This window comes from Pygocentrus nattereri, chromosome 25 (genome assembly GCF_015220715.1).
Source record: "Pygocentrus nattereri isolate fPygNat1 chromosome 25, fPygNat1.pri, whole genome shotgun sequence".
Taxonomy (NCBI): Eukaryota; Metazoa; Chordata; class Actinopteri; order Characiformes; family Serrasalmidae; genus Pygocentrus; species Pygocentrus nattereri.
This window is the reverse complement of record NC_051235.1, coordinates 9886003-10030181: the sequence shown is the minus strand read 5'-3', so window position 1 is coordinate 10030181 and position 144179 is coordinate 9886003. Positions and strand designations below refer to the sequence as shown.

General features: G+C 38.7%; 7 protein-coding genes across 8 annotated transcripts; 4 read left to right on the top strand and 3 right to left on the bottom strand.

Moving 5' to 3' along the window:
- The first annotated feature begins 43491 nt into the window (after positions 1–43491).
- gucy1b2 (guanylate cyclase 1, soluble, beta 2) lies at positions 43492–66925 on the top strand. Its single transcript, XM_017694592.2, has 14 exons — positions 43492–43774; positions 49463–49536; positions 49626–49720; positions 53744–53904; positions 55358–55457; positions 55640–55846; positions 56217–56320; positions 56835–57051; positions 57866–58186; positions 59873–60021; positions 60334–60480; positions 62277–62431; positions 63726–63910; positions 65641–66925. Exons 1-14 carry the CDS (start codon positions 43622–43624, stop codon positions 65880–65882), a joined length of 2310 nt encoding a protein of 769 aa, XP_017550081.2. The 5' UTR covers positions 43492–43621; the 3' UTR covers positions 65883–66925.
- A 1242-nt stretch (positions 66926–68167) lies between these two features.
- plekha3 (pleckstrin homology domain containing, family A (phosphoinositide binding specific) member 3) lies at positions 68168–75060 on the bottom strand. Of its 2 annotated transcripts, none has more exons than XM_017694668.2 (8): positions 74740–75060; positions 74051–74167; positions 73714–73869; positions 73412–73536; positions 71550–71714; positions 71291–71334; positions 71028–71137; positions 68168–68910 (listed from the first exon to the last, which is right to left on the bottom strand). In XM_017694668.2, exons 1-8 carry the CDS (start codon positions 74894–74896, stop codon positions 68786–68788), a joined length of 999 nt encoding a protein of 332 aa, XP_017550157.1. In that variant the 5' UTR covers positions 74897–75060; the 3' UTR covers positions 68168–68785. The 2 variants fall into 2 exon arrangements, with proteins under 2 accessions (XP_017550157.1, XP_017550156.1); XM_017694667.2 differs by having other exon boundaries at positions 71544–71714; positions 74740–75058.
- Positions 75061–75072: 12 nt separating this feature from the next.
- On the top strand, positions 75073–89384 carry LOC108425698 (calponin homology domain-containing protein DDB_G0272472-like). The gene is made up of 14 exons (XM_037534296.1): positions 75073–75188; positions 77475–77600; positions 77721–77813; positions 78297–78359; positions 78534–78692; positions 79683–79832; positions 81757–81915; positions 82097–82252; positions 83656–83780; positions 83874–84065; positions 84364–84544; positions 84681–84790; positions 84988–85047; positions 85628–89384. Exons 1-14 carry the CDS (start codon positions 75158–75160, stop codon positions 88784–88786), a joined length of 4764 nt encoding a protein of 1587 aa, XP_037390193.1. The 5' UTR covers positions 75073–75157; the 3' UTR covers positions 88787–89384.
- A 169-nt stretch (positions 89385–89553) lies between these two features.
- On the top strand, positions 89554–93916 carry LOC108425754 (leiomodin-3-like). Its single transcript, XM_017694669.2, has 5 exons — positions 89554–89721; positions 90059–90253; positions 91587–91635; positions 91836–91942; positions 92276–93916. The coding sequence occupies exons 1-5, from the start codon at positions 89698–89700 to the stop codon at positions 92483–92485; spliced, it is 585 nt and encodes a 194-aa protein (XP_017550158.2). The 5' UTR covers positions 89554–89697; the 3' UTR covers positions 92486–93916.
- Positions 93917–93995: 79 nt separating this feature from the next.
- dynlt3 (dynein light chain Tctex-type 3) lies at positions 93996–98836 on the top strand. The gene is made up of 5 exons (XM_017694666.2): positions 93996–94160; positions 94781–94822; positions 95616–95739; positions 95851–95928; positions 98018–98836. The coding sequence occupies exons 1-5, from the start codon at positions 94134–94136 to the stop codon at positions 98092–98094; spliced, it is 348 nt and encodes a 115-aa protein (XP_017550155.1). The 5' UTR covers positions 93996–94133; the 3' UTR covers positions 98095–98836.
- On the bottom strand, positions 98698–114205 carry LOC108425751 (cytochrome b-245 heavy chain). Its single transcript, XM_017694664.2, has 13 exons — positions 114034–114205; positions 113574–113666; positions 110767–110877; positions 110167–110251; positions 109806–109954; positions 107410–107591; positions 105926–106055; positions 105097–105189; positions 104568–104821; positions 101889–102051; positions 100351–100497; positions 99926–100050; positions 98698–99543 (listed from the first exon to the last, which is right to left on the bottom strand). The coding sequence occupies exons 1-13, from the start codon at positions 114175–114177 to the stop codon at positions 99426–99428; spliced, it is 1794 nt and encodes a 597-aa protein (XP_017550153.1). The 5' UTR covers positions 114178–114205; the 3' UTR covers positions 98698–99425.
- A 900-nt stretch (positions 114206–115105) lies between these two features.
- Positions 115106–137248, bottom strand: xk (X-linked Kx blood group (McLeod syndrome)). Its single transcript, XM_017694663.2, has 3 exons — positions 136902–137248; positions 132347–132609; positions 115106–119271 (listed from the first exon to the last, which is right to left on the bottom strand). The coding sequence occupies exons 1-3, from the start codon at positions 137144–137146 to the stop codon at positions 118475–118477; spliced, it is 1305 nt and encodes a 434-aa protein (XP_017550152.2). The 5' UTR covers positions 137147–137248; the 3' UTR covers positions 115106–118474.
- Positions 137249–144179: the final 6931 nt, after the last annotated feature.

Here is a 144179-nt window from a genome sequence, read left to right as displayed (position 1 = left end):
TTAAATGGCACACCAGGTGTTATAAAAACTGCTGCACCATTTAAAGTGGAACAGTAAAATTGAAATAATAAATTTAAGGTGGCATCTCAGTATTGCACAGGCTGGAAATTGGCTCACATCAACCCGACCTTACTTGTATGAACATGAAGAAGAAGATTCTGATCAAGAACCTAGGCCTCAATCTGAAAATTGCAGCCTTATTTCAAGTTCTCTGTGGCACTGTTTATGGGCATGATGATGTATTTCTGTCATCATTTTGTAGTTGATTTCATGCTCTTATACCTATATTGAATTAAACTCTGGGTCTAAGCTTGATTTCTCTGTGGCCAGCATGAACAGGGTTTCCAAAAATCACCTCTATCCCACACTGTGGTAGATTAAAATATTCAGAACTGATGAGCAATGGATGAGAACCCTATGAGCAACGTTCTCTCGAATATCATTGGATCCTCAGAATTACAAGGTAATTAAAGAGTTGAAATATGAATATTGCTACATGTACGATAATGCTACTGAGCACTGAATTGGCACCAGTAGAAGGCAGCCTCCTTAAGCACACTTTGTAAGTGTGGTAATGTATTTCCATGTACAGACTGAGAGCAGATGAAAAGAAATCAGAGCAAACAAAGCAGCTTATCTTGCAGTTAATTGTTCTTCATTTGATATTCACTGAAACATGATAGATCTTTCCATTCTATACACAGCTTTATCTGAAAAGCTCTGCAAACTGGCCTGCACTCAGGCTAATTCAGTACAGACAGCTTAATATTACTGCTCACCCCCTTATCAACTGATTTAAGCCATCAAAATATTCTACTTATTATTTTAATGCTGGTAATATTTTCTGAGGATGTTTGCCAGCATCTTGTTTGGATTTTCCCGTTCCTCCTTAAATGATGAAGCAGTCGCATTCTGAACTGCCATTTAAGGTGGAACAGGAAAATTCAAACAAGCAGCTATCTATTTCTGCTTGACAGCTGAGTACCATTTTGTCATTTTGTCGTTTTTCTGTTTCACAGAACCAACAGGTCAGTATTGTTTTGTTCCTGTTTGCTAGTGTTTGTGATGGCTAATTACAACCCCTGCACCATTTAAGGTGGAAAGGGAACATTCAAACAAGAACATGGAGAAAAAGAAGCTAAAGTCAGCCTGGTAGTATTTTTAGATATAGAGTTTTAGCCTTTTAAAATATAATATAATATAATATATTATATAGAGGTTTTATTTATGGGTATACCTGTAAATATGCGCTTTGGTAAAACATGTTGATAAGGTAGCACAACTCATCATAATGCTGCCACACACAGCGGCCTTACTTTCATGTAGTGTAGTGACATCAAACTGATGCACAGTTAGAATTAACTTGCATGAAGCAATGTTAGTATTAACAGTCTTTAATGATCTCATAATCCAGACAATCCAGTGACATTCTGGAGAAAAACGTACACAGTATCAGGTTCTGAACATTTTTATTTAACACAGGGTGTGATAGAGGTGATTTTTTGAAAACACCATTCATTCTGGCCATGGAGAAATCAAGCTTAGACCTGGAGTTCCTAATATGGGCATAATGCAAACTACAGAGTGATACATGAATGCAGTGGTCTATAGTAAAAGGTGACAGAGAGAAAAAAGAAGTATAAAACACTCCTTTTAATGTGGTTTTGGGAGAAAAAAAAGGTAGAAGAAGGAAACTGAAATACATAAGATATATAATAATGCATCAGTTACATTGTTGCAACTGTACAGGCAAACCTTAGCTTCGTCGGCTACCATAGTCACTTCAAACAAAGGAATCCGATATCTTACATCGATTCAAAGTACAACACTGCCAGAAAATAAAGGCTTAAAAAAGAAACAAAAAATGAAAAAAGCCAGCAGCTGACGGATTATTTATGTTGCCATGGTCTGATTACACTCACTTGCACACAGTCCTGATCAGGTAGGGAAGTGAAGTTTTACACCTTTTAGCTCCATTTGAATATTTTTCAAATGTGACTTTGGTTAATCATCAAGTCATCTATATTTAGGATCATTGAGATTTACAGTTGAGTTACTGATATTACTACTAAAAAAAAGTGGGCCCAAGAAAAAATGTCCTTTTGAGACACCTTGGCCCCAGGCCTTTGCCAGAGTCTGTGCATGCCACTAAATCTACACCAGTGAAGGTTTTGTCTTAGAACCATACAGACCTATGCAAAGCTACCGCATTTTGTTTTCCATTTCAATAAATGAACTTGGAAGGTGCAGTCATCAACAAAAAGGCAGCTTTAATATTTGTGTTGGCAAATGCTAAATCTCATTAAACTGAGGAACCACTTAAAAAAAAAAAACAATTATTTCCCAAATGCACATACCATCATACCATCAGAAAGCACAGTAAGTTAATGCATGATACAAGCTTTATTTGTTGCATTTCTATTATCCTCACAGTTTTCATCACAAGGTCAAGGTACTTCTTGTTTATTTTATCTTTTCATGTGTGCATGTAAGAAGGAGAAAGAGGGGGATGTATACAACCCACAGTAAATTTAAAAGTCTACAAAAGCTTTTCAGAGGCTTTGATGAGCCTTGAGCAGTTTAAGCTGGTGAATGAAATTTACAATATTTTCTCAAAAAATCTTTTCTCTAGCCTGGATATTGCAGAAACTGAACAAAGTGATGCATTGAATTTACCTGACTTGCCCGTATACATAATTTCCACAGACAAAACATATTAAATATCATAGTTATTACAAAAAGTAAATCAAAAAGTAAAATGAGACACAATATAATGTTGATATAATATATTTCATTCATGTGGAAATGATAACCACACAAAGCGCATTACTGTTTTTAGAGTACCATATTTTCATCTTCAGAATTTCTGAAGCTGAGAGAAAACATTATTTTGTTTGTGTGCAAGCAATGAAATGATTGTGCAGCTCAGGATTTGAATAGGTTTGGGTACATTAAAGTTCCTGTCTTTTCTTCTTTTTTCCCCACTTTTTTAATTAACTCTTTTTTAATTTTAATTTAACTCTTAGCTCCTTTTCACTATAGTCATAAAATACAGTTTCCATCTGTTTTAGAGGTCCTTCAGTTAAACTACACATTGTTTTGTTCAGTAATATTGATGGAGTAAGTTTTAATAGAAACCTGCATGAAAGCTATTTTTATCTTTACTGGTGAGCAAGCAAGTCAATGTTCATGAAATTGTTTTTTATTGTGTGTAAATGCTGTTTTTATTGTGGCAGTTGAAAGCTATAGTTGTCCTGTCAGCTTTATTTTGGCACAGCGGTTTTTATTAAGAGATGTGAATTGTTTTCACAGTAGGGGTTCTCATGTTCTCCTTTTTCTTCTCTCAGTGCTTGCTAGCAGCTCAACACAGAGTCAAAATATTTCACACACAGAAAATCAACAGAGCCAGCTGAATTATGCAATTCTTCAAAATATTTTATTTTTATATGATTACATTAGATATATTACTCTATCCTGCCAGACTAATTGCTTCTTGCCTGCAGAAAAAGTTTAGTCAAGCTGTCAAATAGTCTTATCCTATTTTCCTGTCAATTTTCCAGCACTCTGATTAAACATTTAGATAAAAAAATCATCACATTTTCCCATATCGTTCCAAAGACATTAAAACATTTTATTCCAGGACATACAATGCATTAATTTTCTCTTCATTGGCATTGTTTCAATTCAATGGGGTCATAGATGTCTACATCCCCACTTGAACAAAAAGTAGTTTACTGTGTTCTCATATGTTGTGAGTCACTATTTTAACACTACTACTTCCCATTGAGCTGCATTTTCTGCTAAATGCTTTTTCTCTTGAATAACTTAATATGCCAACGTGCTGTTGAAGGCACTGCCGAAGGACTATAAAAGAGAGGAAGCAAACAATAACCCAAATGAAAACCTTTCAGTCAGGTTGCCTTGCTAGATCTGCCCCAGTAAACTGTCAGTGCTGTTATTGTAGCAACAAAGCAGCAGATCACACAAACTCTCAGAGTGGGGCAGCTGATTGCTGAAGCATAAAAATAGACTTACAAACTGCCTCTGGAAACAAATAGAGCTCAAGAACTCTGTATCATGAGCTTCAGAAAATGAGTTTTCATGGCCAAGCAGATGCAAACCAACCTAAGATCACTATGCAAATGCCAAGCGTCTGTTTTAGTGGTGTAAAGCACGCTGCCACTGCACTCAGCAGCAATGAAAATGTGTTCTGCAGAATGATGAATCAAGCTTCACTACCTGGATGTATCATGGACAAATCTGGGTTTGGTGAATTCCACAAGAACAATTGTTCTTGCATAGTGCCAACAGTAAAAGTGTGATGGAGGAGAGATAATGGCCTGAGGCTGTTTTTTAGGGTTTGGGCCCCTTAGTTTCAGTGAAGGGTGAAGTCAATGCTACAGCATACAGACCCATTTCAGACAATTGTATGCTTCCAATTTTATGGTCCATGGCTATGCCGCTGTGCTCAAAGTGAGATCCATGAAGACATGATTTAACATGTTAGGTGTAGAGAACTTCCAATGGCCTGCACAGAACCTTGACCACAACTACACTGAACACTTTTGGATTTAACTGAAATGTCGATTGTAAGTCAAACTTTCTTGTCTAACATCAATACCAGACCTCACAAATGCTCTTTTGACTGCATGGACACAAATCCCCAAAGACACACTAAAAAATCTTGTTGAAAGCCTTCCCAGAAGAGTGGAGGCTGTTGTAGGCACAAAAGGCAGGGGGGGTCAAGAACATATATTTCCAGTAGTATTCACTCGCTTTCCACAAGGTTTAGGAATGTTTTTATGGTGATTTTTGACCTTTCTTCCAGAAGCGCATTTGTGAGGTCAGACCCAGATGTTGGACGAGAAGGCCTGGCTCGCAGTCTCTGCTCTAATTCATTCCAGAGGTGTTGTATAGGGTTGAGATCAAGACTTTGTGCAGGCTACTCAAGTTCTTCCACACCAAACTTGCTCATCCATGCCTTTATGGGCCTTGCTTTGTGCACCGATGTGCAGTCATGTTGGAACAGAAAGGGGCCATCCTCAAACTGTTCCCAAAAAATTGAGAGCATGAAATTGTTAAAAATCTATTGGTCTGCTGAATCATTAAAAGTTCTTTTCACTGGAATTAAGGGGCCGAGCCCAACTCCTGAAAAACAACCCCATACCGTAATCCCCCTTCCACCAAACTTTACATTTGGTACAATGTAGCCAGACAAGTTCCGTTCTCCTGGCAACCGCCAAACCCAGACTCAACCATCAGATTGCCAGATAGAGAAGCATGATTCGTCACTCCAGAGAACACGTCTCCACTGCTCTAGAGTCCAGTGGCAACTTTACACCACTGCATTCGATGCTTTGCATTGCTTTGGTGATGTAAGGCTTGGGTGCAGCTGCTCAGCCTTGGAAACCCATTCCGTGAAGCTCTCTACGCTGTTCTTGAGTTAATCTGAAGGCCACATGAAGTTTGGAGGTCTGTAACGATTGACACTGCAGAAAGTTGGTGACCTCTGCACATTGTGCATCTCAGCATCTGCTGACCCTGCTCTGTCATTTCACCTGGCCTACCACTTTGTAGCTGAGTTGCTGTCGTTCCCAATCACTTCCACTTTGTTATAATACCACTGACAGTTGACTGCGGAATATTTAGTAATGAGGAAATTTCATGACTGGACTTGTTGAATAAGTGGCATCCTATCATGGTACCACACTTGAATTCCCTGAGCTCCTGAGAGCGACCCATTCTTTCACTAATGTTTTTAGAAGCAGTCTGCAGGCCTAGGTGCTTGGTTTTATACACCTGTGGCCATGGAAGTGATTGGAACACCTGAATTCAATTATCTGGACGGGTGAGTGAATACTTGGCAATATAGTGTATAAATTGGAATGGAACAAGTTCATAGAAGTGTGTTGGTCAGGTGGCCACATACTTTTGGCCATATAGTGTATGAACTAAATTTAGCCAATATTAGAAAAATATGACTCCAACCACTACTGTGGCAAGTTCTGTGTTCCTGGTTAATAAGGCTGTCAGTTCTGTTTCGTGTGAGTTTGAAGGGGATGGTCAAGTGGATGGACTAATCAGGTCATGCCACAAAGGTGATTCTCCTCTTTCTGTTTGACACAGGACCAATGACACTATCTCCCTTTAAACTCTAAGGACCCATATTTGAGCCTCCGCTTCAATTCCTCACTCTCATATCTACTATATTTTCATGTCACTTACATAGCAGTTAGCTAATATTAAGGTAAATGTCTGAATAATAAACTTAGGGTCAAAGGGGGTTAAGCCCAAGTCAACAGCAGTTGCTACATCTGCATTTCACCTTGAACAATAGGTCCCAAATGCTTTTAACATTAAGAACTTTTTGCGAGAAGATGCAGACCTTATTCTTTTCTGTTTTCCCTAGCGCCACAGTAAATAAGTCTGGTCTTGAATAACTCATACTATTATGCATAACTTCGTCTGTGCCCTCGATAACCTTCAAAGCATGAGCACAGCTTTCAAGCTGCTTTCATTGTAGTTATGTGAAGGACTTCTTGAGGACATTTTCAGTGACAAATAATATTCTCTAGCAATTTCACTTATATTGCAGATATATCTGCACTGACCTGCTGTCTTATCCTCCAGCTGTTTCCAGGTATTATCAAGGAAAACATTCAGACAGTTTTTTTTACATGAACTAGATGCACCCTTTGCATACTTAGAAACTTATAAAGGATGGGTTGATCAATGAACATACATTCATAGACATAAAACTGCAAAACCTAAATAAATGATTAGCTACATTTGCATATCATTGTTGCTGTGACAACTTTACAGGTAAAGGAAAAGTCATCTTTAACTTCAGTGTATGTTAATGGACAGGATTTTATTTACATATTAAGAAATACATTATTATTGCTGTTGGTCCATTCATCTTGAATTCTTCAGACAATGTAAACAGCATTTTTATTTTATTTTATTAATCATTGTTTTATGCCTCTCAAATCAGTTTAAATTCTGTTTATTTGCTTAATGCTTCTTACAGTAGACAACCCATATCAGCTGTACAGAAATCTAGATGCTGAAACTAATAAGCAACCCAGGACAACAGTGGCAGGAATAATGTTCTGAGATGGAACCATTTTGTAAAATATATATGTGATCCTGCCATGTAGAGATCAGCACAAGCAATTATCATTTAGAAGGAAGGATGGTTAATATGCATGAGACACCAATGACATTAGACATCAGAGTTGCTCCATTTGCTTAGCTACTGACTTCCAAAACCCAAACCTGGATGACTGTAGCTCACATACCATAACACAACACCCATCTGAACTGCCCTGGATTTCACCCAACCTTTACGCATTAATGCCACATACTTAAAAATGACACCAAAAAAACTTATACTAAATACAGCCCAGCATAAGCAAAGCATCATGGGAGCTAAAGCGTGGTCTGACGCCATAGTATGTAGCACTTTGCAAAAGTCTTGAATGAATTGGCAGCAATGAATATTGTTCAAAACCTTTTTATTTTGGCTGTATGTACAAATAAATACTTACTACCCCACAGGTGTACATTTCCTTCCACAACACCTTTCCTCCATAAGAATTTCCCCTACCAGTCACAGTCTCTTGTCCTGCTCACACTAGCAAGTCAGTCTGTAGACCCTGTGCACAGACACATGCAAAATGCAGTCTGTATTCAGTACATTCAGCATTTTTCATGTTCCTCTACTGTAGCAGACTGAGCCAACCCCAATTTTCTAATATCCGAGACTATCAATGGTGTTTAAAAATGAGGTAAACTAAGCAATCAACTTGTAATATTGTAAGAAACTCCAGCTTGTCACCTAATGCAGGCTCTTGCCTGGATTAAAGACAAAGATGTAACCTAGTTTGTAAACAATAGCGGAGTATTCAGGAAATTTATTTACAAGGTTAAACTAGAGAAATAAGCACTTCTGCATCGGTGCACTTATGTGTCTGCATGATGCCTATGAGTGTCTATGTTAAATGTTTGGTTTTAGATCAAAGAGTCTGGTTTTGTCTGGTTGGGTCTCACTCTAAAGGCAGTTGATTTGTTGAAGCAGATAAGGTGCTGTTCTACCTTTGTCATTGCGCTTCTCTCTCCCAGCCCTCTGTGTAATGGCTACACTAATCTGTGTTAGAGAGATCAGGGTTCCTTACGTGGAAACGCTAATGAAGGAAAGGGACTCTCTTTTTTTGAGCGTGGCAGAGTCAAACCATGAATGTGAGAAGGGCATTTAACATGCAACATTATATCACCATCTTAAACGGAAGAGTTTATACTCTCTTTACAAGTCAAGATAAATGTAACGCTAAGATGCTTTTGGGAAAGTGGGCCCTGATACTTTACTGTTATTGATCTTCATAGACTTAGCTCTTTTGTGGTGTTGGTGTTTTCATTACTCAGAGGGTCTAACGAACCCACCGCATTATTGTTTTTTTAACAATACAGCCATAGCAATTTATATGCTTTATATGCTTTATAAATACAATGACATTGCAGTGCATGTAGTGATACCCACATTTCTGTTACTGAGGTTAATGAGCAATTTTTTGTTAAAAAACTAATGTTAATAATGTTAACATCAGCATGTTTCTTTAAATATAATAATTGAATTCTTGAAGATAAGAATGTTTTGCATATTGAATAACCACTTAAGCATATTTTTTAGCATAACATGTCTTTAATTCAAATAAGTAGCATAAACAATCTTACAGTGGGTCAGGTGGCTTAAGCTGTGCATCTGACCCAACCACAAAGGTGAAATAATTTACAGTACAAGCTTTTTTTCATATGCATAAAAACTTTACACAGTACTATAGTTTAAAGTATGTTGCTCTCCAAGAATAAAGGATCAATTTCGCAACTTGATAAGGGTTGTCAGTAAGAAATCTGGGTAAAATATCTTTATTTATCAAGCTGATAGTAGATGAAAACATGAGCAAAATCTAAATATAGAGCTAAAACTATTCAAAGAGAAATATCTGCATTTAAAAATGAATCTTTTTAATAGACATTAGCACCTAATTTTCTCTTAAGCCCTATTTGAGCCCTGTTTTTTCTATGCAAGGAATTTTTCTTCTTTTTCAGCATAGACTGCACTCAGGACTTGATTCTTGAATCAAGAATCTTTAATCTTGAATTATATAACAGCAGCTCAATATATAAAATACTTTGTTTTATGCAAGTTCTGTATCCCCAGCTTTAACTATGAAAATAGACTGATATGGATATTATTTAGTGTCTGTTGTGTAGTCACTCCAGCAGAAGAGCCGTTCTTGAAAAAGTGCTGTCTCCTTGTTTGGCTCAAATAAAACAGAGCCATCCAGCCAGGTTGTCATGACCCCATGAGAATAAGAAACTGGCACAAATGCACAGCAGCAACCTTGAGGAGGTTTTAAAAATGTAGCCTTGCTTTTAGTTCACACACATAAAAAGAACCACCCTGAAAGTTAAAACAAAGAATTTCCCCAAAGTTTCCTGTATGAGAGAGCTTCTTATTGCCTTGTTGTGTTATGAGAAGTTCAGACTGTTACTATAGTAACTAGCTCGATTTTCTCCCTGCCTGCTTCTGTGACTTTACCCATAAAGTGAGGTGGCCTTGTGGCTAAGAGACTTACAAATTGAATACTCCTCTTTTCAAGGGCTTCTGTCATTCTGTCTGTAGCTTAAAGAGCTATGGGAAAGGAAATTCATTTGACACGCTGGGGTATATGTGTGTGTGTGTGCATGTGCGTATGGGTTCTTGTGAGTATCTATGTGTCAGAAAAGGGGCAAGAACAACAGTTAAGACGAACTGTAGTACAGTGTTGCGAGGAGTCTCATTGTGTCTGTGATTGATCTGTGGGCATCATAAGTTCTGCCCTGTCTTGAGGATTCATCGCCAGGACACAGACAGGGCAGGAATAAGTCCTTCAGTTTTGAAGAAAAGTGAGCAAATATAAGAATAAGTCATTCTCAGTTGGCCATATTGCTGAGTTAAACCTTCATCTGTCAAGTATGGTGTGCACAACCAGTCAACCTTGCTCCACTGAACCCCACAATGAAACCATAGCTGATGCAGATGTCCTTACATTAAGAGAGACTTAAGACTATCATCTAGCTGTTCCTAAAAAACTTTTTTTTTTTTTTGTATTTATTTATTATTTATTTTTGGGAGGGGCGGTGCGTTTGCAGTGGAATCTGGTTATGTTATAATTACCAAGGCTTGGTCTTCTCTACAACATAGCAGAGGGTTCTGTAAAATCCTATTCCTTATGCACAATATAACTTTTTGAAGGTATTGTTGGCCTGCCAAGGGTACAATGGAAGGAACCTATATAAGCACTCCATCAAACTTTCATGTACCATGAAGTATATGAGTCAGCAGTGTTTTCTGACAGAGACAATTCACCGTTTCCCAGCATGTAAAAGAAAATATAAGATTTTAGTGACTGTGCTTTGCTTGAAAATACCTCCAAGAATTTGAAACTTAAAGGGCCTTCCATCCATCCATCCATCCATCCATTTTCTAAGCCGCTCCTCCGTCAGGGTCGCCAGGGGATGCTGGAGCCTATACCAGCAGCCTTCGGGCGGAAGGCAGGATACACCCTGGACAGGTTGCCAGTCCATCGCAGGGCAGACAGACACAGACAGTCACTCACACCTAGGGGCAATTTAGCATGTGCAATTGGCCTGTGGGAAGAAACCGGAGAACCCGGAAGAAACCCACGCAGACACGGGGAGAACATGCAAACTCCACACAGAGAGGACCCTGGCCACCCGGCCGGGGAATCGAACCCAGGCCCTCCTCACTGTGAGGCGACAGCGCTACCCACCGTGCCGCCCTTAAAGGGCCTTATCAATTTTAAGACTTATCGCTGCTGTTGGAAGAAACCTTACATCTCCATTTTTGTCATTTTTCAGTTTTTGACATAATCTGACAATGCTTTTGATCTTTACATTGTGTATAAATTTCATGATGAACGGACCACAAGAAATGGCCCAAAATGACTTGGAAAAAATTCTGGTTCCATTGATTTTTTCCTTCTCCTATAAAGTTACCATTTTGGAGATACAAGGTTTTGTTCCGACAGCAGCGTTATATTTTTAGTTATTGGATCCTGCCTAGTATCATACCAAATAAAGAACAACACTTTGACTGAGATTTTTGCCGTTTTCTATTTCCTTGGATGGATTTGAGTTGGGCGAGACAATTTTGGAAGACGCTGATGTCAGGGTCTGATGCCAGGCAGAATTAAGATTTTTGTCAGCAGCTCGGCCAGCACAAGGTAAAGTCTCTTTACTGCCTGACAAACTTTTAAGTTTACTAGCATTTTAATATCACTCCTTAACCATGATCAAATCACTTCATGATTATATTTATAAAGAAAAGTGTCTGCAGTGCCACATCAGTTCCACAATTTCACACAAACTGTAGATAGAGCTGATCCTTCACTCCTTTTCATCCTCTTCTGCTTTTGGATGTCTGACGCATACCAGGGCAGAATGAAGGTAATACAATTTCTGCATAATTTGTGTACTTAGTAGACAATTCCTCATGCTGCTTGCTGTCATGCTACCCAACTAGTGTTAGCCACTAATACTTGTAACCACAATTATCATTGTCATTCCTAGTTGGATGCTGTGCAGTGTGAGATGTCCCCTTATTCATGAACAGGCAAAGAAGTTGAGTTTTGGCCAATTTGGTGGTGAAGGAACTTATGTCCGGCCGTGGAACAATGGATCAGCTTTTCACCCTCTCACAGATTGTTGAGGGGGCATGGGAGTTGCCAACCCAGTCTACATGTGTTTTGTGGACTTGGAGAAGGCTTATGACTGTGTTCCTTGAGATATCTTGTGGGAGGTTCTCCGGGAGTATGGGGTGCCGGGGCTACTACTCCGGGCTATCCAATATCTGTACTCCCAGAGTGAGAGTTGTGTCCGTATACTCGGCATTAAGTCAGACTCTTTCAGTGTTAGCGTTGAACTCCGCCAGGGTTGTGCTCTGTCTCCACTCTTGTTCGTGAAATTCATGGACAGAGTGTCATGGGTGTAGCCGGGGTCAGGAGGGCATTATGTGTGGAGGCTGGAGAGTGGCTATATCTATCTCTGCTATTTGCAGATGATGTTATTCTTTTGGCGGAATCACATGGATGCCTCCAGCGCTCGCTGGAGCGGTTTTGCAGCTGAGTGTGAAGCGGTTGGTATGCGGATCAGCACCTCCAAGTCTGAGTCCAAGGTCTTTGCCCGGAAAACAATGGCATGCCCACTCCAGGTAAGGGGAAAAAACCTGCCCCAGGTGGAGGAGTTTAAGTATCTTGGGGTCTTGTTCACGAGTGACGGGAAGAGGGATCGTGAGATCGGCCGTAGGCTGGGACAGGCGGCAGCAGTAATGCGGTCACTGTACCGGACTGTAGTGGTGAAGAGGCAGCTAAGCCAAAAGACGAAGCTCCCTGTTTATTGGTCGATCTACATCCCAAGCCTCACCTATGTTCATGAGCTGTGGGTAATGACCAAAAGAACGAGATCGCGAATACAATCGGCAGAAATGAGCTTTCTTCGTGGGGTGGCGGGCTACACGCTATGCGATAGAGTGAGGAGCTTGGTCATCCGGGAGGAGCTCAGAATAGAACCGCTACTCCTCCGCATTGAGAGGAGCCAGCTGAGGTGGTTCGGGCATCTGATTCGGATGCCCCCTGGACGCCTCCTGTTGGGGGTGTTCCAGGCACAGCCTACCAGGACAAGACCCCGGGGTCGTCCTAGGACCCGCTGGAGGGATTATGTCTCCAAGTTGGCCTGGGAGCAGCTTGGGGTCCCCGGGAATGAGCTGGAGGAAGTTGCGGGGGACAGGATCATCTGGGATTCTCTGCTCTCCCAACTGCTACCGCGACCCTGTCTGGACTAGCTGTCAACGATGATGGATGGATGGATGGATGGAGGAACTTTAGTGGTTCCTTTCATGTTTCCCTCACCTATATCACAGATCATTTTTAAAAGTCATTTTGTGATGGACTTTCTTGCTGGACTTTCCTGCAGGCAAAAGAAAAAGTTTACTTTACTTTATGGAATGAATGGAATGAATCATATTCATCTTAGAGAACAAGCCATTCACATTAACAGGCACATACGGTTTGGAAATAAACACATAAAGCCATACGTATATGTGAAACTACAATTTGCATGTCATTCTCAGGTTTTTATGTTTCCTGAGTAAAAATAAGGGTGAAAATATATATGTCATATGATTAATGACTGAAATTTCAGATGTCAACTTTCAACAAATTTCATTTTCCATTTAAGTTTACATTTACTCTGTACAGAAGTGGTACCTAATTTATGATGTTTACACAGCTACCTAGTATCCTAGTACAGCCACTTAAACCAACACATATCAGTCAGTTTGGAGGCTTTGTGCTGAGGATCAAAAATCAAACAAAAAAAAAGTGTTTGTGTTATGAATGTGCTGTAATCACTTTAAATTTTCTTACTATTTAATCCTAGTTTTTACGAGCTTCTCCCTGCAGGATGAAGAGTAGAGGCACTGGTGAGCAGGCTCATAGAAACACTCACTGTAAGCCCTGGGATAGTGGCCATGATGTTGAAAACCAGTAGCGCTGCTCCTGTCCCTGCCCCTTGCTGATAAGAGCCCCATTACCAAATGTGAAGTGAGCAATGACATTAGTGGTTAGATAGGCCAAGTGAAAGCAACACCCCTCGCAGCCAGATAATATTCTGCAGATGAGTTTATGATTAGCAAGTTTGCAAGCGAGGCCATGCGCACAAGGGCATTGCTGTCTCACGATTACTTGTGTAAAGACTAATAAGAATGTCCTCAAGCAACTGAAACCACCGGCAAGGTAATCTATTTGTATGAAATTATAAATTATGGACAGGTATGCCTATCAATAACAGTTTCTGCAAGAGGATACAGTACTAATCTTAGATTTGCATTTGTATGAGGATACAGATCCATAATCTTTGGTTATGACATCTTTACCATTTCACTCTCATCTTCCTTTGGAAGCCATAAAGTAGGCTATGCTTTTGAAAACTGCTCTGTACTTTCTTTGAGTGGTTGTTTTTCCTGGACACACTCTCTGTTCACACACACACACACACACACACACACACACACACACACACACACACACACACACACACACACACACACACACACACACACACACACTTTTCATGGCCATGCAGCAGCAGTGGTTGTCTGCCGTTTCAGCCCTGCTCAAGGCCAACACACAGGCACACAAACACAAGGTCAGCCTGTTCACAGCACATAAAGGAGCAGATGCCAAATACACAGCTCGTGCCCCCACCCCAGCCCCCCAACCACACACACACACACACACACACACACACACACACACACACACTGCACTACTGCTTCTGCTTAAGTACAAATAAGAGTTCTTGATGGGTTTGTGCAGTACTGGGTGCAAATGTCTGAACATAAAAATATTCTCACCTCCTGAGTTATCATTAAACGTTCTTTTCGGTATGAAGAGCCATAGTCTAACACGGCAGTAATGTTGTGAGATCAGTGCCTACAATGTTCCCTCTAAAACTCTGAACAGTTTATAGTTTTTGACCCTGTAACGCAAGTGTTTCACACTGTAATTATGGTGAACTAATTCTCATATAACTGAAGAAAGGTCAACATTCTTTTTGAAGGAAGTACAGAGCTCACTGACTGAGACTTGAGATCATCATATCAAGAGCTCTGCACACAACTGGCCTGTATGGGAGGACGGCTAGAAAGAAAGTATTGCTGAAAAAACAAAACACATGAAAGAACCCCTGGAATTTGAAAATGTGAGATAAGGTTTTGTGGTCAGATGAGACAAAAAATGGGGCTTTTTAGCCAAAATTCTAAATGCTGTTTGTAGCACAAACTTATCAGTGCCCATTCCTCAACAAACACCATCTCAAAATCCCATCTTGTTAAATTTGAAGGACAGATGCTTGGGGCAAAATACAGTCTGCTAAAAAGCTTGGGAGAAACGTCACCTTTCAGCAATGCAATGATCCCAAGCACAAGGACACTGCAACACAGGAGTGGTTGAAAAACAAAAAGGTCAATGTTTTACAGTGGGCAAATCAAAGTCCAGATCTCAATCCAATCAAGAATCTGTGGCACTATTTGAAAACTGCGGACCACAAGAGTCATTTTCATTTTTCTGTATATCAGCTGACTTCTACTTTAACAGCATATTGGCTTGCGTTAAAAATACTGACTGGAACAATCTGTGTGTAATTTGTAATCCAGACAAATATGATGACTTTTAGGGCGTTTAGATACTTTTGTGAGGCACTGTATATGTGCTCTGTCACAACCCGTTTTTTAGGCTACCATGTGAAACTCACATGCAACTACTTTCATGTGATGAGTTGCTTACAACATATGGTATTTTGAAAAGCAAAGTTATAATTTAATACATTTACTTACTCCACTAGTTAACCAAACTAGCAGCTTGTATTTTTATACTCCATTCTTACTGAAATCATCCGCAAAATGTCATTTACTGAGTTTTTAATCATCTTTGTTTTTTCTAACTTGAAACTTTTTCCTTTTATCTATCTGTCTTTTTTATCTATGGTTCTTTAATATTGGTGTTTATATCTGTTGTTTGTATGTCAACAATGTGTTTGTGTTTAACCTAATGTGTTATAGCCTAATTGATTTCTCGCCCATCCTCTCTAAGAAGAAAACAATCAATTCAATTGCAGACCTGGTAATTATTTTCATCGTTTGGAACCCAAGTAAATCTGAGTAAAATTAGGGGCAAAAGCAGTCGTTTAAACAGCTGTTAGCATTAGCTGGCTATTTAGCTTCAAGAAATGTGAGTTCAAAAAAACTCATGGTGTCACTGACGAAATGAAAAACTACCAACCTTGAATCACTCAGAGGTCTTCTTTTTACAAAAGCCCAATAAACTATCTTCTGTTTTGCTGTCTTGTCCACTGAACCAGTGATGGCAATTGTTTGAAAGTATGTCGTTTACTGTGATTACATGATGTGCTCTCACAGTTTTGATTGGTTGTTTAATCAAACAAAGTTTTATACAAAGTTGAGATGCTTATCCCAGTGTCGAGTTTCAAATGAGTTAAAGTATGCTTTCCATTCCATATATCAAATACAAGTCTAGCCCATGACACAAGCCTATCAGGCTAACAAAAGTATTTTAATTTTCCTTAAAGCCTGTTTCACAATGAGCTGCTCTACAAACCCCAGCATGTACTGCAACATAATGTGCGCTCCCACCTCGGTGCTCAACAAGCAAAGTTCAAGATTACCTCTTGGAGGCATTTTAACAGGTTTAACATTTATCTGCAGATAAAGCAGCCTGGTGAAGCGCAGCACTGACAAGCATGCCAGCATCCCTTCAATGTCACTGCAGCACTAAGAATTACCCAGCATCCAAATATTACCTGCTCTAGGGTGGTCCTGTGTGGGTCCTGTCCATTGAAGAAAACAGTAAAAGGCCTAAGAAAGTATGTAGAGAAACAAATGGACTACAGTCTGTAATTGTAGAACTTCAAAGTGCTCCTATATGGTCAATGGACAATGAGTGTAGATACAAGGAGGCATATATATATATATATATATATATATATATATATATATATATATATACATATATGTGTGTGTGTGTGTGTGTGTGTGTGTGTGTGTGTGTGTGTGTGTGTAATGCCTCGGTACTTTTGGAACAAAATCTCAAATCTCAGTTTTTAACAGTACCTGTTGCCCTTTGCATTGTGTGTAAATTTCATGGTGAATAGACCAAAGGAAATGGCCTACTAAAAAAGGAAAAATACTTGGACAAATTCTGATTATGACTTACATTAAAATGAATGTTATACTGTTTGGTAACTTGGGCGGCATGGTGGTGCGGTGGGTAGCACTGTCGCCTCACAGCGAGAGGGGGCCTGGGTTTGATTCCCCGGCTGGGCGACTGGGGTCCTCTCTGTGTGGAGAACCTCCAGGTTCTCTGGTTTCCTGCCACAGTCCAAAGACATGCAGTTAGGCCAATTAGACATGCTACATTGCACCTAGGTGTGAGTGTGTGTGATTGTGTATGTGTATCTGTCTGCCCTGCGATGGACTGGCAAGCTGTCCAGGGTATATCCTGCTGTCTGCCCAATGACTGCTGGGATAGGCTCCAGCACGCCCCTGCGACTTAGTAGCGGCTTAGAAAATGTGTGTTTGTTAACTTGGCAAAAGGGTTAATCAGGGTTATATAATTACAATGAACCTTCAAAAGTAAGTGTACATGAGTAAGTACACCCTGCCTGTTAGTTTCTTGCCTGTAATGGGTTATCAGGGATCAGAGTTCATACGTATCAATACGTATGAGGTGTGTGTGTGTGTGTGTATGCATGAGAAAGCTTGTTTGTGCATTATGGCATGAGGTAGTTGAAGTTGAACAAATGGAGCTCTTTATTTTTCATGGAACAATTTTGAAGCTTGGTTGTGCTTACAAGGCCTTGCACCTTCTCCGCCTTTTGTGTAATTCTTTGAACAACCAGCCTGTGAAGACTCTCTCCATCTCTGCTCTGACTCATGGATGAACTCTGAATGTGTGGCCTTGGCTCTGTCCTTCGAGGTGCAGTGATGAAAAGATAATTCATTAGATGAGCAGAGCACAGGAAAGCTAGTTTATAGACATCTCCACACTCTCAACCAATTGCAGACAAACAGCACTTAGACTTATAAGTTATTTGCACTTTCTGCACGTTGTCCAGATCTCTCTAAATGAGAAGCAGGAAAGTGGATCATAAAGCTTCAGAAAAACAGTATTGTTTGTGCCAGGTTTGTTACTTCAAGCAGTGGTATACCTTGGTTTGTCTTTGTATGGATTTTTTTTCTGTTTTGAGCCCCTCCATCCCCCCTACACACACACACACACACACACACACTCATACACACACACACACAACAAAATAATTGTATCACTACCTAAAAAATTCAACATAGTTCAGTCCAGCACAATATCTTGAAAGTTAGGTGATCAATACAAAATACATGGGTCTCAAATTGGGGCAAGCTTATGTCTGTGCTTGTATGGAGGATGAGGATGGAGATGGTCAACCAGGACATGGCAACCCCCATCAATTTTACATGGCATGCAGAAATCATAGCCAAACAACTGTGTAGTGCTTTGTCCCATTTGTTTATTTATTTATTTTTGCCCATGACTTCCATCATGACTACGTTACACAAGTGTTGAACAAAATATTTCAAACCAAACACACTTGTGCTAGGCCGGCCATGCAAACTTTTCAATGTAAAATGTGGTGGAGAACTTTGAACATAATGTACAAAACATTAGTAAATAATTGCTTTGTCTGGCTATAAACTTGTGCTCCTCTTTTTCTTGTTGTTAGCAGTGTAGCAATGTTGCATTTAGCATGCTAACTAGCCAGTTAAATGAGCAAGTTGATGAAGTTATATCAGCGGTCATGCATAAGAGAAGGAGCAATTTGCAACTTAAAGCCCAGTAAATTTAAATCTTATTTTAAGATTTTAATGGTAAGCATTGTTTTGGTTTGAAAGGGAAATGAGTCAGGTTGCAGTGATTTCCAGGCAAGCTTTGATGCCAAAGTTGACAATTATATTCACTTGATTCTTCACCTCATGAGGGCTCATTTAACACCCTTCACTTGAGCTAATAAAGTAGTGGAATGGCCCCTAAGATGGTCCTGAGGATTCTCTAAAGATGAATGATAAGTCCAAGTGGTCCATGTGTTTGTGTTGTGTTTTGGTCTAGTCCAGGTGTTTTCTTTGTTTTGGTTTTTAGTCCAGCCCCCTTGTTTAGTGACTCTGCCCCTGATAGTTCCCACCTGTTTTCTGCCTGTCCCTTGTTATCCTTGTTTGTATTTAAGCCCTGTGTTTGCCCCTTGTGTTTGCTGGTCTTTGTTTGAATTGTTGTTTGTTTATAAGTCTGTTTTGATGTGCTGTTTGTATAGTTTGGATTTGTTTGTTTGGTAGTATTTTGTCATGTCTGTCCCTCATTCTATCCGTGTTGGATCTTTGAACTTGGACTATCATGAGTACGACCCTGGATTTGACCTCAATAAAAGTTGCTTATCTCTGCGTATGTGTCCACCTTATCGCTCCACGTTACACCAAGTGAATGAAAAAACAGTATTAAAATGGGCAGCTTGTGGGGTCTGAAGATATAGGCTGCCCTCTTGGTGGCTCTGGTGCATAGGATTGGTGAGCTTTGAGGTCATGTAATTTCTGTCTGCTTTGACGACAGTTTGTTCTCTAGTAATGTTGATGTTACTAGGTGCAGCAGATCCTCTGTTGTCAGTGCACTGAGAAATGCCAGTTAATGCTGTACCTTTTCAAGAAAGTGGGCATAGGCCTGCCTTACCAGAACTTCATGGGCTGGGAAACCATATGGGAACCCACCATAGAGCTGTCTTGTATGCTGTTAGCAGTGAGTGTTTTAGCTTAGTGATTTTGAGCAGTATTGGCAATACTTTACCCTCCAATGCCAGGCTTAACTACATCACTATCATCTCAGCTGTCCACCCATAATGTCTTGCAGCCATGTTCAGCTGAGCCCAGGGACTTCATTATAATCACTGCCAGTGAAGTCAATACACTCTACTCTTTGTCCACTCTCTAGAGGCCTCTTGTCACTGCTTGCTGCCAGGCCAGTTCTGAGTACTTGCTGCTAGGCTGGCTTGCTTTCTGCTGCTTGCTCAGTTCTCCCCTTTTCACACCTCCCCAGCCCCAGCCAGAACTCTGTCATAACATCATTGCTGCTGGCACCTCCTTAGTTGACTCTGTCTGTGCTTCTACTCACTCTGATTGCCACTGTCATGATTGGCTCCTCCCACTCCATGTGCCTTTTTGTTTTGGTTTGTCCATGTGCGTCTGTTTTGGTTTTGTAACTCCGCCCTGATTGTTTTCACCTGACCCTCGTTATCCCTGTGTATTTAAGCCCTGTGTTTGCCTCTTGTGTTTGCTGGTCTTTGTCCTTGCTTTGCTTCATGTCTTGGTCTCTGTTTGCCGTGTTTGTATTCTGATTTTGTCATGTCTGACCCTTGATCTATCCGTGTTGGCTCTATGACCCTGGACTGCCTTGACTATGACCCTGGATTTGCCCTTAATAAAAGTCGCTTACCTCCGCACATGTGTCCGCCTCCTCGCTCCGTGTTACAGCCATAGACTGGTTCATTTTCTGCCATAGCTGCTACACCACAAGCAAGCTCAAGCCATCCTACTTCTGATACCAGTGTGATGTTAGAAAAGAAGAGGCTGGAACAGGAAACATCTTGGAATGGAAATACTCTTTTATGAACGTGCTCACACTCAAATCTTAAAGCTTAAATTCTTGGTGTTAGATGGAAAACTAAAGGTTTGGGGAAAACAGTGTTCTGTTCACAAAGCTATAAACATTACTCAGCATAATACTGTAAACATTACCCAACCCAAAGCTTCCAATGCCATTCAACATGTACCTACAGAAAGAAAAAGAAAAGCACATGCATAGCAAATAACAGACACTACTGTTTGTTGATCTCAACTTGGGAAGACGTTTTTGTGCAGCAGCTGAGCAAAGTGAAAAAGGACAGGTACAGTAAAATGTAGAATTAGGCTCAGAAGCAGGGGTGTAAAGAGTATTGAAAATCCTTACTTAAGTACTGTCACTGCAGTGATGATTTACTATAAGTACAGTTACAAGGAAAAGTATTAGTAAATAAAATTATTCAAGTAATAGTAAATAAGTAATTACTTAAAAAAAACGAGTTACATTCTGGGTTACTTTATTGTATTTTTTAAAATTGTTTTACTTTTTTGTATTTCCACTGTCACAACCTGAACACATTTCTGAGCTGACTCTGCACAGAAAAACACTAAAGCTAAAGTTCTGAGAGCTGAGACTGATCACAGTACATTCTGCTTGTGCATATTTACACACGTTTCTGTGAACTGTGTAAGGAACAAGGTTTAATATGCATGTTAGATGTTTCATGGTTAGATGATTAGACCTCCTAGTTTATCAGTTTCCAAGTATTTTAGAATCCCTAAAAGACATTGTTACAGTTCATTTAAGAGAAAAAAAGAGTCAAAATTAGTATTATTAAATTTTAGTGCTGCTCATCAGCTCCCTGGACTCACAGCTTACATTAATAGGTGCGAACCTCTACAGACAGTAAAAACATTCACAGCCTTCAAACTGTATATTCTCACTGATAACTGGTCAGAACAAAACACTAAGGCGGCAGGGGGGGCAGAGAGAAAGAGAGAGACAGACAAAGAGAGAGCACGCGAGAGAAAGGTGGGGGGGGGGGGGGAGCGGGGGTGGCAGGTAAGGAGGGATCAGATCAGGCCAGTCAACATCAGCATGACAGAATCACCATTTATCTCCAAAACAGCAGCTAAGCTAGGCTGTATTTTAAACAGTAAACTGTAGGCTGTGGGCAGCACCTGTTACCTAAAGTTGCTAACAGACACTTGTAATAAAATATATGCAACAGATTTCAAGTTTAATGAACAGAAGCATTACAAAAGAAAGAAGAAAACCATACACATGTTACCTGTTTAGCTCAGATCAGGCTAATGCTGCATCAGGCTGGAATTGAATTCTGATAGCAGAGCTCTCGGCAGGTTTCATGTTTTCTTTAGTTCATGTGAAAATGAATACAGATGACTGTTTGGATGCGGTCTGTTTTGTGTGTGCTGGTTTAGTTCTTCTGTCCTTCGCTAAACTGGACATCTCTGTAGTGTTTTTCCTGTCAAAGCTGCTATTTTTCATTCTTGTTGGTTTCTGAGCTGATACGCTCATGATTTAATTCTACTCCAAAAAATACCATTACAGGGATACTGTACTCAATTACAGTAACGAGAATAAATGTAATTCTCTACTTACACCTCTGCTTATAAGCATGTTATTATCACAGTTTATTTAGGATAATGCTCATAGACCAAGGCTCAAAGACCTTTGCGCCTCCATGTATAAAAATATGATTCAAAAACAAAAGCAATTTGCATGACATGAAGGCTGAAATGTTTAAAATCACTGTTTAATTTGTTTTTTGGTGTACACAAAGGGAATACCTCTGACATCATGTATTCAATATGGGAAAAGGTTCTGCATTAAACAATTTCTAAATCTCTAAAACAATAGTAATTATTTTTCCAAGAAGATCTTCCAAAAATGTAATCCGCTAAACTAAATAAATAATAGTTTCAGTGAACATGTAGCACTGCAATTCATGGATATTAATTAATATCAACCTACCACATCTCTAATGAACAAAGATTTTAAAAACTTCTCTGTGAAATGTGATATTGAAGCCCTAGTAAAAAAGTCCTTGTATACATATCTTATTGTGTTTCTCTGTCTCAGATCAACGCTAATTGGAAAAAGTTGGAAAAGACAAACTAGCAGGCAGCATTATCAAGGTCCCTGTGAATAATTCAACACTCTCCATACTTCTAAAAACCCAATTCAGTTCTGTATTTGAATAGGCCTACAGTTTTCCAAGATATATTTCATTATACTCTTTGTTCATAATTGAGCTGCTGAGGAGATATACGCAATATCATGCTAGTGAAGCTACATCTTCAAACCTATTAGGCTTTCTCTAACCCTTCATTGGTGGTCAGTTTCTGGTGGTCAGTTTCTTTGCTGGACATTTTTTTGATGGTGGACCCCACTTTGCATTGATATTAATATGCGTAAAAGCCACAGCAATGCTGTGCTCAACATCTAATCTTTTTTCTAGGCTTTTGGTCACCTTTGGAGGCTGCTTTTGCATCAGTCAAACATTAGGCTTACCAAAATCACTTTATTAAGAAAGAGAGAACTGGTGAGTGCAGTAACCGTAAAGAGTTGGCCAAGGAAGACGTCCACAGCTGATAACAGAAGAATTCTCACCATAATGAATAAAAATCTCTGTGCACCTGTCTGACAGATCAGAAACATTCTTCAGGAGGCATTAGTATATTTGTCAGTCAGTACTGTCTGCAGAAAACTTCATGAACAGAAATACAGAGGCAACACTGCAAGATGCAAACAACTTGTTAGCCACAAAAACAGAAACACCTCAAGTTCAGGGAAAAGCCTTACAAACTCACTCGATGTTGCTTCATCGACAGTGATCCCAAACACGCTGCCAAACTAACAAAAAGCCCAGGTAAGCAGACCTCATAAAGTGACTGGTGAATAGAAATACATGGCAATTGTTTCTCACAGACTAGTTTTTTTTTTTTTTCAAAGCTGCTTGCTAACTTACAGCTGACAGAGTTGAAAGTTGAGAAGAAATGGAATGTCCACCTTCTATTTACATGAGTGAACATAAGCTAGATGAGGAGTTCATCATCTCCTTAACCCTAAAGTCAGCCTGAATTCAGAAACAACCTTTATGTCATGTTAGGGTGTGTTCAGATGGCTGTGTTTTTTCTGAAAAAAATGAAACAAAACAACTAAATTGCAAGGAATCAACCTGTGACAAGTTTTGAGAAACAGTGAAGGAGCGCAGCAAATCTTTATGGGTGGCATTATGAGTGGAAAGTCAACCATCACTAAATGGATAGTCTAGTTCAATTCTTCCTACTTAGTCCATGCGAATATTAGCAGTATTAGGTGCCTTGAACACAAAACCAGCTAAGATACACAACATTAAAGTAAATTACTCACCAAGCTACAGCACTGTCGAGTACTCTATGTCCATTTAAACTTTGGTAATAGCAATGTAGAGGATGGTACATATGGTTTAAGTTCATTCTCCAGTTTGGTTTTACCTGCCCTCCTTTTTGATTGGTTACCTCAGGAAAAGTGACACATGATGAGCAGATCTTTTCAGCCAGAGTTAAACATTTTTCAACTCGATCCACGAGGATCAATGTGGAAAAAACGTTCTCCGTGGCAAAAAGAGTGACATTCATTCTTTTTCCCTCAGACTGTACAAGTACTCTAAAATAAATATTAATTGTGTCTCAGCTCAGACTCACCCTGGAAATAAAGCTCATTGGCCGGCTTGAGTTACGCAAGCTTTATCTAAAGCTTCACCTCCTCTGGTGCAGTACCAACTACTTGTAGAGTAATTTTGACCTGTTAAAGATAGATGCATCACTCAGTCCTTCAAATTCCACTGATAATTCCACCAAAATGGCTCTTGAATCCTTTATAATCCTAGGCGTATTACATACTAAGGCTTATTATTGGGGGCAGTTGTGGGCTGGAGGTTAGGGATCCAGCTTTGTGACCGGAAGGTCGCCGGTTCAATCCCCAGAGCCGACAGCACATGACTGAGGTGTCCTTGAGCAAGACACCTAACCCCCAACTGCTCCCCGGGCGCTGCGGATTGGGCTGGCCACCACTCCAGGCAAGTGTGCTCACTGCCCCCTAGTGTGTATGTGGTGTTTCACTTCACGGATGGGTTAAATGCGGAGGTGAAATTTCCCCGTTGTGGAACTAATAAGGGTCACTTATTATTATTCTGTAACTACGGGGACAGTACAAACTAGCTGAGCTATTCTTGGGGTATAAAAGTGTGTAATAAAACTTTAAGCGTGTTGGGGTGCCCTGGCTATTTAAGAGGCTAAAAGGGACACATTACATAATGTGGTCATTTTGAACAGCAACAAAATATAATGTTGGCAGGAAAGTGTGCTAATAACTTTCTAAACCACTGTTATTGCAGGGAATGGCTAAACCTTCCTCCTCAGAGTTCTTCCTTGTCACTAAAGAAATTGTGTAATGATTTCCAATCTTTACTTTCTCTTACAAAAAAATCATACAAGTTTCACATGTGAGAAAGCACACTTCATGTTGAAATGTGTATCACATAAAAAAATGTGATCACGTGTGAAAGTGAGGTTTTGCACACTTCACATGAGAATTATATGTGACTTCTTTTGTACAGCTAGACATTCTTGAAAATATGAGTTTATGTAGTTTAAGTAGTGAATAGTAAGTCTTACACAGCTGACCTGCTAAAAATTGTGACTGACAGGTTAGGAAACTGGCAGCCCATGGTAAGTTAGCACTAAAACAGATTGAAACTTACTTAGAATTCAGATCAACAACAGCTGTAAAGCAAAGCACTGAATAAAATATGCCTAAGGGAAGATTAAGGTAGAGCTGTTTATTTGCCTCAGTGTGTTGTCACTTTTAATATAGGCTGCTGCTTTTTGTTTACAAGAATCATGCCCTTATGAATTGATATTATTGCACTCCTGTAGAGTTGTATAAAACTACAGCAGAAGCCAAGGACACCTGCAGTTTCAGACTGAATAGCTGCGTATGCTGCATATACTGCAAGTGAGGTTTTAAGCAACGCAAATACTTCGTGCTACACACGTTGTTGCATTCTAAAATATCTCACAACATAATTCATAATACAGCGCAAGCACAAGTTGTATTTTGAGCATTACAGAAATGGGGTGCTATAGTGACAGCCAAATTGTTTCATCCAACTAATATACTTTCCCCAGGTCAACTTTCATAGAAGATGAGCAGTTGGACAAGCATTTAGCTTTAGAAGAATACACATTCTCACATTATTCAAGCCCGAACCTACATGATTCAGCCGGGAAAAAAACAAACAAACAAACCAAACAAACAAACAAACAAAAAATACAAACGGGGTCTACAGCTACTGCTTTGCATCAATAAGACTTTGTGTCTATCATAATTTTTCTACATAGTCCATCAGACTATTCTGGACATTGTGATGAAGAAAGAGCCTCATGGATACAGCCATGAGATTTTCCACAGTTGTCTCCCTGTAAATACATGCCAAAACAGTGAGCTGTGATTGGACATCTGGCACATGAATCAAATAACCTCCCCAGTACTGCAGCAGACTGTTAGACTAAAATTTAAATTTATTGTTTAGTTAACAAAAACATTGTCATAACACCAAATTTTACATTTTGGCAGTGCAATGAAATCTTGTGTATCTTTTGCACTAGGCCTATGCTTGGTTGACCCTTCGAATTTCATACTTGGCATAATGTTCAAATATAATCAGGTAATCATTTCTGTTACACAATGAGTCACTTAATGATTACTTTTACATTTGATTTACATTCTTTCATGAGATTTGTGACTATACACAACAATAATCTTTTATCAAGTCAGATTATTGAACAGAGCTGTAGATGATTCTATAATGATGGAGAAATCTGTATCATATGGGGAATACATTTATCATAAGAACAATATTCACCTGGTATTCACATTCGCCTGGTTTTTGAACAGAGGTGGTCAAATCTTGAGGCAGGTAACCTATGGTGTTCCCAAAAAACCCGACACATTGAACAAATCATCTTATAATACCTCCTGCCATCTAGCTTGTAGTATTTCAGTCTTCCCTGTTTAAGTTATTGAATAAAATTATTGAAAAAAGTTATTGATTGTGTACAGTATGAATACAAATTTGGTATGGATTGACAATTTAAAAATAGCATTTTTGACTGCATTTGTCTGTATTTGTATTTGACTGTATTTATCAAATGAAAAAAAAATTAGCATAAATTTAACATGCTTTTATTATCTTTGGTTGCTGTGACAAATGCAGCTTTTATGGGTTTATCTTGCATATTCCTCTCTGTACTCTTGTTTGAAACAGAAACGTCTCTTCTAAACTCAGTATGAGTAATCATCTAACTGCTGCTCTCTCTCTCCCTTCTCTCTCTCTCTCTCTCTCTCTCTCTCTCTCTCTCTCTCTCTCTCACTCTCTCTCTCGCTCTCTCTCTCAACTGTAGGTGAATCAGGTTACCCACAGTTCATCCCAATTGCTGCCTCTCCATCACCCTGCCGCCTCCTCAGGTGCAGCAGCCGTCAGCATCAGCCACCCCAACTGGGTAAGATTGATGGCCATGGCCTTTACTGTTGCCGCTTCACCAGCATGCACTGCCAATTTTACATATTAATTTATGGCCTGCAGCACTGTAATTGAGAGAGGGGGAGGAGCAGGCGCTTTGGAAGGGGGATGAAAGCCGCTCTGTCTCTGATTTATGCTCCTTTCATCACCTTTTATAGGGTCCGTTTGAGCAGGCCATGTATACGTTGCCTTCACAGGTGAGTGGGAGAGGGTCATGTTTGCATAAAAGGCTAAATTATGGGCCTAATAGTGTCACCAAAGCAAGAGCAGCCATTGGAAAGCAAGATAGGCCAAAGAGACAAAGCTGGAAATGTCACTTATGAAAGAGCATGCCTTTTCCCTTTGACATAAACTGTAGTTTTACAGCTATAAATGTTTTACAGGTATAAAGGTATAAAAAGTTATTTATGCAACGATTAATGTGGCATCAGTACACACTTCATTAGAACTCTTCAATAACTATTAGTTAAAGGAATGGCTCACTGAAAAATCTAATTTACAGTTTTTACCTTAAATAAGGTTTTATATACCGTAAACATTAATATAGAGATTTGGTGTCAGATTTTCCTCTTTAGTTTTGTAATTGTAGTGTATGTAACCGTCAGAGTGTTATGATAGGTCTGGCTTTGTCTTATGCATTTGAATATTAGAATGTATTAATTTTTCATTGTCATTTACTAAGTGAGTAGTTTCCATTAACTACAAATAGAGGTAAACAGATCCATAAACAGAATGTCATGTAGCAACTGTGTATATACGTTGTAGCATTCTGATGTGTAAAATTTATATTACAAAAAGTTGTACCATGCCATTCCATCAATTTTTCAAAATTTCTGCGTAATTAAATGTAAACAAAGCCATTCAGACTATGTTTTCCTTGTAGACGTAATGACCCCTGGCTCCTGTCACCACCATTGTCAAGAACAGATTGATAGGTTTCTCTACAAGCACCATTTCACATGTAAACACTCAAAAAAAGCGTGTTTACATCTTAATAACTGAATTATGCAAAAATATGAAACATTCAGTGCAATTATTTTAAAATTTAAATAGGTAGTAGATTTTTGGTAGCATTCTATAAAACCTGTCCAAGACATGCATTTGTGAACAGTGCATGTATAAATTGATAGAAGCTTTGCTGTAACATAAAATCAACTAAAAGCTAAGTAATTGGAATAGTAAGCTAATCCAAGCAGATATTCCAATAGTTTCCGATAAGGCTGCACCAATTTACAAGCCTGTGCCTGGTTTGAAAAAGGAAACCGGCTAAAAAAATATATGGATGTTGCAAATTGATGCACCAGACACTGTTTCTTTCAATGTAGGACTACACATACAGCAAATAGCAAGACAGTGTAAATAGCAATGGAAATACACATAGTAAAACCTGCTGCAAAAGGAACAAGGCTATGCAATTCTGTTTAGCAACTACACTCTTAATTATGGTTCTTTAAGGGTTCCTTGATAAAGAAAATCGTTCTATATAAAACCATGAATACTCAAAGAACCCTTGAGTATTAGAACATTAAAGAACATTAAAGGGTTCTTTACAACATGCAAGCTTTCACACTGATGGAGAACATGCTGTAGATGGTTCAATATGGAACCATTTTGAAAGAGTTCTATATAGCACGAAACAGGGTTCTTCTATTTTTACAATGTCAAGCCTGTAATAATAGAAGAACCCTTTTTGGTGCTATATAGAACCCTTTTCAAAAAGGTTCTAAATTCGAACTACAACCCCATTTTCAAAAAAGTTGAGACTCTATGCAAAATGTAAATAAACAAAATTCAGTGATGTGCAAATCATTAAAACCCTATATTTAATTGAAAATATTGCAAAGACAACAAATCAAATTTTGAAACTGACAATTTATTTTTATTTTTTTTGAAAAACAACATATTCCAAAAAAGTTGGGGCGTGGGCATGTTTACCACTGTGTTTCGATACCTCTTCTTTTAACGATACTCTGTAATCATTGGGAACTGAGGAGACCAGCTGATGAAGTTTTGAAAGTGAAATGTTTTCCCATTTTTTCTTAACATAGGATTTCAGCTGCTCAACAGTTCAGTGTTTACTTTGTTGTATTTTTAATTTTATAATGTGCCAAATGTTTTCAATGAGTGACAGGTCAGGACCGCAGGCAGGCCAGTTTACTGCCTGGACTCTTATGGAGCCAGGCTGTTGTAATACATGCAGAATGTGGTTTGACATTATCTTGCTGAAGTAAGGTCTTCCCTGAAAAAGACATCATCTGGATGGCAAAATTAGCATTAATGAGACCTTCACAGATATGCCAGTCACCCATGCCATGTGCACTCATACAGCCTTATACTATCATGAATAGTGGCTTTTAAACTTTGCAAATGTTATTCTTGAATTGTTGCACTATTTGATCATGCACAAAGTGGTGTTTTAGGTTTGTAGTCTAATCCAACAACAACCGATGGATACTTATGCTTTTCCTTTGCATTAACAGGTTGCTGTTCTATATTCTCTGTAGATGAGATGATAATAGGCTAAATGCCTCAGCAGATAACTCAGTTAACAGGTTCGTAGAATAATATTCAGATACAGGCTTTAAAGTCAAATTCAATACAAAAGTGCAGTATGGCTCAAGCATTCAGGCCTATAGTTTTCTGTTGATATACAGCATATATGCACTCTCCAACGTATTGAGAATATGCTGAAGAATGATTCATCTGATTACATCACTTTTTTCCATTCTGCACAAGCATCACAGTCATTGACTGCTCACTTTTGACAACAGTTTTCAACTCTATGTACTGACTCTATGTCTTTTCCATAGGTCTAAATGGAATAAAAGTGTCACATTAGTCACTCTTCCAACTGAAATACTAGCTAGTTGAGAAGTTTTTTGTGATTGAAGTTCCTGCCATTCAAAGTCACTTAGATCTTTCCCTTTTGCCATCTTCATGAGAAATCGAGGTCAACTGGGTCACAGACCAATGTAGAATGATAACTGCTAAAAGGAGCATTGGTCAAGATTCAAGATACACAACTTAAATTGGTGGACTAAAACAATACTGGAATCTTTTTTTACTGTTTGTATTTGCCTCTCATTCACACAAAAAATGGCTGTGGAATTGATGGTGTCTGGAGTTCATATAGTTTATTGTCATGACTTCACATTCTAGATTTTTATTAAGTATATTGCCCTATTTTGTGACGTAGATATAGATATTAAAAGTGATGCTATGGTTGCTTCAGAGGTGGTCAATATACCCTGTATAGCTTACATCTCAAAAGAACACATAGAACACTTCTTTTTCAAAGCAAGAAACAGTGTCTCAAGTGAACAATAGTGAATACCATGTATATAGGACAATTTATCTCAAAGTGTTTGTGTTTGCTTTCAGGAACCTAGTTAAAATATAGAAGTATCAAGAGACGGCTCTGACCGGCTCTATTCCCAGCAAAGTATTGATTTATTCAACTTGTACCTTGTATTTCATTGGTTTAACAGTGTCAACATCATAGCTCACTTACTAGCTAAATGCAGAAAGTCTGCCCTCTAAATGCTATGTTAGTCAATTAGTGAGCACTCATAACTGCCTCATGCAATGCTGTGAAAATGCCCAAAGGAAAAATGACAGTTCTGGCTGGTCAGCACAGCTTTAAAAAGCAGGACTTTTTTTGGCTTTGCTGTCAACACCAGGCTGAGATAGCTTACTTCGGATCTGTCTAGAAAATGTGAGGTTGACTTCAGTCCTTTCTGTGAAAGGGCAATACTTAAATGATAAATATGACTTTTCTGCAAAGAGCTTTCACTGCCAATTATCTGAACTGAGTCTTGCACACACTTTGCCATTTGAAGAATTTTGTGAAGCAGTTTAGGCCAAGACTTTGATATGAATGGACTTTACAAAGATTATGCCATTGTGGATTTCTGAGGCAGAGAACTGTAACACTGAGGAGACGTATCTCAAGTCGTTCGCCAAGGCTGAGGTGTTCCACAAGAACATCAAGATTGTAAGTCCCTGTGCTTTCTCCATTCCATGCAGCAATGCTCATGTAGAGTGTCTTTTTTCAATGATAAGAAATCATCATAAGGTAGATAATGTCAAAGCAGAAATCTAGATCTGTGTTAACCTCACAGAAGGCTATACAGAGATATAACACAAATTCCTGGCCAATAGCAAACTCTTGGAGGCAGTAAGGAACAGAGTGAAATACCACAAGTAGGCATCAAGTTTGGATTTCTAGTTTAATTTGGCCAACTCTGTCATATAGGTTATGGTTTCCATTCTGTGTGTTGTAATATCATGTCCCCCTGTCCCTGGTATGATGTCCTCCTTTTGGGGGTGTGATGTCCTCTTTTTTGAGGTTACAAAAGTGCACTTCAGTTCAGTGCACTTACCTACTGGTCCTTGGTCCATGTAGCCAATTCTCCATCCAGCTTCACCTGCTTCAAATGTAATTATTCTCTTTATTTTGGAAAAGTGCTTCTCCACAAACAGATACCATGAAGAAGAAGGTACAAACCTCAAAGAGAAGGGGTTCCTAATATCTATTTTATGTTTCAATTGTTTTACAGGCTTTGTACTTTCAGGATCGAATATAGTGGCTCTGTTGTGTGGAGCATAAGCAATGTAATATGCTCAAATTGAATTGCATTAGAGTTGAACTGAATCATATCAGTCAGTAACACAGTAATGTAACACATTACTGGTGCTAAATCCAGTAATAACAAAATCAACTGACCTCTTATCACGTGAGTTTGGCCAGACTGTGTGCAGGAGATTAGACAAAAATCGCAGAAGAGTCTACAACGTTTTGAGGGGTAGAGGTATGTACATTACCTGTAATATGTTGCACGAAAGGACAAGAATGTGATAGTGAAGTGCAAACTGTCCCTAGGCCAGAAACTTGCTATTGCTTGCAAAACTTTGCTGTTGCCTTTGTGGTATTTTGTTAAAAATCATAAAGATAGAACTAAAAATCAAGAACAGAAAGCGTACATTTGCTCACTGGGATAGGCTGAAGTCAGCTTCCAATCTGCAAGCTTTGCAATTTTTCCGTACCACCTTAAATGGTGTAGCTATTATTATTATAATGCCACCGGCGCCAGAATGTACCATTTAAGGTGGAATGGGAAAATTTAAATAAGAAGCTGACAAATAAGACACTGAGGTCATATTTGTGGCATATGTATGCTTTAATGTTATAGGTGACAATTCAAGGCGATGTTGGTGTTGATGACTACCCATAGGCATTAAGTAAGTAAAGTAATGCATTACTTTTTTTTAAAAGGACTGAGAAATGTGTAATAAATTAGTTTGTGAGTAATGACCCCAACACTGGTACTGAATCATTTGAAATGGAGAGATACACATGCCTATTGATATTATATGCCTGTTCTTAGAAATGAGTTTTTTTTTTTTTTTTATTTGAGGAAAGCAAGTCTGTTGACCTGTTTTTTTTTCAGTTTTGTACTTGATTTGAAGCTTTTATACCCTAAATAAAAAAGATAGACACCATTGTCATCACATTTTAAACCCTAAAAGCTCTTTAGATATTCTCCATCATTAGCCCATGGCGTCCAAATGCCACACGTGTCTGAAAGCCTGAAGTGTAAACCTCATCAGCCTTGATGAGAATCATTTAAAGCATCTGATCTTTGACTGCTGTGTAAAGATAGCGCCATACTCCTTTGTGCTTGCCAGCCTCATCGTAATTTTGCACTTAAATCCGGATGATCCCTGTCTGAATCTCTTCCCCTGCAGACTCGGAGAGTGAAGGCCGAATAGGTAGCGCAGGAAAACCTTGAAGTCCTCATTGACTAAGAAAAAAGTGTGCTTTAGTCTCGCCCTTCTCAATGTCAATCGGCAGGATAATGGACGACACACGTTTCTCCCACGCCTCTGCTGTGTCTTCTGCTGATGTAATTACAAACAAGTGTCTTCCTCAAGGCCATCACAGAAACACAGAACTCAGATGAAAACTGCTGCTTAATTAAATATTGCTTGTCCTTGTGTGTTTCAGCATTTTACTCCACTGTAAGTCTAAATGCATGTTTTTCAATTCAAAGGGAAGAAAATGCAAGGTTTTTTGTACAAGGCCTCCAGATGGAGTGATGAATACACAAGCTAAGGAATACTTCTTTTGTATGTTGGCTTTGTGTATCTTTATAAATCCTTTTTTAATGATAATCATCTGACTGACACCACGTGCACAGATTTGTAAAAATATATACATGCACCAGTGCAAACCATATATTTCCTTCAGTTTAGCTTTTATTTCCCTCTGTATCCACTTCTACTTTTCCACTCCAGATGGAGTGATGAATACACAAGCTAAGGAATACTTCTTTTGTATGTTGGCTTTGTGTATCTTTATAAATCCTTTTTTAATGATAATCATCTGACTGACACCACGTGCACAGATTTGTAAAAATATATACATGCACCAGTGCAAACCATATATTTCCTTCAGTTTAGCTTTTATTTCCCTCTGTATCCACTTCTACTTTTCCACCCATTTGTCAAAATGGATGAAAATGCCTCCATCATCGTTGACCGCTAGTTCAGACAGGGTCGCGGTAGTAGTTGGGAGAGCAGAGAATCCCAGATGACCCTGTCCCCCGCAACTTCCTCCAGCTCATTCCCGGGGACCCCAAGCCGCTCCCAGGCCAACTTGGAGACATAATCCCTCCAGCGGGTCCTAGGACGACCCCGGGGTCTTGTCCTGGTAGGCCGTGCCTGGAACACCCCCACCGGGAGGCATCCAGGGGGCATCCAGATCAGATGCCCGAACCACCTCAGCTGGTTCCTCTCAATGCGGAGGAGTAGCGGCTCTACTCTGAGCTCCTTCCGGATGACCGAGCTCCTCACTCTATCGCATAGCGTGTAGCCCGCCACCCCACGAAGAAAGCTCATTTCTGCCGCTTGTATTCGTGATCTCGTTCTTTCGGTCATTACCCACAGCTCATGACCATAGGTGAGGGTTGGGATGTAGATCGACCGATAAACAGAGAGCTTCACCTTTTGGCTCAACTCCCTCTTCACCACTACAGTCCGGTACAGTGACCGCATTACTGCTGCCGCCTGTCCCAGCTTTAGCTTTTATTTCCCTCTGTATCCACTTTTACTTTTCCATCCATTTGTCAAAATGTATGAAAATGCAGATATTTAGAAACAAATGGTTGAAATAACAAAAAGCAATGCTGTAGGTAAGAAGGGCTAAAGACGTTCTCTCTCTCTCTGTTCTCTATCTATACCTCTCCTCTTTCTCTGTGTCTCTCACTCTGGGTCTGTCTGTCTCTCTCTGTCTTTCTTCTTTCTTTCTCTTTCTTCCTCTCTGTTCTCTTCTTTCTCTCTCTCTCTTTCTCTCCCTCTTTCTTCTCTCTCTCTCCCTGTCCATCTCACCCTTCTTCTCTAACTCTCTCTTATCTCTCTCTTCTCTCTTCTGTTTCTTTCTCAGTCTGTCTCTCTTTCTTTCACTCTCTTGCTTTCTTTGTCTCTTTTTTCTTTCCCCTGATTCTCTCTATCTTTCTGTATCTCTCTCCCTCTCTTCCCTCTCTGTACCTCTCTCATCCATCTCCCCTCATCTCTTGCATTCCTCTCTTGCTTTCTTCTTTTACTTTTTGTTTCTCTCTATCTGCCCCCTTTTCTCTATTGCTCTCCCCTCTCTTTCTTTGTTTCCCTTTCCCCTCTTTCTCTCTTTTTCTTTCACTCTGGGTCTGTCAGTCTCTCACTTTCTCTGACTCTCTCTCTATTCACTATATAATTATACAGATTTTTTTAAATTGGTGGAATGGCAGTCTTTCAGGTGAGAAGTGCTGCAAGATCTCTGTCTCACTCTCTCTCACTCTCTCCTTTTTTCTCTCAAATTCTCTCTTTTTTCTCTCTCTCTCTCTCTCTCTCTCTCTCTAACTCTCACATCTCTCTTTCTGTCTATCCATCTTCCCCCTCCCACTCTTGTTTTTTTCTCCTCTCCTTCCTTTTCTCTTTCTCAGTCTGTTGGTCTCTTTCTCTCTCTCTCTCTCTCGGTTGCTTTTTTGTCTTTTTCTTTTTTTCACCACCTTTCTTTCTCTCTTTCTCTATCTCTCTCTTCCCCCCTCTTCTTTTTCTGTCCCTCTATTATTCATCCCTACCTGCCTCTCTTTTACATTCTTCTCTCTTGCTTTCTTCTTTCTCTTTCTGTCTGTCTCCCCCCTCTTTCTCTTCTCTATCTCTCCTTGCTCTGTTTGCATCTCTCTCCTTGCTCTCCCTCAGGGTCTGTCTATGTCTTTCTCCATCTCTCTTTCTCTCTGTCTCTCTTTCTCCCTCTCTTTTGCTTTCTTCTTTTTTTCTCTCTGTCTTGCTTTCTTCTTTGTCTCTCTTCCTGTCTGTCTTTGCCCTCCCCACTTCATCTCTCACCAATTTAATTATGCAGATTTATAAAGACAAAAATGGATAGAATGACATGACAGTGCCTTGTAGGTGAGAAGTAATGTAGAATCTCTCTCTCTCTGTCTCTCTATCTGCCTGTATCTCTCTTTCTCTATATTCCAAATGTTAGTATTGATTTGTATCTCTCCTCTCCTTCTCTGTCTCTCTCTCTGTCTCTCTCTCTGTCTCTCTCTTTCTCATGACACCCATAAATCAGCATGCTGTCACCTGTAATAAAACCCATTTGTGGAGCACAGGATGTGAATAAGGAAGGACAAGGTCAGGGTCAGTTGACTGGTGAGGGGGAGTGAGGAGGCGACTCTACTGTAATACAATGTGACATTGCATAGTGGCAGCCAGACAATTAAACCCAATGCAAGACACCAATTCTCTCTCTCTTTCTCTCTCCCTCTTGCTCTGTCTCTCTCTCTCTCTCTGCCTATGTATCGCTCTCTGTATTGCACATGCACACAGACCAGGTTGTGGAAATAATCACCAGTAGATTTTTTGATTAAATTCTCCTCTGAAGAAAAGCACTTTCCACAAAGAGACAGCCTTGAGCATACACTGCAAGCAAGGGTACAGTAGACAGAGCAGGCACTCAGAAAACTGACAGTAAAGTATGTTTTTTTTTTCCAAAGGTTTCAAGTTTTTCCTATAAGGCAAGCCTAATCAAAACAGGTTCAATTTGATGGAGTGAGTGAGAGAACGAGAGTGAGAGGTAGAGAGAAATGGAGCGGAAGGAAATAGTCATGATGTAAAGAGAAAAGAAAAAAAAAAGAAAAGGAAAAAGTGGCCTTCATTTTGATTTGCAATGTTTTGGCCTTGTTCTTATTCAACCCCTGAATTAATAAAATGGAAAAAACACAGTAAATGATCTAAGCTACTTAAAGTCTGGGGCTAGTGGCATAGCGTTTTAGTATTCAGGGTATATTCTTGTATGTGTTTTGGTAGGTCCGTGAATCACCTCTGCTTCTTATGTTATCAGTGCATAATTGCTTCTGCTTCTTAGAAATGATAAATGACCAATTGCAAAACCTGCTTAATTCTGTTAGCCATCAAATTTTGCTGTAAATATATTATGAACTTGAAGCTATACATATTCCAAAGATGTGCCTGGATACATTCGATACTCTGACAGAGCAGAGGACGTTATTTTCTATGTCCATCGGGTGAATACACATATGTACACATAGACCCCTATTTATCGCAGTAATTGTTTTGGTATAATAAAGAAATGAATACTAAATACAAAAGCTATTCACTGAAATGATTAGTCAGAAAAAGTAGTCTTAGTAGTGTAGTAGTGGGTAGCACTCTTGCCTCAAAAAAAGCCACAAAACCCTGAAAACTCAGTTGATATATATTTGAAAGATGCACATCCATTCTCTTTGTTTATATATTGTTTTTTTTTTTATTTGTTTGTGTGTACCTAGCTCTGGGAGAAATTTGCTGGGGTCTTCTTTTAATTGTTGTGTCCGAGTACAGAGGAGTGTTTAGGCGGCCCAGTCCACATGCAAAGGATGTGTCAGGTTTAGGGTGTGCAAGAATGTGTAACTGTCAGCACAGTTTATCACATTGAATAGTAGAATTTTGCAAACATTGTACTGGAAATAGTTTCCTATAGATTACAGTACCAGAGCTCAGTTCCTTTTGCCGTTTATACAAACAACAGGTGCCAGTGTGCTCCGTTTAGCGCTTGCAGTTAAATACAGTACTATTGTTTGTACTATTAATGAATGCGAGCTAATGACAGCCTGTAAGGATATTTGCATATTTTTACAACTGTCTTCAGTTATTTTAAGACATGTTCGCATTGGTGAGTGATGCTTTAATGCCCTTACCTTCGTATTATTTCCGGTATTATTAATGAAAATACTGATGTAAATACATTTACAATACAGACTATTAGTGTTTCTACAGGTTTTACATTGCATGCTTCTATAGACTGTCAAATTACTATTCTTTTAAATTCTGTGCCCTTTCCTATCACCGTCTTTTTTGAGTACACTGAAACAAATCATGCATTAAATTGACATGATTAAAATATCTCTAAATGGCTGTACATGAATGAAATGTATGCTGCAACAATTGCCAACACTGAACAAGCAATTTTGTTGAGGTTACATTTTGTGTTGATGTTATTGTTTGTCAGGCTACTACTATTTGAAAAAAAAATGTTTGTGTATTATATATTTGGATTTTTTTTTCGTAACTTCGCAACATATTGCTGTATATGCATGATACACTTTACAGAAGTGTGCTATCCGCAGATAAGCTTTTCACCAATCACTGAATGCTTTTTTGTGTGCTGTGAGCATCCTGGGCAATCACAGATGTTCTTCAGATGTTTGGATAAAACAAAGTGTTCACATGATCTAGCAAAAAATACTTTTGGTCAAAAATAATGCAGATCAGTTTTAACCACATTACAGTAAGAGTACACTAATGTATGGTGAATGAATTGGAAGATGTCTCACAATTGCAATATGATTGCAGTGCAATTTCAGTATTTTGTGCATATTGTACCACTCTGCATTCCTGCTCACTTTCCCCCTCTAAACTAACCCTTATTATTTGCTACAGTGATAATTAGATCAGTTTGAGAGTAGACTCTCTGGCTAAATATTTGATTCCTTGATTGTTTTTCAAATATCACAAATCTTTTCGCAGAGAACTAAAAATTTTTTTCCCTTAGTATTATTCTGCCTCTGTTTGTTCTGCTGGATGACTCTGACTATTGTTTTTTTCTCAGCTAATTTTGTGAATACCAACTAAACCCCTAAAGAAACTGAAAGAATTATGGAATTCAGCTTGAGATGAGACTGTCAAGGCACATCAGTGAGGGGCCTTGGATTTTAAGGCCACCATTAACAGAGGGGAGTCTGATCCAAGATCAGCACTGTGAAATTCATTATGGATTCATGCCCTCTTCTAATTAGATCAGGTGTATGTGTGTGTGTGTGTGTGTGTGTGTGTGTGTGTGTGTGTGTGTGTGTGTGTGTGTGTGTGTGGGTGGGTGGGTTGGTGGTTGGGTGAGAGAGAGAATCTACTACAGGCACAAAGCTTGAGCTACCCCAAGGCCTCCATGCAAATGGAGGGGATGCTTTGTATCAAAAGACCTTGGGCCCCAAACAGACAAACCCCATATGGGCTGAATTTGTTGTCCTCAATCCCTTTTTAATGATCTGCCATACATTTCCCATCTCCTTGAAATATGTGAATCACATCAATACATGATTTGTTTTTATGCATGAACTATGGCTTGGCAAAAGTGCCTATCATCAAAACATCTTAGCCTAGGTGTTTGGGTGAAGGCTTTTGAAGAATTGCAGCCTACATTTGAATAAATGAGATTTAAGCTCTGATTAAGAATTGGTGAAACATTTGAGTCTAGTTCTGAATGTAATGTCTAAGGGCATGATGAATGGGCAAGTCATTGTATTTTATTTGGTGGATCCTGGCTTGCAATACAGTGGTGATTTGAAGTCATCTGTAATAATTTGTAAAGGGACACTCTGGCCAAAATGAAAAGAGTAGCCATCTGTTGTAAACATGCTTGCTCACGCCCTAAAGCAATGCCTTCTGATGATGTATCTTGAGGAAGGTTTGAAAACTTCAACTACTTTGGGTGTCTTCAGGACTTCAGAGTTCTCATTAAGCAGTAAATGCAGAAAGAGGGCAGATGGCAAATATTACTGCTAAGAAGCCAAACATCTTCTTGCAGCCATTTAACTGTAGTAACTTCAATCATTGCTGCAGTGCAAGAAAATAGATTACTCAAATTACATAAATGACTCAAAAGATGAGAAGCATGAAAAGCTAAATGCTAATGTTTAGCTAATACAAGAAAGCTAAAATAACTAATGAGATGACATACCTCAGTTTGTCTCATTTTCTCTGACTCAAAACATAAAAACCTGTCCCTGCCAAACAGTTTGTACTGAATGAAGACAGTGATGATTTATCAGTGAGTTTGTTCAATGACCAAGGTAGGAGTTAAGCTGAACATGAGTAAAATTGGCCTGGCAAATGAAAAAGGCAGCAGGGGCATGGAAAAGGAATTCGCTTGCATTAGTTGTTAATTTTGCCAAGTTCATGTAGTTAAACTTCAGTCCTATGGATCTGTGGAAATGTGAGCCAGAACAGAAGGAGGCAAACTGGTATCTTCTTTCTGGGAAGAAGAAGAAGAAAAAAAAAACCTAAGCTACTTCTAGGTTAACAAAACATCACTTGTCACTCCCAGTTGCGTAATGGTATAAAATTGTGAATTCTGTCAATCTGAGGGATCTGAGGCTGAGGGACATAATGCTGTGCTACAAAATACTGAATAACTCTACTAAACCAAATAACATATTAAACTTTCCCAGCCATACAACCATCCAGACCGCTTAATTACACAGGCATTTTGAAAAATTTGTAGAATTCCCCTTTAACTGTCAACAAATATTTGACTTTGTTCTCCATCATTTGCAGCTTCCTTCTGTCTTAAGCTAACACATTTGCCTAGTTAGATGCCTAGATAAATGTTTAAAATAATTTACTATAAATGAATAGTTTCGATATCAGTGTTTTTAGTCTTGTTTTTTCCTTCTTTAGATTTAAGATGAATAAAGCAAAAAATGTAGAAACATGTACTTTACAATTGTATCTCAATGAAGTACAGTATATCTACTGCTAACAAGTTAAAGAGGCTGAGACAAAGTGTTACAATCCTTCCCGATCAATGTATAAAATTCACATATTGTCGCTGTCCAATGAAAACCATCTCCAATTTTTGCAATTTTTACTTTTCTGCATCATTTGAGCTCTGCAGCTGTACATTGTATGAAAAGTTCATGATGATTGGACCAAGGAACAGCAAAGTAAGAATTTCATTGTATAGTGTAACTGCCTGTTCTGCTGTGCATATGACAATAAAACTCTTCAATCAATAGAAATGCTCCAAAATTGCTTAGAATAAAAACTTTTTCCATTAACGTACATTGAAAGTAAAGAATGTTTTAGCCTTCTCCTGTAAAGTTACAATTTCATTGCACAGCGATGATATACAATTTAAGGGTGTGAGTTTTCACTGCTTGTTAACATTTAAGAAATGTGAGAGGTAACAACTGACAATCATATCAGTCAACAAGCACTGTTTAACTAAAACTGTTGGATTCTATTGCCTAGTATCATGGATTATTAACAGAATTTTTAGCCTCTTTAGTATTGTCAGTCAGAAAATCGTTGAGAATTGTTGAGTTAGGCCCTAGCTGAGAACTTGTGAAACTTGAAACTTAGAAGGATCTGGATAGAAAACATGTTTTTCCATGAAACATCAAGCTTTATTTTCACTGACATGAAAACAAAGTGAAAGAACCATTGCGTCATGTTGTCAAGGTTAAAGGAACTGTTGGTTTCACTTAGATGTCAAATCCTTTTCTAAAAGCCCAGTAACTAAAAGTTTCGAGTTACTCCCAAGGGATCGGTGCTTTATTTGCTTTCATGTTCTGGTATATTCTAATGGATTCTACTTAGATTCCTTTTCATAAACACAACTGTTCCAAAATAGTGAGATACAAAATTTCTGGTATTAATATTTACAAAGAGTACTAATAAGGGGACTGGGGAGGGTTGGATAATGAGGTAAGTTGTAACAACTTTAGTTTCATCTGTCAGAATGACGCTGCAGGGGCAATAACACTTCTGTGCACACCCACTACCATCACAGCTCACAGTAAAAATTTTAAGACTTGTTTATGACATTTTGTCTGTTTTTGAGATAAGAAAGCAAAATTTATGGATTATAGTTTTATTAGTGCAAGATTAATTTGATGTGTTAAATGCATGTTGATTTCAAACATGCTATTGATGTTATAGATGCTATGGATACAAAGTAATGCAGGGAGACCAGTGGCAAACCTTTTAGAGTTAGGCCTTCAGTTCAGTCCATAAATATCAAAACCTGGTCAAAAACTGGGAAAAAAAAACACTTTTACCATAATGCTAGCATCTAGTAACATTTAGTAGTATGCTAGCACTAAGCTAATAGCGATGTAAATAAACATTTTTTAGCTGATATATATTAAACATGTAAAACAAGATGTATTAACATATATCACATATATTACCTTGTAACTGTTTTACAGTTGGCTGTGACTTTCCTAATTACATTCATGGTTAAAGAGAAATTCCATTGACTTTTCCAAATGCATTGCTAATTCAATAGTTGTGATGAAAGCAAAGATGTTCAGAATAGTTTAATGTGAAATAGTATATTGTAGAAAAACTTACCAACTTTTTTTACATTGATAGGTAACAGGGGTCATGATGTCAACAACACAAATATAGCCATTTTATTTACTATCCAGTGAACCTACACGTATCTTCCTAGTTTTTAAATGTAGTGTTAATGATGGTAAAATAGTGGTAAATCTGAAAAAACTATTTGTTTTCTTTCTTTGGTTGTTTTATACCTTGCATGTACACTTGCATCATTAATGGATTTTAAAAATACACTTTAGGTCAAAAACACCTGGAAAAGCAAAATTGGAATGCATTGTCTGAGGCATCAGGCAGCATATTCATCATTATTTCATTTAATAACATTCTGTTATTAATGTTTAACAACATTAAACTTGTCAGAATTCTGTTATTACCATTGCTGTAAACAGTTCAGTTAGTCAGTTTCTTTAGAACAGAGCTTTTCATATCAAACCAGACTGAATGACTTTGTTCACATCTTGCCCAGTTAATTATGAAGAAGTTTTGAAAAATCTGTGATATTCCCCTTTAATTTGTCATGTTAGGACTAGGTTTTACCTAGATTCCAAAAAAATAAATATTTTTCACTGTGGTGTTTTAAGAATTTAACCCTTTTGAACTAAGATTTTACAGTGAAATAATAGAATTTCCCTAATGCTGTTTTGAGTTTTTCTTTTATTTTTTACTTGTGTTTTGTATGACTCGTTTCATTGATTGTTATTGCATGAATAGTATGTCTACTGGGCCCCGAGAAGAATAGCGGCTATCCTGATAGCAGCTAATGGGCATCCTAATAATAAACTAATAAACAAAATACCATAGTGGAACAGGCTGAAACACAAACTCTTTATAACAAACCTGCTTATTTTGTGAAAAAGTAGTAGATTTCTATACTATTGTTATTTGTAACAGACAAATAGAGGTGTATTTTATAAATGTCTGAAAGCAGCACAAACAACTAACAGGTTATTAAAGTTAAGACAAAAAGTGTGACAACTCTCCCTGCTCTCCACTATATAATTTATCCTCACTGCTCCCTGCATGAGTTCTTGGAATGCAACTTGTTTCTCCGCCTGCTGTGTTTTGGAGCATGTGGTGCATTTCTTGTTGTGAAGTCCTTGTGGCTTTGGGAGGAGACTGTCAACAACACGCAGATTCTTGGAGACTTTGTCTACTTTGTAAAGCAAAGCTTTCTGACAGAACACTTTCTGTGCATTCTGATCCCCCTAGAGCTGAGCAAGGATCTAAAAGTCCTTCTCATGTCCTGTTCAGAAAGGTGGCCAGCAGCTACACTGAGGCCAGCTCAGTGCTGCCATCTTGTGCATATATCACTAATTCAGTTATCCGTTTCTACACAAAGGAAAAAACATTTCTTAAGATTGACTCAGAGAAATAAAGCAGATCTCATTATATAAATGAGGCATCACTGATTTCAAAATTGTTTCTCCTAAACCCCTTTTAAGAGAAAAGAGAAGATTAATACCAGCATTTCACTGCGAGAATGTCTGATGATGAAAGAGAAAAACATGAGTTCTTCTTCCACACTAATAGAGTGCTAAAATAGTTCTGTGATACAGAATAGAGCTTTATAAGAACAAGGTGAGATTTTACAATGTTTGTATTATTAATGTAATGATGATTCACCTGAGACTGGGGTGAGATGATTCCGACACAAAAGAGTTAAGCCATTTTGATCAAAGTGAGAAAATGAGTTTTATGTGTCAGGAACCACATTTCAGAAACAGGAGAAAATGCTTCAAGTCTGACTGATTTCAAACCAGACAACATCTAGGAGAAGTACCTGAGATCAAGAGGAGATCTCGTTTAGAATATTTCTTTCCTCTGGGTATATGACATCAGTGTACTGTACGAATGCACATGGGAATATCCGAAAAAGGTATAAAGATATAAAAAGTAATTCATCCAGACGTATAAATGAACCTATTCAATACAAACTTTATTAAAAAATGACACAAATGAGCTTCCAAGATACAAACATAATTTATGATAAAAAGTCTTAAAATATAAAAATATATTAAATATGTTAATGTGTAAGTACATGTGTTATGTTGATTGTCCTTCTTCCTTTTTTTTCTAGTAGACCATCTTCATACAGTGTATGTACAGTGGTAAGAGTCCTACTTCCTCAAGCCAGTTAGTGAAGTCAGTGCCACATGGACATGTCCAGTCCTGTCTGCTCCCAGGACACTCGTACAGGTGTAATGGACTGGAGGAGCTGCCCACTCTCTCTCTCCTTGGATACAGCATTGTGGTAAGGTATCAGCTGTTATTATATTTTCCTGTGTCCTGACTGATGTTTGTTGGAAAGCCAGAAGCGTTTGAACAAGCGAGAGAACACACATGCTATGCTTTCTTTTGGGTGGACACTGCTGGGGACAGTGTGTGCATGGCCTGATGAAAGGTCCAGCAGAGGTACGTCTCTCGAGTATCCCTGGGGTTGGTGAAACTGCTCATGGTAACCCATGCTGCACACAGTGCTTTCACAAAACATCTGTGAAAGAGAAAAATATTTTAATACCTAATTCTCATTTTAATCACGACACTTCATCGTTCTGTTTTTCCTTTGATACCAAAGAACAGATATCGAAAAGAAAATTTACATTTGGATTTTAAAGTGGATTATTCAGAGGGGTTTGATGTAAAATGGTGCATTGTAGAGAAAATTAGTGACTCAGATTTCTTCACAGTGGTAGTGATAGGGACGAGGGGTTGTGTTTATATGTTAGTAAGTGTTGATAAATGTAAAATAGTAATAAGAAAGTGAAAAAAAGTTTTCTTTGGGACCTATTTTGTCTTAGAATGCCCTGCATGTACCTCTCTGACATGAATGGATTTACAAAAAAAGATTTTTCAGATCTAATCTGAAAACTATCAGAAAACATACAATCTCATGCATCAGGCACTGTATTCATAACTTCTTAGAGTTTTTAGAGGCATTAAATACTTTTGATGTGACCAGTTCTGACTCTGTAAGTTTCTGACTTTTTATGCAGACATTTTGGTGTAAATCCCCTTAAAAAAATTTTAATTAGGAAACTAAAATAACAAGAAGAAACTACAAACAGTAGAAATTAGAGACTCAAGAAAAAATTAAAGCAAAAGATGAAAATAAACTCTTACCTAGATGTGTTTATCTGTAGGACTGAGGATGAGTCAGTAGGAGAAAAGTATGACTGTTTGCGCTCACCTGGCTTGCTGGCTTTTATAAGCGGCGTTTTGACAGCTGCAGGTGGTTTTCAGAGTAATATGACACCTGCCACACTAAAGATTAACATGGAAAGCTCACCCTCTTGGACAACCCTGCATGGTTTTATAATAGTGCTGTGTGGCGTTTTGCCCAACAGGTTTGACAGAGGACAAACCCTGTGTACTACAATTGAATGATGTAACCTCTCATAAAAAGCTGTAAATTTTCTAAGGAAACAATTTCTTTGGAGTTTTCCTGGGGCTTTTCCAGATTGTCAAGCACTATTGGTTTCTTCAGACAAATAGTCTGTAAACAAAAACTGTAAGCAGGCATTAAAAGGAAATAAAGTTTGAACTAATCCAGGATTTTATTGTATATTTGTTTGATTTGTAGATGGAAAAGGTTTAGTACTGTAATTACAGTTTTAAATATGCTTGAAGGTCAACATTTCTTGACCTGCCCACATTAACAGTGTTTTTTTGCATACATGCCTGGGAGGCAAAAATTTTGCATTACTTTTTTGTTTTGCTTCTGTGCTGATTTTCATTATAATGGGTTTGTGTTCTTGGTCTACCTACTTACTCATTTTTAACAGATAAAGCAGACAGAGGCAAGCTCTGAACTCTGTTGAACTCACAGCCCGGGCTGTTGAGTACTTTCCCTTTGGAATGGTATAAACTTTGTTCTAGAAAGGAAGGTAAATCAAGGTAGTTTAGAACGTTTGAGGGTGTGCACAGGCAGTCAAGCTATTTTATGATAAGGGTAATCAAATTACAATGTTGCCATAAAGCATGGACAAGTTAAAACACGTTTGATTTTTGAGAGACTTCTTCTGATACCCAGAGGGCCTTTATGTTTGAAAAAGGGAAATCTTAATACAAACTGCTTCAAAGCTGCCACAACTATGTAAAAGTAGTTTATTGAATTACAGGAGTACTGTTGATGAACAAACCATTCCATACAGCCTACAGAAGGAAACTGAACTGCAAAAGCCGCCTATTTTCAATTGTTTTTGTGGTGTCAGAACAACAACTCATTTACAAAAATTCACAATTCAGCCTACAGTAGTTTAGCCTACCCCCCTCATGTCAGTCATGTACTGTCAGCTCTGGGGATCTAATCGGCAACTTTCCGTTTACAAGGCTGGGTCCCTAACCTCAAGCCTATGACTGCCTCTAAATAAGCCTATTTAATTCTATGTTATAAGGAAAGGTTGGAAAACATTCAAATTAATTCTAACTTTTTTGGGGGACACAAACAAGATAAGTGAACCTCAGCAGGAAAAAAATAAATAAATAAAAATAAAATAAATAATAAAAATGTGAAATGTGGGCCTGAAACTGGATATCAGAAATGTGGAATAAAATCTTATAGAGTAATGCCCATGTGTCAAACACAAGTCAGGCCTATGGTACAGTCCTATTCGCCCCACTAAATTATTTAAATTTTATATTATTATTAGCCCATTTCACCACAAGATGCACTACAGTTCCCAGCATGCAACATAATGTGTGTTCTGACCCCCTTTCCCCAACAACAATCCATAGGCCAGTGGATACACAAAAAGAAAAGATGCCTGGTGTGTAGTTCATGCAAATACATATATACAAATATATATATATACACATACAAGTATTCAATGTCTATTTTGCTGTTTTTGCATATTTGCATTTTGCATCGTTCGGGTCATGGCAAAATAAAAGTAAAAATGAAAGAAAAACACAACTTTATAAAGCTTTTTTGTGACAACAGCTGTTGTGAAAAGCGCCATATAAATAAACAAAAAAACAAGGATTTGCTGAGATTTGCTGATAATATGGCCCTTTTAGTGGTTGAGTTTGACACCCCTGGACCCTAAATTAAGTATTACATGTATCATGAAAATTAGAACATGTGAAAACTTTGTAAGTATTACTTTGGAAAAATATCCCTGCAGATTTTGAGTCTACCAAAAAGCTGTAAAAAAAAGTGTATATGTAGATATAAAACCATAAATTAGTATCACAATTATGTTATACAAAATGGATATTTCACCATCAAATTAATTAACTTGTTGATCAGGTAAGAGCTATACGTTTACATCTATATCTACATCTATACAGCGGTCAGTAGTGTGTGTGTGTGTGTGTGTGTGTGTGTGTGTGTGTGTGTGTGTGTTTGTGTGTGTGTGTGTGTGTGTGTGTGTGTGTGTGTGTGTGTGTGTGTGTGTGTGTGTGTGTGTGTGTGTGTGCACATCGAGGGACATCTGGAAGGAGGGGTTTAAATTGCTAATTAAGGGTGTGTGTGAGTGGACATGTGTGCATTGGCCTAAATGTAAATAGGCCGCCTGCAAAGTCCCTCATTTCAGTCATACAAGTCAGAGCAGCTGATTCATTTGGAGTGGGTCACCTGCAGGAATGGTAAGTATATACTCATTCTGTTTCTAAATAGTGATAAAAATATAAAGAGTTTCAAGAAGCTGAGAGATTTGTGTTTATTTTAAACACTGACTTGCTTACTAGTGTGTTGTTCTGCCCCATGATCTGACATGAGTTTATTAGAATGATTTATGGGCTGAATTATTTTAATTTTACTCTAAGTTACAGATTAGAGTTAGGATATAAAATCAAATCAAATCAAATCAAATTTATTTGTATAGCGCTTTTTACAACAGATGTTGTCACAAAGCAGCTTTACAGAATTTCGGAAAAGACAAAGTTTTAACAGGACTGTAAGAATGTACAACAGTTTACTATAATAACAGTGTCTCAGTTTACTATAATTCCCTGTGTCCATGGACCCCTGGATCTGTTGCCTTTATCTAGGGGGGAACATTACCTACCAAAAGCTAAACTGAACAAGTGAGTTTTACCTACCAAAAGCTAAACTGAACAAGTGAGCCTAGTCTTAAAGATTGAGATTGTGTCTGAGTCCCGAACATTATCTGGAAGATCATTGCAGAGTTTGGGGGCTTTATAAGAAAAAGCTCTTCCCCCAGCTGAAACCTTCTGAAAAGCTGTCCTAGTGATGCTGCCTATGTGTTGATCGAATGATAAATCTGAATCTATTATAACGCCAAGATTTTTTGCTGCTGATCCAGGTGTGGCTGGAAAGTCGGCGAGATTTAAGATTAAATCGGGTAATTTACTTCTGGCTAATTTTGGACCCAGAAGGAGAACCTCTGTTTTGTTACTGTTTAGTAGGAGGAAGTTCTGTGACATCCAGCCTTTCACGTCTTTTACACAGTCCTCCATTTTCTTTAACCTGTATTTGTCATCAGGCTTGGCTGATATGTACAGTTGAGTATCGTCTGCATAACAATGAAAGTTTACGCCATGGTTACTTATAACTGTGCCTAACGGTAACATGTATAGTGTAAATAATGATGGTCCTAATATAGACCCCTGCGGAATTCCAAATCTCACTTTTGAATAATTGGAAGATAAATTGTTTACCCTAACAAACTGATAACGTTCTGTTAGGTAAGACTGGAACCATGATAGGGCCGTCCCTGTGACTCCAACCATGTTTTCTAATCTTTCTAAGAGAATATTGTGGTCTATTGTATCGAAAGCTGCGCTAAGGTCAAGTAGCACTAAGAGAGATATGTAGCCTTGATCAGAGGCAAGAAAAAGATCATTAGTTATCTTAACTAGAGCCGTCTCAGTGCTGTGGTGTGGCCTGAATCCAGATTGGAATTTTTCATATATATGGTTCTTGTGTAGGTATGAACTAATTTGTTGGGCCACAGCTTTTTCTAAGATCTTTGATATAAACGGTAAGTTAGAAACAGGCCTGTAATTAGACAAAACGGCGACATTAAGATTTGGTTTCTTGATCAGAGGTTTGATAACTGCTAGTTTAAAAGCTTTGGGTACATGGCCCAGACTAAGGGACGAGTTTACAATAGTTGAATAGGGTTTATAATAACTGGCAGTACTTCTTTGAGTAATTTTGATGGAATTGCATCGAGTATGCAGGTTGTGCAATTTGCAGAAGAGATAATCTTCTCTAGTTCTAGCTGTGGGAGTGGGTAAAAAGTTTCCAGGCTCTTTTCTACAGCTGTGTATATGGCATCTCAACTCAGTCAAGATACCTGTTTACATAATCTAATTGAATGAACAATTTAGGTTTTACTGTGAATATTCATAAAATTGTATTTCAGTGTTCTACCACAGTCAGAAAGCAGCCTGCTTTTATTTGCATATGTGCATACATGAAATCTGGGGCTTATATTGAATTTGTTCACTGAGTCATTAGCCATTTTATTTAGAACACCCATGTATTTGGTGTGCATGTTTTAGTACTGCGTATTAGACTATGTTAACAAAAGAGTTTGAGCTCACTCAATTTGAATTTACTAAAAACAAAAACAAAGTAAACAGAATACCACTTTTTTCTGAGTAAGCTCAACTTACTGTATTTTGCAGTTCTAACTTAGATGCAGTACTAAACATGTAAGTTAAGAGAATTTTTGACTAAACTAATTTGAGAATAATTATAAAAAGCTATACAGAAGGCTGATTTTAAAATTTAGGTTGAGCTGACTTTAATTTTTTACTATGTAGGTGTACAATTAGAGACTACAGCTTATCTTTTTTCCATGCACATTTATTTGTTATCCTATATGCTAAGTGGACATGATGGCCAATGGCCAATGAAGGCAGATGCAATGTAGTGTATCTAATAAACTGGCAACTCGGTGTACACACAAACTTTGTCTGATAATACTTTACTTTTACTGTCCCCTTTTACTGTTCTTTGCTCTAACAGTACGGCTTCATTAACACATGCTTGAGGACTCTAGTGGTTGAGAAGTTTGGAGAAGAGACATGGGAAGAGCTAAGGTCAGCAACTAAGCATTTGTTGGAGGGGTGCAGTACATGCTTTAGAGTGATTTGCTCTTCTTTCTGTGACCAAAGTCATATTTTCTCAGGTTATTGGCAGAGGTCCAAGACAACTTTATGACCTATGAAATTTATGATGATGTCATCACTCTCCGCCTGGTGCAAGAGGCTTGCAAAATGCTGGGTGAGCCTTAATTCACACAAACAACTTTTGATTGTGCACCTAAATCACCTAGCCTTCTGCCTTTTAAATATTCAGGAGCAAGGTCGAGATACAGGATGTGTAGTGAATGTTTTCTGTCCTCTGACATGATTAACCTCTTTGCTCTTGTGCTTTTCAAACTTAGTTAAAGCATATGCTCTTTTTTCCAACACTCATTCATCATCTCTCAGGTCTCAGGTTCACAAACATCATCTATTTCATCTGTTTGTACTTGGGTGTGCTGAAGTGTTCTTTGCCATTCCTCAATGGGCCCAGGGTCAAATGCAGAGTCGATGAACTAAAGCAGAGACTAAAAACAAGAGAAAGAAAGCAAAGAAAGCGTGCTAGTGAAAGGCTTTCGGGCTGTTTGTGGGCAGTGTCTCTGTATGCGACGGCCTTGGGGAATGGTTGTGTGCTGATCAGAGAGCGAGTGAGAGCTGTGTGTAGGTGTTAACAATGTCCCCGCTGAAGGCTGCCCATTGAGAGCAGTGTGTCACAGAGGATGCTGTTCTAAGTGAAAGAGCAGACAAGGACAGGTGCAAACACCTGAACAGGTTGCACACCTGGGCTCCAGTGAATCACCGCTAGACCTGAAGGACCCAGCCGATACTGTTGCAGCATGGGAAGAAGCTTAGGTACCTGGCAGGGTTGTGTTGGAGGGTTAATGCACCATTTACATACTTTTTAAAATGTAACATTTTTGTCCACCTTTTAAAGAGGTTTCAAAAAATGTGATTTTGACATATCTGGTGTTCACTGATCATGGCTGCATATGTTTTCAGAGTTTATCACTGTCTGCCCTCACCTCCTCCCCACTCCTTCTCCCAGTTACATTCACAAAATCTGTAAAGAGACAAGGAGACCATTGTAATATGTTATATGGATCATTAAGTGACCCTATAATTGAACTGTGTTTATTTTACTAAAATAACAGAAAAGGGGAAATGATTGATCATTCCATTTTGTCACTACCAGTGTTGAGATGTAAGTATATATTAAGAATACAGGAATTAAGCATTTATATTCTGTTCAAATTATATTTTGTAAAAACCATATTGAGAATACAGTTACCTTCTTACACTTGCCTACTACATTCTTAGGATTTTTAGAGTACTTACACTTACCTAGTAAAAAAGTTTGTTAAAAATTGAACCAATTTAATATCAACGCACAGCATGTAGCAAATATAACCATTTGATATACTCTAAAGAGGACCACAATTAATGACTTCTTTACAAACATTGAAGTTCTGAGTAAACTTATAAATTAATGTAAAGAGCCAGTTATTAATATCAGAATTACTGAGCACTTCTCAGGATGATCAAACCAACAGTCTCCTGTGGACATAGTGGACATGTTTCTAAGTGACAAGCTAACATCGGTATTCTACTGGACTTTGTGGAAGCAGCAGTGGACTGAAGCAGGCCATGAAAGAGAAAAAAAGAAATTTATTGAATTTTGGGTAAAATGTACCCACAGAAGACTTATATGAAGAAAACTGTCAACTAGTGACAGTAAGGAACAAGTTTCAAGTTTGTCATTTGCACAACATGTCAGGACATTTATGCATTGAAATGCTTGTGGAAAGTAAATAAGTAAAAGTAAAATATAAAAAGCAGACTGAAATATATTAAATATACACAAAATCTAGAGAAAATATACACAAAATATAGAGACAATATACATTTTAAATTGACTTAAGTGACTCAGTGTTATTGTTCTTTAAAGTGGCTTAGTGTTAAGGTGTTTTTGTCCATAGCAGAGATGATATGATACAATAATAATAATGACTGAGTGAAATGATAACTGGGGAAAGACCCACAGCTTCACAGCTTGTTCAGAAGCCTGACAGCCTGTGGGTAGAAACTGTTAATTAACCAGGTTGTTCTAGCCTGTATGCTGCGAAATCTCCCGCCTGATGACAGGATGATGAACAAGCTGTGTGCTGGGTGATGCTGGATCTTTTTGATCTTCCTGAGGCAGCAGGAATGGTAGATGTCCTGTAAGGCCGGTAGTTTGTTGCCTATGATGTGCTTCTGCAATGTGCACAATGTGAATTAAATAAGAAAACTTTTTGCCTTATCTTCATATTTGCATTCTAAATGTATGAGCAACTTGTGACAGTATATTCAGTGTTCAGCCATCACTGCTTTTTAAATGTATTTATACTTTTAAAAAAGTATTTTCACTACTGATACAATAATAAGGCCTCTGAAACTTTTCAAAACATTTTGGGAGTGACAATTTTAGTTAACGTTAAGCATAACTCAAAAACACTAGCCAGTATGTGACTCACAATCACAGCTTTGAACAGTTATACACATAAAATCACATTTTGTTCCATTAAAACACAAAAAGAAATGTAGATAATTGCAGTACCTATGTGTTTCAGTAGTGGTAATTCTTAAGGTTACACACTGATTTTAAGATTTTGGGCCACATTTGCTTCAAAACGTTGCTGTCTAATGGCTCACAATGTGGCCATCAGGGACAGGGATGTAGTCTCACTTACTGCTTTAAAATAAAGGGGTCTAGCTAAAATAAGTCTCCATCTGTGGACTAAAACAAAACATGACAACATGGGGCATTATTTTTGTACAAAGTTACTTATTACTCTCCATTAATCCTTTGTGTGTAAATGGATCATAACAATTGTAAATATCTAAGGTCTGAATATTTATTTGTTTTTTTTTTACAACAGGTTTGAATTTTTCAAAAGTTTTTATTTTGAACTAATTCAGTAGAATGATCCAAATATTTCACAAACTCAAACCTGCTGATGTGTGTTTCCATTTATTTCTTGTGTGTTCTATTTATTTATGTGTGTCATGAGTATCATGCCTCTAGAAGAATGCGCAAAATGCTGCAATGGTTTTGAAAACACAGCATCACAAAAACATACCACTCTGCAAGGAGTTCTGTGGTGCCTCTAGCATTCAGGTTACAAAAAAACATAATTACATAATTTAAAATTAAAAACACATGCAGAGAATCGAAACATGCAGTAATACAGAACATAACTTGGTTTTAGTAGAACAGGAACAGTTTCTCTCAATCCCTAAAAAGCATTCAACCCTCAACTCCGTCCAGTGATGAAAATTTTATAACTTATACAATTACCAGCTGGCTAGTGGCTAGTGCTGCCCCACAACCTCACTACCAACCTCTACTCTAAACTCATACGAAGAAGGATATAGGCTTAACAGGATGCACACAATTTTGGCATCTGTCAGTGTTCATAATCAGTTATAGTAAGTGTTCTTATTCAAAATCATATCAAGTGGTAATGTGTTAGAGCATATAAAAAAGATATTATGACTCATAGATATCATTTAAATTAAAACATTTGTTTTACATAAAGTAGTAGCCTAAGCAACCAACCTGCAGTGCAGCTCACATGAAAAAAATGATTATAGGGATGAAAAGATGTGATTGGTTAATGTTTCTAGTTGTTCATTTCACAGCTTTGCAAGTGAAGTTTAGGATTTACTACCTTTTCTTTTTTTTAGCACTCTATCTCTGGAACCGGACCTGTTCACTGAGGTTGTTGCTGAAAGCTGTGGATATAGAACTTAATTTAAAAGTCACTACATAATGTTTCCAGTCTAAGTTGCTGTGTTATAAAGCTAAAATATGTTGTTGCACCTTATAAACACTAGGCAGCATTTGAATGCTAACCATAGCATGCTGACTTTGCTAACTATAGGTTGAATACTCAACAAAAAAAACTACACTCAATGTATCATAACAGAGTGAATGTCAAATATACAAAGTAAATGTCATTTTTAATGACCACTGAGCTTTGACAGAGTCGTAGGCTACAATGTCTGATTAGGCTTAATGATATTTTGCCAATGTTAATAAAATAAAGTTTGCTCAATTCTTCAACACAATTGTGGGTGGGACATAGATTAATTGATCTATTATAATTGAACAGAGTTGGATTGAATTCAACTGAAAAACAAAGCTGCAAACAATATTTTTCCCTTGTTTCTTGTCTTCTAGATGTCACCTCCGAGGTGGTGTTGAAGCTTTTTGGAGAATACTTCTTCAGCTTCTGTAAAATGTCTGGCTATGACACGATGCTACGCACTCTTGGTGGAAACTTAGTGGAATTCATTGAAAATCTTGATGCCCTACATAGTTACCTGGCATTGTCTTATCAGGTCTGATACTTTGCACTGCTCATGCCATTTTCAGTTATTATGTACTCTTATGGATTGTGTTTCCTCTTTGACCTCTAGATTTAGCTATGTACACATTTTAAAGCCATTTAATCCATGTTAAAATCTTACAGTACTCTACAACCATGTGCACCCCCAAAAATGTCTTTCTTAGGATCAATTTCTCTTTGTCTCAGAAGAAGTGAAGCAAATTTCAGTATGAAAAATCACTGACTTTTGAGCTCTTTCTCCTAAACCACCATTAAAAAAAGAACAGAGGAAACTAACATCAGCATTTATATAAGAATATAATTGTTCTGTCAGGAGTAAAGCAGGAGTAATTGACGTGTGAGTGTGAAGAACATTTTTAAAGCTTAAAGAACCTCCACAAAATATGTTAAGTTTCTAGGAAGAAATTGACTTAAATTGACAAAAGTTTTACAAACATGGTTCTTTAGGAAACCTAAACTGATTCTTCTGTGGCATTGAATTAAGAGTTAAGCCATCTGAGACAATACTTTAATCAAGGCGAGGGTTATTTCTCAGGAGCCAAATTTCAGTAATAGGAGAAAATTTCAAGACATTGATTTAAAGCTGCATTATGTAATATTTTCGGTTAAAATTGAAAGAAACAGGATTACTGTCAAGACTTAAAACTGCACTATGTCAGACTTTTTGTTAAAATTGAAAGAAGTGGCATCACTGATTCAGGGTAAAAACTGCACTGCTGCTGCTCTTCAAAGCCTGAAATAGTCAGTTGAAAGGCAGATGTGTCAGGGCAGATTTCACAAGGGTTTTTCAGACCATGTCATATGTCTTTATGTATTAATGTCATGAACAGAGGCACAAAACAAAGGTCTGTCTCGATGCTTAAGGCTCAAAGGCAAAATGAAATGTATACAAATGGAAATCTGATGACATTAGTAGATTATTCGCTGACATCCTTGGAAGACATGTCCTTCACCAAATTTAGACTGAGGCCTCTGAAAACTCCTTCAGCACACATGCAATCATCAGATTTCTATGCTTGTGGAAGGGGTCCCAAAGCACAACTGATGTAGTTCTGCACTTTGCATGCAAATACACATTTCCACCAGAGAGGTCTTTAAACCTCCAAAATTACAGAGTGTAGATTTAACTAGGAGGTGTCTAGGAGAATTAAGTAAGAATAAGATGAGAGCTTATTTAGAACATTTGGTGTAAGGTACCGGGTGTATTATTGTACATCACCAGCTAGATGATCTGTTACATGTTACATACAAAATCCAAAAGATTTTTATGATTTTCTAACACTGATTTCAAAATATATCCACATTGTATATTTCAAGCACTTTCTTGGTGTTATAGGTAATATTACCTTTATACAGCCAATGTACCTCACAAGTGAAATGGAAGAAGAGGCTTAGATTGCTTGTGTATATTTTTTTTCTGTCACCTGGTATGTGTTTTGCCTCAGGAAATGAATGCACCCTCTTTCCGTGTGGAGCGAACAAATGATGGTAGGACGCTGCTTCACTACTACTCTGACAGGAAAGGACTCCACCATATAGTGCCTGGTACAAAACATACACTCACAATCACACACACACACACACACACACACACATACATACACATGTTTTTGAGATATCTGCTCTGACCTTGAGATAAAATAACTAATTCCAGTAACTGAAAAAGACATTCTTCCTCTCTGGACCTGTTCTTCCTCTTTGGTCTTGTTTCCATGACTACATGGCAGGCATAATTGAAGCAGTGGCAAAGGATTTCTTTGGCAGCAAAGTGACCATGACCATCCTGGAGCAGCCAGAGGAGGAGGAACGCACGGGGAAGAAAGAGCATGTGATCTTTCTCATGACACAGACAAATGAAGGGGCCAAGACAGAAACCCTCCCAAATGACAAGAATTGGGCAGAACAGAAAGACATTGCGGGAAAGGTCATGTTGAGTAGGTCCATCTGCCACAGTACCATCAGATTCATCATCAGGCCTGGTTTCTGTTTCCACATTAACTTTGTTACATACCACAAATGTGACCAGTTCATATACATTGTACAGCCATTTAAACAATGCTAAAGTCTCTCTGTGGCCTGAAAGTCAGGGTTTGTATGCAGTTGCAAGACTTTTAAAAGACTAAAAACTTAAAGGTTGTATTTTGTTGATTAAGCTGGTATGACTTAAAACCACTGGGATGTCAAACTTTAAAGCATTTTGATTTATTTTTATGTGGCTAATAATACATACACTGACAACACTACTATTTTGGAGATGCATATTTCTTTGGATAGCAATAATATACACTTTTCTTTCTGTTTCAGACAGAGTTCCACACTCATTTTGCCCCAGCTATCCGAAGAGACTGTGGATTGAGGAGAAAGCCTTCTGCAATGCTTTTCCCTTTCATATCGTCTTTGACCAAGATGTAAGACTTCTTTCTGCTAGAGCAAGTAATGGGGTCGATTTACAGCATGATCAACTTCATATTGAACCTTTTTTGTAATGACAGGCAAAATGATGCAAAAACTACCAGTATTTTGATGTTTCACGTGACAGTAAACACAATTACAAGCATATATGTTAACTATAAACTTCTCTCAGTGAAAATGAAGTTTATATATTAGAATATTTCACACAGAGGTCCAAGTATTAATACTTTATGATTGGAATCAGGAATAAGAAACACCATAATAAAACATTGAAGTGAAATAAACAAAGTGTAAACTTGATTAGATAAAACAGAAAGTTTTAACAATTTACAGACCAATTTAAAAGAAATCTACTAATAAATACACTCCTCTATGTCATTATGTAATACTTAGCATATCACATTTTTTAAATATTGCAATAGAATCGGATTCTGGCTCAAGGCTCATGATAACATCATATCATGGGGCTTATCCCATCCACATTATTTACATCTGTCTGTATTTCTGCAGCTCACAGTGAAGCAAACTGGTGTGAATATCCAGAAGTTTGTGCCAGGCCTGCAGAGGACAGGAAACCGTCTGGATGAATACTTCATTGTGGTCCATCCTGAGGTCACCCTTAACATTCACAGCATCAAGAAGTTCATCAACAGCCAGTTTGTGCTGAAGACTAAGAGAGAAATGCTTCCTCAGAGCTTTCAAAACCAGTCCATGCTCAAACTACGAGGTATTATTGGCCCTATGAGTCAAATATTTTGAATGCATTTGGTGCTTTTTATTAATAGTCATTAAGCTGATGAATTATGGGGCATGTTAGAGCAGGGGAAATGCTAAAATCTGTGTTGCAATGGCCAACAAACTTAATTGTAATTTAGTATTCAGTGAATATGGATGCACTATATATCCCAAAGTATCCAGACACCATTTCTAATTAGTGAATTTCATTACATTAAGGAGCTCCCATTCCTGCCTCATGAGTTTAGTTGGAGTAGCATTAGAGATCCAGAACTAATCATCCAACATCAGTACCTGACTTCACTAATGCTCTTGTGGCTGAATGCAATGAAATCCACACAGCAATGTCCAAGTGTCTAGTGAAAAGAGCAGAGAGTAGCCAAAAAGTGGACAAAGTCTCAGTTAATATCCTTGCTGTCTGAAGAAATGTTGTGTGAGCAGGTGTCTTCTAATGCTTGGACATGTAGTGTAGATGGATAAATGTATGTATTTGTGCTGCAGTATCAGAACAAATGCACGAACATCAGTGCACAAACAAGAAATGAAGTGCAGAAAACAATGTCAACTGAGGCATGCATATTCAGTGGTATGTGTGGAGTATTGTGGTTGAATGTCAAACAATCAGTGGTATGTGTAATAAACTTTATTGTTTGCCCGCCGGGTGTGATCTGACATTCTTTGTTTATTACAGGAAGCAATACTTATATCTGTTCTAGATTTGTTTGCTGTCCGTCCTAAATAGGGCTTTTGCAGTGAAGAGTTAAGTGTGAGTTTATGACACAAACATTTTTGTGTGTGTGTTGCAGGTCAGATGGTGTGGATGGAGTCTCTGTGCTGTATGGTGTATCTGTGCTCTCCTAAACTGCGTAGTCTGCAGGAATTGGAGGAGCGAGGGCTGCACCTGGCTGATATCGCCCAACATGACACCACACGTGACCTCATCCTGCTTAATCAGCAGAGACTGGCCGAAATTGAGCTGTCCAACCAGCTTGAGCGCAAGAAGGAGGAGCTGCGCATCCTCTCACGCAACCTGGAGGTGGAGAAGAAGAAGACAGAGACGTTGCTGTATGCTATGCTGCCACGGCATGTTGCTAACCAGCTAAAAGAGGGCAAGAAGGTTGAGGCAGGTAATCAATCAACAGAGAGACCAGCAACACTAGACTCAACAAAGATGTACTTTACCAGTCTTTATGAGGTACTTCAGTTAACTGGTCATATCACACACTTTAAAGGGCACACATCCTACATTGTTCTTAATTTTATCTTTCCCTGACGTCCACTGATAATGTTTGTGTGGCTTTATGCATAGAAATCAACAATAAGCTATTTTTATATGATCATTTTCCAATCTCTCTTTATCCATAGAAATAAATGGGCTGTTTTTGTTGCTATGCCTTTCAAACTGATAAATGTCTATGATTGGCTGCCCTGCATTATCATTTTAAAAAGCAGTCTGGGCTGAAACACTCCTTATAACTTCAGCGTAAATAGGAGGGGCAAAACTTCAATAGGCTGAATAGGCTGATGTATGTAAATGCGTAAGTATTCCTGACATCACAAAAACAAATAGTTCAGTACAGCCTGTTTTAGCAGCTTGGTTTTCAGTTATGGATTGTGTGGAATGAGAAATGAAGGTAAGATTCCACACTTTATCAGTGTTTATATACTAGTTAATATTCTATTGTATTCTATTCTTTTCTATTCTATAAAAGCTAGGAAATTTTGCTTTCCATTAACATGAGCCCTTTAAAAGTTATAATAGTGTTAGTTACGTAAGTTACATAAAATTGTTGACTTTACTTATTTGCTTATTTATAACATAACAACAAATACAAATCATGTCACATCTGTGTGTTAACCCTTTTTAAACCTCTCCTTGAGGAAACCCATTATTTGCTACTAACCAGTACTAGTACTAATAGTTTGGACAATCAGTACTTTATCAAGTTATGCCTGATTAATCAATCATGTCTGCCTCTGACAAACTGGAATTTAACAAGTAAATAAGATGGCTACATGGAGGACAAGAGGAAACCAAATCCAATAACCTGATCACCAGTTGTCAACAATATTTCAAATTAAGAACATTTAGTTGCTTTTCTTATTGAATTGAAGTTAATTTCTATATAACATTCTAGTGTGCTACTGTTTTTTTTCACTGCCCTGATAAATAATTCTGCATCGGACTGTATGTAAAACATTTAGAGATTGTTTTACAGCTTGTTTACTCTGCAGGAGGTTTGAGCAGTAGCTACAGTAAAACCAAATAAAAGAAGCAAAAAGAAGAAAAAGAAGATTTTAATTGAAAAAAACCTTTTGGCCTTTTGGGTGCATTAAATTAAGATCTGCAATAAATGTAGAATGGGGTCCCAAAATTTGAGACCACTAGTGTAAATGCTTCTATTTTGCATTTTTAATACTTTCTCATATAAATTACATTATCCAAAAACAATCTGAGTGAAATATTTGAACACAAATGTTGGAATATCTTAGTATTTGATATATTCCCCTTTTGCTTTAATTACAGCAAAGCCTTAACGTGGTCAATGTCAAACACATTTGATTAAATTTGCATAGCGACCTAGAAATAGTGCAGAAGCTTCATATTATTTATCATAACTTTAAACTCTTCAAAATTCTAAAACTTGTTTATTTTACAGTTTAAATGAAACTATTCCCAGATTTTCAGTGTGGTTCTACACTTTTGGACTATCCAAAACATAACCTGAAATACCACAGCTAATCAATAAAATAAAATGTATGTTCAAGTAATTCATTATTTGTATTTTCTTTGTGATGTTATTTCCTGTCAGGAGAGTTCAAAGTGTGCACCATTCTCTTCAGCGATGTGGTCACCTTCACAAACATCTGTGCAGCCTGTGAGCCCATTCAGATAGTCCACATGCTCAACTCCATGTACTCGAAGTTCGACCGCCTCACAAATGTCCATGATGTCTACAAGGTCAGAAATAAACAGGAAATCATTATGTTTCTACTTACTTAAGGTCTGCAAAGCATATCTGAGTCATTGTATGTAGTTTCAGTACATCTAAAAGGATCCCCAAGGTCAAACAAATCAAGCAAAATAGCTTGATTATAAAGTTTTCTAAACAGCCTTTTTTGTCTGGTAGTGCACAATTGCTATTTCTGTAAAGACCGTTACAAGCAAGTCATACTGAATTTGATTAGTGATTTAATCTGCATTTAAAATACCAACTGAAAAAATTTGATGCAGTGTTTTCCTTGAAATCACATGACTGTGTCCTCACTGCAGGTGGAGACGATTGGCGATGCCTATATGGTTGTTGGCGGTGTGCCCATCCCCAAGGACACCCACGCTGAGCGTGTGGCAAACTTTGCCTTGGGCATGAGGATTGCAGCTAGGGAGGTGACCAACCCTATCACAGGGCAGCCAATACAGGTGCCAGTTCTTATCTCTGTTTAACTGTGGTGGTGGGTTCAAGGGGGGTTGCTGGTGTTGTGTGTCTGAGCATGCTCTTCTAGAAATAATGTGATTTCATTGAGTTTATTTGCGATGATGCTTTATCACTATTACGTAAAGTACAGCACCTTAGGATTTTCTGGGTATGTAGTGAAATGAAGCAAGTGCAATAAATGCTATAGAACATATAGCCTAGAACTGACATGACACATTTGTTAAACACATTACAAAATACATTTCACTCATTTCTTTGGGAACATTTTAGATGTATTGAAACTGCATACAATGACTTACATGTGTTTCATAGAACTATAATGATTTCTTCCTTTTTTAATTATTTTTATTGCAACTGTCTATTTGAAGATATATGCAGACACTGAGGTATTTTATGGTTTCTGCTCAGTTGTCTTATTTAGACATCTTTCATCCTCACGAAAACTGTAAGACATGTAAGACTCACCACATGTGATGATAGGTCATTTCTTTGTGCCTATTGACATTTTAGTTCTTTATTCAGCGTTTTATTCCTTCTAACAAAACTCTCCACAGGGATTAGCAGCAACATCGATACCAGGCATATTAGTGCCCATTTCTGTATCATGTGCAAAAACTGTTGCAATACATTGCTAAGTTAGCTCCATTACTTCTCCTCTGACCTATGCAGCTGGTGGCACCCGTGCCTTTTATTTTTTTAAATATAAAGATAATAGCCAAAGATTTTAAGATCCAATTTTCAGTTTTATTAACTTGAAAATCATCTCTCACTGTCTACAGAGCTTGCTTTATTTTAGCATTCTGTACGGGGGGCAAGGTTACCAGGTCCAGCAAAAGTCTCCAGCCCAAAGTTTGCTTAAAAACTATCCACCAGAAGCTGAAGCTTTATAATTGTGCACATGCTGTACCAAACACTCTCCAGCTTAGAAAATGAAAAGTGAAAGCACATGATTCTACATAATCACCTCTTCTGTAGGTGTGTGTGTGTGTGTGTGTGTGTGTGTGTGTGTGTGTGTGTGTGTGTGTGTGTGTGTGTGTGTGTGTGTGTGTGTGTGTGTGAGTGTGCTCTGCTTGATCATGACTTATTGGTTTGACACTAATAACTCCTGTAGTGTGGAAATCTCACACATGGATGGAAGAAAAATATCAATAATAGAAACTGATGGATGGTTGGTATAGTGTAATAACACCTCTGCCTTCTACAGTGTAGAGTGGGGTTCCTCCACTAGGACAAGCACCCTACACTATACTAATAAGAGTCCTTGGGCAAGACTCCTAACACCACCTTGGCCTACCTGTGTAAAATGATTAAATTGTAAGTTGCACTGGATAAATGCCGTAAATGAAATCATCAGCACTTTTAGAACATTGACCAACTGTATGTATTGTAATAAAGTCATAAGCTGGCAATATACTTCAAACAGCAAAAGAACTGAGCAAACCAGAGCTATTGCCAAACATGCTGCTGACCAGTCACAGTCAGAGGGAGGTTGTCAAGCAGCGCAGTGAATGAACACAAACCAGTGTATTATTTTGGCTGTTTGAAGTATTGCAGCCTACTGTAGACTAATTATAGAGAGGTTGTAAACAACAGCCATTGTGCTGCACAAACTGCGGCCCATTATGTAATTTTCATAGACTGTTGATGATGCATTCCAGTTTTTTCACAACACTCAGAAAAACAAAATATTGTCATACATACTGTGAATCATTAAAATGACTGTAAGTACTGTAATGCTATATTGTGGCCATATCATGCATCCCTAATATGTGTACTCCAGATCAGAGTAGGTCTACATACAGGTCCTGTGCTGGCTGGTGTAGTGGGTGAAAAAATGCCCCGATACTGCCTGTTTGGAGACACAGTCAACACAGCCTCTCGAATGGAGAGTCATGGAGTTCCGGACCATATACACCTGAGCCCTTTTACCTACAGGTACCATACATACTAAATCAATACACATACACATCTGAATATTCTTTTCCAAAAACATCCCTTAGAACTACTATTGGATTACTATTGACCCCAAACACATGTAGGTGTGAGAAAAACACACATTTTTAATGTGGAGTTTGATAATAAAACAGACTCTCCTGCCGATTTTCAATAAACTCACATCCCCTCCATATATATCAATCATCTAACATTTTATGTCAACTGCAGAACCTGATTCTGGCACATATTCATTTAAGAATTTTTCTCTTGTTATGTAAACAACACCGTTCTCAAGTCACGCAAAGCTATCTTTAAGTGTGTGCAGCATCCCTCTGCCACCTTTTTGGTAGAGTTTGTGGAGGGGGTGAGGGAGTTTCAATATAAAACACAATAAGGGTCTATGATAAAGTTTATTGCTTTCACCTCTACGCATACACACTGTGGGCTTAAGCTGCTACTCAAAATCTGAAGAGTTGGTCTTGGCAAGTATAGAACTGCCTGTGAGCATGGACCATTCTCTTAGCTGGATGACTGAGCCCAGATACTTGTTGAGTGGGGGTCTGATATGATAAATGGTACTATGCAAAAGTTAGAGATTGCATTTCATTTATTTTATTTCTGGTGAAAACAGCCATTAGGTACAAGTTATTTATTTTTTAGGAAATCTAAGGTAATCTATGCCTATGAGGAAAAGGGGAACGTGAGAAAACAGGAGTTTCTAAAACTGGAGTTTAAAAATAATTAAAATGTCACCATCAGATAAACTTTCAAAGAAGCATTTGCACATCAAACAAAGAAACTACTAGTGTCCTCAGAACAAAGGACTGACCACACCAGAGCCCACACCTCTACATCATTGAATCTCTTTCTAAGTCTGAAGTTAAAAGGTGGGAAAAAATATCCCTACAGATTTCTTTGAATGTTCCAGATGCTGAAAAATGAAGTCTGGTGTGATTGGAAATTAAATAAATGAAGTGTGATTTCCTTTGCGTAGTACTGTGTTAGTTATAGATAAGCAATGACTCCTTATTCCAAGATGAGAGTAGATGATGACTTGTTGTGAGTTTTGGTAGCCTGTAGGTTTTGTTGTCTGCAGCTTAGAAGGTACAAAAGAAAGTACAATATTTTTCCTGCACTGAGGTGTTTCTCAGACTCCACTACATTTTGTCTAATACATTTGGCCTTCTGAAAGATCCATGAGTTGGTGATTGCTGGTCGGTGTGTACATACTGTCCCCTAATAATAAGCAGAATGTAATCTGCAACATAAAAGCATTTTGTTCTGCACTCTGTAGGGCTCTCAAGGATAAAATGTTTGACATTCGTGAACGGGGAGAGATCCAGGTGAAAGGCAAAGGCCTCATGACCACCTACTTCCTGCTCCAGAACCTCAAGCTGTCAGAGAAGCAGATCATGGGCAAAGGGAAGGAGGAGACGTGTGTGTACCGAGATGATCAGCAGGAGGCACAAAGCTTAGACAGTAGGGTTTTTTTTTGGTATAATCTTATTTTAACATAATCTAAAATGGAAATATATCTATGAATTGAGGCAAGTCAGTTATCATGTTACACCACTTTATTCTTTTGTTTGTATTGCTAGTGTTGCTATTGAGACATCACAGCTCCCACAATCCTATGACAGTTTACTGATGCTCACAAGCTTAATGGTTGAACTCAAATCAGTGCAAAATCTAATCAGACAATAATAAAGAAGTCAGAAGTCATATAAAGGGTATTTTTGTACTATACCATAAAAAGTATCATCATAAACCATATAATCACATCTCTAATCACCAGAAAAGGTTAAAATATTTCTGCAAACTAATTTAAATTAATTACAAATTATAAAACACAAAGTACCTGATTGCATAAGTATGCATATGACCCTAAATCATCCACTTGGTATCAAAAGTCACATTATTAGTTAAATGAAAATCACATGTTTACAGCCAAGGGTATTCCAGTGAATTGTAATATACCTATATATCATATCAAACTTCTGGTGAGTCAGTATTGTGGCATAACATGCGTCATGAAGGAAAAAATTACACTCCAGTGAGCTCAGTGAGAAGGTGACTGATACAAGAACATTTCCAAGTCATTGAATTTTCCTAGTAGTACAGCTAAATCAGACATTAAGACATGGAAAGAGTATTGCACATCTGTAAATCTGCCAAGAACAAGCTTACCAGAACAGTTTGTTAGAAGGCATGTGGATGTAATGTCATTTGAAGGAAGGTTTTTTGGTCTGATGAGACCAAAGTTCAGCTTTTTGGCCATCAGACTAAATGTTGCTCACATATCGTCATAAACACACCACTGTGAAGCACGGTTCTGGCAGCATCATACTGTGGGGATGCTTCTCTGTAGTGGGTCCTCAAAGGCTTATGAGGGTTGAATGAATGCAGCAAAATATAGAGCAATCTTGGAGGAAAACCTGTTGAAGTCTAAAAAGAAACCTGAGCACTGGCAGTGAATTTATCTTCCAGCATGTTAATGACCCCAAGAAAACAGCTAAAGTTACACAGGAATATCTTAAAAACCTCAATGTTAATGTCTTGGAGTGGCTGAGTCAGATGCCAGATATCAGCGCAATAAAAATATGTGGCTGAAAAAGGCTGTTCAGTCACAATCATGCAGCTTGAGCAGTTTTAGGCAGAGGAATGAGGAAAATTTGCAGTGTATATATATGCAAAGCTGACACTGTATTTAATATGCAACAAATCCATACATTAAATAATAAATACTAAGTTGAGGGTGTTGAACACTTATGCTGTATGTATTTTATATTTGACAATATCTGACATGAAAGGTTCTAATTCTGTTCATCAGTGTTAAAATAAATCCACTGTGATTCAGTGTTTTAATAAACATGAAAACTTGCAAAAAAGTGAATAATTTTATAGGCACTGCAGATCTGGATTTTTCACACTGGCCAAAAACACATGAGAGTTTGGTTTCTTGTGATTGGTCTAACTCCTCTACTGGAGATCCATCCATTAGATTTTTGAGCACAGTCATGTAGGCTGTAATATAAAAACTGCAGCTTTTCTTTTTTGCACTTTTTTGATATGAAAACAACTCATCTTTCACCCTTACTGAAACTGTCAAATCCACGTTCTATTGTTGAAATGATAGTGATTGATAAAAGTCATGCACATACACCACACATTAATAATGCATAACTGATGTAAATTCTCCTCCTCCTTAGATAAGGTAACAGCAGAGCAGAAGAATGTTAGCGAGAAAGAAGAGAGGAAATCTGTCGAAGAGCAAAGCAGGAGCTCATCTGCCCACTTTTCTGTTGGTGACCCTTCACCTCAATCCTCTGCTGATGTCACTCCTAATATCTCAGTAGTTCAGTACCACTTACCAGATTACTCTGAACCCCTGGACAATGGCCTTCCTGCAGAAAACATCAGCATCAACTCCCGTCTGTGCACTCTGCTTTAGAAAACAAAGAAAACTCAGAATGGTCAGATCCCACAACCTTCTTGCAGTTCTTCTTAACCTGACGATCAGAAGTTTTAGAAATGGCCACAACAATGGTTTCATTTACAAAAGATGTCAGGTTGGCCCACAGCAGGGCTTCATGTGTATCTTTGTTTTTCTTTCTATGTGTATTTCAGTTGTATGTTTCTGCAATCTGAGGATTATTATTCATCTGGAGATAACTGAATTGTGTTATGTTTACACCGTAGCCATTCAACATGAAAAGCTAAAAACCCTTAACCCAGATAACAGACTTCGATTACAACAATGTCTATAGTTGTTGGGTAAAACCATTAAATCAGCATAGATCTGATGTGCACTTTGTATTATCTTCCTTGTTGTTTTGAACACTGTTCCAATGTTGAACCTCCAATCTTCTGTATGTAGCATGATTGTGTTACCCTCTGCTCAAATTCTAACACTTTATAGTAGCTGACAAAAGTTGGTATAATCTGTGATTGACAACACAAGTTTTTTAGGTGTAAAAGATGGTGCAAGTTGGCAAGGCAGAATATACAGTATGTCTGAGGTGCAATCCCAACTAGGCAGCACAGCCATGAAGGAATAAAAGTCCTTGGTTGGGGCTCCAAATGCTGCGCTTACTGTAGGCTTCTTTGGATTAGTGTCTTAAAATGTGTCATATTTTGTAGTGAACTGAATGTACTGTTTTCAAAATTAAATCAACACTAATACTGACGTTAGATGAACAGCTGTTCAGCTATCAACAACTACTGTCGAATCAATGTTGATTGAGTTGTGGAATCAACAGTGAATACAATGAGCAAGATCAATCAAATTCAACCTCAAAGATCCATGTTGAAAGCAAGCTGTTTTGGCAAAGCCTCCAGCAGAGCTACATTTGTCAGTCAGCAAGTACTAATCCCACCAAAACATGGGTTACCAGTTTGGAGTTGTTGAAACAGCCACTGTAGTGTTATCAGTTTTACTAACTGCATATGATTAGTTTATATATTACTTTGCTTAAGAGGTGCATGCATCTGTATTTCCAGCATCAATACATGGTCTGCCTGTTATAATCCCTGAGTATGCCTTCAAGAGACATCTTTGTTGTTGTGCATAACAGTGTGGCCATTCTCATGCTGAGGCTCATGACTGACAGCCTGGATAAACCAGCTCTGTGGACACTGGCTTGCCATCTGGGGGAGACACCCTGAGGCAGGCCCACAGCAGGACCCTGCGGCTATGCTTCATTTGCACCTGTTTTCTTTGTGCATGCGGAGCTGTGAGAAAACATGACCCACTAATCACACTCTGGAGAAATCATCCACAAACCCCTGAGCACTTTCAAATGAAAATAAGATGGCAAATACAGATGACCAAAGGCTAATAACAGCCAGATTGGGCAGCCATAGCTTTGTGTTAGGGCAGTGACCTAAAGGTTGGTGGTTTAACCCCTAAAACTGCAGCCTTATTAGTTATTAATCTTGAGCAATCAATCAGTAACTACTATTAAAAAATCTGTAACTGTATAGCGAAGAACTTTAGTCCAAACATAGCTTAAGGAGTTAAAAATCACATCAGTGAAATGCTTCTGGTAATGTACGAACACAACTGAACACAAAGGAAAAGTACTTAAAAGCTGCTTTGGCCTTGGTTGTTTTTCACATACTTTTCCCTTCGTCTGCCGCTTTGTTTAGTAAAACCTTGAATGTGAATGCTCCAAATCATCTTTATTCTTATGGAGTTGCTAGAAGAGCTCGTTATTAATTATGATCTGTAAAGGGAAAAAAAAAAGGATTCTCATAGGTCAAGTGGGAACAGCATGTCTGGTGTTCTGGTGTTCTAAGCCTGCCCTCATTATTTCAGATTTATCTTCCTGTGAAATGAGTATGTAATAGAGTGGCCAACTCAGCTGAAAATAAATGGTTTTTGTAATGATCATACTTGTGAATCTTCAGCAGAACTTTTAAGGACAAACTCTTTGACAGTGTAATATATTACCTCTAGGACAAGCTGTCTCTGAAAAACCACAAAAGAGATCAAGTAAATGGTAAAGCCTTTAAAATCTGGTAGCTACAAATGCACTGTGTATAGAATCTCTGAAAGCAATGGTCTCAAAACATCCAGCACAGAGAATCTAGCTGGATTTGGCATGCAGCAAGCTACTCTTCCTCCCGCTCACCATTGTCATGCACAATTTAGAAATATTTATATATAGATACAAATAATTTTATATATATATGGAAATGCTTCTATGTACAAAATAAAGGTAAAAAAAAAAAAAAAACAATCATCCTATATCTTTTAATGCATCTTTTTCACATTACATTTATCAGTACATCAATTTCCTCCATGCAAAGATTCAATTTTAAGGCAAAAATCATTTATGGAGGGGGATGTGACAGGAAAAGTAGTCTGGCAACCTTTGAAAATAAATAAAGTGTGTATTTGCATAATAAACTAGTGAACACTGGAGCATGCCAAGTGAGGGACAAAGCAAGAAAAAAGCAAAGTTAAATGTCAGTACACACACAGTTCCTTGGCACTGTAACAAAAACCTTTCCATCAAGGTTCTCTGCACAAAACAAAAGTAGGCTACACATGACCTATTAAATCCAAAGTGAATTTCTATACTCTTCACTGAAGGGCTATGGCAATGAATCATGTATCACAAACCAAAAACAACAATTTGGCAAACAAAGAGCAATTTAAAATACCTGGAAGAATACAAACATTCAGATTGGACGTGTTTTTCTGCAATTTTCTCATTATTAAAGTGCAACGAAATGCTTCATTGAAGAAATAATACTTCCTAAAACACCAATAATGCACGCTGCGAACAGTAGCTGCACAGCAGTATTCCTTCAGGTTTTCTACCCCTAAAAAAAATTTGCTCATCAAGCTCAAAGTGACAGGTCTGACTCTGGAGTGTCTGTTTCCGATCCAAAGCGGGTGCCTGTACTGATCTCTTCTGGGATGACTGTCGCAGCGTCACCGTTTAGGCTGGCTTTGGGGAACAGCACAAGACCTTTAGGGAAAGAAACGATAATAAAGGAACTGAAGGAAAGAAACTTGCAAAGACAAACACCGAAGACATGGACAAGTGCTTCTTCCCACACAAGGGCTGTCTAATCTTATCCGCAAAGGGTTGGTACAATAAAGCAGGAGCAGACATGATCGGGTGTTTGAAGACAGAGACTGACTGATTATACGAGTGTGCTCTGCGCGTTTGGAACAAAACCTGCACCCACACCAGCCCTTTGCAGACAAGGCTGGACACCCATGACCTCAGGTGAAAACACTACCATTCACTCCCAAGTCCATACAGTGTATTTATGGAAACTAAGCAGCAAAAACAGTTCATTTTGAATTCAGTGTTTCCTTGATGAACTCATTCACACAGTAATCTGCAAAAGTTTGAGTTCTGTTGATTTTCTGAGTGAAAATAAGATAACACAACCTCTAATGCAGTGGTCAGAGCCAGTGGATTTACATTTATGTGACTTTCCACTCCATGTTTTTTTTTTTTTTTTTACACCAAGTACAAAACATTTTGTAGGTCCCTTATTTCTGGCATCAAGTTGGCACCAATCTTACAGTCCTACCAGACCAAGATGTTCCATGCTCAGCATTTTTCTTTTAAATGATTTTTCTTCTCTTAATCTCTCAGTTCAGCAGAAAAAAACTGTACCTCTGTACTTTGACATCTGCAAAAAAATTGTAGCTGTCCTCCTCACTTCATCTCAAGCCAGCAATGAATTCTGCCTGTGCTTGATATTATTTCTATGGAGCTCTCAGTTGCTTGGGTACATTGGGCTCAGTCAAGAACTATTAATGCTTTGAAGAAGGCACTCCAATCAGGTGAGTGTTTACTAGGCCCTTGCTAGAGTTATCTATTTGGTTTTTTAGGAGTCTCGCTATTTAACCCACACACATATTTATGCATTATTTCCCCCCTTTTTCTTTTCCATTTTTATTATTAATTTTTAAATGTATTGTTTGAAAGCTTGACACACCCTGGAGGGGGAGGTGGGGAGGGAAAGGGGATGTTATGTTCTTATGATTATGTATATGCCAACATATAAGTTGAAAGATAATAAAACAACTGTTCACAAAAAAGTACAGTATACACAAAACTGAGAATACATTGACCAGCCACAATGTACTCCCATGTTTCCACATTTTTTTGCCTATTTCATCAGGTCTACTTACCATAGAGGTGCAATTGTAGTTCTACAATTACAGACTGTAGTCCATCTGTTTCTCTGCATAATAAGAGCAGGTATTATTTGGATGGTGGATCATTCTCAGCACTGCAGTGACACTGATGAGGTGGCGACGTGTTAGTGTTTGTTGAGCTGGTATGAGTGAATCAATCACAGCAGGGCTGCTGTAGTTTTTAAATACCTCAGTGTCACAGTGGACTGAGAATAGCCTACCAACCAAAACTATCTAGCCAACAGCATTCTGTGGTCCTGTGACCACTGGAGAATGACCAACACAAACTGTGCAGCTACAGACGAGTTTTTGTCTCGGACTTTATATCTACAAGGTGGACATTTACATTTTGACATTTACAGCATTTGGCTGACGCTCTTATCCAGAGCGACTTACAAATTGATCATTTTACACAGGTAGGCCAAGGGGGTGTTAGGAGTCTTGCCCAAGGACCCTTATTGGTATAGTTTAGGGTGCTTGCCCTGGTCAGAACCCCAGTCTACTAGTCTCTAGAAGGCAAAGGTGTTAACCACTACACTAACCAACCACCTTGGGTGGACCCACACCAGCCTGTGTGAATAAGACCGAACACCCCTGCTGTAGAGGATGTGCACATATTTTCACTTAGAAAAATCAACAAAAAATATAATTTGACCAGAGGCACCAATCAGAACAGAGATCATTTACATATTCTAGCTTTAAAGGCCCCGCAACAAAAAACAGCCTGTTTCATTCTAGGGGACAAATACAGGTTGGGAGATGGTCATCTATGAAGGAATTATGATTGTTTTTGTTACGTATAATCCTACAAATATCAAATAGATAATGAACATTCAAAAAACAACATGCATGAGGTAAACAGTCAAAATGATTGATTTCTTGCAATTAAATACGATTGTTTTTCAATGTTTAAACACATTGACTCACGCTCCATCTCCTCTGTACCACCATCATTAAGAGCCTCTGTATCTGAGCATGTCCGTGTGCGTCTCTGTGATGACCTGTGTACTGTCATGCATTCTTTCGGCACACTGGACCTTGAGAGCAGGAAAAAGAGAAAAGAGTGTACTAACGCAGAGTAGCAATATAAGTGTCAAGCTTACTTCGTGTAATGAAATAATAAAAAAAAAAAAACTTACCAAAAAAAAAAACAAAAAAAAAACAAAACAAAACTTTTGTGTATACTGTACCTGTCATAACTATAGGTGCCTGGATGGCTGATTGAACGCTTCATCTACACAATAAAGAGAAAGGGGAAAACATAAGTATGTGTTATTTTCTAGTTTAGCATAATTACCCAAATAAATAGAGAGACAGACAGACAGACAGAAAGACAGACAAGACATGACACAATAACCAAAAGTGGTTATTCTACGGTACTGCTCTGAGAACTTTCTTTCGTTTTTTTTTTTTTCTTGGTGTTTGTTTTGTGTTTTTTTTTACCCTTGCCATTTGGATGGGAGAGGGGGAGACAGGGGACATTAACGGGTCTGAAGGACTTGACTGCAACATGTCTGTCTGGAACTTTGAGTTGGCAATCTTCATACATTCCTCCAAGGTCTGAATAAAGGTATTACAAGTGGCGCTCAGCAAAGACGAAGCCTCGTTCCTTGTCTGGGAAAACAGCCAAAGAAAACAACAAGAGTAAAGAGAAAAAATATTCAATCAGCATAAACACATTAAACAAATAGTGTGGGTGTGTGTGTGTATACATTATATTTATTACATATATACATTACATATATATCCATCCATCCATACATACATACACACACACACTTCCAAAAGAATTCCCTCTTCTGCCTTCAGACACATATGAACGTGAGTGACATCCGTAGGGTTTAATATGATGTCGGCCCACCCTTTGCAGCTATAACAGCTTCAGCTCTTCTGGGAAGGCTTTCCACAAGGGTTAGGAGTGTGTTTATGAGAATTTTTTACCATTCTTTCAGAAGCGCATTTGTGTGGTCAGACACTGATGTTGGACAAGAAGGCCTGGCTCACAGTCTCCGCTCTAATTCATCCCAAAGGTATTCTATCAGGTTGAGGTCAATATTCACTTACCCACCCAAATCATTGAATTGAGGTGTTCCAATCACTTCCATGGCCACAGGTGTATAAAATGAAGCACCTAGGCCTGCAGACTGCTTCCACATACATTTTTAAATGAATGGGTCGCTCTCAGGAGCTCAGCGAATTCCATCATGGTACCGTGACAGGATGGCACCTGTACAACAGGTCCAGTTGTGAAATTTACTCACTACTAAATATTCCACAGTCAACTGTCCGAGATATTATAACAAAGTGGAAGCGATTGGGAATGACAGCAACTCAGCCACGTAGTGGTAGGCCACGCAAACTGACAGAGCAGATGCTGAGGCGCATAGTGCGCAGAGGTAGCCAACTTTCTGCAGAGTCAATCGCTGCAGACTTCCAAACTTCACGTGGCCTTCAAATTAGCTCAAGAACAACATAGAGAACTTCAAGGAATGGGTGTCCATGGCCGAGCAGCTGCATCCAAGCCTTACATCACCAAGCGCAATGCAAAGCATCAAATGTAGTGGTGTAAAGTGCCGCCACTTGACTCTAGAGCAGTGGAGAAGTGTTCTCTGGAGTGATGAATCACACTTCTCCGTCTGGCAATCCGATGGACGAGTCCAGGTTTGGCGGTTGCCAGGAGAATGGTACTCGTCTGACTGCATTGTGCTAAGTGTAAAGTTTGGTGGAGGGGGGATTAAGGTGTGGGGTTGTTTTTCAGGAGTTGGGCTTGCCCCCTTAGTTACAGTGAATTTTGGACAATTTCATGCTCCCAACTTTGTGGGAACAGTTTGGGGATGGCCCCTTCCTGTTCCAACATGACTGCACACCAGTGCACAAAGCAAGGTCCATAAAGACATGGATGAGCAAGTTTGGTGTGGGCTGCACAGAGTCCTGACCTCAAAACAATACAACACCTTTGGGAAGAATTGGAGCGGAGACTGTGAGCCAGGGCCTTCTCAGGCCACATCAGTGTCTGACCTCACAAGTGTGCTTCTGGAAGAATGGTGAAAAATTCCCATAAACACACTCCTAAACCTTGCAGAAAGCTAGAATACAGAGTCAATCAGGTGTCTTAAACATACAATATTCAAAATTTCCGGCTAAATTCTAAAGGACAAAGAGTTTGGGAAATTGATGCGAAACTATTTATTTTTGACTGTTTGACACATGACATAAGAGAACCTTAATGGAAAATACAATATTCAAGGGAAATGCAGTATATGGGCCCTTTTTAATGTGAATAAAAGGCCGTTTCAAATTTGGTGTCTAACCTCTGAGTGGCCTCCCTCCTGCTCCACTGACTCCTGAATGGTGTGAACCTGTTGCATTAGTAAGTCACAGTAGAGACGCAGCTCTGACATCTTGGTTTTCAAAGACTCAGTGGTCTCTGTTAGCTCTGCAAGAAATAGGTATATCATTTCACACTTTTTAGAACTCATTTTGGTTTAAACTTTATTTACATGATTAGGAACATAGACAAAGATAGAAAGACAGAAGTAGTTGGTGAGAATTCAAAGAATGTTAAAAACAGTGAAAATGCAAGGGTAACACTGAGACATTGTGAATGCCCCACCTCTCTCTTTTTTGGTTCTTGTGTCGATGAGCCCAGCCTTGGAGCTCCCCAGAGCCACGAGCCATTTCTGTCTCTCAGCTGCATTTACTGCTTTCACATAAAAATGCTGCTCTCCTGGTATGATGAGCTCCAGTCTGGTATTATCGGTCTGGTGAACTAGTTTACGAGAATGAGGAGGTTTGGAAAACAAAAGAATTAGGCCAGCTTCTTAACTCTGCAGAAAGCTTTTAGCTGATGGGCAATAACCTTTGGACTCAATAAAAACGTTCTGTTTGTACCAGCCACTCTTGGGTACACATAGGTTTTCATGAGCTAAAAATGGATAAAATGATCTTACCTTTAATTTCACACACTGACATCTTTATACTGCCCTTGCTGCCTTTGCAGACATCATCTTGGGAGTCATAATATGAAATTATTCCATTGTCCAAAACAAACCACCGTGGCTGCCATCCTAAAACAACACACATAAAGGAAGGCATTTCAGTTCACATCCTCAAAACTGCAGTTACCCACTTTTAGTGAGGGCTGCCTGTTACATAACTCTCTAATCAACTGTCATTTGGTGAGACATTAGCTAACATCTTAGGCAAACATTAGAAAAACTGATATGATCATATTAAAAAAAAAAAAAAACTAAAACAGGTCAGCAGATCTCTGCCCGCGGTCAGTCAAAACGAAAAGTGCTGGCCTATCGAGATTCCGCTAAAGTACTGACCAAGTATTTTTCACTCTTCCCTTTCTTTTTACAAGCTGTTAGTTATATGAAGTAAAGCAACAGTAAAATTATTCATACTGTGACAGGGACAAAACAAGCAAACTCAATACAGGCTATGAAAACTCACCCAAACAATAGCAAAATAATCTTAAATACACGGTTTAACGTTATTTTCCTAAACGGAGTGCCACACATTCAATAATAGGTCGCTGCTACACAAAAGTTTACAACCTGACAGGCTCGATGTTATGGCAACAGTTTCCCATGTGACGAATATTATTAACAGTAATAAAGCCTCTATTAGCTACCTGTCATGTAGTTGGTCCACTTGTAAAGTACACCTTCCATTCTTCGCAAGCAGAAACACGACTTTAAAAACGAGGAACTCGGAAATTTAACCAGCACTTCATTGGTGGCCTTAAACCCAGTTAGCTTGTTAGCCTCCAAGCTAACTGCGAGGTGCATTCACGTGCGTTTCATGTCGACAAGGAGAGTCGAAGGGCGTTTATGAAATGAAAAACATTTTCGAGGCTAGTTTGCTTTGCAAAATACCGTCACATCATGAGAAGCGTTCTCTGAGCGGAGCTGAAGAGGAGGCGAGAGAGGAATGGCTCCATTTCCGCTGAGTGAACGCCAGTGAACCGGATGTGGCGTTTATTTTGGCTGAGGGTTGCCAGAGCTCGGTGGACAGACAGCGCCGCACATAAGCTCGTTAACAGCGTAGCGATGGCCGGAGAGGCCGGGGAGGAGATACCTGGTAAGATACATTTCTTTATTATTGCTTTTCTTTGAAGTTACAGTCCAACTGACATTAGTGCTTTTTTGCCCCGCCAGTTGGCTAACATTTAACGTTACACTAACTCCGCTTGAATTAGCCTACCCAGCTAACTTAGATGGTAGGTTAGTAACAGTACGTAACCAATGGGAGTGCAGTGCGTTCCAGGAGCTGTGTCATGATTAGGATAGCTAAGTTAACCTTTTGGGTAGAATTATGTTAGTTATTTACCATTTCACGTTATATTAAAATATAGCGAGCTATTTGAGATGAGAAATAGCTGGTTATGTGTTGTCAGGGGCAACCATGCCATGTGGTCACGCCTCTCTCTCTCTCTCTCTCTCTCTCTCTCTCTCTCTCTCTCTCTCTCTCTCTGCTGTATTGACCACCAAAGAAGAACTTAGCTACAAGATGAGAGAGGTGGAAATATGAGAATATTTATCATGATTAATTATGTCGCTATATATTGCTAAATTTCCTTCGGAATCAATAAAGTCTCTCTCTCTCTCTCTCTCTCTCTCTCTCTCTCTCTCTCTCTCTCTCTCTATATAGATAGATAGATAGATAGATAGACTTTATTGATTCCGAAGGAAATCACCAGCCACTTTATTAGGTACTTGCTAGTAAAAGGTTGGACCCCCTTTTGCCTTCAGAACTGCCTTAATTCTTCGTGGCATACTTTCAACAAGGTGTTGGAAACATTCCTCACAGATTTTGGTCCATATTGACATGATAGCATCACGTAGTTGCTGCAGATTTGTCGTCTGCACATCTATGATGCGAATCACACATGAACCCAAAGTTCACCCAAAGGTGCTCTATTGGATTGAGATCTGTGGAGGCCATTGGAGTACACTGAACTCATTGTCATGTTCAAGAAACCAGTTTGAGATGATACAAGCTTTGGTGCATTATCCTGCTGAAAGTAGCCATCAGAGAATGGGTACACTGTGGTCATAAAGGGATGGACACGGTCAGCAACAATACTCAGCTAGGCTGCAGCATTTAAACGATGCTCAATTGGTACTAAGGAGCCCAAACAGTGCCAAGAAAATATCCCACACACCACCAGCTCAGCCTGAACCGTTGATACAACGCAGGATGGATCCATGCTTTCATGTTGTTTACGTCCAATTCTGACCCTACCATCTGAATGTCGCAGCTGAAATCGAGATTCGTCAGACCAGGCAACATTTTTCCAATCTTCTGTGGTCCAATTTCGGTGAGCCGGTGCGGATTGTAGTCTCAGTTTCCAGTTCTGAGCTGACAGGAGTGGCACCCAGTGTGGTCTTCTGCTGCTGTAGCTTCTTCTTCAAGGTTCGACATGTTGTGCATTCAGAGATGATATTCTGCATTCCTTGGTTGTAACAAGTGGTTATTTGAGTTACTGTTGCCTTTCTATCACCTCTAACCAGTCTGCCCATTGTCCCTTGACCTCTCACATGAACAAGGCATTTTCGTACACACACCTGCCGCTCACTGGATATTTTCTCTTTTTCAGACTATTCTCTGTAAACCCTAGAGATGGTTGTGCGTGAAAATTCCAGTAGATTAGCAGTTTCTGAAATACTCAGACCAGCCCGTCTGGCACCAACAACCATGCCACATTCAAAGTCACTTAAATCACCTTTCTTCCCCATTCTGATGCTCGGTCTGCACTTCAACAAGTTGTCCACCTCTACATGCCTAAATGCATTGAGTTGCGGCCATGTGATTGGCTGATTAGCTATTTGTGTTAACAAGCAATTGAACAGTGTACCTAATAAAGTGGCCTATGTGTGTGTATATATATATATATATATATATATATATATATATATATATATATATATATATATACACATACACATATATGTGTGTGTGTGTGTGTATGTGTATGTGTATGTATGTATGTATGTGTTATCCTGCCTTCCGCCCGAAGACTGCTGGGATAGGCTCCAGCACCCCCCCGCGACCCTGACGGAGAAGCAGCTTAGAACATTAGATGGATAGATGGATATATATAATGTGAGAGAGAGAGAGAGTCTCTAAGTATAAAGTAGAAATGATCAGCTCTTAAAGAACACTGAGCAACTCTGCTTCATGACATGACTATAATTAGTCTTGTTTAATTGGATTCAGTGCAGTATGTAAGAAGTTGTATAAAAATAATTGATTATATAGTTTTGGGAATATTTTTTGTGGCTATCATTTATCACCAAAGCCTTTGAGTCTGAAAGGGATGGTAAAGAAATGCCTTTATGAAGATATTGCCTTATTTTTTTGCAGACTCAGGGGCCGTCTTCACATTTGGCAAGAGTAAATTTGCAGACAATGCCCCCAGCAAATTTTGGTTGAAAAATGATGTCCCTTTGAAGATAGCATGTGGAGATGAGCACACTGCACTCATTACAGGTATGTCCAGGCTGTGTTTGATCATTTCTTAAGCATTATGTAAAGTCCTGGAGTATTACAAATGACATATGTCTAATTAAATATCTATAACCTTCTAATCTCTGTTTTTGTTCCATTTAGAGAATGGAAAGTTGTTCATGTTTGGCAGTAATAACTGGGGGCAGTTAGGTCTTGGAACAAAGGCCAGTGTAAATAAACCTACATGTGTGAAAGGTATGTGATTGTCTGATTCATTATTTTATCAGAAAGAGTGCACAGGGCAGTCTTGCTCTCTGTCACTAGCAGCTGCTAAACCAGTCAGTGCAATGTGCATGGAATTCAGTTGAATAGAGCCTTTTTTCTATAATAAAATATTAATTAGCATTGTATAGTATTTTAAGTCTTGAGGAGGGAAGCGGGAAAAAACAAAGCCACAGATCTGTGGTCCTCTTAATCCCAATCTGGAGTGGTCCATAATCTTGTTTAATCCTAGAGCTCTAGGCATGTGATTGCTGAGACAATGCTAATTGTACTTGTTTGTCTTGAGAAATAGTCAATTTCAACAAAAAAATCTATTTGGCCACTCATCAAGCAGCTTTTTCCTCCACCTATATGGGGAATCAGAGCGCATACTCATCTTGGTGTTCTGAAATCTCAGATTGTGGCATGTTTATTAACCCTTTCGCAGCTAATCTAGAAACTCTTCTTTTGTTTAAGCTTTGAAATCTGAAAAAGTAAAGCTTGTTGCTTGTGGAAGGACTCATACGCTTGTTTACACATGTAAGTATACTTGTATACCTATACTATATTTTCCGACAGAGAGTAAAATCAGCAGCATTGTCACATTATGCTAGCAGTGCTGGCATACAAAAGAAGTCATTTTCTTCATGAGTGTTGTTGATAAGGCAACACAAGGGTTGGGGGATGTGACAGTAGTCTGGCTTGTGTCATCAGCACGTGGTAACCTGTACGCGGCTGGTGGGAATAATGAAGGCCAGCTTGGTCTTGGAGACTACGAGGAGAGAGCCTCATTCCAGCTGGTCGATTTCTTCACGAAACGTGGTCCAATCAAAATGCTTGCTGCTGGTTCCAACATGTCAGCTGCCCTTATGCGTAAGACTCCCTCTGCATATACAATTTGATGCAAAAATTTGAACCCCATTCAAATTACATGTTATGTTGATTTTCTAATTGAAAAGAAGCTAAGCAAACTTAAAGGCAGTTTTCTGCAAATGTTGATGCACAATGTCTAGTCATTTGCTGAGTTTAATACATTTACAATGTATTAAAACTCTTGCATTTGACAAATGTTATGTTTAATTTTATTCATACTATGTTATATTCAGCAAATAAACCTTATAACTATATTTTCACACATAAAATGTGTAATTGACCAGGGGCACCCAATCGTTTGCTTACAACTGTAAAGAATAATATTTGATTGTTAATTGTAAAAGGTGCACAATCTGTGTAGCCCTGGTTTCATTGCCCCTGTAAAAGACTTGTGAACATGTATGAAACATGCTAAACTAGTACTTGTTAACTACTACTATGGTATAGTGTTTTCAGAACTTTTATGTAGCATCAACATGGCTTTCATAAACTGTATGAAATTTTTGATCCTTAGAAGTCAAGAGTTATCGCTGTCATTTTTCTAGGCAGTATAAATGCATATATACAGTTGCATGAATTGCTATGTAAGAAATTATATTTACATTTAATTTGCATTCAAATTTGATTGGTTTGAGTCGGCACATCCAAATTTTTCAAATTTTCTTTCCATTTTTTTCCCTTTCTCATAAACACGATTGCAGTATCTTTTCCTCAAATTTAAACGATAATATCATCTCTTATTTTTCTATCTGCTTCAATTGATTTATTTATTTACTTCAATGAGCTATGAGTAAGAATAAATTAATATCCAATGACACCGTGCTTTTCTTATCTCCAGTAGTAATCTTGACTTCTAGGCATTAAAGCCCAGTTTAAAAGTGGCTATGGCTAGAGCTGCTAACTACAGCTCTGCACAGTGGTGTGGTTCCTCTGTGTCCCCAGTATTAGGTTCTCTGGATTATGCTCACTCTTCTTGCTTTATTCTCTTAGAGGATGGAAAGCTGTATGTGTGGGGTGATAACTCTGAAGGCCAGATTGGTTTGGGTAAGGAGGCTGGTGCTGTGATTCCTCAGGAGCTTTCTGTCGGGAGACGAGTGGCTTGGGTTTCCTGTGGTTATTACCACTCTGCCATTGTTACAGGTATAAACACTTACACTGGCATATATCATACAGCTCTGCAGTCCAGTATAGTCCTGGGTTCGATGTAATGTTATTCTTAGATCATGAATAATGGTAATGTTTTAAGAACTTTTTTATGTTTACTAGATGGAGGAAGCTAAGATAAAAAGCTAAGATGCAAATGTTCTTTGGGTGTTTGGCATTCGCATGGATACAGATGGGTGACAAATTTAAGGAAAACAAAATACTTTTTTAATAACTGAGTTGGGAAACAACAAATACAGATGCATTCAGAAAGGTAAACTACATATGTTTATTAAATTGATACTATGGTTGTTGACATGTATAAAATTGCCCCAATTTTGGATGAAGATAGCAGGAGGAAAAGTTTTGTGCTTTGTGAGAAGAATGTGAGAGTAATCTTAGATTCTGAGCTCTTACATGCTGCATGTAAACACAGTCACTAGAGTCATTAGCTTTTATCATTTAAGAAATATTGTTAAGGTTTGGCCTTTCCTGCCCCAGAGCAACACAGAGAAACCTGTTCATTCATTTGTTACAAGCAGAATTGGTTAATGCTCTTCTTGTTAGGCTTCCTAAGAAAATAGAACATACTCTCTTACAGAATACAGCAGCTTGGATCCTAACTAAAATAAGAAAAGAGAGTTATATCATTCCCATTTTGAAAGAACTGCACTGGCTACCTGTATCTTTTAGGATAGTCTGTAAAGTTTTGCTAAAGTTTTTAGGGGTTTAAATGACCTAGAACTCGCAGACTTCACAGAATGCTTGTCTGTTTCTGTTTCTGTTTCTAACACATGATCTTAGATCTGCAGGTACTGATCTTCTGCAAATACTTTCTACAAACTATAGAAAACATGGAGAGGCCTTGATTATTATGCTTCTAAACTGTGGAACTCACAGGTTCCACCTTCTGTTAGACAGTCAGGCTCCATACATACTTTTAAAATCTCTTTACTTAGTGTTCAGTTAAAATTCTGTGTCTCCATGGTATTTATCTTTTAAATTTGATCTGTCTTTGTCCTATAGGATTTTAAATTAACACTCATAGTTACTTCCATTACTGTTAAACATTATCACCGGTATGTAAAACACTTTGAGCTGCCACTAGAATGAAGGATGTTCTATAAAAAAGAGATATAATTACAGAGGCAAATACACATTTGGGAGTTCAGTGATACAAAAACCACAGGCACTGTCTGCTGAGACGTGGAAAAAAGTGAGCCATTTATTATCATATTGTGAGTCATATTTTATCATATTTTCCACAGTGAGGGTATATATGTATGGCAAACAGACCTAAATGTTTGACCCCTACAGTAAAGGCAGCTGGTGATTGCTGTAGAGGGCATTTTTAACTGACATCTTAGATAGTGCTCTCCATCATCACCATCATTAAAACACCAATTGAGGAAATATCTGTAAAACCAAAATGGTGTTCTGACCCTCCAGTACAATTCCAGAGCCAGTACTCCTTTAGGCTCTGGCAGCACATGGCAGACCAACACCTTACTTTCCTTTGTTTAGTCACCCATCCCTATATAATTGTGGTGAAAAATAATATGAGCCAGTCTTTCAGCATATGAAATCAAAGGTTCACTAAAATGCTTGAGTGTATTGGAAAGCATATCAAAGTTGCAATATGTGGCAATATAACAATAAAATGCAGTGTGCCCTTTAAAGAAACAAGGGTGGGAAGCAGCTCCATTTGGCCATAGACTTTATCAGCTTACATTACATTAATGCTGATGTCTCTTCACTGGCCTTCAGTGGTTGACAGTGCTTGACGTTTATCAGCCACTGAAGGCCAGGACTGCATTGCTTGAAATGAAAATTTCATTCATTAACTTGAATGGATGAATTGCATTGGTCATGCTGGACTGGAAGCCATGTTGCTAAGTGGCAGTTGTGTTGTGTGTTCCAGTGGATGGGGCCTTGTTCACGTTTGGAGAGAGGGACTGTGGAAAGTTGGGACTGTCCACCACTCAGCTGCCTAATCACAAAGTGCCTCAGCATGTAGGGGGCATTTCTGAAAGGGTGCTACAGGTGGCCTGTGGTGGAGGACACACAGTGGCTTTCACTGGTATGAGGACATGCTTCAGTAACTTTTGAGCAGAATAAGCAAACTGTTGTTAAGGGCAACCAAGTCCCATCATTCTATCTATATAATGTAGTTTATAGTTGTGTCTATCTACCCTGAAAGGATTTGTTGCCTAACTTGTGTGTGTGTGTGTGTGTGTGTGTGTGTGTGTGATCTGACTCAGAGAATTATCTATATTCATTTGGACTGGGTCAGTTTGGACAACTAGGTCATGGCACCTTCATCTTCGAGTCTTGTTTGCCCAGAGTGGTGGAGCACTTCCGCAAGGGGAGAGTAAAACACATAACATGTGGAGAAAATCATACCGCCGTTCTTACAGGTACCATATGCTATGTCTTTTTTGGGACAGGTGTAGCACCGACATTCAAATACAATGCGAGTGCACTTATCTGCCTCACCTAATTTATGTCATAAAGTTGCAACACAGATCTGCCAAAATAAAAACAATAAATTGGGTGATTACTGATTTCATGTTTTGAGCAAAAATCTGCCAATGTTGGCTGATTCTGACTGTGCATCCATACCTTTTAATAAAGCATAATAGATCACTTTTATTTTGATTTTGCCTTTCATTTAAATGTATACCTTCATTTAATCTTTGTGTAATTTATTTAGTTCATCTTTGCTTAATTTATCTATTTTAATTCATGTATTGCCTAGAATTCATTCTGTATGATTTATATGGATAATTCTGTCAAATTGGCTCAAAGTCAAAATACATTTCAGATTTCTAACTGACTTGTACTATAGATTAAAATCCTTTAGCTATGAATGACATCATACCTTAATTATGCTTATTTTATTAGGTAAATCATCCCCACAAATGATCATAACTTTACAGAAACTTCATGAAATGTTTTAGTTGTGACTGATACGATAGTGACAATTTTAACTAATTTTGAGCATAACTCAAAAACGATAGCCAGTACATGACTAGGAGACACAGCTTTGACAGTTGGACGCACATAAATCATAAAATGTTTTAATGAATCACAAACAAAAGTTTGCTTATTTGGAGAACATTTTGTTTCACTGGTGGCAATTCTCAAGGGTACACTTTGGGAGACATTTACGTAAAACAATGGGCTCTAACTGTTCACCATCTGGCCATGAGAGACAGGGATGTAGTCTCACTTCCTGCTGTAAAATTCAAGTGTGTAGCTAAAATAAAGCTCTATCTGTGGACTAAAACTCTTTGTGTTCAGCAGTAACATAAAAATGTGGGACAGCATTTTAAATTTAAAAATTAAACTTATGACCTAAATCCATTACTTTAAAAGAAATTAAAAAGATATTTTTAAAAACTTTGGAAAAAATACAAGAAAAAATATTTTCACAAGTGAAATGTGGGTTAGGGTTTGGGACAGCCACCTCCCAATAGATAGTACCCAAAAATACCATTTTGTATTTTTCAAAACATATTACTGTCCCAGCCTTGAGTTAAACTAGGTCATAACATAATCTCTGAAAATATTTAAGGTTTAAATACTTAATAGTTTTGTTTTTAAATTATTTTTTAAATTGTTTTTAAAACGCTATGGGACTACAATTTGGTATATTGGTTCACATAGTTTATTTCATCCTTTTTTTGTTCTTTTCAAGTGATGTTTGGATATTATCCATAGTTTTGTGCAATACTGTTGAAAATGTATTCAGTTCAGTTGTAGGAATATAAATTAAAAAAAATAATTCTGTATTCTTATTCTGTTGTGCTCATTTCAGATAGTGGCCTTCTGTACACATTTGGTGATGGCCGTCATGGAAAGCTGGGTCTAGGAGAGGAGAATTTCACCAACCAGTTCAAACCAACTTTATGTCCAAGATTCCTCAAATATAATGTGGAGTCTGTGAGTTTCATTAATATAATCTCTATATCTTACATTTTCAAGCTTCTGTATCAAGCTTCTGGATATTTTTGTATGTGTTTATATCTGTGCTAGGTTACATGTGGTGGATGCCACATGCTGGTGTTGGCAAAACCTCGGATCAAAGGGTCAGAAGACGTGATTCTAGAGGATGATGACATCACTGAGGACTATCTTGAGAAGTCCTACACAGAACTGCTTGGAGAGACTGTCACTCAGAGCAACCTCAATAGAAGCTTTTCAGCTCGTGTCAGACGCCGAGAAAGGGTGGGTCAATGCAGCCTCCTTTGAAGCTTTACTGAAATAACCCTTAATTACCATTACTTAGCTAAATATTCACCAGTCAGAAATTATACATGATTATTCTCTGTCAGTAAGGGTTCTTTTAAACACTGTGTACTCCTGAGCAGCAAACAGCAGGGAACTCAATTAAATTTAGATTTGAGCCACGTTCATATACAGAAGCAGTCATTACAGCAGATGTTCTAATTTCAAGGATTACATTTAACATATAAAGCTAAAACATTTTACATTTAAAGTCAAATCTCCTGTTTTTTGCTTTTAGGAACGTTCTCCAGAACAGTTTGGCATGATGTTCCGGACTCTTCCACCTCTTAGTTCAGGTTACCTCAGTGCATCTCTACCTGTATCTAGTCAGACCTTGCCCCCAAGATTCCCCCCCATGGAGTTACACAGCAAGAGGGACTCCAGTGGCCTTCAGAGAAATGGTCTTCACCACAGCACTGGTAATAAACAGTTTTTCCACAATTCTGAAGATTGATAGCTTTTTTCACATACCAAGTGAAAGTGTTAGATTTATCAGTACTTGCGTTATTGATGTATTTGACAGCTTTGTGTGTTTTTGTGCATGTATTTTGATAGGCAAGGTGATGAAAGAGCAAGAAGTTGATGGGAAAAGTTCTGCTGTTGAAAACAGTGAGGACAGTGAAAGTGTGCAGGATTTGGGAGAAACCACTGACTTGTTAAATTTAGTGAGTGCTTAAGTGACTTAATGCTGTGATATTTTACAGTTTGTCTTAAATTTGTCTGATATTTTCTTATGTAATTTTCCACATTTTAAAAATGTTGTTGGTTGCAAATGTACAGATATGTATCTGTTGTACAAGATTCATGGAGTGACTGAAAAGAAAAATATTGATTATGTTCACATTTCTTTCTTTACTGACAGACTCATGTCATAAAGATGGACCCTGGTGAGAAGAGTCTTACATTGTCTCCTGTTCAGAAGGTAGGCAGCAGACTAATTTATATTTGCTGATGTTTAACTAAGAGAATCATTTAAATATGTAACCTTTAGCTAAATGTTTTTTTTTTTTATTATTATTATTATTTATACTAAATGAACATGATTTAAAACACCTTTTTGAACACATTTTTAAACACCTCTGATATTCAGTAGGGTTTCTGGCATAAAAGCTAGCTGTAATAAATGCCGTAATATTGAGATACCGATGTTTAGGTTCATACATTACAGAATCCATTATGTTTTTTTGTCCTTGTCAATTCTCCCAGCACTAGATTTAAAATAAAGAAGACCAAGCTTTGTAGGGGTAAATTAAAAGCCATAGGTGTCCATTTAACACTGGTCATTTAACTGTCTAGACTTTTCCCAAAGGTGTTCATTTATTTTCAGTTTTGTCCTCCCTTAGTCCGGCTCTTGTCTTTTCCATTGACTGCACTTTTTTTCTCATTTGTTTTTCAGCTTTGAGTTCATTCTGCACACATTCATCCTGCTCAGCATGTTCATTCGTTTCTCTCTCTCTAATACTTTCCCTCTTTTTGTCCTCTGCTTCCGGGGGCTTGGATAGAAGAAGGTTAAGGTTGTGAAAATGCACGGTAAGGAGGTGGGACAGCCTGCACAACACCCTGCTCGCTCTACTAGGCATAAAGCCCTGCCCACTGAATTACTGAGAAGCCCTAGTGGCAAATCACTGCTTGGGGATTCTCCACTTTCCAGAAGCTCCTATCAAAGCTCCCAAAGCTGGGGCAGTGATAAGGAGAATGCACTGATAGCTTTGAAGGAAAGCAGGCCCACAAGGCTCAGTGCAGAGAGCAGTAGAGCAAAGAAAGAGACCCAGCCAATGAGCCTGGCTGATATTAGCAGAGCTAAGTCTCTGCCTCGCACACCCATACACAGAGCAGGGCCAAGCAAACTAATGGAGATTGGAGGTAAAAGTAAATCTACTAAACAGCCTAAAGGGAAAACCCAGCCAAGTCAAGAAGAACTAAGCAAGCCTGGAACTAAACATCATTCTGTTGAAATGAATTGTCCAGAGATAGACTTTGACACTAAGGCTGTTAAATCAAGGGGAAAAGCTAAATTCACAAGCCAAGGGGATTCGGGAAAAGCAGGATCCAAAACTCACCAGGAATCAGACTCCAAAGGCAGCAAAAAAAACTGTGAGCAGAAAGAAAATGTGGTGAAGAAGAATCCTAAAGAAGATCAAGCAGGTAAAGAGATACCTAGAGAGGTTGCTGCAAAAATCACACAGGCAAAACACATACCTGTAGAGGCTAAAAGCAAGATATCAAAGGTGAAAAGTAAGCCAGTACTTGTGCAAAGCAAATCACCAGACACTGCTGAGTCCGAGTCAAAGTCAAGTTCTAAAAAGTATGACAAAAGAGATGTAAGCACAAGGGATATCAGCACAAGAAACAAACATCATATTCAAGTATATGATCCTACTAAGAAGACCAAACCTGACCCAAGCCTTTTGCTTTCTAAGGGAAACTGGAATACACAAAAGACAACCAAAGCACAATCCATGGACACTGAATCAGTAGCCAATGCAACCAAGAGCACAAAGTCAGAATCAAAATTGCAATCAGACACCATGCGACAAAACCTTCTTACCGGAGTAACCTCATTTATTCAAGATGTTAGACCGGAAAGTCCTGTGCGTCTTCTGAGAGAGGTGACCACTAGCCAGGCACAGTCACGAGCAACAGCTAGCAGCTCCTCACAGTCTGCAGCACAAACAAAATCAGGCAGGCCAAGGCCAAACGCACTTGCTGGACGAACTCTCTCAGATGCCTCATCCATCACTCATGCTTCAGAAGCAGCAGAGGAGCGACCGAGCAAAAGAACAGCAGCTACAATAAACGTAAAGCCCAAACCTAGACCTTTAGGTGAGGAGACCCCTAAGTTCCAGTCTGGAAATGAGGCCAAGTTATCAGAGGAGGAGAAAAGTAGTGACAGACGTGAGAGAGAAGGAGAGGAATCAGGAGATGAGAGTGGTCAGATATCACAGGTGGAGGAGGGGGAGGAAGGGAGTAGGGAGATAACAGAAAGTGAGGGATTGATAAAGGGAGGGGTGGAAAGCAGCAGTGCGGATGACGAAGAGAGTAAGACGGGTGATTTAACAAACAATAATGAAAGTGATGAGGAAGGAAATTACATGACTACAAGAGTGTCAAGCAATAATGGGGAAAACAAGGGAGAGGGAAAGGAGGTGCAAAGTGAAACTGACAGAGAGCAAGAACAGAGCGAAGCTGAGTCTGATGGAGAAAGTAGTAGTGTGGTGGAGAAGGGAGATGAAGAAGAAATGAGTGAGATAAATACAAACGAGAAAGAGAGTGAGGATGAAGAGCAAGAAGAGGATGAAAGCAGAGTGAGCGAGGTCGAAGAAAAAGAGAGCAGCAAAGAATTTGGTGAAGAGGCTGGGAGCCGGAGTGAGCAGGAGGAGGGAGAGGAAGAAGAATCAGAAGAAAAAGAGAGCGAAGATGAGCAGGAAAGTGCCAAATCAGAAAATGACAGTGAAGCTGAGGAGGATAGCAGTAAGGAGACTGAGAGTGGAGAGGAAGAAGGAGAAGAAGATGATCAAGAAGAAAGTAGTATTCCTGAAGAGCAGGAAGGGTCAGAGGGGAAAGAGAAGAGTAAGGCAGAAGATGAGGAAGAGGGAGATGAAATGGAGAGTGGAAATGAAAGTGAGGGAGAAGAGAGTGCGGCAGGAGAGGAGGAGAGCGGAGGAACAGAAAATGATGGAGGGGAGAAGGAGGAGGAAGAGAAAGAGAGTCAAGAAGAAGAAGATGCGGATAGTAAAGCAGGTGAAGAGGAAGAAACAGAGGAGGAAGAAGGAGAGGAAGATGAAGATAAGGGAGCAGAGGACAGTGAAGCAGAGAAGGAAGACAATGAGGATGAGGGAGCAGAAGAAAATGGTGAAGAAGACAAGGAAGATGAGGAGGATGAGGGAGCAGAAGAAGATGGTGAAGCAGACAAGGAAGAGGAGGATGAGGGAGCAGAAGAAGATGGTGAAGCAGACAAGGAAGATGAGGATTTGGAAGCAGAAGAAGATGGTGAAGCAGACAAGGAAGAGGATGATGAGGGAGCAGAAGAAGATGGTGAAGCAGAGAAGGAAAATGAAGAGGGCGCAGAAGAAGATAGTGAAGCAGAGAAGGAACAAGATGATGAAGATGAGGGAGCAGAAGAAGACAGTGAAGCAGAGAAGGAAGATGAAGATGAAGCAGAGAAGGAACAAGATGATGAAGTGGAAGAAAACAGTGAAGCAGGAACGGAAGAAGGTGAGGAAGCAGAAGAAGATAATGAATCTGAGAATGAGGAGGAGGAAGAAGAGGCAGATGAAGGAGCTGAAGAAGTAGAGAAGGAGGAAAGTGGTGAAGAACATGAGGAAGAAGAGGATGAAGCAGAAAATGAGGAGGATGAAGACCAAGAAGATGAAGAGGAGGGAGAAGATGAGAGAGAGCAAGACGATGAAGAAGCAAGAGAAGAGGAAGAGGAAAGGGAAGAAGAAGCAGAAAGAGAAAATGAAGAAGAAGAAGAAGAAGAACCTAAAAAGAAAGGAAAAGGGAATAAAAAGGCACCCAAATCAAAGCAAGAGACCAAGAAGGCCAAGCAGTCAAGCAGGCCTCAGCAGGGCTCAGCTGGGAGAAGCCAGTCGGACTCTGACTCCCAGGAGCCTCGGCAGTTTTGGGACGATGTTCTACCTCAGTACCTCAACTTGAAATAAGTCCACAACCTCAGCCCCAATATATGCCACTCTCACAGTATCACATATATTGAGTTGGCTGCTTAGTAGTTACACAGCTTGTAGCTACACATTGGCCATTTTATCAGGTACACATACTGTGTAAGCACATTTTGTTTATTTCACAATAACTGATTGTAGCCCATCTGTTGCTATGCAAAATTTGACAGCAGCCCTTCAACCTGCCAAGGTGTATTTAATAAAATGGCAAGTGAGTAGGTACAGGGTGGATATACACTAAACTGTATACTGTATCATCTTTGTTCATTGCTGTTGTCAAATGGCATTTTTCCTTACCTCTGCCATCTTCCATTATATGCACTCATTTTGAACATTATTTCATGCTTTTCATGCTTGAAGTGCCTTAGGACTTAGAAAAGATTGAAAAAAAAATCTTTCACTGTGCCTTGTCCTTGCTTGGGTGACATCAGTAAACTGCCATTGACTCTAGCATATTGTTCTTAGGCATTCATTAATTCTAATGCATTTTTTTATGTTTAACCTTGCTGCCTACATGATTGTTTTCTTTTTCTCTGTATTTCTCAGTATTATTTGCTTATGAACTGTTATTGAACAAAACTCCCAGAATCTTCTTTGTTTCCTTTTTATTTATTTATTTATTATTTTACTTTTTCTACTCTTTATGTTTTGTCTCTTTTTGTTTAGTTTGTGTTAACACCTTTCCTTTCATTTCGGTTGTACGGTTAATCAAATCGGTTGGATTTTTCCCTTACAAGTTACATCATTTGCTTAGCAACCATAGACACCAGGCCCTGCTGCATTAAAAGAGTGCAGTGAGAGGTTGGTTGATATTTTTGTGGTCTTCCACGAGAATATTCATAACATTTTAGGCCTGAATGTTCAGAAGTGCTGTGCTGTAATAAGGAAGCTGAATGGATTGCATTTGCACTGGCCAGGTGAGAATTCTCTAATATGCCCACCCTTAGTGGACAAGTTGATTCTGTTAATTCACACCCGTGTGTGTGTGTGTGTGTGTGTGTGTGTGTTAGGGAGAAAGAGAGAGTGTGTGTGTGTGTGTGTGAGAGAGAGAGAGAGAGAGAGAGAGAGAGCTGTTTCTCCTGTATTGTGTGTGATAACTCCTCAGTACCTTTCTCACCCGTTTCCTCTTTGCCTTAACTCCTGCCACCACTTGTTCCTTTTTCACATAATCATTTATTATATTCTCACTTGTGTCTTGTTTGAACAAAAGCTCTAATGTCTGTCTTTGTTCTCTTTTTGTGTGATCCTCTACAGGATTATAGTCACAGAACCATAGAGCTCAGTGATGATGAGACAAATGCAGAGGAAGCTCAAACAGAAGATGAGGAGGAGGAGGAGGAGGATGAAGATGAGGAAGAGAGGGAAAAATGTGAAAAGGAAAAAGATGGAGAAGAGCCTGTTGAACAAGTAGAGCAGCAAGAGATCAAAACAACCCAAGCAATGCCTCAGGTGACCCAAGACAAAATACAGTACTGTGCAATTATTTAACCAGTAGACAAAACAGCTATTAAGTTTAACATCAGGAAAATATATAGTAGAAATCCTATTTACCACAAATAGAATGTCATATTTCAGTCTTTAGTGTATCCAGCCTTTTCCTGTATTACAGACTTTTTTGAAGAATTCTGCAAAGGTATAATTCCACATTTCAAAGATTAGTTTATAGAATGTGGTTTTATTTAGAATGTGGTTGCATTTTTATGATGCAATTAAATCCAAACACATTCTGTGATGTTGACGTTTGGGCTCTGGGGTGGCCAGTCCATGGTTCTGAGAAGACCACCTTTTTTTTTTTTTTTGTTTGATTTGCAATAGTTTAATCTTTTTTCTCTATTTTCTTTTCTCAGTAAGGGCTTTTTGACAACTACACATTCTTCCAGAGCCCTGGCATTGAGCTGCCTTCTGGAAGGATGGGCAGAAACACCTCTGGATTTTTTCAGATCTGAAGCAAGAGTGGAGCTTGAATTTTCTGAAAGAAATATGAAAGCTTTAATTACTGTGTATCTGATGGTGACAGTTTTGCTGGTCTACTATGTCTTGCTTCGTTCATAGGAGTCCCATTTTCCCTGTATACATTCTTACAATCATTTATCGAGCTCCAGTTTTAGAAACCCATCTTTTATTTTCCTTTGACTTTTACTTTCTTTATACAAGCGGATTATCTAAAAATGATCTCTTCAAGAATATCCTCTGAAAAATAAATAACTTGTATTTAACGGCTGTTTTGACTAATGAAAGGTGGCCTCTGACTTTTGCAGTCGCTGGCACAGCCACGTTAGTATGTTTGGGAAGATGAAAGTGCATACAATGTATGTGAAATTTGCCCTGGGTCTGTAATAAATCAACTTAAAAATTGTTTATGAGCTTCATAGTTAAATTACATTATACATGAACAAAAGATTGTGACAGCTCAAGGGTCAACAAGATTTAGATAATAAATAAGTCATTGTTTTGCTAATGTATTTAATATAATTGGCAGTCATGGGCTTGAGGTTAGGGAACCAGCCTTGTGACTGGAAGGTCGCTTGTTTGATCCCCTGAGCTGACAGTGTGTGACTGAAGTGCCCTTGAGCAAGGCACGTAACCCCCAGCTGCTCCCAGGTGCTGCGGATAGGCCTGCCCCCTGCTCTGGGCAAGTGTGCTTACTGCCCCTAGTGTGTTTGTTCCCTAGTGTGTATATGTGCTTGTTTCACTGCACTGACGGATTAAATGTGGAGATGAAACTTCCCTGTTGTGCGACTAATAAGAGTCACTTAATCTTTATCTTACCTGTTTTATCCAGGAAAAGGAAGATGTTGAAGAGGCTACTGTTCCTGATGGACCAATAAAAGGTCAGTTTGAAGATCTAGTATCTAGCTGTTAGTAGTTGCCATTCTACAGACTTACTGTGTGATTTAAATCATACACTTAAATTGTAATGCAAGCAAAAGAAAGTACTTTTTTTATGAAAGAACAGTTAGAATTATTTTGATGAGCTCTACATGTTCCGTTGTTCTAAGGACCCAAATGAAAGCGAATTTGATGTTTACAGGTTCTGGGCATAAAGACACTTCCAGTCCACTTATAGAGGAGAGGTTACAATCCCAAAATGAAGCCAAGCAGAACAAACCAAAAAATCTCTTTGGATCTAACAGCAAGGTATCTGACTCAGGTCAAGGTTATTGAATAATTTGTACTTAGTACAGAGACCATATAAAATTTCCTATCATAATAGAGGTGACCAAAATTACCACAGTTTTTGGTATTATTGTTATAACCTGTACTAAAAGGGTAAAATGCACTAAGACACATTGAATTGTATTTACAACAGCTACTGGGAAAAAAGCATAATTATTATAATGGTAGATTATAATAGATTGCTATTATTTTGTTCCAAAAGTATCATTGTCATTACATAATTGGATTGTTGCTATCATGTGTAGATACACAATGAATTATATTGCTATTCCTTCTCTTCTTTAATGGCTTCAGCTCTCCCTATTCAAGCGGAGGTCTTCCATCAAAGACAAGCAGAGGAAGGAGAAAGCAGAAGCCTCAGTGGAGAGCACTACATCAGCCAAGCCTTCCAGTAAAATCCCCTCAGGCAGTTCAGACAGTGGGGATCCGGGGAAGAGCTCCAGTGTTGAAGACCCCAACCCCCGGCCCCTCCGGTCCCGCTCAGCCACGTGCAGTCTTCTGTGATTGTTTCAGTGGACCCATTAGACCAGCATTTTCAGACCCTTTCTCAAGGACATGTCCATTGCAGTTTATTGTTTCCCCAGTCTGATGCATTTGTACTTAAGTGTGGTGCATTAGAGCAGGCAGGAAAACTGTGGATTCCAGAGGTTCTCTCAGGACTAATGCTAAGAATTTCTGTTCTTAGCAAAAATGGACAATCTGTAAGCGCTAACCTTGTACCTACGAAGAGTCACAAGTTAATTAGGTACATCTACTTGTATCTGCATTCGCTGGCAGTTCATTTACACCTGTCTGTTAGATGTACCGTGCTGGACTGTACAGGCCCTCAGTCACTAGATAACATTTGAATGAAAGACCATTTTTAGCACAGCATTGACACCCACATGGTAGAGGCATGCTAGCAGCGTTTCTGTTTTTTTATTTATTTATTTATTGAAAACTACACTTCCTGGCCCCTTTTTAGACACACATGTTGTATGTAGTATGTAGGTTAGAACTTCAGAGGAGCATTGGTGACCACTATACTAGTCAACATTGTAACACACAGTAAATTACTATAGCATTACTATATTGGTGTCAATACTATGCTGATAATGGCCAACGACTAAAATAATACTATGTCAGTGGTGGTACTGTGGTGGTCCGTTCATTTCCATTGGTAGCGTGCAGCTGACTCAAACAATGCAGAGACAGATGGGTAACAGTCTGTGAATGTAAACTACAAATTAGCTTGTGGGTTTATCTAGGGTGACCACATATTGGTTTTCAAAACAGAGGACACTGGGGCCAAGAGGGTGGCATGAAAGCAAAGCCAAATCCTGGATGTTAGACACTTTTTAGAAATCCTGGCTGTGCAAAAGGTGCAAAAAGAGAATATGTCCTGGACAAAAACAATGCATGGTCACCATAGTTTACCCAGAAGGAAAATGTAGCTAATATGTGGTTAACTTGTATGATATTAAAATGACCGCCTCTAGCAGCAGGGGCTTGACACCTGGAATAGCAGCGACAGCCATAACGTGCCTTGAAAACACTACACAACCATTGAGGTTTTGCTCAGTTGAGATATTTTGCAAGGCACTCCATGTGAGCCATTTGAATTTTGGTACTATGTTTCGTTTCTTGTGTGTGTGTCTGTGTGTGTGTGTGTGTGTGTGTGTGTGTGTGTGTATTTAATCACAATTTCTTTCATACAGTTTGGTTTTTACATAACGTGTATGCTAGTTAGTGGTTTGATTGTATTATGTGTATCATATATTGTAAAATGTGTTTTAGAGTAATTATTTATTTATGCTTAGTCCAGTTTTCTTCAAGACCCTTGCACTTTTGGCAACATAGGGTAACAACATTTGTATTCGATTGCCAGTGGGAATTTTCTTATATTCTTTCACGTGTTGGATTGAGTGTGTAATAAGTAAAATTACTCTACATGTTTTTCACTTTTTTTTCCTTCTTCATTGTACTTTGCTCATGTATCCCGTGTGGATGAACACCACTAGTCGGCAGTGCAGCAGAGGCGAACGGACATTGACGCAGAGTCTGATTTGCTTGTTGTCAACCAGCCAGCCAGCCAACAACTCGTAACCGGCGAGCAGTTCTGTTCTTTTAAGGGTTTTTACACTGTACACGTTTTTTTATCTTTGTGGGAAATATGGAGGAGTACCATTCTGGAGATGAGGTATTTGATTTGTGATAGTTAATTCCTCCGCCTAATTATGATAGTTACACTTAGCTCGCTGGCTAGAAAGCTAGCTAGCTAGCTGGCTAACTTTAGCTGACATCTTCACCCAGTGACGAGCTCTAAAATACAGAAGGCAAATTATATGCAAGTTACTGCAGCTAACCTAAGATGACATATCGCTCGAAAATGGTTTCTTTTCGGTTTTATTCTTTAAATTGTCCACTTTTGACAATACAGTCGCAGTGTTATAGTTACAATAGACATTTCTGGGTGTGGCCAAAGGATGTTCTCAGATTTAGCACTGTTTTACGTCAAATCCAAGTTTTACTTGTTGATAAACAAAATGTCCACACGTTTCATCCCAGGAGTTTCGCTAGACAAGCATTATCCTCAGAAATGCCATACGTAGCCTAATAGGAAAGCAGGTAGGTTAGCTAGTCAACGTTAAGCTCTGGTTCATGCGGCGAGCATAACTAGAAACACAAGAATTCTGGTTCACTTGTGACACATTTCTGATATTGATGCTGGAAATGTTTGGCAGCTAATTGACTTTCGCCTGTTCTTCTCAAATCTTCACGTTTCTCTACCAATGCTCTTCTCTGTCTGTGCTCTTTCAGGTGGCCTTCAATCCCGATGAAGCAAGTAACGCTGTTAAAGAGGTAACCAGTTAAACATGATTAAAGGGCCGCTGCGGCCGTAGTGAAAAGTGTGACCATTAACCTGCATCTGTTACAAACATGTCTGATCGCCTCCTGCAGTTATGATACACTAGTCTGGAGAGTAAGATTTTCCAGTTTAAAGATGAGGAAATCCCCCTTCTGATGATGCATCTTGAGGGTGGCGGGAATTGAAAAATTGCATAATTTGGGGGCTTAAAATTTAGGAGTCTGGGGCCTGTCTGAGATGTTTTTGCTAACTAGCTAATGCTAACGGAGCAAGATGGTTAACGATAGAAAGCCAAATATCTGCTCTGTTCTTATCATTTATCACATGAGTGGATTTCTTCAGGGGGCTTCCCAGTCGTCTGTATTTGCATAATGCATACTGGGTGTTTGTAGTGAAGGAAAAGTGATGGACATACACAAAAAGGACATAAACCTATGGAAGGCTGAGGGATGGAACGTTGTGCTACATAATATAACATATCATGACAAATAACGTTAAGTGCTACATTTAGGCCAGAATGCACTGTTAACAGCACAGTTAAAGAATTCTGTAGAACTGGAGAAGCGGTTCGTTATTTTTTTTACTACTATTTGATTTAACAATAACTGTTTCTTTTGTAACAGTAACTGTTCTCTGTTACTTAGTACTAGATTGTGTGCTGTGCACTGTGAATGAGGATCTTTGTTGTGTACCAAGTCCCATGCCTAACTTGTGCCTGAAGGATTAACAGTTGCTTTTTGAGTGGAGGAAGGCTCCGCTTACATTTTGAGTGTGTGTGTTTGGCAGTGCATTGAGGGTGTTATTGGAGGCGTGGACTACAACCAGAATAAAGTGAACCAGTGGACGGCCAGCATAGTCGAGCACTCGCTCACTCAGCTGGTTAAACAGGGAAAGCCATTCAAGTACATTGGTAATATGCTCATTTTAATAAGGCTTACACATTCCACCTAAATATATTCAAAAATGTTACTGATTCCCTTGATTGATGGTGTGTATATATGTGTTTTTGTGGATGCTTCAGTTAACTGTGCTGTGATGCAGAAAAGTGGGGCAGGACTTCACACTGCCAACTCCTGTTACTGGGACACGACCACTGATGGTAAGTGGTAGGGCTACATATAACATCCCTATTTAACAGAAAACTGCACATAGAAAGGATTCTGTAGTGTTTGTATGTGGAAAAACAGCTTGTTTGGCAATTGTTATTGCAGTATTGGCTTTCATTGACCCATTACAGTTTCAAGCAGTTGTTTTGTTTATGCGTCAATACCATTTTTTTTCCATGCTGAGTATGAGTACATTTTTAGTACTTGCTGATATTGATTCCAATACCATAATGAGTTATCTACTTTTAAAATCAGCTGGATTTTAATTCAAAATGACATGCACAACAAGCTAAGTTACATTGTTTACCTTGGATTGAGTAGTGTTGCAGTGGAGAAGTGCAGGTTTTGTTCAACGTCAGAAAAGCTCTGTACAATTCATTACAGCTATAAGTAAAGTACATTTCATAGCTTTGATCTCCTCATCTGTCTCTTTCCACAACAGTCTCTGTAGCACCGTGACGAGAATCACATCCAAGGCTAATCCGAGGAGCTCACTTGCGGAGTTTTCTTCTGTTTGACTGATTGTGCTGTAGTTGAATGTCTTCTAAAGCCAGGCTTACCCTGTGTGATTTTAGAGATCTTCTTTGGTGACTCATACTACATTTGAATAGACCACTTTTTACAGACAAAGCCTACAGTTTATGTGCTGGAACTGTAATAAAACTCTTGATCTGACATGAAACGCAGCCTCTACAAAACAGCTTTGACTCTGGACCATTATCAGTAAAGCTCTAAAACTAAAACGCTTTGGGCCAAGGAGAAATGCTGGGAACATGAGTTATAGCAGCTTGGGTAACCACGTTGTGCATTGGAACTAAATGCACTTAAACGATCACTATAGTAATGTTTATACCTTGCCATTCTGTTCAGTCAGACTGAGTGTAAGTTGGCGTATATGGACTTTGGTGGCAGTAGTCTTTTTTTTTTTTTTTTTGGCGGCACAACCTGTGTGTCTCAACCCATATTGGTGAAGTGGTTGTGTGTGTTTAAAAACAGGCTAAAATTAGCCAAGGAACCATATTTAAAGTGACCAATGACTGCCATGGTTCAGCAACATTTCTCTGTCCAAGCTGACTGACATGCCAACTTGAGTCAATTGATAATTAGCACGGTGGCATACATGAAATTTGCATTGCATATGAGCGTGGTATTGGCCTGATACCAGTATCGGTATTGATGCATCCCTAGTTGTGATGGAGCAAACCTAGAGATGGTAACAATACTTTTTCTTTTCCAATAGCAATGCGAATATTGAAACCTAGAAAACTGTTCGATCCTGCCTTTTTTCATTTTTTGCTGTTATTTAATGCTTAAACTACTCAGACTCCTACCACACAGCTATGACATGGCATCACACAGTGTGAGATTAGTTACAAAACTGCATTAGATTAATTCTTTATGTCCCTTCAATATCCAGCATTTTCTGCTGACATCAGGTCACTACTAATATAAATTATAAATGCCTGATTTATAGCATCATTTTTATTCATCAGAATAATGTAGGCTAATGTTGAACCATGTTACTGTATTAATTCACCACTGTATTTTTCAGAAACCGCATGTCACAATCCCGTTTTGTAGAAGTATAATGTTTTGTTCATATTGTGCAGCCCTGCTCTACCAATATTGTGTTATTTCTACAGTTAATGGAGAAAGGTATATAAAAGAGCATGAAATAGCTTTGGGCTGGGACCTTTAAATTCTGTTATTTGCACTTGGACCTGACCAGTAATGTATTCACAGATTGTTTAAAATCCATAAAGATTAAATAATAACTTTATGTCTGGGTACACATACTGTGTAAGGTTTACTTTGGTGTAATTTTAAGAGTTTGGAAGACACTCTTTTAGCTTACATTACTAGTACTCAGGTTTCATATCTTTATCTTTACTGCCCAGCACTATTGTCCGGTGTTTAAAATCCTTTTCAGTGGAGAATTTTCCATTAACAGTTAGTTAGCACTAGACCTCATTTATGTTAGGAAAGCCGTTTCAATGGCAAATGAAAACCGCCACCGTGGAGTCTTTTCCTGAATGGGATCTTATTAATTTATTTTTCATTTAATGTTGTTTCTCTCTGTAGGGAGCTGCACAGTCAGATGGGAGAACCGCACCATGTACTGCGTCGTAAGCGTGTTTGCCGTCGCTGTCGCTCTCTGAACCAGGAACCGGGGGCAGCGTCACACCATCAGACAAATATACACACTCAGTCACCAGGGGGTGCCACCACCTTATCTCAGTATTCTGAACCAGCCTGTGCAGAATGTCTGTTCAGAAGCCCTCTGCTGTTTGGAGTGGCATGTCTTTTAATGACTTGAGTTTCCTTGTGCCCATGTTGTAAACTTTATATTGTATCATAGCTGCTTGTCTTTGATGCTAAAGTTATTTGTAGTTGCCATTCCTCCATTCTTTCCTCTGGGTTTGTGTAGAATGATTGCAAATATGTACAGTGTAATATTTAATTGATAGATTTGCTCATCCAGGTTGAATTTGAGTTTGTATTAAATTAATGCTTGTTCATTTCATTGCCACCTTGCTAATGCAGCATTCATGTTACCTCTGAGAATGTATTCAATGAAAATATACAAAGAAATGCATCGGGTGTATTAAATGCAGCCAAATGTATTAAATCTAACTTTGTTTTTAACTCCAACCATACCATGAACTTTGTAGGACATTCTGGAAGTCATGATTCTTCAATGATTCCTGTGATAAGAGTGACATGTTTCAGAAATGCAAAAACAATAGCCTTTTTTTTATTGCTTTCAGTATTCAATGCGCAAAACAACAAAGCAGGAACAAGACAACTGTAACAACACAAATACAGATTCCCCCTATGTGTTTTCTCCCCTCTGTATCTATTTATGAATCGCTTAAGAATAAAAAAGATTTGAGTAATTCACCAGGTGGGCATTCAGTTGTGCTTCTTACACATAATAGCACTGCACTAAAAAATAAACTAAATGAGAATTGTCCGATTGAGCTCATGTTTCTTATTTAGATTTATATCAGGCCTGTTTTCTGACTGCCATAATTTGGTAACTGAATGTAAAAGAGGAAGTTTTTGAAAGCCCGTCTAGGGTGAATAACTGGTCAGCTATTTTTCGTAGTCACTTCTGCAACAAAACTTTGCGATTTCACAACTGAGCCAAGAAGAAAGTATTTGTGCTGATGTGGCTTGGCAGTTGGAAATATTACAGGAGCAAAAAGTAGCAAGAAAAGTTCATTCAATTATTTAGCGGATTATTGCCTACTCAAATCATACAGCTTTGATTTGGGTAGTGATTTTGTTTATATAAATGGTTTGATTATTGTAAGCATACACAAACATCTTTACAATTTCATAAGCCAATCAGGGTTTTTCAACTCCTTCCTTTAGCTTTATAGCAAATTAATTGAAATTACATTTTTACTGGTATTTATCACAGGGTATCTATAAATTGCATGCTTTTGTATCTACAAGCAGTGCCGTACATGTCCGAAAGAGAGGATCAAAAGTTTTCCTTGTTGAATATAAATTCAGCTCCAGCCTGTGACTGCGTGAGGCATTGCTTTTCCAGGGCTTTGGCTAGAAGGGGTGGCCCACAAAGAAACACTCCCACTTTACATCTGAAACAAAGGGAGAGAAATTAGTGCTACACAAAAACACAAATACAGTTAAATGCAAAAGTAAAAATAAGGCAGCACAACCTCTTAATGGATCAAAGTTAAATATACAGTTTTTCTGATTTTAATGCACAGTTATTTGCTGAGGTTAACATAAAAAATGTGATTACTTTCCACCTTCTGCTTTTGCACATGCAACATTTCATGTTTAATTTTTATTTTTGTATATTAAATTCAGCATATGCATGACTGTACATAGATACATGTATTTATTTGTACTCACCGTCCAACTAACGGCATTCTATTAGGCCAATATAAGGCAAATATATATACTAAAAGTAGTCTTGAATAAATCTGATTGATTTAACTATAGGACTACACTCACCCTGGGTGACTGGTTGCAATAGTGTTGAACTCACTGTCCCAGTTGGGTTTACCATACAGAGTTTTCTGCTTCAAGCCAGTGATGGGGTCATTCTCTGCTTCGTGATGAACTCTGAAGTGGGCAGCCTTCATCAAGGAATGCAGGGACAATCATTAAAAGGTTACAATTAGAGCTTAATAAGGCATTATTGATTACAAGTAAATCAATAACATGTTCCCTGTGCTTCTTCAGGATTATATCTATTAGACGCCACTAATTTTCCCAACTGTGGCCCCAGTCTCACATGCTAAATGCTAAAAGTTCAACTCTTTTTTTTTTTAAATGGAATGTAAACTTTTGCCATATTTTCACTATGAGCACTATAATCATTTCTGCGTATATTTTTGCATTTCCTTTTGTGTTTGTGTTTTTTGTGAGTGGCTGACCTCGGTGTCCTTCCAGCGGGTAAGGTAAATGTTGTAACTGAGAAAGTCACTCATGTTCTTCTCAGTCATCTGGCGCTCCAGAGACTGTAGCAGGTCCGCAAACCACTCAAACGCCTCTGTCTCCGGGCACAGCCAATAGAAATAGATCTGCCAGAGTCAAAGGTCAGAGTGGTAAATTGCTTACTGTGGGGCAGCAGGCAAGGCTTTTTGGACATAATAATAATGGACAGTCATAAGCACTTACAAACATAAATCCAGGGATGAAGAAGTCATTTCCATGTTTTAAAAGCCCAATTTAATGGAAAACTGAATTTCCTTTGCTGTTTTAAATATGATATATATACGTATTACAGTTCCAAAGTGTACCACAGTCCATAAATAAAAACTAAGCTCTAAAAACAGCCTGTTTTAAATTTGTGTGTTTTTGATGTCACAACAACCAACACATTTACATATATCCACTTATTCAACCAACAGCGTTCCCATCCATTCACACTGAAGTTTTTAAGGAGTGTTTTGGCTTGGATTGCCTTTTGATTGATGAACTGATGGAACAGTACAGGACTGCCAATCAGGAATATGCAGCCCTACATTCATATTCAAATGAAAAGTCTTGTTGCTTTTCTAAGTGAAATCTTAATGCACAATTTCTATTTATTTGCTTTGTTTAAATACTGGAAAAAATGTGCTAATATTTGCACAGGCCCCCTATTATATTTGTTTCCCAATACGTTAAATTCAGCAAATAATCAGTGCATTGAAATGTGCAGAAATGTGGTCTCTCTCGACGAGGATGTGTACTTAATTTTACTTCAACAAAAACGTCATTTGACCAGGGGTGCCCAAACTTTTGCATACAACTGGACTTGAGTAAAGTATATGAGTAGTCATTTAACAGATGGAGCAGTTTGTCACATAAAACCCAAGTTAAAGATAGCATGCTTTTCTGAAATATTACATAGTTTTAAGTATTGTATTGCTTATAAAGCTAATAAACACCATCTTCTTTAGATTTGAACAAGAAATTGAATTGATTCACAGTGAATTGATCCTTTACATGCCCAGAAGGTCATCTAACAAACTTCACTCAAGCTAATATATTAAGTTTAACTGTTTTTTTAATATGAAAAGACACAGAAGATATATATATATATATATATATATATATATATATATATATATATATATATATATATATAGGTTCACTTGCCATTGTGGATAATAAATGAAATGGCTATATTTGCAATGTAGTCATAACAGCCCCGGTCCCTATCACCACCAATGTATAGAAATCTGAGTGGGTAAGTTTCTCTATAATGAACCACTTCACAACAAACCACTCTGAATAACTTTGTTTACATCTTAACAATTGCATTATACAGAAATTTTGAATTGGTGGAATTTCCCTTTAAGATGCCCCTTTAAAATTAGTGACTTCCCAAAGGTAAATGCCGCAAAAGGGCAAGCCGATGACTTAAAAACAGTATTTAAAAACAGTACTGAAATAGATGGAGAGTGAATCTGAGCACCCATCTCACCTTCTTGGTGAACACGTTGGTGTTTTGCTGGACATGCTTGTACCAGACAGATTTCAGAATAGAGGCAAATGGAGTGACGCCAATGCCAGCGCCCACCAGCATGACTACCTCATAGCGAAAGACATCCTCACTGGCTGTGCCAAATGGGCCATCCACTGCCATCCTGCACACATAGATACAAGCTTAGGTTTAGTAGCCTGATCATGGTTGAATGAAACAAATAAAAGGTAGACTATAAAAACCTAAAATGAACTTTTTCATTATGCTATTTCATCCAAGAACATTAGTGTTTTCTTAAACTGGAAGCAGGACACTGAGGAAGAACAGACCATGTGCCATCAGTACAGTCTTATATTACATTATATTAATAATGAATAAATATTAAGATAACCTTTAAGATGACCCTTCTTAATGTCAAAACGTTCCTTCTTTGGGGAAGCAAAAAAGCCTGTGATGACGAAATCGACAAACTGTTCGTATTCCACAGAGCTTGCTACCTTTGGAACCTTCGCAAACATCCGCTTACATCTGCTCACTTCTTCTTTCGGGCACTGCTCTACAGTCCTGCCATGCCACATCCCGTTTTCACACACATGCAGTTTCCCCTGCACAACTGTGACTACTGACACAATAGATTGCATTACACCTTTACAGAGCTGCTCACCATGCAGTCATGTAAATACAACACACTATTACAACGCCTCAGCTCAAATCTGCTGACGTTTAACTCTAAGCCAGGGTGGCAAAACACCCAAAATACCCAAATAAACCAGAAAAGATCTCAACTGATGTAGATATATTCCCCCTTAGCCTTTGCTCTTAATCAGAACTGGCTTTCAAGTCTCTAAATGAGACCCAGTCAGTCAAATCAAACCAACATTACAAATGCTTTAAAAAATTACCCTGAGTTTACAGCACAGCCTCTGTTCTCACATCTATCTTTCACAGCTACATAAAGGCCTTATCAGAAGGCATTAATTTACTTAATGCATTTTAATGCCCATGACTTTGGAATAGGGTGTCCAACGCACTCATATAGGTGTGATACATATAGTGCATGTTTAAGGCCTCATATATCAAAGGACAAACTGAATTTTAGGGGTCATAGTTTCCATAGGTCCCAAAACAAATTCTAAATAATTGATGTATATGTGCAATATAATTTAAATACAGAAATCAGGCATAACATTATGATCACCTCCTTGTTTCTATGCTCAACTCCACTTTCTATATAGGTGCACTTTGTAGTTCTACAACTACACACTGTAGTCCATCTGTTTCTCTGCATGCTCTGCATTCTCTGTGGTGTGTTAGTGTGTGTTGTGCTGGTATGAGTGGATCAGACACAGCAGTGCTGCTGGAGTTTTTAAACACTGTGTCCACTCACTGTCCACTCTATTAAGTTAAGTTAAGTGATACTTTTTTGATCCCACAACCAGGGAAATTCCACCTCCGCATTTAACCCATCCGTGAAGTGAAACACCACATACACACTAGGTATACACCCCTACCTTGTCAGTCCACCTTGTAGATGTAAAGTCAGAGACGATAGCTTATCAACTCACAGATGCACTGATAGTCTATCCCCAGACTTCCATTACCCACCTACATACCAGTCTATTCCCAGACTCCATTACCAGCTACTGTGCAATACTCTGCATACTGAAATGTGCAATCATACTGTACATGTATGTACATTATACTGGAATATGTGCAATATTTAGCAATGTGCAATATTTAGTGACACACAACACAGCTGTAAATATCTCCATATTTATATCTTGTAAATACATTGTTTTTTATTTTGTTTCTATATTTATGTCACATACATATATACACATATATACAAACGCATAGAACTGTGCACAACCCCTCCCCATTCTATTCTGTGTCATCTGTTTACATTGTGTGTTTGCATTGAGATGGAGTTGCTTTTAATCTCACTGTACTGTGTATAGTGACAATAAAGGCATTCTATTCTATTCTATTCTATTCTATCTGCCGCTGCACAGTTTGTGTTGGTCATCCTCTAGTCCTTCATCAGTGGTCACAGGACGCTGACCACAGGACACTGTTGGCTGGATATTTTTTGGTTGATGGATTATTCTCAGTCCAGAAGTGAGGTGCTTAAAAACTCCAGAAGCACACTGTGTCTGATTTACTCACTACAATACGCACAACACACACTAACCACCACATCAGTGTTACTGCAGTGCTGAGAATGATCCACCACCCAAATAGTACCTGCTCTGTGAGGGTCCATGGGGGTCCTGACCACTGAAGAACAGGGTAAAAGGGGGATAACAAAGTATGCAGAAAAACAGATGGACTACAGTCTGTAACTGTAGAACTACAAAGTGCTCCTATATAGTAAGTGGAGCTGATAAAATGGTGATAAAATGGTAATAAAGTGTAGAAATGGGGAGGTGGTCATAATGTTATGCCTAGATATAAATACAGTAGATATATATACACAGTATGAGAAACTTTTTCTCATTTTCACTGTTACCATAGTTGCCCCTCTTTGCCTTTGAAAATGCCAAAAGCCTTTGGCTGGTTTTGAAGCATTGAGCTCTTGGTTTCGCAGCTTGCCTTTTGAAGTCGAAGTGCACTGAGCACTTTAATACTAATGTGCTACATTAGAGCTCCTTACTTTGCTGATGTGTATTACACTTTTACCTGGGCAGCTCCCAGGCCTCTTGACCCTCTGTCTTGTCCCCTCCACATGCTGAATAGAGAGCCTGTGTCCAGTCACCAACAATGCGGATGTGGACGCTGAAGTGGCCCTCCTCAGGGGCAGAGGTCAGGGTAAAGGGGTGCCACTCCAACTGAGAGATGGATGGACACTGCATGAAGATGTACTGGCCCACCTCCATCTTAAAGCCTTTCTTCTTCATCTGCAGCTCCAGCGTTTTGGATGGATGCATCACCACCTAGCAAAGGGTGGACAGACCACTGTTGTTCTGTATTAGAAGGTAAGGTTACTACAACATGTCTCATACAATGACCTTTAGCTTGGCTTCATAATTGTATCACACTATTCAAAGATATACTTTTGAACATTGATATGTCAGTAATCTGTAAATAGATTGATAATAATGTCTACTAATGACCAGAATAATTGACTAAAATATGAACACCAATACATAACATCTATGCCGATAGTTATTTTCCATGGCATTTTATATTAAATGCCATGGCCACTGACCTTAGTGATGACCACTTTCTGCTGTGAGCGGTAGAATCGCACTATTCTCTCACATAGATAGAGAACCATTGGCCCAACCACCCACTTCCACGTCTGTGAATGAAACAATGAGTGGTTTCTTAAGTTCATAAAAGAATACAAAAAGTGCTCATAATGTATTGCACAGGCCGTTCGTACACTATTTGTTTTCAACAAATGACAATGTAATTTCAATGAGCTTCTTAATACACAAAAAATTTACAGTAACATTTTTGTTGTTTTGGTTTTGTTCCTCCTATACTGGATTTGGATCAGACTAGATGTATCTAGACACCCCTACTAATTAGAGAATTCAACTACTTTTAAGGTCCTCCCATTACTGATCCAGGTGAGCAATTGCAGTGTATATAATCTCCATAGAAAAGCCTTTGTAATAAGTGGGACGCTCTGGAGCAGCTGCACATTAGCCTAAGGTCACCATACCCAATGTTAAGCATGGTTAGAGGGGTTTAAAGCCCATCCCCTGAGCTGTGGAGCGGTGGAACTACATTTTCTGGAGTGATGGAGCTCCATCCAATACCTTTGGCATTTGTGATGCAGAACTAATAATCCAACATCATTACCTGACCTAATGCACAAATGCTGAATGCAGTCAAATCCTCACAGCAATTTTACAACATCTAGTATAAAGCTTTCCCAGATGAGTAGAAAGATTAGACTAGCAGGTGTCTACAAATTTCTGGACATATAGTGTACAGGGCTATATATATATACATATTAGGCCCGTAGGTTTGAATATATTTAACATTGTAGCGCTTGTCTAATAGCTGGAGTTGATCTTTTCAGTTACCATTGGTGGGTTTCCAGCGAATTCCGGCTCAGGGCATTCGGTGATTCTGCCCCACTCCTCATATCGACTGTGACATGTTAAAGGTTTGTGAAGTTTTAGATTGGCAAAAGTCTGGCCTCGCACGATACGTCTGTCAAGAGTCAACACACACATATTATTATTATATATTATTGTCCCACTCAAATTAAACTGTAATCACATTTCTCCACAAGAAGAGGTGCAATGACCAAATCTTTGTGCTGCAAATATACTATATTGCCAAAAGAATTCACTCACCCATCCAAATCATTGAATTCAGTTGTTCCAATCTCTTCCTTTGCCACAGGTGTATAAAACCAAGCACATGCAGACTACTTCTACAAACATTAGTGAAAGAATGGGTCACTCTCAGCTCAGTGAATTCCAGCATGGTACCGTGATAGGATGCCACCTGTGCAACAAGTCCAATTGTGAAATTTCCTCACTACTAAATATTCCACAGTCAACTGTTAGTGGTATTATAACAAAGTGAAAGTGATTGGGAACGAAAGCAACTCAGCCACGAAGTGGTAGGCCACGTAAAATGACAGAGCTGGGTCAGCAGATGCTGAGGCACATAGTCAATCACTACAGACCTCCAAACTTCACATGGCCTTCAAATTAGCTCAAGAACAGCATAGAGAGCTTAATGGAATGGGTTTTCATGGCTGAGCAGCTGCATCCAGTCCGTACATCACCAAGCACAATGCAATGAGACAAATGCAGTGGTGTAAAGTGCCGCCACTAGAGCAGTGGAGATGTATTCTCTGGAGCAACGAATCATGCTTCTCCGTCTTTGTTTGGCGGTTGCCAGGAGAACGGTACTTGTGGGGTTGTTCTTCAGGATTTGGGATCGGCCCCTTAGTTCCAGTGAAAGGATCTCTTAATGCTTCAGAGACCAAGAGATTTTGGATAATTTCATGCTCCTAACTTTGTGGGAACAGTTTGGGAACAGCCCCTTCCTGTTCCAACATAACTGCGCACCAGTGCACAAAGCAAGGTCCATAAAGACACGGATGAGCGAGTTTGGTCTGGAAGAACTTGAGTAGCCTGCACAGAGTCCTGAACTCAACCCGATAGAACACCTTTGGGATGAATTAGAGCGGACACTGCGAGCCAGGCCTTCTCGTCTAATATCAGTGTCTGACCTCACAAATGGAAGAATGGTCAAGAATTCCCATAAACACACTCCTAAACGTTGTGGAAAGCCTTCCCAGAAGAACTGAACCTGTTATAGCTGCAAAGGGCCAACATCATACTAAACCCTATGGATTAAGAATGGGATTTCCCTCATATGTATGAGAAGGAAGACGAGTGAAAACTTTTGGCAATTTAGTGCATCAGTGTAATGTGATCATCAAAATGCATCAAAGCTGTGTTTCACATTTTACAACTTTTTTAGCTCATCTACACATTGACTTTAAAGTGAGTGTGTTGTGAGTGTATAATGTCCTAGTCTCGCTCACCCAATCCCATGCAGTACTAGACCAATGAAGAACACTATGAAGAGGTGGTGAGTGAACCAGAACACTTCGAAATAGGACCTGCGGATGACCTCCATGGAGGAAGTGATGATGAGGATAAGTGCGAGGGTGATGACCACGCCGGTCAGTCCTGCCACCGTGGTAAACATCACAATCGTCTGGGACTGCAGCAAGGGGGAAGGTAAAGGAAAGTAAGTGCAATTACAAAAAAACATTACTGGATTGCACAGACAATGGTTGTTTAGTACATAAATGTCAAGTCATTGTACATTCTGTATGGTTCTGAGTTAAAGCCCAGATTTATCTACCTAAAATGTAGCTGAGCTGAAAAGATGTACTCGGGGCCTGGAGTTTGCTTCTATGGTTTTCAAGGCAGAAATAAGCAGAAGAAGCTGACAGCTACCAGATTAACATTGTGGAAACTGCATGTCTAAATCATTCCACGGTTGCTTAAAATTACTTTGAGTTGTTAAATCTCAAATAGACTTTCTTATGTGCTTCTGTATGACATACTGTGGAAGTGGAAATATGTTGCATAGCTAAAAACAGCAGTAGAGGATTTGGCTATTTTTGGGCATTTTTACAATTAACAGTTTGTCATACAGTATCAGAAACCATATAACTAAGTCTAATTGAGATTATTTGATAATTTAACACAGTTTGAGACAAGTACATGTTGAGGTATTTCTGCTATACTTCCATTAGCCTTTTGGCTACACTGCTACAGAAGTATGTTGTACATCTTTAATATTATTGGTACTAATAAAATAATATTATTGGGTAGTAAGTTATTTAACTCTAAATACTAAACTTAGAACTTGGATTCCTAAACTGCACAAATAATCTTCAGACCACATCCAGCAATTTTGCCAATAGTAGCGTTCCTCCTCAGTGGGGTCACAGGCCCAGCATTTGTCAGAATGGATGATATCATTTATTGTACTGTGATGCTGAAGGGCTCTTCCTCTTGTTGTGCTATTCCTGGACACAGGGGTCATGCTGCTGCCATGGTAACAGCATGTTATGACAACGCAACCAACAGAGTGTGATGGTGAAGCGGGGTGAGTAAGTGAGTTTCTCTCTGTGTCGGCGTGTGTGCATGTGTGTGTACATATGTGTGAGAGAGACAGAGAGAGAGTGGGAGAAAGAGAGAGCGAGAGACAAAGAGAGTACATTTGCCCTAAGGTGCTTCCCTTCATCACTGAGACAGTTCTGAGACTGAGCAATGACTTAAAGGAAGTTGTCCTAAAAAAAAAGAACTTCCACCCACAGTGTGGTCATGCAGGAGACTCCCCAACTATTGGGACACTGTGAGTAAACCTGATTTCAAAACTCTCTGCAAGAGTCCTAAAATATCACAAGAAACATGTTTTTCCTAAACAATAAAACAAATTTGTTTTTAATTGCATTGATTGCATCCATCCATAAGACTTTAAAATCCTCTTAAAGACAATAAAGACAGCAAAGTTTGGGGGGAATCTTTCAAAATGGGCACACACTAAAAATATTATATATTATATTAAAAAGTATTATAGTAAGCTCTAAAATGCTCCCCTAGCTGCTTTTAAAAGGCATGTATAATGTAATTATCATCACCCCTATAGGATGAAACAGTTTTATTTAGAATTCTGCCAACTGAACAAAAGGAACCCTAAAGCCTTTTATTTAAGTTCTGCAACTAAAGATCTGCAACTGAAGTACTAGTCTTATTTCATTGTGAAAGTGTTGAGGTGACACAAATAGCTGGTAGAAGGCCAAGATAGTTTAAAAACCACAACATGCAAAGTAAACTAGATGTAACTGGAACGTTTTTACACAATCACCACTGCTACCTGGGCATTCCCATATGGGCTCCCATATGGTTGCAAGTGGAAATTAGCATTATCATGGCAGTTGTAAACAACAGAAATTTATAAAGCAAATAAAAGGTTGCTGTATTAAACACTGCTAAGTGATGTATGGCTAGCACATGCTCAAAAATGACTAACACATCTCAACCTTTATTTTATTCCTAATTTACTATTAGTGTTGTGACTAATTCTACAGCTGTCTGACTACAGCCACTTTTGAATGGTATTCCAACACACTCACATATATATATATATATATATATATATATATATATATATATATATATATATATATATATATATATATATATATATGTATATATATCTGTGTGTGTGTGTGTGTGTGTGTGTAATATTAGGAGGTACATACTTTAATCCAGAATCAAATGTGATTATTGACTGAATTAAAAAACTATTTTTTAAATGAGGCTATGCATAACCATGTATGGAGATTTACTGCTTGCAAACCAGCGCAGAAGCAAATGCTCTCTATAGATGAGAGTAATATGCCAACAGGTTTTCACTTACTGTTCCGTTGCTCCTGATGGGGTTAAGGAAGGACTCGTTCTCTTTGTTGCCAATCACAGAGAGGACATGTGTCAGGGAGCTGGTATTGGCCTCCAGCTGAGCGTCCATGAAGCGCTCAAAATTAAACAAATGAGCGATGATGTGCACCGCTGAAAAAGATAGTTAAAGGGTTCAGCTAAGGCCACAGCACATTGAACCAACATTTCCCAACACATACCAACATTCGAATATTTTTTTTGGGGGGGGGGTATATACCAATGTAGTATGTGGATGTATACCAATATGGGGGATGTATTTCATACCAAACCAAAGCATACCAGTTACTTTTATGAACTATTATTGTGACAGATTCAAAAGGTACCTGTGTGGAAGGCAATCATGTATGCCACCAGTTTGTGGAAAGTGATGTTTCGGTCTAGTTGGCGGGCAGCAGTGCGGCTACAGCACTGCAGAAACACATACATTCACACTCAGTGAAGGAGAACTTCCAATTATTTTTAAAGTTTCTGCATAATTCAATCATTAAGATGCAAACAAAGTGGTCTGATGTAAAATGCATTATTCTAAACTTGGCAAGCCAGAATTGTTGACAACAATGGCGACAGGAACCAGACGTCTGAAGAGATTAATGATGCTAAAAGCTACCACAGAGGACGGTATTATATAAAATGGTTATGAATATGCTGCCTGATTGCTGTTCTATTATAGTTTTGCCATGAAGATTTTTGAAATATTTGCAGGGCGGTGAAGTGCATGTAGAATGTTATGAGGCAAAATCTGCATTATATACAAAAAATGTCACATGTAGGTTCACACTGTTTATCACTGTTTATTTTGGATAGCTAACACATGCCTATATGTGCGCTGTAGACATGGTGACCCTCGCTTCCTATCATCAGTATTGTCTGTGAGTTTCTGAAAATTTGACTTCACAACTCTGGCTGTTTGTGCTGTGTCTGACCTGTATGGAGCCCCGGAGGAAGGAGAGCAGGTTTCGGCAGACTGGCAGCAGGATCAACATGCAGTTAAAGTTGAGACACGCAGCTGGAGCCCTCGCCCAGGACAGAGCATGCTTGGGGGCACGAGAGATGAAAAAAGAGAGAAGCAGGAGAATTAGAGTGAGAAATGGGCGTTTTTTTTCTGTGTAAGTCTGTATAACTCAAGTTTTTGTGAATGTTTCACATTTGCTGCATTTTAGCTTTTTGTCACTGGCACAGTCTCTTTGTTCATGAGGGTCAGGAGTGTGTGTGTGTGCAATACAGAGACAGCGAGAGAGAGAAGTGATGAATTCTGTTTCCTTTTGTGTCTACTTTAAGCTCTAACACCTGTTCAACCACAAGTTTATGCCCTTTGATGCATGGAAAAAAAGCACAGTGCAACTCAATTATGATCCATTTGATGAAACTGGTAAAAAGTATAAAAGATTTTCATTTATGTAAGTAATAAAGGGGGTTTCAAGCACTGGTGGAGGGGAGCATGTCTCTCACACATTTTGAAATTCTGTCAGATATTTTAGGGTGGATGGGTGTAGAAAAAAGTACAAAGATGCAAAAGAGCTGTCAGATCAACTATAATATGGCTCATTCTACTAGACTGCTTCAGTCAGATTTCAATAACTATTTTAGACTTTTAACTGACTTGAATTATGGACTAAAACCATTTTGCTTTGAGTGACCCTGTACTTTAATGATGGTTATTATATTAAACCAAATTACTGAACATTACATGACTGAAACTTTTGTTTGAGCAGTGGCTATTTCATCAGTGACACTTAGCTAATTTTGAGCAAAACTATTATTCTGAGCATATTCTGGACTTCAAATTTAAACATGTGCATTTACAGTTGCATTCCCCATATGAATGTGCATTATTTAAGACAAAATTCATATGCAAAACTTGTATTTGCTTTTGCATTTCTGTGTATAATGGCTGGAAATATTTAACATGGAAAAGCAAACCTTTTGACATTTCGTTTTCATTGTTAATGGTCATTAATGGTCTGCATTTCTTCATCACTGCAATCACAATTAACATGTTTTTGCAACTGCCTTTTCACTGTCAATAAGGCTTCCTGTCCATCAACAGCTGGGGGTGGGATGTGAGGAGTGACTTTAGTGCATGGGGCATGTTTTAAGAGGAAGTGATGAAAATGTCTCAACTTTGGAGTACTGGAGCATTAGCGACTGCTGCTAGTGGCATTCTGACGCTTGCTAACTTGCAGATAATCCTATCCAAAGTGATCTCCTGTTTTTACATGTAGAAGTGATTATTGACTGACTTGGAGAGCACGTGGCTGCCCAAGCACCAATGTCAGTGACACCTTGACCAGCTTCGGGCAGAGGCTCACAGTCCTGGAGGGACTCTGTCCTGCATGTTTTAGTACTTTCCCTGCTTTAACACACACATATTAAAAATAGTCAGCAGTTGTTAATGAGCTGTTTTGTGTAATAGTGATTCTTGACAGACTGAGAGCTCGTGGCTGTCATAAGCACCAATGTTAGTGACTGGAGGCTCACAGGACTGTCAGAGAAACACTGCCTAGCACGTTTTAGTGCTTCCTCTGCTTAAACACATTGTCAGTGCCTGGACCTGGTTTTCCAAAAGTCTCATTGTGAAAATCATCTTAACAATACTGTTCATTCTGATGCTTATACTACCATTTAATTATAATCTTTGTGCTAAAATGCTTTCAGGTGGGTTGAGTGCATTGAAAGCATTTACATGTGTAGGCTGTGTTCCTCCTGGACTAGGATTGGGTAGCACTGGGCTAACACACAGTGGCCCTTAATAGGAATATCTATCATAGGCCATCCAGGGCCTCTGACAGTCCTGCCAGCCTCTGCCTGAAGCCAGTCATGATGTCACTAACATTGGTGCTTGTGACTGCCACAACTTCTTCCAGTCGATCAGGAACCAATTTGAACAGCCTGGTTAGAGAGTGTTAAAATGTCACTAGCAGAGGTTGCTAATGCTCCAGTACTGCCAAAGTTCGTCTAAACGTTAGAATTATGTCTTAAATAATGCATGCTTACATTGGAAATGCACAATTTAATCAGCATTTTCATATTTGCAATTGAATTCGAAAAAAAAGTCCAGAATATGCTGCATACAAAAGCACTTGCCAGTACATTAGCAGCTTTTGACAGTTGTATGCACTTCTGGTCTGGGATGCAGCCTCACGTCATGGTCTAAAATGCAGAAGCGTGGCTAAAATAAAGCTCTGCCTATTGACTAAAAGTCTTTGTGTTTCAGTGGTGTCATGAAAACGTGAGACAACGTGTTATGATTTAAAAGCGAAACTCACGATAAATCCAAATTCTTCAGCTTCAAAATAAAATGTAAAAAATCTTTACCTCTTCCTTTTAAAAAACACAATTATTTTCACAATTTGAAATTTAGGAGTTATGGTTTAAGCCACATCCCAATAGAAATAAAATATAGAAAAAAATAATAGAAGTACCATATAAATAATGATTTTGTATTCATTTAGCTTACTGCAATGCCAATTAATACATTGAATTTAAATAGATCATAACATATCCTTGTACATATCTATTGTACAATAAAATATATTCCTAACTATAATAAGTATAATTTTATGCCCTATGTTTATCCATTTTAACAGTTGAATTACTGCATGTATGTTACACTCTCCTGACATTGACAAAATTTGCACTGCTGATTCCAAGAGGTACAAAAATTCCTGTATACTATGTGCATTCCTAAGTTAAAACATGTGCATGCAAATGTGGAGCCTCTGGAACCTACCCCAAGGATGACTCTGGTGTAGTAGAAACGGTCAGTCAGAAACGCATTGTAGTAATGGACAAAGAGGAAAGCATTGATTCCAAGCCAGACCAGCTGGAAAGAAAATAGAAACAAGTCACAATGCATGAAAACATCTGCATCTGCACCTACTAATTTTTAGAACAGAAGATGAGATGTATAAAAGTTGATGACAGATGAGCTGTATAAAAGTGCTGCTCAAGGCTGAGTTTAGGAATTTACTGTTTAAAAATTGTGAAAACTGTGAAGTCCTAACAATCTACAGAGAATGTACTGAAAAAAAAAACAATTTCTAAGTCTTTCAGTTTACCTAGTTTGTTAATGTAATATATTTTATTCATTTAGAAATGATGTACACAAGTCAAATGAATCAAGTCAATAGACTCTCTACAGTGTGGCAGGAACAGAAGTATGAATTAAATTCGGATTCAAAAAGACTTACGATGACGAAGATGGATAGTCCTTCATTTGCTGCGAAGTTGCCCATGCTGAGAGAACAGAACACTCTGTATGTGTGGGTTTGTGTGTGAAAGACAGAGTGGTGCAGAGAAGTGAAAGGCATTTGGTATTTAAGGCAGAGGATCATGGAGGAAGTTTAACATGCCTCACTGATTCAGCCTGTTAGAAAAGGCTTTTCTAACAGGCTGAATCAGTGAGGCATTTTGAAAGTGAGAGAGATCCTGTCCATTATTTCCTAAATAATTCAGTAAATACACGACACCCACCACATTATTCTACAATGCCTCTTTGATGTGAAAACATTTTGAATGCATCAAAATGAAAGTAATTTTAGGCAATATATGCCTGCCAAAATGTAAATATGTCACATGGTGTGCCTGTCCAAACACACATGCAGATTACAGAAACTATTAAAAAAGGCAATTTAGTCATATACAATTGTAAATAAAAAGAGAGCAGCTATAAAATTAAACTCTTTGAAAAACTTCTGTCTGTAAATTCCAATTTCCTCAAATGCCACACAGCACAAACGAAAACAAAGAACCTTTATTGTCATGCTGAGCAGGGTATTGCCCCATAAGGAATATCCCAAGTGACCTTCATAGTGCAAGGCCAGATTCAGTAGCCCTTGACAAATATTGTTATTTATGGTTAGACTGGTTTAACAAGTCAGGTGCTATGACTCCAAGAAAACCATTAAAACTGTATAACTATGTTGTATTATTATAATAATGTAATATATACTTGGTACATTTTATACTGCATGTCCTCTTTTTAATTATTTGCACTAATAAACTGTACACTACGGAATTGTGTGTTTCATTTCATACACACACCTACACACCAAAGATGGAAAATCTCTGGTCACTATGGAGACAAAAGCACATACAAAAAGTGATAATGATGATCTAATCAAGATGACCACAAAGCATCCCTTTGAAATGAAATGTGACATTACTGCAGGACTGACACCATTTTCAATTTATGACAAAAACACATAAAAATAAGAAATATGTAAGCAAGAAAAGGAAGAATAGAGGCAGAAAGTCCACAAATAAATCATATCCTTTTTTATTTTTCTTATGTTCCGGGGCTTTGCTTATAGAAGACAGATGTAGAAAGCATTCACTCGCAACGGCCACTGTAAGTTACGAGATAACACTTTGCCCGTACTGGGATCATTCTGAAAGAATGATAGCGTTCCTCCATACTGCCAACCACCAGAGGGCACTAAAGGCTTAAGTACAATCATCTATCATGCGCATTTCCACGTCACAGCTTTCACCCTCTTAGCAAAATATTTCAGATCATAATGTGCAAAAGTGGTCCCTTTCCATTGCAAACCTGTACAAATGTGAGTGAGAGAAGTGCAAAAAAGGAATGTGAATGCTTTAAACAATGACTAAACAATAAAAAAAAAACAATATCTTGAAAAATTCTTCCACAACCTGTCACGTTATTCAAAGTGTGCTTCTATGTTTAGCATTCATGACAAAACCGTCATGAGCTACCATCCTAGGCATCATTCAGTACCCTCCTGTACTGGCTGAATTAAAGACTCCACTTGAGTAGGGTACTGGTAATAAGATACAGGTCTTTATCGATAAGCTCAAAGAAGTAAGACAACATAAGCGAGGAATAAACCTGAGAAGCTGGTGAGTGAAACACAACTCTTTCAGCAGCTGTGGCCACCAAGACATTTTACATGACACAGACTTTACATTCCAATTAAATCCACCTTAAAATGAAAGAAAGGTTTAAAAAATATGCATCTAAGTTTGAGTTTCTGAAGGACAAAATGATTCCAAGCTTAGAAAAAAAATGACTCACTGCATTTGTTGAACAAGAAAAGTGGTTGCAGGTGGAAGTTCACTGCTTAGCCACTGATAAGAATATTATAACAATATTATGCCAGCTATTTGCAAGAAAAAGTGCAAAACTTAACTTATAACCTGGCTCCAGCCATGGGTCGCTAGACCAGCTTTACTGGGGCGTTAGCCCCCACTCCCTCCCTCCAACCAAATATTATTGAGCCCCATTTCTCAAATAAATGTACATTACCAGTTCAAATCCTCCATAGATTATTCCCATTTATTCTTTATTATTGAGCTGTGCCATCACGTCTCCAGCTTCACAATATATTGTGATTTGGGGGAGGCGCTGCTGCTGCTCTAATGCTGTGCTACCAGAGATTTACTAACATCATGTGAAAAGTTGAACCTCCGGCTCGGCCAATCAAATCAGGCTGCGTAATTTGTAAACCAATTATATTAGACCTGGGGGAGAGGTTCTTGGGGTTTACATGAAGGTAAAAGGGGGGTTAAGCTAACACTAATATTAGCTACAAGACAACCAGTTTAAGATTTTGAATATGCTAGGTAGGGAGAGTGTGAATGAGCAAACAGACAGAAATAATGTTACTGACATCTATATTCTTTGTTTTTATAGTTCTCTTTAGTTTTTGTAAAAAATACACAAGTATTAGCCATATATTGTTGCTTACAGTGAAATAGATGTCAGTGAAAGGGTCATACAGTGTTGACCAAAATGAAATTTTCTATCCTACATATCCTCAAACTGTAAATGGAAAAACTGATCTCTTATTATTTTAGTTCATGAATTCTTGTAACTATGAGTTTAATAAAAATACATTTTAAAAAATGTATCACTAAACACAGGAAGGGAAAGAAGCTGAAAGAGACGTGACAGGGCTGAAGGAGGCAGATCAAGTGATCAAAAAGAAAGTGAGCGTGTTTTTTCAGCTTAAGCCCCCCTCTAGTGACACCCCAGGCTTCAGCAAAACAAAACCTGAACATTTGACCAAATGAAGAAAGTAAGAGTTTCATGACTCCTGGTTTGTTTACACCTTGCATTAACATGTGTTTCTTATCCAAATCATATCTGGATATACTTTAGCTGGAATGCATTTACACTTTTTATTAAATCTGACCCCAGTGTGACAGGATAAGATCCGATTTTACTTTCCTGCATTAAAAGCATATCACAGTGTGATCAAGGATATTTAATTACGGTATAATTAAAATACATATTGTAATTATAATGTAATATATGCATTACTTATATTATATACATGTATGTATATATACATACATACATACACATTATCTAAGCTGCTTATCCTTTTGGGTCACAATGGGTGCTGGAGCCTATCCCTGCAGTGGAATAATGGAAACACCCTGAAGAGGCCTAAATATAACTGCTGCACATTTAAGGAAGGGACAAAACTAGAATAAGAAGTTAACTTCAGCACTGTTGAATTTCTCAAGTCATTTGTCTTATACTGTTGTGTTATACATGCATCCCATACATTCATGCAGACACTGAAGGAATTTCAAAAAATAGTACAAACGTTTCAATACCAGCTAGTTTGTTTGGAGCACAAAGCCTTTACAGGCATTGAACTGGGTGACTGAGGGTCTGGTGTCTTCATTTTCATGTAAAACATGACTACAGCATACATGACTTGGTCAACTTGCTACACGGGCTAGCAAAAGCATTGTATGCACTGTTTGCGTGCTACATTACTTGCACTTATCTCTGGCATACTGGTGTAACAGTTAAGCTAAAACTTACACATGAGGCTGTAAGCATGGTTTCTAACATGCTACTACCAGTGGATTACACACTGTCAAATATTGGAAAAAAATGTTTAAAACAGGCAACGTCACTACTGTCTAGAGGACATGAGACACAGAAGACGTAAACGTACACATTCCACTTATGCTTCAGATTCGTCTCTGACCACCTTCAAATGTCGTTTGAGCAACCAGTTCTTCATTTGTGTTTATACCTGGCTTTTCATGGAATCAAGTGAAATCCAAACCTGATACAACTAATACATTTTAATGCAAGGTGTAAACAGCCTGTTACACTGTCTTGTTGACATTTTGAGCTGTTAACTCATATTGTCACTTCTCAACCATTAAATTTGGTAGTAAATATATTCTTCCAAGAACCCTTTGATACTCTTCTACGAACTGTTCAAAACTATCAAGCATTATTCAAAATAGGAAGTAAAGGTGTTTCCATTATTTTGTTCAATGCTTTTCAAATAAATATTTTAAAATATCTTATTAAAAAAGAGAGCACAAGAGACATAGAGATAGACAAGGAGACCGACAGAGAGCTCCCACGTTGCACAACAGAAGCAGCCATTAAATTTTCTTAAGGATAAAAGTTAGCACATGCATCAACAACCCCATGCCACAATCACAGCAAAAGTTATCGTCTTGTAAACTGAAAGGAAAAAGTGGGGGGGAGGGGATCTTGCCTTTGCTGAGTCTGAAAATGACCCCTTCGTACATTCCTTTGACCATCAAGGCAAAGACAGCTCTGAATTTCTTCATTAGCTAATCAAGCTTCAGGTCCATAAGGGGCACTTTTTTGTGCTTTAGCTGTTCTATTCAGCACAGATTCTGGTTGACCTCTCCATTGGTAACTGTGTCTTTGGCTGTTTCCGGCTGCTCCAGGCCAGGCTTGTCCTGCGGCAGGCTAGGTGGGGAGTATGGTCCAGCGGGCAGCTTTAGTGACCCACAGCACTCCCACAGGCCCTGTGCTGGGCTGGATGAGAACAGGCGCCTGCAGGGGTGGCAACACTGGTAGAAAAGCAGCATGAAGAAGACAGCCAGCGCATAGCCCAGCAGTAGCAGCAACTCCAGCACGGGCGCGTCCACCTGCCTGTAGAAGTCAGTGCGGTGGAAATACCAGAGCGAGGTGAGCGCCGCATTTTCTACAAAACGCAGTGAGTAGTAGGTGGCCGACCGGCGCCAGCCATGGCCCTTGTCAATGAGGTCTGGGTCATCCAGCTTGAGCTGTACTGCCGACCAGCAGAATACGTTGATGCCAGCATAGAGGAAGGTGAGCATGCAAAGCACAATGGTGGTGCCCACACGTGTCAGTGTCTTCTCAATGTTCTCAGGAAAGGGTGAGTGGCTGCTCCAGAAGTGCACCCACGGCTGCAGGAAGAAGATCAGGAAGCTGATCAGCACCAAGGGCAGCACCCACACCTTTAGCACAGAGCTGAAAAGCACTAGTACAGCCACTCGTGTGGCGATCTCGAAGCCGCGCCACAAGAACACGCACAGGTACGCCGCTGGATGTACTGAAACTTCATAGTCGTCATAGCGGATCTTGATGGCCAGTATGTTGCAGCGCAGTGCACCGTACACAATGGATAGCAAAGAGATGACCATCAGCGTGCCTGAGAGGAGAGTAAATACTGATGTATTATTTAGGTAAATACTTATTAGGTTTACCTACAGTCATATGCAAATGTTTGGATGTCCCTGATCAAAATCTATATTTTTTTAACATTCTCTACAGAAAACACACTTCTGTACATTTTAATACACAATTCACTGAATTTAACAAAATCTGATCTGTGCAAATGTTATAACAAATAGAAAGACTATATTTGAGGTTGTCCCCTGTGCAGCATGTGCTAATTTATTTTCACTTAGAAAATCAAACATTTGCATATAACTGTAGCTACAATTTGATTAATGCTATTTAATCAGTTACACCCACAATACAATGACACCCACAATACAGGTGACTACACTGACCGTAGCCTGTTGCAAAATGTATAAGCTGGCCTCCATTAAAGGAAAGGGGCCGCTATAGGACCACAGCTGAACGGATACTGAGTGGCAGATCAGGCAGTGGCACTGACACCTTAGTGGCATGTTAGCAATGTGTTGCACTGGTATGAATGTATCAGATGGCACACACACACACACACACACACAGACACACACACAACACATGTTACACTCAGTCACAATTATTACATAACCTACTGGCATAACTTGATTGCAATTATTTGAACTGACCGTCATAATATAAGCTGATATAAACTAATATAAGCAACAAACAGAATCTCAACTGGGTGTGTTTTTATCCACTGGATTGAGGCAAATAGATATAAATCAACAAGCAGTGAACACATTTACTGAGACAGACTGAGGCAGATATAGGATTTTACAAAAACAAACAAATTTTAAAAGTTTACAATATGTAAGCACATATATGATTGTATTTTTACTTTTTCTTCATCAGTAACACTAACATAAAGTATTCTTTAGGAAATACGTGTAAATAAATTCATGCCAAGACATTTCAGACTGAAAGCAGAGGGAGAAAAGACTGATGTAAATTTGATATCTGGGTATTCCTAACTACTGTCTTAGCACCACAGTATTTCAATACCAATGAAACATACATTTCTTATGGATCTTTCTGATGGAAACATACACATAATTTTATATTTAAACCCACAGATGTTTTATGGTATTTTGCCTATATCAGCTTCGTTTCTGCATGTCTTTTCAGATTTTTGTACCAACATGAGTCAAAATACAAAATTACCCAGTTTACAAAAAAATAAAAGGGAAGACAAAATGATGAGAGCTAAACTGTCACAATGACATTTTAGCTGAAAATGACTTACTATATAAATAGTTTTATTCATTATAAATAATTATAAACAATGTAAGTGTTTTCTTTCGTTTATTGTATGCAAGAATTAAAGTACAAGCCTAAAGCGGCCAAACTTGCCCATTAGCAGGGTTGGGATAGCTACTGAACAATTAGTAGTTAGCTACTTTGTAGCTACTTTTCCAAAATTTGTAGCAAGCTACAATTAGCTACTTTCCACTGGACACACGGAACAAAAGAATCATGTGCCAGAAAGAAACATACAAAAAGCTGCAAATATACAAAAAAGATCACCAAAAAGTTTAAGTGTAACCAACAATCAAACTTGCACAACCAAAAGCGTGATGTCGCAACAAAAAAAATTGACTAAGTAAAGGCCAAGTCAATCATTCCAGGTTTTTCCTAACAAAAGTCAACAAATATAACCGTACACAAATCAAACCATTCTGTGCAAAGCAGTGTCAACTGCTGAAATAAAACGACTCCAATTTAAACATTTCAGTGAGATATGTACAGACATGGCATTCAGAGTCAAGTGTTAAACTTTAGCAACAGTTTAGCCTGAAAATTCTCATCAGTGACCCTGACTCAGCACAGTACTGTTAGTAATAGTCTATTATGAAAATGTCTTTTCCGTTTTAGCTAAGCCAGGGATCAAAAACACATGGCTCTTCTATTGCCCTAATGCAGCGCCACAACAGAACTAGATTTTTGGTCAAATAAAAGAACCTTTGCTGTAAAATAAAGCTCTGCTGATCATTCTAACACACAGTTCTAGCACAGTTCTAACACTATACTAGTACATTAGCACATACTGAGACCATGGTGGTAAAACAGACATTAAAATGTTGTGGCTCCCAAATTGGTTTCATTTTTGTTGAAAGGACAAAATGGTTCTTCTTGCCGACCCCTGAGTTAAGCCTAGTTGTAAGGGGTGATCAGTGAGTGACCGTTTGCTTGAACTGTCCATGGATCACTCAGGATTGTGCAATTGCCACTAGCCCAGTTAACAACCACATTCCATCGTTCAAATTTTGCACAGAGCAACTGAAGCCTGTAGTGAAATTGTAGTGAAAATTAGCGCTATAGCTATTAGCTGCATTACATAAAACTGTAGCAGCTACAGCTATTAGCTACAACAAACTGTAGTTATCTACAAAAAGTAGCATGCTACGTAGCTACTCCCCTTCCCTGCCAATTAGCTATAGTGAGGGGAAACAAGTATTCATATACTTTTTTGCTATTTAATCTTCTTGCAGTGCATACATTTCCTTCAAGTACACACCCATAATGAGTTTTCGCTTTGAACATATGAATATAAACAAAAATGCATTCGTAAGCAAAATCTATGATATTCCTAAAGCTCTCAGGGGCAAAATTACTGAACAACACTCCAATGGAAAAGCTATAGAGTAAAGTAAAGAAGCCGTCAGAAAAGAGCCGCATGAAAACACTTGTCGTTCCTCGACACTTGTTTGACCACCAATCCTAAGTACTTTCTATGGTTTGTAAAATAAAACGAATTCAATTTGTTGAAAGAAAATAAAGAGAATCGAACTAAGAAATACAAGAAGACTCTTCAGAATTCAGAAGTGCAGGTTCTTTATTCCTTTTGAGCATGGAGAATGTATTCCAAAGGCCGTTGGATGACACTCCCAAATATACAGAGTTTGTACACATGTTTTATACCCTCGGTGAAGGTGGGGTGACATCGCCCCACCTCTTTTTTGTCATCTCCTGATTTCACAAAACCACCATTATATCCAAATTGACCTTCATATGTCTATCAAATAGGGTCTTGTGTGAACCATTATCTCCAAGTCTAGTCTGAATTCTTTTTTTAAAAAAACATTGTGCCAATGCCGGTACTTTTCCATCTCGGTTTTTGGCCTTGAAAGGTTCACAAGTTCACTCACTCCCTATAAAGTGTTTGTCTTCTCTCTTACGCCCTACTGAGGAAGCTTGTTTTAGGGCACTTGCTCCAATGTGCTTAGGCCTTATTTATGATCTATCCTGTATAATACATGCCATTTTAATTTTGAGAATCTTTAATTTACATCACACTTCTGCATAATATAGGGCTGCTTCTCGGCACACAGTAATTGGGCATTAGATCATTAAAGGAAACATGCATGGAGCAAGGTAGTATGAAATTTTAGAGGATTTTATCAGCTAAGAAACTGAATCTGGGGAGAACAAGACAATGACCCCAAATATACAGCCAAAATAAAATGTTTTTCAAAAACAAGGTGAAAGAGCTTGCATGGCCTAGTCAATTACCTCAAGGAACTGAAGATTTGCTTAAAAGCAAAATCCTTCTTACCATAGAAATCTGAAAGCTATGACTGCTAACAGAAGTTATGCAAAAACTAATGTAATTAATTTGTGACTTTTTTTAAACAATTAAATTTTTTTAAACATGCTGTTGTTTATGCTTATGAGTACATATTTTTTGATCATTTCTCTAAGTACAAAGTAAAAGATATTATGTGTAGGCCTGTCACAATTACATAATATACAAAATTACATAATCACTGCAATTATATAAGACGTTTGCAATTATTTAAGCTGACTGCCATCATTTTTCACAGATAGATTTCATAATCATGTTGTGTCATAACAAACAAAATGTTAAACGGCTAACAAAATGTAAAACAGGAAAACAGTAAATGCAATTATTGAGATGCATCACGGGGTTTATGAAAACCAAAAAAGTTCCAACTTCTACCTCAGTATGGTGACACATTTGTTTATTTGTAAGTTATGAAGCAACATCTAATGTTTTTGAGTGTGTGCACTCACATAACAGTGCAGTATATCATTTACCTCATAGTGTTAGCTACAAATGGCTAATCAGCTAATTTGGCCACTTTAGACTTGTACTTTAATAGCTGCACATGACAAAAAAGTTGCATACAACAAAAAAAGAAAATTAAACAGGTGGCGTGGTGAGTAGCGCTGTCGCCTCACAGCAAGGAGGGCCTGGGCTCGATTCCCCGGCTGGGCGACCGGGGTCCTCTCTGTGTGGAATTTGCATGTTCTACCCGTGTCTGTGTGGGTTTCCTCCGGGTTCTCCGGTTTCCTCCCACAGTCCAAAGACATGCAGTCAGGTCGATTGGACATGCTGAATTGCCCCTAGGTGTGAGTGGCTGTCTGTAGTAAGTAAAAGGTTTTTGGCTAAATTCTCTGGCTACTTGGTAAAATAAAAACAAACTCCGGTCTCTTTGCGTATTCTGTGTATTTTTTTTTTAATAATTGTGAACTGTACCAAAATAATCAGATCAAATCTTCACAGAATGTGAGATTTCATGTTGCTTTGAATTGTTGAATGAAAATGGAATACACACTCATGAGCAAATTAATGAAAGTGTATTAATATTTATTAAAGTATTAATTGAATTATTGTGGGGCCAAAGATTTATACTGGGTGTACAGTCGGTGGCACGGTGAGTAGCATGGAGGGCCTGGGTTCGATTCCCCAGCCAGCTGACCGGGGTCCTCTCTGTGTGAAGTTTGCATGTTCTCCCCGTGTCTGTGTGGGTTTCCTCCCACAGTCCAAAGACATGCAGTCAGGCTGATTGGACATGTCAAATTGCCCCTGGGTGTGTGTGAGTGACTGTCTGTCTGTCTGCCCTGCGATGGACTTGCGACCTGTCCAGGGTGTATCCTGCCTTTCGCCCGAAGACTGCTGGGATAGGCTCCAGCACCCCCCCGCGACCCTGAAGGAGAAGCGGCTTAGAAAATGGATGGATGGATGGATATTTGTTATAAATGAGCATGAGTAAGTATTGATTGGAATGTATTGTACTGCACTTATGTATTGTATTGTAGTGTATTGCATTGTTCTGTTTTCAACTCTGTTCCTTTTTTTCTCGGTATCAACAGTGACTTTTTGTTTCTGGCAGTATCTGAGCTCAAGAATTAGCTTTCTTTCTAACCTGCTGGTAATTAGCAAAGATACTTTCTCTAGATAGACAAAGCACTTCTTGTAAGTCTCTCTGGATAAGAGCATCTGCTAAATTCTGTAAATGTAAATTAATTATTTGGGGGCAGTCATGGGCTGGAGTTTAGGGAACCAGCCTCGTGACCGGAAGGTCACCAGTTCGATCCCCAGAGGTGACAGAGGTGTCCTTGAGCAAGACACCTAACCCCCAACTGCTCCCCGGGCGCTGCGGATTGGGCTGCCCACCACTCCGGGCAAGTGTGCTCACTGCCCCTAGTGTATGTGTGTGTGCTCACTAGTGTGTATGTGGTGTTCCACTTCACGGATGGGTTAAATGCGGAGGTGAAACTTCCTCGTTGTGGGACTAATTAAATTAATTATTATGCAACAATCATCAGCTAGAAAAATATGATTGTGACAGGCCTAATTATATGTGTAAATCTAAAGTAAGTATATGCACTGGAAGTAGATTAAATAACAAAGTGTCTGAATACTTGTTTGCCCTCACTGTATCTTGATTCCTAGCTGTCGATACCTAAAATCTCCCAAGTAACGACAAACACAGCTCCAGCTCAAATAAGCAAATTGCTGACCACTGCTCTGCTGTCATGGCACAAGTCAAAAGTTACAGTTTTGTGTTTTTGTTTGTTTGTCTCAATTAATATATGCGTTTTCTGCTTTCTTTTACTCCTCAATGCAATGGATGAAATGTACCATATTCACATTAACGCAAACATATGATTATAAATCTAACAACTGTGGAAGCTCATATAATTGCGATTGGCTCAAATAATTGCCATCAGACGATTATGTAATAACAGTGGCAGGCCTAGCGAGAAGCTGAGAATAAAAGACAATGAGAGAAACAGAGAGAGAGAGGGAGGAGACAAACAGACAGAAAGAGGGGGAGAGACAATCTCTACTATAAAAATGACTGTGCTTAAGATGTAAACAACCTTCCATTATTGATCTGTGGTGACAATTCACCACAATAATATGTAGTAATAGCCTTGCAATATAAAGTGTTCTTGGAGCATAATAGAAGCACAACGTCCCTGGGGTAACATGAGTGTTTGGATATGAAACAACATAAATCAGCCCAACTTGTTCCGGTGAATTTGACAGCAGCTGACACTGTGTACTATAAACGCCATTGTTTTCTATTTCCCTTGTGGATGTGCAGGGAAAACACAGCAGATATCCCCTTCCTAATGGCAGTGTACCCAGACACCTGACCTAAATAAATCTATAATTCCACTGTAAACACACAGCCTTTTTCAGCTGATCCAGAGTCGCTCTCTGCTTGGCTAATCCTCACCTATAGCATTGAGAGCCAAGAGTGGCCGACTGATCTGCCGCCCACTGCGCTCCTCCATCTACACCGCGGCTCTTTCGGGGGCACTCAGCAGTGTGGCGTACACCCCCGCACCCCCCTTGCATGGCTTCTAAGCCTGTTACACAGTGCTGCGTGTGCAAATCATCAGCAAGGCAAACAACACAGCAGGCCTTGTGCTGAAATGGAGGGGAGCCTGAGGTAGCAGTTGTTAACAAACATTCCACTTCACCACACTGATAAGGTGCCACAAGCACCTTCGTCCAGTCATAACCTTTAATCTTATGAGTGTTTCTCTAAACACGAGGCTTAGACGTAGGTCCAGTTGTTAGCGAGCCAACACACATCTAATCCAAATTCATCTACAAATTGCCATGATAGTTTCAAACGGCCAACAACAATAAGGACAAAATGAATTTTGAAAAATTATAAAAATGATTGCAGTATTTTTATTAAAGTATAGGTTTATTTTTTAAGGCCAAATCCACCCCAAAAAGCTTACTGTTTTGTTTTGATTGTCTATGTTTTATGTTTTCATATATCTCCACTGTTGACCCAATTTCTGTAATTTTTTAACAAAGTTTGTGAACGCCAGCTGCCCTTTACGCTGTGTCAAAATGTCATGAGGAACAGCCAAACAGAAACTGTCCAAATGAATTTGAGATCAAATCTTATTACATGAGCGTGAATGTTAAGAATGCTTTTCCCTTCTCCTGTAAAGTTACCATTTTGGAGGTTTTGTAGAAATTAAAATATAAATGAAATCAAATCAAATCAGTGGCTGATTAGCTATGTTGCTTCTTAGCTATGTTAACTTAGTAGCTCACATGAAATAGTACACTTCGCTGTTGTATGCACGCACATACACTTACACAAATGTCTCAGTAACACAGAATCAATCCGTTGTATTTTTCTTAAAAATGAAGATATAAACAACAAGTAATCAAGTAAGAAACAGCACCAAGTAAGAAGTTAAATCTTTTTTCATAAGTCTTATGATGTGTTTCAATGACTGCTCTCATTTATTTACATTTATTTGACTTAGCAGTTTTTAAGAAAAGAGTATGTGATCAGTATCAACTGATAGTCAAGATTTCAATATCAGTATCAGAAAAGAAAAAGCGGCACATGTCATCTCTACTCCTATTATTTCATTATATATTTGTAATTGTTAGTAGTAATTTAGTTTTTATGTATTAAGTGTCAGTTTTTGTTTTAGTTTTAGTTTTGTTTGAGTATTATGATGGATACTGTGGCAGTAAGTATTTGTTAAGGGCAGAATAAAATGAACACAACAGCAGACTGAGCTTGGCTTGGCTCCAGCTTTCCTTAAAGACGGCCAAACACAGAAAGGGATCCAGTCTTGAACTCTCATTCATGCGCTTACATTTTTTTTTCTCAGTAATTCTATTTCACTTTAGAAAACTGTCAATTTTTATTTATTACGTTTCATTTATAACAGTTAACAAGCACATATGTTCATTGGTAGCTTTATTAGTAGTTTCAGTTAACTACAGTGGCCCTGTTTGTGACTTATCAGGAGAAAAAATAAAAGAGAAATGGAAATGAGGCTGGCTTGCTTCACCCTTCAACAGCTGGTAAAACCGTTATTGGCGTGGTATATTTTTGTTTCCTTTACATGCTTCATTGCAAGAAGTTTCAGGTATTCAGCTTATTTATAAAACAAAGTGAAACTGCTTATAGCAGCACTGCCTTCTCTGTTTATAACTGCCCTTATCTGAGTGCTGATATCCTTCAAAAGCAAGTGTGCATCCTTGAGATAGAGCTCAAGGAAGTGGATAGTCATGAAGTGGTGTGAAGTGTTCCAGTGCGACGCTGCAAAGCCAAAGCAGGGGTGTAGAATGTAACAAAGAGGAGGGTTTAAATTTAGTAAGCTGATGCTACATAACTGTACTGATGAAGAGAGCAAAGGAAAACCTTCAAAGAACATGTAGAATCATCTTAAAGAAAAGGTTCAAAAGGGATTTTTAATGGAGAACAATTTCACCTTTAGAACTTTATAGCTGGTGCTAACAAGTATGACCTACGTTTAATTAATATGCAAATATATTGTTGCTGTCGGAAAAAAAAATAATAAAAAATCTCCTAAATGGTCACTTTAGTAAGTGAAGAAAGTAAACCAAAGTCATTCTGAACCAATTCTATTGGTCTGTTCTTGAAATTTTAACACAATGCAGGGGTAACCGTAGTTTTAAAACTATGCAAAAAAGTTCAAAACAACAAAAACAGAGATATAATGTTTTTTGTGTGAGTGCAACAATTTAAAATGATTTATTTCTGTTTTGTAGCTCAGTGAAACAAACATAACAATTTAAGCAGAAGTGCAACTGATAGGGCTACCACATTTCTATTTGTGAGTATAAGAAGAGATACTGTATAGGGATGCGTGTGGATATCGGAACCATATCAGTTTACATAGATATTTACTTTAAAATAAATTAACGGCCAGTTTTTGAACAATATTTCAAAGCTAAACTTGATGATGATGCATCTTTTGTACTCTACAATGTTTAGGCCACGTTGGACTACTAAACTAAATTTTCTGCATTTGTAACCATACAGAAATAAACGTTTATTCCTCCCTAATGCTAATCCAGGTGGATTCAGTCCCAGTTTATATACATACATTGTGTAGATGTGTATGTACTGGCATCAGTATTGGTACCAGCAGATATGTATATGACAAGTATTGGATATCGACATCAACACATTATCCATATTGGTGTATCCTTTATGGCTTTATTGGTGTAATACTTTATGATTTGAAAGTAAAGAAGAAATTGTTGTTGTGTATAAATAAAAGCCACCCTTACATTTTTGCCATGTGTTTGTCATTGCTAAACATAGGGTAAAAAATAGAACGCGTAGACCAAAATCTGCCAATACTGAGTGTAAATATAATACATCCTGTACTGACAGATTTCTTTGTTGTGGGTAAATAAAAACCACCCCTTACATTTTTGCCACACCTTTGTCATTTCTTAACATAGAAACAGAAAAAGTAAAAAGTGCAGAACAAAATCTATAAATAGAGAATAGAATTTTAATGAAAATATCATCATATGTAATTCATTTAACCCCTTAACAAGCCATGGGCCCTAAGTTTTATCCCACACTTCTATAACCTAGGAATAGCTCCATTAGTTTGGACTCAAGTCCCTGTAGATACTGAATAATAAGCCTTTGTATTAATCAAACCTTGAATTTTAAGGAATTAACTGAATATCAGTAATTATATAGTGACATATTACTTATGGACATCGGGGGCGGTGCCACTGGATTGGCAGACTGGGGTGGTGGTGCCTCTTTTTAAAAAGGGGGACCAGAGGGTGTGTTCCAACTACAGGGGAATCACACTCCTCAGCCTCCCTGGTAAGGTCTATGCAGGGGTACTGGAGAAGAGAGTCCAGCTTATAGTCGAACCTCGGATTCAGGAGGAGCATTGTGGGTTCCGCCCTGGTAGTGGAACACTGGACCAACTCTTTAGGGTGGAGAGCCCTCTCTGTGTCGGGGATGAGCTCTTGCCTCAAGTGGAGGAGTTAAAGTATCTCGTGGTCTTGTTCACGAGTGATGGTACAAGGGAGCGGGAGATTGACAGGCGGATTGGTGCTGGGTCAGCAGTGATGTGGGCTCTTTACCGGTCTGTTGTGGTAAAGAAAGAGCTGAGCCATAAGGTTTACTGGTCGATCTACGTTCCCACCCTCACCTATGGTCATGAGCTTTGGGTAATGACCGAAAGAACGAGATCGCGAATTCAAGCGGCCGAAATGAGTTTCCTCCGCAGGGTGGCTGGACTCTCCCTTAGAGATAGGGTGAGAAGTTCGGTCATCCGGGAGGGACTCGGAGTAGAGCCGCTGCTTCTCCACGTCGAGAGGAGCCAGCTGAGGTGGTTTGGGCATCTGGTTAGGATGCCTCCTGGACGCCTCCCTTGGGAGGTGTCACAGGCAAGTCCACTCGGGAGGAAGACCCAGGACATGCTGGCGTGACTATATCGCCCAGCTGGCCTGGGAGCGCCTCGGAATCCCCCCCAGGGAGCTAGTGGAAGTGGCTGGTGAAACGGAGGTCTGGGCCTCATTGCTTAGGATGCTGCCCCCGCGACCCGAACCCCGGAGAAGCGGAAGATGATGGAAGGATGGATGGATGGATGGATGGATGGATGGATATTTACATTCAACTGATATTCTGTATTGACAGATTTGATTTTGCATTTACATGTTCTGTTTCTAGAAAATGTCTCCTTGCATAAATTCTTGAAGTGCACAGCTAAAAGTCATAATTCTCAACTTCTAGGGGTTAAACATGAAACATAAATGTACATTTCTGTGCAGTCCGAAGAACCATGCCAAAAACACAATGATTAAACTATTTCAGGAATGTCTCAAGAAGTTGTGTAGAATCTGCAACAAAGGCACAGCAGTAGAAAATACTGAGCCAACTATTCTTTAACACTACAAAAGACTTCAAATTAAAGTTCCAATATTTGGGCTAGAATGTTGTGTAAATGCATGAAGTTGCTCTTACAGTATTCATCATAAAACAGATGTAAACACTTACGCTACAACTGATCCACACCCTGCTATCTAACATTCAACATGTGTTTCAAAGCCCCTGAGAGCATGAGGCCAGATTAGAACCCTCACAGCTCATGACTTTAGATCAGCTTGTCTCATATCTTTGCTATGCGGAGCAGAACATCTCGAGCCAGCCCAACAAAACACTGATATAATATTGCAGAACCTCTCCTTACTAAGCTCTTATTTCTGACATACGTTACTATGCAAAAGTCAGAGACCACCTTGACTTATTTACAATCAAAAAGGTATTGAGTACATAGTCTATACTATATACTACATTTTTCAGCTTCAGGTAAACAGCATATATATTACAATATACATTAAAACGGAAAATTACAGAGATGCCTCAATAACTAAAAAGTTTTTCAGTAGTTGTTGTGTCCAGACTTCACCTTTATTACAGCTTCCTTTTTTTCAGAAGACTTGTTTTTAATTTTTCAAAGGAATTTGCAGCGATATTTTTCCACACTATAGACGTTTTATTGATTCCTTTTTATGCTTCTCACAAATCAAGTAACCCCAAACATATTTAAAGATGTTGAGGCTCTGGGGTGGCTAGTCCATTGATCTGGGAACGTCAGCTGTTTCTCTGTTAGATTTGCAGATTCTCTTCTTTTTTGTCTGTTTTGTTATACTTTCAGACCCACAGTGCTTCCCACAGCAGCAATATGGACAGAAACACCTGTGAATTTATTCAGATCTGAAGCAAGAGGATAGCTTGATTTTTGTCTTTTTCCTCAAAGGATGGAAGTTTTAAAGTTGTTTATCTGATTTATGGTTGTCTAGCAGCTCTTGCACAGTTCTTAGGAGTCTCACTTTCTCTATAACAGTTAATACTGTTTTAACTCCAGTTATACAAAGAAATGCTTGTTTTGGACTGTCCCTTTGCTTAAGTAAATGGACTGTCTTACACATTACATTTCAGAAAAGTCTCCTGAAAAATCAATAACTTGCACTTACTGGTCATTTTGACTGGAAATTAAGTAAATGACCCTTCATTTACTTAATTTCCAGTCAAAATGACCAGTAAGTGCAAGTTATTGATTTTTCAGGAGATTTTTCTGAAATGTAACGTGTAAGATAGTCTTTTGTACAGTACAGTATGACTTAAGAAAGAGTGATCTTTAACTTCCAGTTTTGTTGTGAAGACAGATTTTTTAAATGTTCTGATTTGAACAATACTGATAAAATATTATGAATGCATTTCCCAGGCATGAAACTATTGCATTTTATATAAGGCAATACTTTTTCCCCTCACTAAATTCTGTGTTCAGAAAGAATAATGACTTCCTTTTTCCAAGTCAAGTCGATTGCAGCACCAATCCAGGCAATGACAAACCAAAGCACTGCTCAGTTTAGCCAAACTATTTGGCCCAACATACCCAATCCACCTCATGATCAGTTGATGTGCTAGATCAGGTGTCTTGAGTCAAGGAGTTCTTGAAACCGCAGTACTGAGAGTTACCAGGAGCAGGATGAATGCTGCATTCAACTGAACTCAGTGCATTCAAACAACATAGTGAGAAAAACATACACCTCTATGCATATGGTGAGCAAAACGTTAGCCAGCTAATGTAAGTGATATGATGAATAAGATTTAATGTACAAGATGTTTTACTCTCTCAAAAAAAACAACTTTACAGTCAATGTTAAAGATTTGAGCAACATAACTGTATTTAATGGATTTAAAACACACCTCGCTTAGAAGAACTCGTAGTTGAGAACACCATCCCAGCTTTCCAAGTAGGAATTCTCAGCTGAGGGGGCATTTACTTTGATCTTTCCTAGTTTGAGGTTGGATATATAATTTACAAACTCGAAGGCAGCACTAGAAACAGGGGTTGGTGCAGTCTCTCAAATTAACTTGTGAATTCTGTGCATTACAATAATAACAGCAATAATACACATGGGAAGTGCAACCTGTACTATCTGTGTGTTTGAGTGTCTGTGTGCTTATACTCTCCCTCACCTCTCCCAATGGAAACACCCCTCTGCAGCACGCAGATGTAGAGCTGCAGTGTGAGCTGAGGGGCGGAGCCTAGGAAGGCCTGGATGACAGAGGTTCTAGCAAAAGCCGCACGGTGGGTGACCAGCTTGCCCTCTGCCTGCCCCACCTCCTGCTCCACCTCCTCAGTCTGACCACTGCGGGGCATTTGCTTCTTGCGTGTGATGGTGACATAAGGCTCCTCCACCTTCCCTGAGCTTCCGTAGATACAGAAGGCATCTAGGCACCTGGGAAAACAACAGGCGTTTCAGTTATATGATTAAAACAGTTCATTGTTTGTCTCGTGTGGAATTGTATGCATGACTGAATCCCATATGGCAAGTTTACACAGTGGTACACAGTGTCATTGATGCCAACCATGGCTTTTTTCTCTATGGTGATTTCCATGGCCAAAACCTCACTTTTGCCAAGTCCATGAGGTGTTCCACATCTAAAAACAAAAAATATTCAAATATTCAAATGCTCAAGTAAGTAAACAAATGCTTTTACGAGTTTGTACAAGTAATCTACCCCACCCCTCACGATGCTGCCGCCAAGTTTTGTTTCAGACCTGTGGGAAGAGCTGAAGACCTGCAGGAACATTTTAAATAAATATTATAATCATCCTAAATAATCACTGCTGATACACCTAGAAGTGTTTTGAGTGATTTTTTTTTTAATTCGAACTTTACAGTGTAAGCACGCACGTCATAAATAAAACACAACCAGAACCTGAAACTGTACACCCATCCATCCATCCATTTTCTAGGCCGCTTCTCCCTTAGGGTCACGGGGGGTGCTGGAGCCTATCCCAGCAGTCATCAGGCGGAAGGCAGGATACACCCTGGACAGCTCGCCAGTCCATCACAGAGCAGACAGACAGACAGTCACTCACACACTCACACCCAGGGGCAATTTAACATGTCCAATCAGCCTGACTGCATGTCTTTGGACTGTGGGAGGAAACCCACACAGACATGGGGAGAACATGCAAACTCCACACAGAGAGGACCCCGGTCAGCTGGCTAGGGAATCGAACCCAGGCCCTCCATGCTACCCACCGTGCCACCGACTGTACACCCAGTATAAATCTTTGGCCCCACAATAATTCAATTAATACTTTAATAAATATGAATACACTTTCATTAATTTGCTCGTGAGTGTGTATTCCATTTTCATTCAACAATTCAAAGCAACATGAAATCTCACATTCTGTGAAGATTTGATCTGATTATTTTGGTACAGTTCACAATTATTTAAAAAAAATACACAGAATACGCAAAGAGACCGGAGTTTGTTTTTATTTTACCAAGTAGCCAGAGAATTTAGCCAAAAACCTTTTACTTACTTTAGTGAATATTATATCATTGATTTGAATCAATTTTTCCAAAACTGAAGCAGTTGGAACACCAGCATCAGATTGATGCATCAGTACATTTTCACACACTTACTATCCTCAAAGTTTTTCAATGACTCTGTACTGTATTCATGAAAGGCATGTGTCCTTTAGCACTGATTTAAACACATCATACTGCAAGAACAGTTAGTTCCAATACTGTGTCTTTCCGTCTGGCGGAAGTGGAAGCATATTTTGAACGCCAGCCAGTAACCTTCTTCTAAAGGACAAAGCAGTATTTACCGTAATGAGTCAAACCTTATTCTTGAATTGTTATGCATGAATTCTGCAAATCATCAGCCTTGCTCCATTTAATTACATGGTGAAATTGAACCTGAATCACAGGCCATTGCAGCAATCATAACGTTGAAGTATGCAGACTGCAATGTCATTAACCTGAGGGCTAGAAGTCAAGGCACAAATAGCAACATAAGCTCCTAGCCTATTTACTCCCATATTGTACACACTAATGCTGTCACTACCTACTCTATTCACAATAAAATAATCTACTGATCACATCAGCGCTCACTGTGAAGCAGTTGGTAATCAGATCAGCACCTGCAAGTCTGAGTCCATGGTCCTAGCCTGGAAAAGGATGGCATGCCCACTCCAGGTAAGGGGAAAAGACTTGCCCCAGGTGGAGGAGTTTAAGTATCTTGGGGTCTTGCTCACGAGTGATGAGAAGAGGGATCGTGAGATCGGCCGCAGGCTGTGACAGGCAGCAGCAGTAATGCGGTCACTGTACCAGTCTAGTGGTGAAGCGTTTACCGGTCGGTCTATATCCCAACCCTCACCTATGGTCATGAGCTGTGGGTAATGACCGAAGAATGAGATCGCGAATACAAGTGAAATGAGCTTGTCCCACAGCCTACTGGGACAAGACTATGGGTTCGTCCTAGGACCCACTGCAGGGATTATATCTCCAAGATGGCCTGGGAGAGGCTTGGGGTCACCACAAAGTAGCTGAATTCACTTATTAGAATGCGTGTCTGGACACTTTTGGAGATGTAATAGTGTAATAATGCAACAAAAATATAGCAATAAAATGGACTTCATCTGACTTTTAGAGAGAAAGAAAGAAAAGTTAAACTAGGATGCCTTTAATAAGACATCATGAAAAACACTACAACAAACAAAATGCGTGTAAATGAGTGCATACATCAGGTAATTTCAGGCTATATCAGGCCATTTCATGCAGCAAGACATAGCAGTACAAACTAATGCATACTGAAATCTCACCGCTGTCATTTCTTACATAATTTGAAGATGCCAGCTGCCATTCACACTGTATCAAAATTTCATGACAAACACACCAATAAAAATGGTGCAAAATTATTTCAACTTACATTGAAAGTTAAAAGGCTTTTCTCCCTCCCCTGTGTTTACTGTCCTGGAGACAGGATGTTTTGTTCTGACAGTGATGATTTATATATATCAATATAAGATTTATATCGCTGATGTCGGAAGAAAACCTTGTATCTCCATTTTTGTCATTTTTCAGTTTTTGACATTATTTCAAAGGACCTGTTGCCCTTTACATTGTGTGTAAATTTCATGATCAATGGAGCAAAAGAAATGGCCTGAAATGACTTGGAAGGGATGTCTGGTTCCATTGACTTGCATTAAAACTACAGTATGTTTTTTTCTTTCTCCTGTAAAGTTCCAATTTTGGAGATAGGAGGTTTTCTTCCAACAACAGTGATATATAAAGTGTTAACAAATCACCTGTGATTCACTGACAAGGTCCATTTTAGTATATATATATTTTTTAAACTGAGTAATAGATTTTAAGCTGTGTAATCTGCTACACTAAGACACTGTCACAACCATTGTCCTTCAATCATCAGTTTTAAGGGGAAAACCCTTCAATAGATTATTCAAAGCATACTAAAGCCCTTAGCCACCCACATATCCTTATAAACACCCTGCTGTGCTGCATCATTTTAAGGTGACTGATGAAATCTGGGTTAAAGATTTAAACCCATCAATTGCCTTAACATGTGCAGAGCCTGATCGATGCGGCACAGTGCTCCTGCTAAATCAGCAACCATGCCAGACCAGTGCTGCCTGAGGGGACAGCTTTTGCAAGCCCCGATGGGCCATTTGCCCATCTAACTCATTCAATATGCAGAGGACAGCCAGTGCACAGTACAGACCAGCTAGCCTGCGCTTTGCAAAGCTTCTAACTCCAACAGTTCTTTTCAAAATCCATAGATATTACCAGTGCATTTTAACCCATATACACTCACTCAGTGTTCCTCATCCGTCCAGCTCATCTGTGCTACATAAAAGCACATTAATATGCTATTAGAGACCCAGTGGAGGAAGATATCTGACTTTACTCCAAAGGACATTGTGAGAAAGGCAATGAAATGGAAGTATAAATCATTGATGAGCCACACAGGGTCCTGAAAAATTGACCAGCACTATCTGTTTGGGCTTGCACAGGTCACGCCGTCTGAACTGCACCAGGCTAGAAAGCAATGTCAAATGCATCAATTATGGATACAGTCTAAATAAGGATGATGGACAGCTGGGGCCAGCAAACGCTGCACTGGCTCTACTGACTGATGTCAATAACACAGTAACAAGCTATTCTCATCACATTTAACAGAATGGAACTACACACATTCAGCTTCTTTCTATCATTACTTGACAAGCATCAACTGACAATTGGGTGAAAAAGATGAAAAACAGGCATTATCATAAATATGCCTTGTGGTTCCATGTGGTGCACAAATAATAGGAATTTATTGCACATGCTTCGGATCTCAGGTCACCCACGCCACAACACCTCAGGCAGGACAAAAACCAGTATGCTGAGGTTTTCAACAGGGGATTTCCCCCTTAGGTAATGGTTTATACCTGTCTGACACTGAAGCTCAGACCTTTTCAAATACCTAGAGAATTTTTAGAAATATCTCATAGGTAAACAAAGCTGACACGTCACATTTAGGCAATGGCCTATAGACTGAATACACACTTTCTTGTTGCTGTTATAAATCAGGATTTTGGGCTTCGTCCGGTCACAGGAAAGTGAAAATACCCTTCAGCAACATTCCTTCATCAACATGGCATGGCTTGCTCACTGTACGTTACTGGTGACTGTTATGTTATGGCAGCAGTACAAAAAGTGGTGCGCACCTGATAATAGGGCCCAGCTGTAAAATGTGGAGAAGCAGCACGAGCGGCCTGTCTCTGCTCAGGTCTCTGTGGATGAAGATGAGGGTGAGCTGCACCAGGACGGAGGGCACCAGCGTGAACAGCAGGGTGAAGCACTGCCAGATTTTGTCTCCGGCCGAGGGGTACGTAGTGCTGAGGTAAAGCGCAGCCGTCGTCTCGGCTGTAAACAGAGAGACCGACACTAGGACCGAGGTGGGCAGTCTCATCCTCACGCTGCCATCTTGGGCTTCTCCTCTCTTGATCTCGCATGCAGACTGCGCGGAGACGGAGAGACTCCCCGCCGTAGCGCCGCGGCTGACTGGCGTTGTTTCTTTCCCTACCCGTATTCTGAAAAACCCCGCCTCTCCCGCTGGGATTGGCTACTGGGCTCCAGACTACTGCGCTGCGATTGGCTAAAATTTTACAGCCTACTCACTCACAGCTCGCCTAATTTTGGAGCAAAATCTCTGAAAACACTTCATGTAGTGATTCCGTGTTCCATCTGAGCTCAGATATCACATAGAAAATGCTTTTGCCTAATCACAGCAGTTCTAACTATCAAAGTACAAAGTGTTCCATGGAACCCGTTAGATATATTTTCACTAAATATTACGGTGTCTAGGCTTCTGAAGACAGACTTCCTTTCATTAAATACAGAAATACGTTTTACTTAAATGTACACTCTATGCAACATGAGATGTCTAGACACGCTGTGCCGCAGCAGGATATTAAAGTGATAAGACACCGGAGGCTCTGCAAAGGGCTTTTAAAACACCTTCTCCTGTGATAAAATCGCAGTAAAGCACAGCCTTAAGTGGCTTCTTGCTTTCATAAAACCACAGCCAACTGATAAATGATAAAATACACCATTTTTAGAAAATAATTTAAGCTATTATTAAAAATAGCCTACATAAACAAGTATTCCGCCAAGAAATGTAGTTCCTTTAGAGTGTCGTTGCCATGCAACCCTGAGGAGAAGGACGTTAGTACACTACGTAGGAATTTGAACGCTGACTCCTGCTCCTCACGGAGCGAAATATAGCTAAGAAGTAGTCATTTGGGCCATATCCACTCGACAAATGATAAACTACTTGGATAGAGGCTAGAATTTCCAAACTTTAATAGCTAGAAGGTTGTTTAGGGAGTCTGCCATTGTACAGTTAATTATATCACAAGTAATTTTATTTAAGTTGTTTAGCCTGTTAGCTAGTTAGCTGACAGCCTAGTTCTAGGTTAATAACACTGATGCATTTAGTTAGGTGGTCCATTCGAGCACCATGAGAGTTAAAGATTATTCTGTTTTTTTGTGCCATGGCTTAGTAGCACACAACTTGGTTGTTGTCATAGGTGGTCATAGGTGATTTTACAACAGCTTTAACCGCGGCTCAGTCAATCAGATTTTAGGACCTATCCGTTTTACAACTGGTTTTAAAGACTGGGAGACTGAAGGAAGGTGATAAGTTTAGGGCGAATACACGAGGGCAGGCAGTCTGAATGTTTTATTTTTATTTTCATTTTGCTAGCTAGCCAATGTAGAGAGAAGCCAGATAGTTGATGACATTGCTAGGAAGCCAAGCATCACGTCAGTATTGATAGCCTCGGAATTCCCAGCGGCAAGGGTGTAAAATTCAGGTCCAGAAAGTAAAAATCCTTCTCCGGATTTTGTTCCAACGGCATGGCTTCTCTAGTTCGATCAAACCATCAGCAGAGCTGTCCAGGCAGTTGGAACAAAATCCTGGGACTGAGTTTTACTTTCTGGACCTCAATTTTACACCTCTGCCCTGCGGTTGTATGGTAACATATTTGCTGAACGCTGAGTATTGTAGCAATAATGTTAATTGAGTCATTGTTCCATTTAACAAGACATTAATGTGAGTGTGGTCTAACAAGACCTCCAGATTAATTGGAGTGTGATTTGCCGGAATACGGGTGTGGGTGTGGGGGGGATAACGCGCTTACCGCGGTTAACACAGGCGCGATCATTTCACTGCTGTCCCTGTAGGTGGCGCTTTAAGCTCGCGTTTGGCTCAGCTCACAAAGGCGCAATTTCCTATGTTGTTGTTTGGAACCATCTGCTTTGATCAATTTGCATCAGCATGAAGCAACGTTCATTTGCTGTAATGGCCTTTAAGGGCCAGAGAGATTGATTGCTCACCGGTGTGCACGGATGAGACGACTCAATAGAAGGCCACAGCAGGTAAACATGCCTGAGATTTAATCTAACCAACCAGTGGATGGTGCGTTGCCATGTGAATTCCTCACACAAGACGAAAGTGGGCGTCTGGCTGCATAATTTCGTCTCACCTTTTCAACTTTTTCATGTGTTCGAATGTTTGTGTATGTATGTGTAGGTGTGTCTTTGTATTTATTGTAGTATATATTCAATAAAAATAATGCTGCTGCTGACGGAATGGTGCAAGTGCAATACATACACAAGTTTTGTGCAATATCTGTAATTATTACTGTGTAATATCTACAATTTCTGTGCAATATCCAGTCATTACCTGCACAGAACTGTGCAATATCCATACAACTGCATGCGTAAACTGTAAATCTGTATAGTTTCTTAATTCTATTTTTATTTTTTATATTCTTCTGCTAACAGATGCATTGTTTATTTATTTATTTCTATAGTTGATCTTATATTTTGTATTTTGTATGATGCACATCTTTGTCTACTTACTGCTCTTTATCTGCTCACTGTGTATTCTGCTGTAACAATGCAAATTTACCCCAGTGGGATAATAAAAGTCTATCTTATCTTAATCTTGTTAATGCAAAGACGATTTCAGGGACACAGAAAGGTATTTTAGCTAAGGGGTGCAGATTTTTTTTACATACATCACATACATGTTGTGTAAAATTTCAAGGCAACTTCATGCAAATGATTTTTCAATGAATGTTTTACACATCAAACTGCTGGTGCACACCTTCATTTTTCAGCACCACCCTTTCCGCACTCGAATTTCACTGCATTTCTCTGCGTAATTCCATCACTGAGATATAAACTAAGGTTTTCAGGGTGGTATGATGTGAAATGGCTTATTCTAAAGAAACTTACTGGCACAGACTTCTTTATAGTTGTGGCAATTGGAACCAGGGGTCTCGATGTCTATGACACACATATAGCCATTTTATCTACCACACAAATGACCACTGAACCTACATGTGTCTTTTGCACGTAATGTTGATACATTGTTAGATATAAATGTACTATGCAGGTACACGATTCATTCACCAAGGTACAATAGTGGTTTTAAGGTCAAATGGTGTACCTTACATGAGTTTTTCCTAGTGGAAAAGTAGATATTTTCATATTAAATATTTAATATTTTCATATTAAATCGGAACAATAAGATAAAAAGCCTGGAGACGAGATGGGCTGTGTGGAGACAGTGCTACTTAGAAAACAGAATTTCAATGGATTCTGGCACAATTATGTTCCCTGACTAAAGGTACTGGGATGTACCCCTGAGGGTACCACCACAGTGACAAGAGGGGTACTGCCCCAGTGTAAGAATAAAATAGTGGTAAATCTGAACTATTTTGCCTTACAACGCTTGTATGTATCTCTCTGCTGTAAACAGATGTTAAGAAATGCCAAAAGGCCAAAAATGTAACTGTTTAATTATGCAGAAATGTAGAAATATCAATGTGATTTCCCTCTAATATCCTCATGTCAGCTATAACTACAATAACAAAAACTACTACTATTAATACTACTACTACTACTACTACTAATAATAATAATAATAATAATAATAATAATAATAATAATAATAACATACACCTAATGGGCTCTCAAGAACTTTCTTGTGTATTTGAAAGTAACTTTAGTCGCTGTCCTTGGTGCTGATCCATTGATTAATAGTCAAATAAGTGATAGTTATTTCAACTTCCTTCTAGGCTTTTCCATTTATTTTGTGCCCACAACATTGTCACCTCTTATAAAGTGATAGTGACTTGTATGTGATTAGTTAGTCAAATAACAGATACAGTGTAATGCTTATAACACCATAACCTATAGCTCACATGTATTTGCTATTATTTACTACGTATTTTAAAGCCAAATAATTTGAATTCTTTTGTAATCATCTCTAAACCTTTTTTTGGAGGGGGGGGGGTGATGAGGCTGGAAGGTTTCCTTGTTGACAGCAACAACATGTCAGCCTGTTTGAATGTATTCAGCCTGAAGGCTTCTATATGTATGTAATGTGTGGAGATTATATATAATGTCCATACCTAGCATACCCTTAGAAGAATCCAGCTGAATACCTAAAATACAGTAAGACAGACTTATCATTTGGTCAGAAAGAAAAAGGTACAATAAAGGAAAGTGAGTGAAAGGCAATGCATATCCCTCAGTGCAAGTGCGATCATGCATGCTGGAAGAGCAATCCAACCAGAGAATTGCTACAAAAGGGATGCACTTCTGTACAATTTGCATTTTTTTCAGGGTCTGATTGCTGCTGTTAGTGTGGATCAACTTCATTCCATTCTACTGAAAGTAGGATTGTATCAGGCCCCAGGGTGGGAAAATACACCCCAAAGGATATGATAATGGAGAGAGACAGAGAGAGAGAGAGAGAGAGAGAGAGTGTTGAACATGTTGGTTTGCATCATCATCAGGTAAAGGGAGCTGATTAGTAGAATAAATGACATTTTCATGCCAGGGAGCTCACAGAATATCAGTATGTAGCAAGTCCAGCTTGATTTGCATCATAGTATAAGTGTTTTGAAAATGATGGGTACATTTAATGTCTGTTACGTCTGTCTGATGCATTTGAGTCACAAGATGCATTTTTTTCCTATTTTATTTCCTACATATAAATAATATGTGTAATAGTTTACTGTAGGGCAGGACACATAAACAAGCAGAAAATGCAACTTCTAAGACTGAACTTTGCAGGTGTGGAACAATTTTCCAGTGGATTTCTTTGAAAAACTGAAGGTGAGTATTGAAGGCAAAAGCTGAAGGCAAGTCTTGAAAAGAAATGAAGATGTAATAAAGGCAAATGGCGGACACAGGAAATTATCTTTAGTTGTTAAGGCTTGTGTGTAATGCTAAAATTTCTGATTTTTGTGTTTTCTGACACATGGAAAATGAACAACTTGAACTGGGTGAATAAGGGTGGTATCTGGCTGTTGTAAAATATAGTAATATACAACCCCATTTCCAAAAGAGTTGGGATGCTGTACAAAATACAAATGAATTAAAAATAGTACATATCCAATGATGAAACTAAATTTGATGCCAGCAACATGTTTCAAAAGTTGGGACAGGAGCATGTTTACCACTGTGTTGCAACACCTCTTCTCTTTTTAAACAACACTCTGTAAGCATTTGGGAACTGAGGAGACCAATTGCTGTAGTTTGGAAAGTGAAATGTTTTCTCTATCTTGCTTAATATAGGATCTCAGCTATTCAACATTCCTCTTTGTCATATTTCTGGTTTTATAATGTTTCCAGTGGGTGACAGGTCTAAACTGCAAGTAGGCCACATGATGTCTAGATGGCAGAATATGTTGCTCCAAAACCTGTATATGTCATTCAGCATTAATGGTGCCTTCACAGATGTACAAGTCACCCATGCCATGTACACTAATGCACCACTATACCTTCACAGATGCTGGCTTTTGAACTCTGCACTGATAATGAGATGGATGGACCCTCTGCTCTTTAGCCCAGAGGATGCACATGCATGATCACAGGACACATGTCCACATTGCCTTAGTCCATCTTAAATGAGCTTGGGGCAGGGTATAACAAGAACAGTGAAAAAGAACAGTATATAACAGTTAGGTTAGTTGTACAATAACATAATTCAATCATTTGGAGTCACAAAGACATGTCTTTGAAATGATCACTCACGGTTCACAGCTATTCAAAGGTTAGAATTACTTTCAACAAGGCTGAAGGGTGCTCATCAAAACCTCCACAAGAATTTCCTAGCACTGGGTTTAAACAGTCTATTAGCACAGAAGAGAATAATACATCTCAGCAGTAATCATGTTTACTTGATGAGATTAAAATGAGCGAAACACAGTTAGTAGTGATCAGCATGCGTTTCCTGCACTGGGAGCCCCATTTAGGCCTACGGATGCTGGGACAGGACTAAATATGTGCCGAGGATGCGTGAGGGAATAACAGTGCTGCATCATATGGTGCTAGAACCCCACTGTGAACAGCTGAAGACCCTGTTGACTCACTCCAGAAGGATTCATTAACTTGTCATTTTCTTCACTGCCTTTCACATCTTGTGCTTATTTAGACCCCAGGACGTGAGGGCTTGTGTTTCAGGGTACAGGGTAGGCAACAGTCACGGCCAGAAGGCCTGTGGCTACTTGCCTCGTTGATGAAGATAAACGCTGTAGATGGAAGGAGGTGGCAGCCAGTTACACCACTTCCAGGAAAACAAGAGGGGTGAATTATCAGCTTTAGATCAATAGTATTTCTATGAAAACTGTGTAAACCATGTACTCTATTCTTTAGTACAGGTTTTTCACCTCTAGGCCATAAACCACAAAGCCCATAAACCACAAAGCACCCTCTGGTGGTCCTCAGGCATATACTGAAAAGGTGCAAATAGTCTATAGTGGACATTCAATGGCACTTCATAAAAATTGTGAAAAAATAATTTACTTAACAATAAATATAGAAAGAAGTAATAAATGAAGTTAATACAGTAACAATGGTAACAATGGTGCACAAAGCAGCTTCATCTATTTGATGCCCCTTATATTTAGAATTAAAGCACATCACTTGTCCTACTGCAGGCAACATGTATAAAAAATGCATTGCAGAAACTTTCTTTGCTTAATTTGCCACCATTCCCATTCCATCTGATTCTGTATTTTAAAAAAAACTTTTATTGACCTAATCTGTTATTTGGTATTTTGTTTCCAGTAATGCATGTTATATATTGCTGGTCACCCAAGCATCAGCTTTGCTTAAGGAAAAAGGTTGAGTTTTGTTGTCTCATGGGTCTTCATGCTTTCAGAGGATAAATTGGTCGGCCTTAAAGTGGCTGTGAACTCTAGGTTTAGTAGACACAACAACCACCTGTTTAATCCCTTAAACTGTAGGTCTTTTATTTAGTTATTAAGCTTAAGATTGAATCAGTAACTACTATGCAACTACTATGTTCTATGTAACTACTATGAATTATTTCAAAACTAGCTTGTAACTTTTGTAAGATATGGACGTGAGGAAATGAAGTGTGGATCCACATATGGATGCTTAAGGGCTTAAAACATTTT

What these genes read in the sequence shown, in the direction of transcription:
- xk (XM_017694663.2), bottom strand. Translation starts at nt 137,146, where the DNA reads ATGAGACTGCCCACCTCGGTCCTAGTGTCGGTCTCTCTGTTTACAGCC. An exon ending in CAGCTGGGCCCTATTATCAG is followed by an intron (nt 132,610 to 136,901) that starts GTGCGCACCACT and finishes TTGTTTTCCCAG; the next exon opens with GTGCCTAGATGCCTTCTGTA. An exon ending in GGGTGTTTCCATTGGGAGAG is followed by an intron (nt 119,272 to 132,346) that starts GTGAGGGAGAGT and finishes CTCTCCTCTCAG; the next exon opens with GCACGCTGATGGTCATCTCT.
- gucy1b2 (XM_017694592.2), top strand. Translation starts at nt 43,622, where the DNA reads ATGTACAGTGGTAAGAGTCCTACTTCCTCAAGCCAGTTAGTGAAGTCA. An exon ending in ACTCCACCATATAGTGCCTG is followed by an intron (nt 55,458 to 55,639) that starts GTACAAAACATA and finishes ACTACATGGCAG; the next exon opens with GCATAATTGAAGCAGTGGCA. An exon ending in CTGAGCCCTTTTACCTACAG is followed by an intron (nt 62,432 to 63,725) that starts GTACCATACATA and finishes TGCACTCTGTAG; the next exon opens with GGCTCTCAAGGATAAAATGT.
- dynlt3 (XM_017694666.2), top strand. Translation starts at nt 94,134, where the DNA reads ATGGAGGAGTACCATTCTGGAGATGAG. An exon ending in AGTACCATTCTGGAGATGAG is followed by an intron (nt 94,161 to 94,780) that starts GTATTTGATTTG and finishes GTGCTCTTTCAG; the next exon opens with GTGGCCTTCAATCCCGATGA. An exon ending in AAAGCCATTCAAGTACATTG is followed by an intron (nt 95,740 to 95,850) that starts GTAATATGCTCA and finishes TGGATGCTTCAG; the next exon opens with TTAACTGTGCTGTGATGCAG.
- LOC108425754 (XM_017694669.2), top strand. Translation starts at nt 89,698, where the DNA reads ATGGATTGCATTTGCACTGGCCAG. An exon ending in TCCTGATGGACCAATAAAAG is followed by an intron (nt 91,636 to 91,835) that starts GTCAGTTTGAAG and finishes TGATGTTTACAG; the next exon opens with GTTCTGGGCATAAAGACACT. An exon ending in TCTTTGGATCTAACAGCAAG is followed by an intron (nt 91,943 to 92,275) that starts GTATCTGACTCA and finishes TAATGGCTTCAG; the next exon opens with CTCTCCCTATTCAAGCGGAG.
- LOC108425751 (XM_017694664.2), bottom strand. Translation starts at nt 114,177, where the DNA reads ATGATCCTCTGCCTTAAATACCAAATGCCTTTCACTTCTCTGCACCAC. An exon ending in ACACCAGAGTCATCCTTGGG is followed by an intron (nt 110,878 to 113,573) that starts GTAGGTTCCAGA and finishes CGTGCCCCCAAG; the next exon opens with CATGCTCTGTCCTGGGCGAG. An exon ending in GAGGCCTGGGAGCTGCCCAG is followed by an intron (nt 102,052 to 104,567) that starts GTAAAAGTGTAA and finishes CTATGTGTGCAG; the next exon opens with GATGGCAGTGGATGGCCCAT.
- LOC108425698 (XM_037534296.1), top strand. Translation starts at nt 75,158, where the DNA reads ATGGCCGGAGAGGCCGGGGAGGAGATACCTG. An exon ending in GGCCGGGGAGGAGATACCTG is followed by an intron (nt 75,189 to 77,474) that starts GTAAGATACATT and finishes ATTTTTTTGCAG; the next exon opens with ACTCAGGGGCCGTCTTCACA. An exon ending in TCATACCGCCGTTCTTACAG is followed by an intron (nt 82,253 to 83,655) that starts GTACCATATGCT and finishes TGCTCATTTCAG; the next exon opens with ATAGTGGCCTTCTGTACACA.
- plekha3 (XM_017694667.2), bottom strand. Translation starts at nt 74,896, where the DNA reads ATGCACCTCGCAGTTAGCTTGGAGGCTAACAAGCTAACTGGGTTTAAG. An exon ending in GTCAGTGTGTGAAATTAAAG is followed by an intron (nt 73,870 to 74,050) that starts GTAAGATCATTT and finishes CTCGTAAACTAG; the next exon opens with TTCACCAGACCGATAATACC. An exon ending in GGCACCTATAGTTATGACAG is followed by an intron (nt 71,138 to 71,290) that starts GTACAGTATACA and finishes CCTGCTCTCAAG; the next exon opens with GTCCAGTGTGCCGAAAGAAT.